Below are 144,179 nucleotides of genomic sequence, written 5' to 3'. Positions count from 1 at the left end.
GATCATTCCAGGTATAAAACCACACTTGCTATGTTGATGTTCTACTGTTACTGCTTATCTTCATGGATCCCTGCAGTTTTGATATATTTTTTGTCATGGTTTACCCAAAACACTAAGGGGCTACCATGTGCTGCTTCAGATTCAACATGCAAACCAATTGCATGGAGGATCTAAGCTTTGTTTATGAAGTTTTACTGTTATTTTGTTCCTAAAACTGAAATACGTGCATGTGCTAGACTACACTGCATTGTTACACCAAGAACAGGCAGTTTGGGCTCAGATCTGTGCACATAGGCTACATCCAGCTTAGCCATGTGTTCTAGCAGCCCTAGACCACCCTACTCCATGTAGGAAGAGCCCTGCATGCAACCCAAATTGTGACCTACAGTTAGAACTCAGCTGGGTTACTATTCCCTGGGCTATCTAGGCAGCTGCTGGCAGCCAAGAGGTGGGCCCAGGTCAAAATCCAAGTGGACCAATGCAAACCACACCACATGGGCTACACAATGACCTAACATGCATGTAGGGTCGATCAAGGCACTTCCTGTGGTGCAAAACCTTGGAATTGGAGCCTGTTCATATTCTAAACAGGCTCTGGGTGATAGCCTGGGCAATGCACACATCACCCAAAGGCATCACCCAGAGATTTAAAATGGCTGATATTGTAGATCTGAGTTTGGGACCCCCACATATGGACTATAAATATTGTATGGAGGTGGTAAATGACCAAAATACCCCTCCTCACATCTATCCATAATTATGAACACCTTGGGTACCTAAGTGGGCCCCACAGGGCTTGGAAACCCTGTCTGTATTGGTCCTGCAGCACTGCTAACTTGGGAACAGTGTTGTGACCTAGAACCATGTACTACAGTGGTGAATTACCATTCTGACCCTAGACCACATTCTCCGGATGATGCACCGGGACATAGGCCTAAAGCCCAATGCAAGGCCCAGAGAATTCCCAAATGATGTCCGACTGTGCACCGAGTCAAACCAGTGAGTCCAGATCAACACTAGGACATCCAAAAATAGTTTGGAATATTAAATGACATATTTCTGATTTATACTTTAGGGTTTGATCCTGAGCTCAAGGTACACTGCCAGATTGCAGCCAAAACTGAAACTGCAACTGATCTCATAGAACCAGACCCAGGTGAGTGAAATGTTATTGTGTATATACGTGTAACATAATGATAAACTGAAATTTAAATTCCTATAATAATAATACTGTGTTACATGATCAAATTCAAATCTTATAACTATTACACACAGTGTGATTGTTGATCAATTCTGCTTGAATACTTTACGATGAATGTGAATGCTAGACTAGATGCCATAGCTGGCTTGGAAATGCGGCCTGTGGTAGCCTGTAGAATGGGATACGGTTAGCACCGCCCGACTTATAGACATGGGGTTAGAGTTTCATCACCCGTGCTATGCATCCTTGCCAACAGGGGTTAAGGTGTTGGATGCCTGTGAGGGCTACTGTAAAACCTCGAGCAATACGTTGGGAAACACCAAAAAGGTGAATTAAGGCTAAACAAAAGGAAAAAAAAAGAAAGTAAAACCTCGAGCGATACGTCGGGAAGCACCAAAAAGGTGAATTAAGGCTATAAACCAAACAAAAGAAAAAAAAATAAAAGTAAAACCTCGATCGATATGCCGGGAAGCACTAAAAAAGGTGAATTAAGGCTACACGCCAAACATAGGAAAAGAGAAAAGAGATGGTTTACCTCACAGGATTAATCACAGAGGGCTGGTTGGTCTGACCCAGGGTATGAATGTGGGAGCTGATTGGTCCTCTCCGACAACTCAATGAGTATATCGCGGGAAGGGGTTAAAAGCCCGCACCAGGGATACATGTATTGGGGATTGTAGTGGCACTAACCTGTCTTACTTGTATTGATAGGTGGCTAATAAATAATTAGACCTACATATCATATAGGATCATGTAGAATGTGGTTGCATATGCATGCATGATGATATGTTTTACTCATGGGCTCAGTGGGGCTCACGCTCTGTTATATATGTTTTTCTATTAGATGATTCTTCAGGTCGATGCCACTGTGGCGGGGAGGCTCATTACGCGGAGGAGAGCCATGGTGGTTATGATGATATTGGTATGGACCCCGATGGAGGTCATGCCATTGATGCGAGACTTCTTAGTGGACACTGAAGATGACCCGTGAAGGGTGCTCTTGATGCTTTTTGTCTTGGGGACTCCTTTTTGACTTTATCAGGAGTTTATTCCTGTCCTTGCTTCTAGATCTTTAGTTTTCTTCTTTTTGGGGTTGAGTTATCTCGTCCTGTACATATTTACTTTTATTTTTGCTTATGTATAAGTTAGATCTTACTGTTCTATTTGTGGGTTGTATGGGGAAAAGGAACAACTTTACTTATATATATACATCAATCATTTCTTGTATCGCTACGCTTCTTCTTTCTTCCTTTGCAAATATAGATTATCTGCAACACTCTGATTTTACTTGTGGCAATGCTATGGATGTGTGTCTATGAGTGTATTAACTGCTTCTAGATCCATGAGATTTGGCAGATTGCCGTTACGCAATTCGGGTCACCTACCTAATCCTCCCAGGGGGTGGTTTGGGGCGTGACAACAAGCAAACCAATTCCAAAATGTGGCTTCAAAGAACCATGACAAAAACGGTTATACTAGCAAGGATGGGCCCACTAAAGCAATTATACAACTTCCAATTGGAGATATACCACTAGCCCTATCTCACGCACCAGATATAACAAGATCCCGAGATTCCCAGAGAAGAGAAGGGCCCTCCATGGTAGCTTCCTAATCCAAACCCGCGAAGGAGGAGGCGTTACAGAAAAGGAAAGGGGTGAACCCCTAACTTGTACAAATAAGAGCCCTAAGTTCTCCTGTAAATTCATTCTTCTTTGATGAATAAAGAAACCAAGAGAACTTTGTAGTGCTATCTTTTTTTTTCCAATTCTGCTAGCCTAGAACTAGCTTGAGAGTTGTACTGCAAGAGGGTTCTCCTCTGACAAGATTCTTGGTACAACATTTTGGCGCCGTTTGTAGGAAGCGAGGAAGAAGAACTGCAAAGATCCCATCATGACCAACACTAGAAATCAATCTAGAGCCGCCGCCGCCGCTGCTGCAGCAGCTGCCACTCCCACTATTCCTCCTATCGTCACCCAGGAAGGAGACTTAGACCAGCCTGTTGGTTCCTGACAGGTGGCGGAAGATCCCATCTTCGAGGGTAATGAATCATAACAGGAGGAATCTCACCCGAGATCTCTCAGAGACCCACCGCGCTACATGACGGTGGAATAATTTGATGCACTGCAGACTCGCTGGCAGGATAAGATGGAACAGATGATGGAGATGCAGTGTAATTTCTTACAAGGGATCCAAGTACCCCTGCCTCCACCGTAAGAAAGAGAAAGAACTCCTTCCTCGGAGCATAGCGAGAATCACAGTAACACAAACAATGACCGGTGGAAGGACAGGGAAGTGCAGGGGAACGCCAAGAATCAGGGTTCCCTAATGACCAAAGTTGAACAGGCTCTGAATGATAAGGTTTTGGAGCTCCAAAACCAGATTCAGGAGGTCATGCGAGGGAAGAATCTTGCCCCCAATCTTGACTTCCACTTTACTACTGACTTGGCGTTTACAGATGAAATACGGCTAAAACCTTTATCGAAGAGGTTTAAGATACCGACTATAGAGCAATACGCAGGCACCACGAATCTAGAAGATCACTTGGAAACCTTCAAATCCCTGATGTTCTTTCAGGGCACCTTGGATTGCATCATGTGCATGGCCTTCCCCTCCACCCTAAAGGGAGTGGCTAGACAATGGTTCTCACGTCTCTCGCCGCGCTCCCTATCCAGCTTTGTGGCCCTGGGGCGAGCCTTCCTGGCTCACTTTGTGAGTAGCAGGGTCCATAAGAAAACTGTAGCCAACCTCTTGGCCATAAAACAACGCCTTGATGAGTCAATCTAAAGTTTCCTTACAAGATTCAACAAGGATTAGAAGTATGGAACCTGGATCAGATGGTGAAGCTTCAAGCGTTGGGCAGTGGTATTCGAGATGTGGAGCTAAAGAAATCTCTAATCATGGATGAACCAGGAGATATGTATAAGCTTTTCTCACACTGTGAGAAAAGTACATTAACTTGGCTGAATTTCTGGCCGTCGAGCAAGAAAAGGAGGGAAAATCCGAGAAGAAAGTCTAAGAAAAGAAAGATACATCGGGAGGAGAAACTGGCGCCAAGCGCAGTAGAGACGAGAAGGATGGAAGGAAAAAGAGAGAAGATAAGAAGGCATGGGACTCCAAGAACGAGGAACCAGAACCTATTTACACGGCCCTCACTCACAACCGAGCATACATCCTAAACAAGATAAAAGATCAGGTGACCCTGTACTGGCCAGCTAAAATGGTGAGACCTGCGCATGAGCACAACAAGAACAAATATTGTCGCTTTCACTAGGACCATGGCCATGACACCGAGGATTATAGGCTGCTAAAAGACAAAATAGAAGTACTCATCCAGAGGGGTCGACTGGGCCGATTTATCAAGATGGATGGCGGTGATAGGAGACAAGACTATCGCATTCAAGAACCCGAGCTGAGGCCTCGTTCACCTGCTCGGTCGGACAGGTAGAATCACACATATGGGAAGCAGCATGCTGAGTATGCCCCCTTACGAAAAATAGCCACGATCTATGGAGGCTCTGGCCTGGGGGAAGAAACTTCCAATTCCAGGAAACACCATGCTCAGAGTATATTCCAGTCTGAGGAAGATTGACCATAAGATAACCTTCTCAGATGAAGATCTGTCTAACATCCAATCTCCAAATGATGATGCTCTAGTAATCAAGATGATTATCGCCAACTGCACTGTAGGAAGGATTCTCATGGATAACGAAAGCTCAACTGACATCCTATATTATGACCCAGTTGAAAAAATTCTCCTGAAGCCCGAGATGTTGGAAAAGGTTGAATCCCCCCTATATGAGTTCAATGGGGCCCCGGTACAGGTCGAGGGGTCAATTGAGTTGCTGGTGACTGTGGGGACGGAGCCCAAACTTGCTACCATAAAGATGAATTTCCTAGTGGTGAAAGTGAACTCCACACACAATGGAATACTAGGGCGACCCGGGCTTAATGCTCTACAGGCAGTGAGTGGTCTCCATCCCACACCTGATGATGAAATTTCCAACTGATCACGGAGTAGGGGAGTGTCGAGGAAGTCAGGTGACCACCCAGAAATGCTATGAAGGATACTTGAGAGCTAAAGAAAGGAGCCACAGATGCTCATGATCAATCCGGATGATAACCGAGACAACATCGAGAAAGAACGAACTGAACCCGTAGAGGATTTGGTTCCCATAGAGATTGTTGAAGGAGATGCGAAGCATACCGTCCAGATTGGAGCAAGCTTGAGTGGTGAACAGAGGATGGCCCTCGTCAACTTCCTGAGGGCCAATGTAGATATATTCCCGTGGTCAGCAATCGACATGCCGGGGGTGGATCAAGAGTTAGCCGAGCATAGGCTCAGTGTGTATCCAATCGCTAAACTAGTGTTTCAGAAGAAAAGGACTTTCGCCCCATAAAGGCAAGAGAAAGTGGTTGAGGAGGTAACCAAGCTATTAGAGGCAAGTTTTATAGAGGAGGCTATCTACCCAAAATGTCTTTCTAATGTTGTAATGGTGCCAAAGCCTAACGGCAAATGGCAGATGTGTATTGACTTTGCTAATTTGAATAAAGCATGCCCTAAAGACTATTATCCTTTACCTCGCATTGATTTGTTGATCGATGCAATGGCGGGGCATGAAATGCTGAGTTTCATGGATGCCTACTCGAGATATAATCAAATCAGAATGTATGAACCAGACGTCTTGAAAACTTCTTTTATTACGGGAGGGAGGGATACGTATTGTTATACTCGTATGCCCTTTGGACTGAAAAATGCCGGAGCCACGTACCAATGGCTAATGAACGATATCTTCAAAAATCAAATAGGGCGCAATATGGAAGTGTATGTAGATGACATGCAGGTAAAGAGGTTGAAGGCAGAACACCATATAGCTGACCTGGATGAGGCATTTCAAGTCTTAAGAACAAGCAAGATGAAGTTGAACCCAACCAAGTGTGCTTTCAACGTCACCTCAGAAAAATTCCTTGGCTTTATGGTCTCAAAAAGGGGAATAGAGGCTAATCCCGTGAAGATCAAGGCCATATTGGAGATGCATCCACCCGATATAGTTAAAGAATTGCAGGAGCTAACTGGGAGAGTAGTAGTGCTAGGAAGATTCATTTTGACCTCGGAGGACCGCTGCCTACCCTTCTTCAAGGCTTTGAAAAGCCGTGCGCGAGAAAGGGAAACAAAGGGGACCAAGCTCACATTCGAATGGATGGAAGAATGTCAGACAGTGTTCACAGAATTGAAGAGGTAGTTGGCCCAATCGCTGCTCCTGACCAAACCAGAACCAGGAGATACCCTACTGCTTTACCTAGCCATCACTGTAGCAGCAGTGAGTGCGTACTGGTTTGAGGAGATGGGTGGGCACAGAAACCCATCTATTATGTCAGCAAGGTGCTCCTGGATGCAGACACAAGATACAATAATGTGGAAAAATATGCCTATGCACTGGTAATGGTAGCTCAGAAATTAAGACCTTACTTTCATGCCTACACCATAGAAGTGATCACAAATCAGCCTCTGAAGAAGATACTGGCCAAACCCAACCATTCAAGGAGGCTAGTGGCATGGTTGGTAGAACTGGGGGAGTTTAACATCCAGTATAAGCCCTGCACAGCCATTAAGACCCAAGCGCTAGTAGATTTTGTCATTGAGTGCACCCTACCCGAGGAAGAGATAAACCCAGATGCTGAAACTGGTGAGGCGACTGAGACTTGGACCCTGTTCGTGGATGGCTTGTCCAATGCAAACAAGTGTGTCGCAAGTCTGATACTATCAAGTCTAGGAGGATTCTCAGTGCAATATGCACTAAAATTTAAATTTCAGACCACCAACAATAGAGCAAAGTACGAAGCCCTAATAGTACGTCTAAATTTAGCAAAAAGTTTAATAGTGAAAAATATTACCGTCCATAGCAACTCCCAGTTGATAGTCAATCAAGTCAGGGGGAGAATGAGGCAAAGGAACCCTGCATGGCAAAATATCTGATCAAAGTGCGTAATTTAGTTGTCAGGTTCACCAGTTTCCAAATATTACAAGTACCCCGGGAGCAGAACGCATCAGCTGACTCACTTTCTAAACTGGCCACCTCAGAATTTCAAGACCTTGGGAGAACCGTGTACGTAGATGTGGTCGGTAAACCAAGCATAGAAGGAGCGAAGAACATCCTACCCATTGAAATGGAACCTTGTTGGATGGACCCTTTGATAGCCTATCTTCAAAGGGGCTCGCTGTCGGTAGACAAAGCAGAAGCAAAGAAGATAAGAATGAGAGAAACACGGTACACGATGATAGGAGGAATACTTTATAAGGGAAGACATATGCCATACCCTATTTGAAATGTCTTTGGCCATGTGAAGCAGAGTATGTGCTACGAGAAATACATATGGGAATTTGCAGACAACACTTGGGGGCATAGCACTCTCCCATATAGTCATCAGACATGGGTATTTTTGGCCATACTTACGCAAAGAAGTAATGAGTTTTGTCCACAAATGCCTTAAGTACCAGACGTTTGTTCCAATCCCACGACAACCGGCCACGGAGCTCACTTCAATTTCAAGCCCATTACCTTTTGTACAATGGGGCATGGATATCCTGGGACCCTTCCCAAAGGCGTCTGGAGGTAGGCAGTTTGTGGTTATGGCCGTGGATTACTTTACCAAGTGGGTAGAGGTAGAAGCCTTGGCAGCAATTTCAGCAGTGAAAGTATGGAAATTCTTCCTCCATTCAGTCATCTACAGGTATGGAATTCCAAGAACTCTCATCACTGACAATGGAAAGTAGTTTGAGCAAAAGTTCAAGGAATTTAGCGATCAATACAAAATTCAATTAAGAAAGACCTCAGTAGCTCACCCACAATCCAACGGCCTAGCAGAGGCTATGAATAAAATTCTACTAGATGGAATCAAAAAGAAGTTGGAAACAACCAAGGGATTATAGGTGGAGGAATTGCCCAGTATTTTATGGGCATACCAAACAACCACAAGGTTTGCGACTGGTGAATCACCCCTCATGTTGACATATGGAACAAAAGCAGTAATCCCCATGGAGATAGGGGAAACATCAACAAGGGTGCAATTCTACAATCTTGGAGTTAATGATGAAGAGTTAAGAGCAAACTTAGACTTACTGGAGGAAATCCAAAAAATAGCTCGGGTAAGGAATGCAGATCACCAACAACGAGTGGCACGCCATTACAACTCAAAGCTAAAACTCAAAAAATTTCACCAAGGAGATTTGGTTCTATGCAAGATAGAAGTCTCTGATCCGAGATCAATGGGTAAGCTAGCGCCCAACTGGGAAGGACCACACAGAATCTCCAAACAAGTGGCACCAGGAGCCTTTCATTTGGAGACTTTGGAGGGAGTACCCATACCGCGATCTTGGAATGCAAAAAATTTACGAAAATTCTATCAGTAAGGTCAATTTCCATTTGTTTTGAATCAAAGTTTCCATGTGTCTTGAATCAAAATAGATATTATTTCCAAGCCTCATAAGGCAAACATAAATAAGAATGTCAATGCTCATTCAGCAAATCATGGCAATGGTTTATTCTTGCAATAAAGTTCAGAATCATTCACGTAAATTTCATATATTATTACTAATGATGTGCCAGGAAAGATTATGGTCATCTGACCATAATGTTGAGTTGCACCATAGGGGCGCTTCCCCAACAAAAATAATGGTCATCCAACCATAATGGTGAGTTACACCATAGGGGCGCTTCCCCAACAAAAATAATGGTCATTCGACCATAATGGTGAGTTGCACCATAGGGGCACTTCCCCAACAAAAAAAATGGTCATCTAACCATTATGGTGATAATGGTCATCTGACCAAATGGTGAATTGCACCATAGGGGCACTTCCCCAATAAAGAAGACGGTGATCCGAACATGAATATGTCTTACGCAACAGGCTACTGAGAGACTATGGTGTTCAATTTGTGGCTACAAAAAAAAAGAGGAGCATAAAATGCAAGGCTCAATAAAAAGAATTCGGATAGAGGCCATTCGAAGACAATAAAATTCTTTATTGACATTTTAAAATGCTAGTACAAGTGCATGAGATCATTACAGATACACACAAAAGTACTACAGACACTAGGGTCAAGCAGTGCTTGGTTCCAGATAGATTTTTCTGATAGAAGGAGAAAACCAAGCAAACTAGAAATGCGCCTAAACCACAAGCCCGATGTGCCTATCTTGGTTCTTCCGAGCAGAGCACTGAAGAGCGTATGAACCAAGGGACGAGAGATATGAAACAGGCGTAGCCATAACAAGAACATCGGGTAGTGAATGATCAACCCCGACATTCATGATGCAATACGGCCTGTTCCAAAGTGATCCTGAGAAGTCAGGAGAGAGTTGCTTTGCCAAATGGTAGTCACCATCAAGGGGCTTGAAAACTCCTCCAAAGCCTAAAATAGCCCCCATTGTCAGTCACCTACATCTCCAGGAAGCGAGGAGCTTAAAGAGCATGAGCGTGTCATCAGTGTAGGCCCTCCAGCGCCCTGTCTACATCGAGTTATCACACATCAAATCCTGCAAAGATTAGGGACTGCAGGAAGCAGCCCCCTCCAGACTCTCACTCTCTCCGTGATAGCATAACACCCCCAAGCATTGGTGAGGGCATGCTACGCAGAGAGATGGCCCAAAAGCCAAAAAACCCAAAAGACATTGTGCGTCGATTAAGGATTGAAGCTGTAAGGGCCAATGTCGATTGAAGATTGAAGCTAAAAATAGTAACATCTACAGGAAGGTAAGCCTTCAAAAACATGCATCCTTCGTAACCATAAAGGCAGTGGCGTCCAAAATGCTAGAGAAGACAGAGAACTTCAACAGAATTATAAAGAAAGCATAGACGCAAGGGATTCATGGTTTCCCCAAGGAATAGAAGAAATAGAGAATAGAACCACTATTTAAAGAATCAAGCGACGGTTCAATCTTGAAGAAGAATACCAAAAGGCAACCACCCAAATTAAGAGAAGTAACTGCTGGAGCCACATGGCCAAACCTCATTGGGCCCGTGCCATTTGAAGGGGGAGAAAGGGTTCAAGGACTGAGGCAGCGATTTGGCTCCAACTTAAGTTTCATTAATAGTGTAGTAAACAAAGCATTAGCCAACACAGGGGTAATAAATGTTTGCATGCGGAATATGCACCAAATCCCCTGGAAGAAGATCTTCACCATAAAGATAATTTATGTCAAAGGGAAAGTCAAACATCACAAACGTGAAGAAAATCTCTGGTAAAAGTAAAGGAGCCAAACAACGCGAGTCAAATAAACATCGGGCGGAGTATGCCAGAAAGATGCCAAGTAAGATTATTATTTTATACAATGAAAGGGGGCAGTTACTACCACCCGAGATACAATGCAAGTATTTACAAGTACTTAAGCTCGGGACGTGGAGGATTAGGGGGCAAAGGTGCTGGAACATTTCGAGGAGGAGGGAAGAACGGTATTGAAAGGGAGGATGGATCTAGAACCACCTCCCGTATAGGAATCCGAGGGTTAAAGCCCAACTTAATCTTCCCCCAATTGAAATGGGGGGCAACTTCCTTTATTCTATCGTATAAACATTGAACCCCCTTTAGGGCCTTATCTTCACTGAAGCGTGTGAAAGCTACTGATTTTAACACATGATCTATGGTGAGGTTAGCGGCAGCTTACTTTTCAGCCCACAGATACTCAGCCATGTTATCAATGATGTCCCGAGCAAATTTCAGTCTTGCCAGCAGGTCCTCCTCCCAACGCTCGAGAGATTTGTAGTAGTTTAACTCGCTCTCTAGGCGAGAATAGCGCTTTCTCAGCACGGCATTTACGTTGGCACCATTATCTGAGCTTGTAATTCCCTCTTTCACTCTATAATGTCAGCTTGCATATTATCGTGCGTGAGGAGATTATCCTAAGGAAAAAAGAAATGTTATGCTCGGGTGAAGGTAAAATTAGAGAAATCAGCAGGAAAGCATAGGAAATAAGGGGAATATGGTCATTCATCATTGAAAGCCTCAAGGGGCAGAATTACACCTTGTAAAAAAAAAAAAAAAAAAGAGAGAACATAAGGGAAGCTAAACTACGGGAGCAGCCTAGATATCTTGGGCATCCTGCGTAACCACACCCTTGGTGGATGACACTGGATGGTCTCATCTCCTAACTTGGCACCTTTTTTTGCCATAACCTACTCAAAAACTGGGGTATTTGCCTTGGCTTGCTCAGGCTCCAGAGCAATGGTTTTCACCGTGCCTCCTGTTGAAGTCGACCCACCGACCTCAGTACTAACCACGGAGGGAATCACAAAAGAATGATGTGGCCAGGGAATGTCCAACTAACCCTTCAAGGAGGAGGGAACATAAGCGCCAGACTCCAATCAGACGAGCATGGATTCCACCTCAGCTATGCCCCTAAAATTAAAATCTGGCTGTCTCTCCTTTACTTGCCACCAAATGGAGTATACCATCTTCAGATATGCCTTCGAGGCCGTCTTCATGTGCCCTGTGGTATTAGCCTCTGAACTGATGTACCCTTCACCGGCCTTGGCACGTGAATCCTCAAGTTGGGACTTCAGAGTGGCAATATCATTCTTTTGATCCTTGATCAGTTTTTCTTTCCTGGCCAGCTTCCCCTTGACCTTCTTGTACAAGGCTGAGAAAGAGTTGGCTTGCTTCTCCGCTGTCACAAGTTTTACCTCCGCCTCAGCAAGTGCCTCCTTCGTAGCCTTCTTCCCCACCTTTAGGTCCTTCACTTTGGTGTCCAGGAGGTAAATTCAATCCTTGCTATAGCGGTTAGCTCTCCTTAGATCTTGGATCTCCTTTTCCGAATACGTATATACAGAAGCAATTTTTCTCTTATGGTCCACCAGCCCAGAGATAAAAGCTAAAGCTTGGGATAAGAAAAAGGTTAGCAACAAGAGATTGACAACTGAATTTCAAGAAAAGAAGGAGGTATCACCTCATAAGCCTATGCAAAAGTGGACCTCTCCAGCGTATCATCATCCATCTCAGAAAGCCAACTGTGGGAATGTAGTTTAGGGCTAGATTCTCGATAGCAACGATGTCACCGATCACCTTCTGGTCGGTATTGATCGACCACTTAGGGACAAACAGGTCCAGGCTGACTTTCTCCTTTCCCTTTCTCTTCTTGGTCATATCCGAGGGCAAGGGACCTTTGAGAACCGTGAGGGACCCCTCCTCTTGGGTGCTTGAACCAAAAAGAGAGGGCTTCTTTCCTTTGTCCGAGGAGTGCTCTATAATTTTGATACCCCGAGAGGGTAATGGAGGAGGTTTGGTGGATCCCAACTTAGAAAGATCCTTGTCATGCTTGGTTGAGGCCACTTTTCTTTTCTTACTCTTATCAAAGGGAGGGAGAATATCATCCCTAGCTACTTGGAGATTCTCACTCTCCATAAATGTAGTAAGGGAATCTAGAGGAAACTCCACTACAACTAACACAAAAAAATGAAAAAGAGTTAGTATCGCATGAAGATCTATAAGGAGAAGGGAAAAGATAAATCCCCAAGATGCTCACCCCTCTCCAATTCATTCATATCCACGGCGTCGATGTCCTCTACTTTAACTCGTCTCCTGTCAGCCATCATCTTCTCTAAAGTGGATTGATCTTCAGGGTCAAGGGGAGGAATTCTATTTCGAACAGTGGTATCGGGATAACCCCACACAATGGGACACTGAAGCCCTTCACAAGCAGCCCAGAAGAACCTCTACTTCCAACTATGAATGGCTAATGGGAGAGGACCCACTATGGGAACATCACACTGGCGAAGATAGTACCACCCCGGATGACCGCTATTTTGGTTCAAGGTAAAACATTTGATGAACATAGCAAGGGAGGGGCATCTCCCCAATCGAGAACATTTGACAACAAAAGCTCCCACGCACCTTCAGCAGTTGGGAACTAGTTGGATGGGGGCAACTCTATAATGCCTAAGGAGAAAAGAAATGAAAGTGCGAAGAGGATATCGGAGCCCCGCCTCGAAAGCATCCAGAATAAGACCCACCTCATTGGGTTGTGGTTGGTTTAACCTCTCCTCATGAGATGGAACCTCTCCTCGGGAGATGGAACCTCTCCTCGGGAGATGGAACCTTGAGATCAACAGACTTCGGGATGCCATAAATGTTTCAGATCTCCCATAGATTATACTCTGTCAAAATGGACGAAATCTCATCCACCTCTTTTCCGATGGTGGGATCTTGCTGGGGTTGGTGAACCTGATAACCCCTTCTGGTTGATGATGTCTTGGAACCATGACTATAAGTACTGGCAGACACGCCAAAAGAACTTTAAGGAATTAGTATGGGGATCCTAGAAGCTACAGCATCTACTGCGGATGAACGGGGGTGAGCCCCCCGGTTTCCTTCCGAAACTTCTCCATGAAACAATTTCTCTCCCTCATCTAACAGGGATTCTACCTCTTTATTGGCTTTTGAGATCGAACTTTTCTTAGACTTTTCCATCTCCCAAAATGAATAGAAAAAGCAAAGAGAATAAAGAGAAAGGAAGTAGGAAAACTTACTTGAAGTAAGGAAGGTTACAGTCGAAGAGAGAAGAGGACACTAGACGAAATGACTGCAAAGGCTCGAGAGTTACTTTTTAGCTGAAGAACTTGAAAGTGATGAAGAAGGGAAAACCAGGGAAGTTAGAACACATTATACTCATGGGAGTGATGGAATAAGATCCCCAGATCTAACCGTTCATTCCATTTAAACAGTCTAGAGATCAGAAGGAAGAAGAAGAAAAGACACTGATGTTGAAGATGGAAAAAACTACCTTTACAAAGAAAGCACTGGGAAGAAAGTTCAAATTTGAGACTTTATGACATCCCATCAAGCTCCCCTCAAAAGGTGTGAAAATTGGAAGATATTTCGCTCCCACATGCAAATGTTGGCAAATGGCGGCGTGGTCATAAAAGATCTACAGGGCATAACTCTGTCTTAGAAGAAACTGTGGCTCCCAAAGGATAGAAAGGCTTGATCCATCCATTACCAGCTTCATCCACGCATAACCCGAGCTGCATACGAACCAGTACAGGATACCGAGGACATATACTCCCTATACCTCACCTCAGGTAAAGTGAGTTGGGGGCAAATGATACACCACTTTTCATACGACCAATCCCTGCCTGATACATAGCCTACCCTGGGCCACAAGCAAACCAATTCCAAAACGTGGCTTCAAAGAACCACACCAGAAATGGTTATACCAGCAAGGATGGGCCCACTATGCAGTTATACAACTTCCAACTGGAGATATACCACTAGCCCTATCTCACGCACCAGATATAACAAGATCCTGAGATTCCTGGAGAAGAGAAGGGCCCTGCATGGTAGCTTCCTAATCCAAACCCGCAAAGGAGGAGGCATTTTAGAAAAGGAAAGGGGTGAACCCCAAACTTGTATAAATAAGAGCCCTAAGCGCTCCTATAAATTCATTCTTCTTTGATGAATAAAGAAATCAAGAGAACTTTGTAGTGCTATCTTCGTTTTTCCAATTCTGCTAGCCTAGAACTAGCTTGAGAGTTGTACTACCAGAGGGTTCTCCTCCGGCAAGATTCTTGCTACAACATCCCCCAAAGGTAGTTATTACTTACGAGTCCCAAGAAAAAATAAAATTGATCTTCCAAAAATACCCCCAAGATCAATTCTCCCAACCATGAGTAACCTAGATGTATTTGATCCATTTTGAGTACAACCAGCTTCATTGATATTTCTTTGGGTTTGAAGAAACTCTTCACATGTGTCATAAAAAAAAAAGATGAAACTCTGCAGATGGCATATTTAATGAATGTACTACTCAACCTATGAAGCGGAGACAGGTGTGTCCTCTTGTGCTCCCCATTCAGTCCAAGATTCATCATAAACAGCAACATCAAACTTCCTAAGTCGATGGAGAGACCTTGTAAGGTGATCATAAGCACTCATTTCTAAATGTCATTCATAATCCAAAATACACTTTAGCAAATGTATAACGTCTCTCATTCAAGGTTCAAAATCCAGATATCGGACTCGGTATCGGTCATGGTCGAAACCTTTCTGGATCTGGATCAGATCGGTACAAATCGACCAAGATCGGTCAAAAAACTCCCAAAATCATTTTTTTTATGGATCGGGTCATGTATCGGTCAGAGTTGGTGGGTGTTGTGATCTTGGGATGGGATGGGATGGGATGGAATCAGATCGGTTTAGTATCGGTCAAAATAATATTAAAAAAACCTTAAAAACTTTGAAAAAAATCCAAAAAACTTCAGTTAGATCTGTCAAGGATCGGTTGCATCTCAGGATCGGCCTCGGCCTCGGTCGATAATGATCCGATCTGAGATTACGAATCATGCTCTCATTTTACCAAAGAAATCTTACCAGTGCAAGAACAAAAGTTTTCACACCAGTACCAATGTAACCACAGGTTTATCCAAAGAGATGTCAGCAAACAAAACATAGTGAAAAGAATAAAAGTGGAATGGAGACCAAACATCCATTGAATGTCATCAAAGAAATTATTGTAATATAAGTATGACCATTTAAATATTCAGAATTTTGGGCCTAACTTCATAATTTTTTTCCATCCCTTTTTTCATAATGGAATGGTTGGGAGAATTGATGTTTGGGTATTTTTGGAAGTTCAGCTTTATTTTTTCTTGGGACTCATAAGCAATAACTACCTTTGGGGGATTAAGTAAATCTTTTCAAATTTGAAACCCACTAAACTTGTAATTAATTTCCTTAACTAGTAGATTTGAGCAATTTCCCTTAAAAAGAATTGGGGAAAGATCTCATTGCCCGAGACCCCTTTGAACACCAAATAAGCCTACCAAACCTCCATTCAACAAAATCAAAATTTTGGTTGACAAGAAAATTTGATGAATCCATGATATCCATTTATCACTGAACTTGAATATCTTTAGCACTACAAATAAGAAGTCCTAAGAATGAGTATCATAAGCTTTTTGCCCATCCAACTTGAGACCAAACCTCCATACCAGATTTTGTTTAGGTTTACGGTTGGCTTCCCCAAACATACTAACGAGATTTTCTGTAACCATTTTTCGATTATTTGGAAACCTTTTGGGGTCACTTCTATACCTAGTTGGAACTTGGTAAGTTTATGGTTGAATTGGTTTCTCCGGCTACTCGAGATAGACTACAAGCTCTTAGCCCCTGGTGGTGTGGAAAGTCTTTGATAAACTTGTTACACATCCATTGGATGATGAGTTATTTACTTTTGAACGTGATATTATGCCTCTGTGGGTCCAGGTCAGTCCCATCCCTTTGGAAACCTTCTCTTTTGATACTATAAAACAAGCTGTCTCCTGTGTTGGTAAAGTGCAAGACTTGTTCCTTAACACGACTGAGTTGGGGTTACCATCTAATGTTGCTTGGGTAAAAATCTTGTTTAAGTGGAGGAGACCGATTTGTATTCATTCCAAAATATGTAACAATAGAGGGGATTCTCTACCAGTGTTTTTGAAATATGAGGCTTTTAAAATATGTGGTATTTGTGGATGTCTCTGTCATGAAGAGAACAACTGCCTTTCACCTTTGGGGCCTGGATCATCTTGGAGGACCACTTCGGTCAGTTTCTTTGAGCAAGCTATAAACCCACCACTTCGTGTAAATTTCACGGGTGTGATGGCTTCTAACTCCTTGGATAGGAGTGCGAAGGACCAAGATGATTCCCCGGTTGGTGATTCTAATCCACTTGTGAATGTTAATAGTGGATCAGACTGTTTAGCGAAGTTGAGTGGTGATGCGGGTTTTGTTACTCTTGGTGATTCGGGTGGTGAGGTTTTGGCCTTGGATGTTGAGGATTTTTCTTTTGAGGAGGCTCCTAATTTTTATCTGGAACCAGCTACCGACAACTCTATCTCAAGGTCCATGTCTACCTCCTCTCCCAATGATGATGTGTTTTTTATCATCGATTCTATTTGACTTTCAGCTGAATGTGGATTTCTTTAAAATTATTAAGGATGTCATTTTGATCCATCTTTAGGGGTTGCTTCTAACCCTATCATCCCTGAACCTAATAGAAGGGTGCCTGTTCTGGGAAATCCTCTTTGCCCTATTCCTAAAAAAAGAAATATACTGTCTCCTTCTTTTCCCAATTCCTTAGAGTCTGAAGTCTCGACTTTCAAAGCCCTGTTGGAACTCTCTCTTGCTGCCTCGAATGATCCCTCTTCTTTTATTTCTTTGATTAAGGATTTTATCAATGAGCTTGATGGTGATTTCCATAATGGTGGTTCAGATTTACCCTCTAATGATAGCATCTCGCGTGGATTTGTACCTGGCACATCGGTGGAAATTCACACTCATGACCCGGTATTCTCTTTAATTCAGTACCAATAATTTTTTAATTTTTTCTCTGTGTTCTTTCTTATTCTGCTTAGATTATCTATCTGTATTCTGGATCTTAACAACCGTGCTTTGCGTCGGTCTTTTCGTCCTCGGTGAGGTTACAAATTCTGTAGGTATCCTTTCCTTATTTATCTTATCTTTATCCTTGTTGACATCATGCTTATCCTCTCTTCAAATATTAGAGGTTTTAATAATAGCTTTTTTTTTTTTTTTTTTTTTTTTTTTATAGGTAGAGGGGGATGTACTAAAAAATGTTTCATTTAAATAAATTTGCTCCTGATATAGTTTTCCTTTGTGAAAAGTGTGTGGATCATGCTTGTTTACAGCTTAAACCTCCTATATCTGATTATAAATCTATTTATTATATTAATAGTAGTGGCTCTAGAGGAGGTAAGGGAGGAATTTGGATTCTTTCTAAACCTAGCTTAAAGTTTTTGGATTCCTTCCTTGATAGCAATTTTATTGGGATTAAAATTGAGGAATGTGGTGGAAACATTTTTTGGTTAATTTGCTTGTATGCACCACCACATCAAGCTACCAGAGGTCAATGTTGGATGGAATTATTTGATTTTGTATCCTCCCTAGACTGTGTGTTTTGTATCATTGGGGATTTTAATGAAGTTCTCGCTCCTTCTGAGAAATTAGGGGGGACTCCTTTTCAATCTTCTCCTATTACTCAGAAGCTTAAGGAATTTAATCATTCTTTCTCTCTTGAGGATGTGGTTTTTCGAGGCTCTCGTTTCACTTGGACAAATAAGCAAAAATCTCCTAGGCTCATCACAGAATGTCTTGATAGGGTTTTGGCTTCTCCTCAATGGTTATCTTGTTTTCCACTAGCCTTTGTTCTAAATTATCACCAATGGGCTCTAAGCACAATCCTTTGCTTCTTTCCACCTCTAGATCTCGTCCCAATTATGAAAAAGTTTTTCATTTTCAGGAAGCTTGGATTTATCACCCTGAATTTTCTTCTTTTTCTTTGTCTGCTTGGAATTGTTTGTCTGGAAATCCCTTTGTTGAGAAACTTGCATCCCTCTCAAACAGATTGAAACATTGGAATGGTGAGGTGTTTGGGCATATTAAATTCCTTAAGAATCAAATGTTTGACAATTATCTTAGTTGCTCTGATAAGTCTGTTCTGGACCAATTCATGATGGATAGATTCATGGCCAATTGAAATGGATTTTTGATGCGGAGGAGGCTTTTTGGCTACAAAAATTGAGACATTTTTATACCCGAGAAGAGATTGCAACACTAAATTCTATCATTCGGTGGCAAAGTCTAATTTAAGGAAAAGAAGAATCGATTTCATTTGGGATGAGGAAAAGGAAGTTTTTGCAACTTCAAACCCCTTGGATGCAAGGTTTGTGGAATGTTTGTTTCCTCAAGTTCTTTCTTCAATGGATGTGGATTTTATTTTCTCCCTCCAATCTTTGGAAGAGATCAAGAAAGTTGTGTTTTCGTATGGTCCCCTTAAAGCTCCAGGTATTGATGGCTTTCAAGCATGCTTCTTCCAAGTATTCTGAAACTTGGTCAGCCCTGACTTACTCTCTGTCTCTTCTAAATTCTTTGATGATACCCTTATACCTCAAGGGGTTAATCATACCCTAATTTGTCTTATCCCAGAAAAGGAGTCGGCAGTTCGGTTTGGGGAATTCAAACCTATCAGTTTGTACAATGTGGTTTACAAAATTTTATCCAAATTAAAGACTAAAAGGTTTTCTTTAAACACATTTATTTCTTCTTTTCAATCAGGTTTCATCCCTGGAAGACAAATTACTGATAATATTGTGATGGCATAGAAAATCTTTTACTTTCTTAAACACACCAGAGGTAAGACAGGTTATGTTGCTATTAAGATAGATATGTCAATAGAATTGAGTGGAGTCTTATTACCTCTTTGTTTTGATTCCTAGGGTTTGGTGATAAATGGTGCAATTTGATCCTTTCTTTAATTTCGACAACTTCCTTTTCTATTAAATTAGATGGTAGTCCCTTTGATTTCTTTAAGGCCTCGAGGGGCATTCGACAAGGTTGTCCTCTTAGTCCTTATTTATTCATTGTGGCCATGGAAGTTTTGTCTGGACTATTTCTGGTTTATATGGATTTGAATATGTTTTGGGGTATTAAGGTGGCTAGAACAACACCTAAAATCTCATATCTTTTGTTTGCAGATGATCTTTTTATTTTCTGTCGGGCCTCTCGTGATGATTTTTATCTATTGAGGCCATTCTGGATCTTTTTTCGGATTTGTCAGGCCAAGAAATTAATCTTTCTAAGAGTGGTATTCATTTCAGTAGAAATGTCCCACTAGTGGAAAGATCAGCTCTTTGTTCCCTTATTGGAATTAAGGAAATGGTGAAGGATGTTGTTTATCTGGGAACCAACCTGTTTTATGGCAGATCTAAGGTTAAAAATTTGGAGAAAGTGGTTGGGAAAATGCAAAAGAAATTATCTCTCTGGAAATCCAATTTTTTTTGTCTTATACAGGTCGAAGGATTTTAGTCCAATCTGTTCTTGCCTCTACACTTGCATATTTGATGAATTGTTTTCAGTTTCCTTTAAAAATCTGTAGTAACATTGATTCTCTATGTCTAAACTTCTGGTTGGGGAATTTAGGCAATAAGAAAAAATCTACTCTCATTTCTTGGGCTAGGATGTGTGTCCCTTTATCAAATGAAGGTTTGGGTTTTTGAAAGGCTAATATCCATAACAAGGCTTTGTTATTGAAATTAGGGTGAAAACGATGGACTCATCTACTCTCTAGGCTCGCACACTTAAGGCCAAGTATTTTCCAAATTCTTCCCTCTTTGATCCTAAAGTAAGGATAAAAAGGGGATCTTAGACTTGGAATAGCATAGCCCACATCATTCCAGGCTTGCAAGAGATTGTGATTAAGAAATTTGGCAATGGTAAATTAACATTCTTCTGGACTGACCCATGGATTCCCTCATTGCAAGGCTGTCTCCTTCCTTCTTTACGAGATCTATCTAAGAGGGATGAAAAGGTTGATAATTATGTTGTTGATTCAAGGTGGAATTCAACTTTAATTGATGAATCGATTCCTTTGCATCTGTCTCCTCATATTTATAGGATCAATTTGTCCTCGACAGATGACAGTTGATAGTGTACTATGGCCAAGAATGGCAAATTTAGTACTAAACTGGCAGCTAAGTCTTTAATTTCTTTTGATTCCAATAATAACTCTTTTTGATCCTCTTGGTGGAATTTTTTTTGGAAATTAAAGATTCACCCTAATTTAAAATCTTTTTCTGGCAACTGTTAAATGCAGGTCTTCCAGTTAAGGCAATCATTTCCAAATGGCTTCAGGTCGATTTTGCTTGTGCTTTTATGTGGAAGTTGTGTCGAATCCTACCGGCACTTATTCCTTTCATGTGACTGGACTAAACAAATCTGGGTTGCTGGGCCGTTAGGACTGAGAATTGAATGTCGCATTCATTGTTGAAAAATTATTGTATTGAGACCCTGTTTAATCGCAACCTAGATAAGTTCTCTTTAAATTGGTTTTTCAAGGTTTTTGTTATTAAGTGTTATTTTATTTGGGCTGCTAGAAACAAAGTGGTGATTAGTCTATAGAAGCCTGATCCCACTTGGGTTTTAAAACAGACTGAAACTTGGTTGACTGATTTGGATACCTCCCCACCCCCTATTACATCCCACTATGTAAGCATGGGTGATGAAGATGAGGTAAGGTTATATAACTTTTCTTGTCTTCCATATTTCAATTATCCTATTTTAATCTGTGCAAGATACCAGCAACCTGGAGTAACCTCGGCGGGATGGTCCATTATCTTTTTGCTAGATGGTAGATTCCTTTTGCTTGCTGCAGGTTTTATTAAGAATTCCAGCGGTATAGATCCTGATGTGACCAATATTAAAGCAGAACTTGATCTATCAAGGAATTTGGGGTTGAAGATTAGAAGTGTGGTGCTCAAATCATCAGATCGCTGATCTTCTTCCATCTCCAACTTCTAATCCTTGGCCATGGTCTCTTTTAAAAGACTTTTTGTACATAAACAACATAGGTCTTGATATCTACAATACTTCTAAGGAAGATCCTTTTTGTATTGCAGTAGCTAGTAATCTAACTAAATCTGCTCAATCAACTCAATCTGTGTACATTATTTCTAAGTAGTCTTTTAATATATTTTATTTTCTCATAAAAATAAAAAAAACTTGAGACCAATTACTCCTCCTCTCATAGGGTAGTACATCAGGTTGGTCCATTCAAAAACCATATTGATATTTTCAAAAATTATTTTCCCCTCCTGAAAAGCTCCATGTTCATCTGAAATTAATCTAGAAAGCAATGGATTCAAACTCAATGACATAATTTTAGAAATTATATTCACAAAAAAATACCCATATAAATAAGGTGATTTGTCCAAGGATGTTGCATCTACTATACCATAGAAATGAGAGTAACAAACAATTGTTCACACCTTTTGACATCACCCCAAACTTGAAGATATTCTTCACAACCCCCTGCGAATGTCATCCTCCACAATGTCCCAACACTTACTCAAAAAACACTAGAGAAACCATTCAGTCCTAGGTTTACCAGAGGGTAGTAGGGTGTCATAAAAAACCGGCCAGCCCGAGCCTGCCCTGACCCTCCTTAACCCTGTACAAAAATTGGGCCCAGTTTTTCAGCTCGCAGGGTAGGCTTGGGCTGAATAGTTTCCTAGCACTGGCAGGACCACGTCGGACTAGGGTTGTGACCTCGGGCTGAGCCAGGCCCGGCCCATGCCCCTGATTTTGACCGTCACCCATCCTTCGTTTTCCTATTCCCTTCCATCTTGCAGTCCCTCACTCTCGCACAACCGAAAGAAAAGCTCCTTGTTGCACAGTACCTCACGCCCTCTCTCCCAGCGGCGACCAGAGCTTAATACCTGGTTTTCAAACGTAATCATGGTGATGCCCACAGTGTTGCCTTTGTCCTCTTGAGTGCTGCTATTAGTGCCTTTGCTCCTCTTCTTAATCGATTGATTCATCTCCTAGAGGCTAGAGCCAACATTGGTTCCAGGTATGTTCTTTTTTATTTATTCCATACTATTGGCGACTCTACTGGAGTGAGGAGGATATGAACAGTATCATCATCTCTCAAAATATAAATAGCCCTTGTGTTGACACCGTCGTTGAGCTGAAATCTTGAAGGGAAAGAAACAATCTTGTACCACTGAATAATCGACCCATGTATTTCTGCAAGTCTAAACTCTTCACGAGTTTTATCTCTTTCGTCTCCATTGAAGAGCAAGCGACGAGATGTGTTTTTTATAGGATGAGTAGCTCTTGGGAATCTGGACTGAGAAGAATTCGATTGGTCAATCTATTCAGTCTGAAATTTTGAGGTTTAGATAGTTCCTCTTGGGTGAACCGTGACACAAATCCTAAGACCTCAGCTCTTAGACCCTCCTCTGTTAGAACTTAGAAGTTACCAATCTACAACTTGAATTGTCCCTTCCTTTTTCCCTATAATTTCAGAAAAATTCTAATTGAACGCTATGTTTCTTCAGTGAGATTAGATTTATTTTTAGTACAAGTTTTCTTGTTTGTGTAGTTATATTGACTGAAGCTTTTCTGGTATGGGAGTAGAAGGAATAAGATTGGAAAGGGCTATTTATTGATATTATCAATTTGATAGGCTTTAATTTGAATTATTACATCCAATGCCAGTTTATTTTGCTGATTTGCTGATTTGCAGATTTCAATTTGCAAAGTGAGGTTTGATCTCAGAAATTAGGATGGTGAATCTCATATGGCTGGTTCACTAGTCTTTGGACATGAATTCTCAACTCTAAGGCATCACTGAAATATGCTCAATGATAACCATAGTTAGCAATTCAGATTAATGGCCTGACCTTACCATCTAGGGTCAATCAGGGCCAACCCGGCCCTGCCCAGTCAGTGCCAATCAGGGTGGGTCGGGCAAGGGTAAACCTTGACAGGGTCGGGCCTTGGTTAAGGGTTTGTCAGGCCTTGACAGGTCTGGGCTGGGCTTGGGCCGAGCTTAAGACCCCTAGGGTTGGGTTAGGGGTTAGGGCATGCCCGGTAATGTAGTCCTAAGTTGGTAGAAGACCAACTAGGAGCCAGTAAACTACGATCTGTTATGAACAGGTGAATCGGCTACGTCAAAAATAGGTTTTTGGTAAATTAGGGTTAGGATTTGATCTATGGGTTATGTCAAGTTGAGGTAGGGAAGTCTATCAGTGAAGGTCCTGAGATGTTTTGATGGAGTTAGATATGTAAACTTGAATGGGCAGCAAGGTTTGGGTTAGGGTTCTCGGGTTTTTGAAAAGAGGATAAGATGGATTTTTGGGGTTTATGATGGTCAGATGAGAGAGCAACTTGGATCCAGTTTTCCTTATGGTGAGAGGAGAGTTCAATCCAAAAAGGAGGGATTTTGCTGGCTGGTTTGGTCTGGGCAGAATTTAGGTAATAAGAAAAGTGAAAACAAAAAAGGGGGAATATCAGGGTTTGGTGGTTTAAAGGATTAGAAGAAGAAATGTTAGGGTTGAGATGAATCAAACTCACTGTTGTTGCAGTATTTCCTTGGCAGCAGCTTGTTTGATTGAGAAACTTGAATAAAAATTGAATCTTTAACTAGAACTTGCAGGAGATCTTCAAAGAACTTGAAGGAGAGCTTCAAAAGAACCACCCGGGCTTCACACCGCAAGGTGTCGATTGGATCAAACACCATTCCCACCAATGAACCACCCAGGCTTCCCACCACAAGGTATTAATCGGGTCAAACACCGATCCCACCAGCCTTGATCAGACACAAGATAAAAATCTTCAATGGAGAAGAAGAACAGCAAAAGCTTTTCATTAATATCAAAATTTGTGTGCAATATTTGCCCCCCTTACAACCTTATATAAAAGACTAAAAAATAGACTCCTACACTAAAACGAAAGGCCTAACCCAATTCTTAACCTATTAGGTAATTTAAACTGCCTAGAAAACTTGAAATAGACTCAAAATAGAGTCCTAATCCAGCCCCACCTATTAGGTAATTTAAACTGACTAAAAAACTGAAATAGACTCAAAATAGAGTCCTAATTCAGCCCCACTAAACACGTAAAAGAGAACTACTAAAATCATTTAAATTCAACAAATGGTTGAGCCGGTTCAATTTATGAACAAAAACAACAACATAAAATAAAGTATGGAACTAAAACAACTAATCTTGTATGCAACCTAATTATCCATATTTTAGGCCCATTAAAGTGACCTAGTACATAGAAAACCCATGGGTTCAAAGCCCAGCATGTATATAACCCAACCCTAGACTTATTCTCATTAAAATAAGCCTATTTCATTGATGAATATGCATGGAAAAATGATTTTTCATCCTTGCACATGGCATGCTAACGTTAGTCAATTGAAAATCACTGGGTACTTTCCCTTCTCATCATCGTTCCAATCTCATTCCCCAGCTCTCTGAGATTCTCAAACCCCAGTCTGAAACATTTTCAGTTCCCTCCACTAGTAACTCAAAGACGAGGGAGGAAAGAAGACGAAGATTAAATTTAATGTCTGAAAAAATGTCTTCGATCAATGTTTCGCTCAGTTGATTCAAAGATCAACGTTTTGTGTGTTTAATTACTATCTTTTACTTATTCAATCTTAGAATGCTTTGCTTTTCATTTTGTGTTGAATATTTTTATTCAGATCCTTATTGATTTCGTTTTTTTAATTTCTTCTCTTACTTTACCTATGAGTTTCATTTAATACGATCAAGGAATCTTAGCTAGTAATTCTCTACCTCTTGGATTCGTGGAGAAGGGGAAGTATTTGTTCATCAATTGCAATTGGTTTAGGATGAGAAAAGTAGTTCACATTTTCCTTTCTTCCTTTTGAGAGTACCTCATATTGAACTTTTAATTTAAGTAAAATCCTGTCTCAGAAGCTAACTTCTTGGTGGAATGCATCTTGAACCCAAAATTAATCCAAGATGGGCATATCGCGGCATCTCCAATTGGCTCACAGCGTGCCATTATTACTTGTGACTATTCTGAACAGTTCTTGGAACCGTTATAAATTACCTCACCTCGTTTTTACTTACCAATTATCTCTTGCACCATGTTTACTTTTAATCCCTTTTTGAAACTAAGAAAACCCTTAACCGTGCCAAATGCTTGTTCCAGAATAAGCAGATTAGTGACTTCCACCAAAATATCCTAGCCATTTGTTGATCTGAACTTGATTCATTTTCCTAAATGTTCTAATGCCTATTACCAGTAACCTTGAGGACAAATTTATTTGATCCTATGCCACCAAATGATACTTTCATCTCCATCACTATTATGCCACAGAAATTTTTCTCCAGCTCTGTTCCCACCAAAGCTGGAACAAAGAAAAAAGAGATGTAATAAATCAGATAGTCAGGTAGAGTGGCTTAAATTGGAGTCAAGTCACCACCTTATAGACTGATACCTTCTGTTGCGTGTGGCAAGTTTTCTTTTGGAGTCTTAATGTAGCTCTAGATAGGCAATGGACCTACTAGAGGCCAAATATCCAGGATCTAATGATAAAGATACCAAGGGGTTGCTGGTTCTGCAGTTGCAATAGGGCAGAATTGAAGTTGAGGTCAATTTCTAGTGTTTAGGTTAGAATAATAGGTGAGTGTGATAGATGATAAGGCTAGGCAGGTCTAGGGGAAGCTAATGGTATAGGTTGATGTTGTTTGAGTGAGAAAACAAAAATCAGAAAATTAGGGCTAGGGTTTCGGGTTTTGGGAATTAGGAAAAGAGTTGGATTTAGGGTTTGGAGTGGGAGTTTGGGTTAGGGCTTCTAGCCGAGTGTTAGAGGCAGTGGGATGAAGGTTTAGCTGTAGTAGGGAGGGGTTTTGATGGTTAGATTGGTCTAGACAGAAATTTAAGGTTTTCGGGGTTTTACAAAGACAATGTGGATTAGGTTTTGAGTCTTAATGGGATTCAAATAAAATAAAAGGGAATCAGCTGGGGGAGGGATTGGAGGGTTAGAAACAGAAATTGAAGCTCAATCTTACAGCAGATTCCTCTAGCAGCAAGCTTGAACAAGGAGAAGTATAGAACCATCTTCAGTTGGAGATCCTCCCGATCATCTCAATGCAAGGAGTCGTAGGAGATCTACCTACCCTTTCCACCTTGATAGAACCACAAGGATGCAACACTCTCTGAGGAGCAAAATAGCAGCAACAATGGCCGCAAACTTCAGTCACGATTTTGGGAGGCTAATCCTCTTCTGATTTTTTATTAATATATATAGAAGGGCCAAAAGGCCAAGTACGATTCAGCCTTGGAATAGAATTCCTTGGCTGAATAAAATTACAACTTAATTCCTTTCTAAAATCGTGGAAGGGGAGAACTCTAACTTAAACCATTAACTTAAGAAACATTCCTAAGTAACCAATAGGATTTACGACCCTATCAGACAATACAATCATTTCACTTAAATTGAACCAATTGAAAACAGCTAATTTGAACTGGTTCAATTAAAAACATAAAAATAAAACTAAGTATAGAAAATTTAAACAAACTACTAAGTAACTAAGGATGGGGCCATGGGCCAACAATAATTAACTACTCAATGGGCCCCACGTGGGAGTGGGGCTGGTTCTTCTTCTTCCTATGGATGTGGCTCTTTGATGCTGCATCAAGTCTTTAGATGAAAAGGTCCCACTAGATTTTTTACAGGCATTTCCTCCCAATGAATGTTCCGAGTTAGAGAAAGGAAGGCCGCCAACTTGCAACCAACAGAAGGAGCCTACTCTTCAACTCTTTGATGTTGTGCACTTCCTCCATCCCAGAAATGTCACTCTCACTGAAACTAAGCTTTATCAAATTTAGGTAACAGGTGGAAATCTGTAGCCTATATGATTGGAGATATAGATTAGAAGACTAGTTCTGATACAGATTTGTATTACAGCCTTTCCACCTCTTCTGGAATCACAATTTTGAACACGGATTGCAGCAAACATTTTCCATAAGTTAGATCTGATTCAGAAATGCTTCTTGTGGAGAGTTGAATGCACTCATTACTCTAGGCTTCTGTAAATGCAGGTTAGAATAATCTGCCTACTAAAGCAATTCCCATTAGAAAGCCTAGGGATCTTATGTAGAGATGTATGAGGTAAATATGAAATTAAGGGATTAGGATATTCCCTCTGAAGCACAAACTTGTCTGATGGTCTTGTAAAATGGAAGACAATTAAGCAATTCCCATTAGAAAGCCTAGGAATCCTATATGTAGATGTATGAGGTAAAGATGAAATTAAGGGAAGAGCAGGACATTCCCTCTGAAACTAGTTACAATCGGAGAATGAAAATAGAAACTAGTTTGAACCTAATTATAAACCAACTCAATCACAGAACCACATACAGATGAATCTTGATTAGAATAATGGAACCTTCTAATCGAGATTCCTCCTCAACCCTACAAGTTCGATACACTTCAACAATCCAAATCTGGAAGTCAGACCAGTATGAAATTGAAATCGAATCCCCCCTTCTTAATAGTCTAAATCAAAACGCAAAATATGAATCTAATCCAAAGGCTAGATTAAAACTAATTTGAAAATTCAGTATCTTAGATAGGACAATAAGCAGAAAAATGGAAGATTTCTGAAATCACCAGCACTAGACCTCAGATCAGGGAGCGACGACCTTTAACATATCACCCTTAACAGAGCTCTAAATCTGTTTCAGGTGACAAAACAAAGATGGCAAAAAACAGATCAGAAACAGGGTATCGCAGGCTGTAAATCTCAGATTTAAATGTTATTAAATAGTAGAGCAGAATATGTAGATTAATAGCTTAAATGGATGACTGATATTCTAGTCAAACACAGAATAAAATTTAAAAATAATAAGATCAATCGATTGAAGAAAACAAATCAGTACCTTGCTAGCAGAAATAGAGTATAGAGAAAGAGAATAAGGATAACAATAAGTACCATAGTTGTCAAGCGTCGCCTAGACCGCGTCTTGGCGTCCAGGCGGAAATATGGGCACGGAGTGGGGCTATGCTTACCTCAAGTCATGAATGACGGTGGCTTTGACCATCTAGGCGTCGCCAAGGCGGTTAAAGCTACACCTTGGTGCGCCATATGGTCAAGTCGACTGCCATTCATGACTCATGTTTTGTTTTTTGATTTTTTCAATGTAGTTTATTTTATTCTTTTTGTTTGATTTTTATTGATTGTGTATAAAGATTTTAATGTACGCTGCTGCATGGGATAAATAAACTTTAAAAGTAAATACTTAAAAAGTCTAAAGCCTAAAAATAAAAGTAAAATACCCTAAAACAAACTAAAACCCTCGACTTCTCTCTGGCCTCAGCGCAACCGCAAGTCTGCAAACCTCGATCCAACCCTCGACTCTTCCTCTCTTCCAGTTCCGGCAAGACGGCAACAACTCTACTCTTCCCGTTTTCCGGCAAGGTAAGTCCCTACTCCGGGCCTCCGGCACTCCCTAGTTGTCTTCTTCTTCTTCATCTCTATTTCGCTGTAATTTGTTTTTCTTTTCTTTTCTTTTCTTTCTTTTTTTTTTTTTTTTTTTTTTTTTTGTGTAATTTTAACCCCTACTACTGCCTCCCCCCAATAGCAACTCAACTCTTCCAGTTCCGGCAACAGCAACTCGACTCTTCCAGCAAGGTAAGTCACTACTCCGGTACTCCCTAGGCTTTTTCTTCTTCTACTTCTCTGTAACTCTGTTTTCCTTCTTTTTTTTAAAAAATTTTAACGCCTGCATCTCTGTTTTTTTTTGTAACTCTAGACTTTTTTTTTTTTTTGGTAGCTTGGTAAATGTTAACTGCGATGCTTCTTCTGCTTCTTCTCTGTACTCTATAAGTCTGTAATCCTTAAAGCCTACTGCTGCTTCGTTTTTTTTTTTTTTTTTTTTTTTTGCTTGATTAACTGCTGCTTGCTTCTTCTCTGTAACACACTAAACTGCTGCTGGTGCTTCTTTGTTTTGTTTTGTTTTTTTTTTTGGCTTGGTTAATGATTAATGCTGCCTGCTTCTTCTCTGTAACGCACTAAACTGCTGCTTCTTCTCTGTTATTATTATTTTTTTTTGCTTGGTTAATGCTGCCTACTTCTGTGTAATGCACTAAACTGCTGCTTCTTCTCTGTTCTTTTTTTTTTTTTTGCTTGGTTACTTCTCTGTAACGCACTAAACTGCTGCTTCTTCTCTGATATTTTTTTTAACTGCTGTTTCTTCTCTATTTTTTTTTTAAACTTCTTCCTTCTTTAGTTTATTAGTTTATGTCTTGATTTTGACTTTTTTGTAGTCATAATTAATTTATGATGTTTGATTATTCTGAATTTTTATGTGTTGTGTATGATTTTTCATTTTAATGACTTGAGGTGGCTTAAATTTAATTTTTAATGATATAAGGTATGATACTATGATGCATCATGTCATCATGTATTGAGTGTTGGGGGGGGGGGGGTGGGGGGGAGGGGGAAAACTAACACTAAACCGCCTTTACCGCTTAAGCTCCGCTTAGACAGGCCTCCACCGCCTTGGACTGCTATGCCGCCGTGACAACTATGACAATCACTTCCCACCAATTGGATTAGAATCCCGCTATCCAAGGCTTCACACCAAACAGGATCAGCATCTCACCATGACCAAATCACTTAGCATTCTTGAAGAAACTTCAAACTTCATTAATCATAAATAGTCTATGAGCCAAGGGCTCTTACAAGCTTTATATAGAAAATGAAATAAGAAATTCTAACCTGACTAGGAAATCAAATCCTATTGCTAATATAAAGAACCATAATAAGAAAAGGAATCCTTCCCTTGCAAGGTGAGGGAATTTAAAACGTATTAAACAACTTAAAGTTAAAAAGAGCTAAGCAAGCCTAATCCCGTATGCCTACCTTCTACCCATTATTTAGGTCCATTAAAGTGGCCTATTACAATAAAAACACATGGGACTAACACGTACATAACCCAACCAATGCTTATTTCCACTAAAATAAGCCCATTTCTGTGATGTATCTGCATCGTTAAGAGGTAGGAATATTTGATTTATTAGTTAGTAGTTGTTTTCTATTCCACTTCTTTCTTATTATTTTATCTTATCTTTGACTGGAATAAGCCTGATGTTAGCAATTCGACTTATCTCTATCTTTTCGCTGTCTCTAGAGTCACTTTTTTAGTACAATAGGTTTCTGTTTTTCATAATTATCTTTTGGATAAGGGTATCTGTATGTGTACTTATGCTATCCTATTTGGGGTAACTTGCAATGTTACACTATAAATAGATGTAATGGCCTATGGCTCTACGTCGATTTGAAATAATATATTAGTTCAAATTTCCTGAACTTTAACTGCTGTGAATGTAGTAGTATGCTTGGTGGATTCCTTAGTAGAAGAGTGAATTCTTTACACGGGTTTTGGTGGATTCGAAAGCCACTACATTCCTTTCCTGTTCCCTTCTATATTTCTATCATTTCAATTAAGTTTCACACATCAGTTTCTACTAGTTAACTCCCTTGCAGCACTTCTGTTTCACTCAATTTTCTGGTTCTGCTCTCTTTCCTGCAAGCTTGTTTATACTAGACTCTAGCTGGATTTTTCTTGTATGGGATTAGTCTTCACTATTACAAATGCCCCACCCCCACCCTCCCTGATAAAGGGAAGAAGAAAAGGAAGAGAAACAAAGCTACCATGTTTGTATATAGAATATTGTCCTAGCATTATCTCGAACAACCAAAAATATTATTTATCTTTAACTGATATAATTTGCTGAGCTCACTCCTGCTTTCCATAGTTGATGTTTTCTTAACCCTTTCTTATACCTGTTGCGTTTAATAAAATAGTACATACACTAAAAAAGACTGGTTTTATTACCAACTAGAAAGCAGAACCGCTACATCAGCCAGGTAGCTGACATCCATTTCTTAACTAGACATAGAAGAAGAGAAATCAGCAACTTGTCTTTCTTATTTCTCCTTTCTGAACAGCAGTACTTATCCCTCCTTAACAAGTCGGCTGGTAGTGAGAGATCACATTTCAGTTGATTTGCCTCGGCTAGAACTGCTGAAATTCCAAAAGGAAAAGAAAGAATGGCGGGACTACAGGAATGAGGGTAGTGGCAAAGACTGCCCTGTCAATAGCCAAAAACAACAATTGAAAGAATCTCTGTCCACATACTGATCTAAACTAATGATTTGAAGGAGCTTATAGTTCTAATGAACCAAAAAGGTCTTACATGAGAACAATGAAGTCATCATAATTTCTGGAGATGGATCTTTGAAGATTAACACTATAGGCACCCCTGAAGAGAATGTAAAATTAATAAATCACTACAGCGTACATAGTTTAGGTTGATCTCATTTTTCTTTTCTTATTTATATCGGATCACAACTACGTCTATATCATTTTCAGGATTTTTTTTTATTATCCAATCTGCAATGCACAGGTGATCAGCTATATATCAATGTGCCAGTAAGGGATCCAATCAACAATCATATCCCTTTTTTCCCCTCCTTGCCAAGTAGAGAGAACTTAATAACATGTAACCACTTCTTCTTGCTTGTGATCTAGCTAGTGTTAGGGTTCAGATTGGCAAGGAACCCTTTAGTGTGCTAAGTTTATTCAACCTGTGGTTCCTGAAACTCATCTGACTGCAACACACTGCTAGTTTAGGTGACCTGCGTATCTTGTTGAATTTAAGCATTGCTTTTCGTGCTTTAGTGTTCCCATATGTTAGCTAGTGCTCAAATTATTTGAATTTATCTGTTTTGACTAATGTAAATATTTTGAGCTTCCAATAATATGGTTCTAGCCTCATCTTATTTTAATTTCATTTGCCAGGTTCTTGAAACTGACTTGTCACATGAGTTCATTGAAAGACAATGAGAAGATCCTTAATTACAATGATGTTATACTGAGGAGATCAGATTTAGATATTCTAAGTGGTCCACATTTCCTCAATGACCGCATTATAGAGTTATATTTCAGCTATCTGGCTTCTTGCTATCACTCCAAAGACATCTTACTTGTTCCACCTTCAATCTCCTTTTGGCTTACAAACTGTCCAGAACTTGAGAGCCTTAAAGATTTCACTGAACCTCTCAAGCTTCCTGATAAGAAGCTCATTATATTGGTTGTCAATAATAATGATGAAGTGACCATGGCTGAAGGTGGGACTCATTGGTCCCTACTTGCATATGAGAGATCTACAAACACTTTTGTGCATCATGATAGCATCGCTGGATCCAATAGCTTACATGCCAAGAGGCTACGGAAAGCTTTGCTTGGGTTTATAGGTTCCTCTTGTTCAGAAACTGATGGTCGCTATTTGGAATACACTGATACACCACAACAAACGAATGGTTATGATTGTGGTTTGTATGTTTTAGCCATTGCAAAAGTGATATGCCATTGGCATGAAAGTGCTGGGTCCAAAGACAATGTTGCATTGTGGTTTTCTACTTTGAAGGAGCAGGTTGTTCCATCAGCAGTGGCCAAGATGCGGAATGAGATTTTGAGCCTCATTAAAGATCTGATGTTGAAGAACTGAAGTCTGATAACTTTAGGGAAGGATTGAAAATAGTTTGTGTAGTGTGTGCGTCGCGAGGACATCATAGTCTATTTCCGATCTCTGTTTATCTGAGCAGTTTCAGCCAGATCTCAAGAGTGTTTCTCGTTTTTCTGAATAAATTGGTTCTTTAACAACCAAAAAAAAATAAAAATTTACTGGTTTAGAGGAAAAATATTTATAGAATACATGTTCAGCCTTGTATGGATGATAGCAACACTTCAAGTTCACTTGGTTTTAAACTTCTAACAATCGTTTGTAGTATACATTATAACAAGAAGACTACTCTACAGCCGTTTTTATTTGGCTCATGATGGAAGTTCACAACATCGATCAATTTGGAGCACAGTTGGGTTGCTTGACCTTCTTGTTCAGAACATCTCATGGCTCTAAAGCTCGACTGCTTGAGGGCTTCTTGGAAGGACATTCCTAGACGTTGATGACCCAAATGGTTCGGCCACCAATCCATCGTTGCGTGAGAACATGGATCCATCACTCGATCCTCTATGCTGAAGGATTAATCTCAGGAAGTATGTTTGTAAAAGCTCTGGTGATTTATGGACTTTTTACAGAAATGCTAACTAGATGATCTATCCACTGGCCTAGTTTTCATATTCAGAGGAGGCTTTGCGGTAAAGGAAGCAAATACTATTCAAGTTCTCTTCACCTTTGAACAACCAGAATGAAGGCTGAGAGACGGTTGGATTGGGCTGGACTGGGACATTCCATCCATGACATGGTTCAGAAAATTAAAGAATGTAACAAAATAAAATAACGGTAAAAGAACGCTATACTCTTAGACAGAAGAGGGGGAGGGGTTCTACCAAAAAAAAAAAAAACAAAGAGGGGGTGGGGGGGAGACAAAATGACCGCCCAACCCCATAAAAAGGCGGAAATTGCACCATTTGTAATGCTTGTGCGTATGCTGCTCCCCAGCACAGGGGTCACGCACCCAGGTAGCATTCTCTTGCCCAATAAAATAAAATGAAAAGGGTCACCAGATGATCATCCAAAAGGGAGAGTCAGATCATCAGAACTGCTTTCATGATTGGTTGAATAGATAGTTATTAAGTGTTAAACTATGAGATGTTCTAGACCTACTAATTAGCTATTTGGATCCAATATCTAGAAGTCCCAACTTTCTAGTCGGTGAAAATGTTGATTCTTTTTACACCAACTCTAATTTTCTTTGTTGAGGTTTTGATAAGGATTTTGTGTGTGAGAACTTTGTCCTCTTGAAAAATGCTGATTCTTTTTACACCACCAAAACTCTCATTTTTCTTTGGATAAAATAAAATCTATATTTCGTTTTGCCATCCAGACGTTTTTCCAGAAACTCCAAAACTTTCGTCAACAAGAAAGAATCATTCAAGAATATACTGAGGAATTTCATCGAAACGCTTTAAATGAGCCACTTATTAGAGTAAAGGAGCTCAAAAGGTGGCTTGGTATGTGAATGGATTGCGACCCCCAAGCCAAGATGAGTGGGTCTTAATTTTAAGAACCACTGAATCACAAAGATTGGGATCCTGGACAGAGAGGAAGAAGTTGGGTCTAAGTTTGAACCAGACCGAACCGTGAATAAGGTTGGACTCAATTCCTCCAATTAAGGCATTGATTGGGTTAGAAAGGAATCTTTTGTCAAAGACAGCAATGATAACTGGGGTATCTTATCGTTACACCGGATGCTGGATGTTGATTATGCTTACCATCTAGCATTAAAGGCTGAAGACAAGCTATTGACTGAATGAATAATTCATTTCTTACCCAAAAAGGGAAAGAAAAATAAGAGAAATTTGGATCACTGACAAAAACTTATTCAATCTTTTGCTTGACATGGAGAATATAACTATCCCATGGCCAATAGTCCCTAGTTTTTTGGACCTAGCCGAAAAAACTTTAAACTTTGCAAATGTACAGTTTAGATATAAAAACAATAGATGGACTAATAGACTTTGCTCTCTAGCAACTTTTGGTATTACCAACAGGACTACTATCCCTCCCTTTCTCTATGATGTAAATATGTTTTTCTCGCTTTAATCAATATATTACTGTTTCTCATAAAAAAAAGGGAAAGAAAAAGTAGTACAGGGGAGGGGGAGAAACGCCTGGGTTGCATCTGACATGCATCCTTGTCAAAATTAGAGCAACGTTAGGGGGAAAGTGTGGCATTAATCTTCTTACTATCCCATGCTACATAATATGTACTAAGTTCAGGCTTCTCAGATTCGAATCAGAGTCCTTAAATCATCAATGGTTAATCAACTATATTATACTCTTTAACATCAAATACAACCCCTCCCCCCCCCCCCCTCTCCCACCAAAAAAATCAGATTTTCAACCCAACAAGATGCAAAATTCCTTTCTAACAATCATTACAGCCCCATCCTTGCAAAATGGTGGTCTTTTTGTTTCTTTCTAGAAACTCAGATTATATCCGAAATTTAAAAGTTTCTTTTGACATATCTTGAATGCAGGATTACCTATCAATGCAATGCTTTCGAAATTGATGGTGATCGATTCTACTTGTGCTTTTTGTGGATCATGTGATGAGTCCAGATGACATCTCTTTCTATCATGTGACTGGACTAAGCGCGTATGGGTATCTTGCCCTGTTAGATTGAGAACCGAGCTTCTCTCCAGCTCGACATTACCATACCTTGTCATGTTTTAATATGTGCAAGCATTTCTAACCCAGATCTAAGCCTGTCAGACTGGGTTTTTTTTCACTTTTTGATAGATTGTCGCATTATGCTAACAGATGCAGGTCACCAAGCATCCACAAATCAAATAGAAGCAGAACTCATCAGTATTGTGGAGGCTCCGTTTGGTTGCAAGGAGAATTAAAGGGAAGGAAAGGAAAAATTTTCAAACTTAAAAAAGAAACTTTTGTAATCCATGTGATTGTATAAACTACTTAAATTTCTTATCATATTGAGTAAAGATACATTTCACATGTAATATTTATTTTACAATTTAAACCAAAGGGAATTAGATGCAAAGTAAAGTGAAATTTAATAACCACATATGAAATGATTTGGAGTTAGATATATTGTCACATGGTGTCACATGGTGTCACATGGTGTAATGATTAAAAAAGATCCGTTTTTAAGTAAGAAAATTTCACTTCCCTTTCCTTTATTCCTCTTGCAACCAAATGGAGCCTGAAGGTTGGAAGGCAACCAGAATCTTATCCATGGAAGTGTGGTGCACCACAAGGGATACTGCCTCTGTCCTAACTACACCGGACAATGTTAAGATTCCATGGACTTGTTTTTTTAGAGCTAGTAGACGTAACTTATAATTTCTCCTTGGCAAAGTTTCGATTCTGTTATGATGACACTTTAGCCAGCTCCTTGGGAAGTTTGGCTATGCAAGCCACCAGAAACACTGAAGCTAACTCTTCCATTGTAAAGACTTTTTAGTTTTATTTATGGTAGAATGTTCTTTGTGCCGCAACGCAGCCTGCACCCAGGCACATGGGCAGAGCCGATGCAGGGGCAGGGTGGTCATTGTGCCCACCCCCAACTGCCTGGGTGCAAGCTGCGCTGCGGCACAGAGAACAGCGCTCCTTTATTTATATATATTTTCCTTTTTCATAAAGAAAAAAAAAGTATATTATACCTTCGGTATCTGCTTCCTATCTTCTGTACTGTACTGAAACTGTAATGGATTCCCGATACCATACCGACTGACACCCTTAGATACCGATATCTATTGATGAGCTTCTGGACTACAGGATTTTAGATCCACAGGCTGTACATACAAGGCCATGCCTGAAAGCATGGGTGAGACCCGAGGTCATCATTATAGGCTTGCTTTCTTTGCTTTGTTTATATCTCATAGTTTGTTAATCCCAGAGAGGAACTAATTGAACCATCCACAAACCACACCAATCTGAGTCAGTAAACTTTGATTCTTTTGATTGGTATCACCCACTATGATTCTTGTTTGCTTGTTCAACAGGCCAGAGTCGGATTATTATTAAAATATATAACCAACCACCTCTAGAAATCTAGAACCTTTGCCTAAAAACACAAAAAAAACTCCTAATTTATGTTATTAAATCAGAATGATCATCTTCAAGCAGGAAGCTGTAATTTCTCGTTGTTCTTCCAGCTGTGCAAACAAAGACATAATGAAATATTAATTAATGTGAATGTGGGTTTTAGAGTTCAAGCTTGAATGGGCAAATATAAGTTACCTCTTTATATAGTAGTAGAAAAAGTCAGCATAAAGAGCTGTCTGAACCAGGCCTGATAGCCAAGCTGCACCCAACAGTAGATATTGTCATTACCTGCTAGTAATGTACAGTAAAAGAAGATTGGCATACAGGTCTACTAAGAGTAGGCAGAGAAACTTACGAATCAAGCGGAGCTGGTGATTCTCTGTGAAGAAACGATAAACCCAATTTACCAGATATAGAGCTCGGTAAGCACTGCAGTGGCCAAAAGAAGGAATATCAGGACATGGATCATTTGCATAGATAAACTGAGCTTTTCTTTTCATTTAACAAGAGGTGGGGGCGCAACCCCATCCTGGACTGCAATGGACACAAGGTAAGAAACAATTAGGCCAACTAATCCAAAAAGAGCTGCTGGTAGCTTCAAAATATACGTCAACCCAAACACCTTTACTCTCCTACTCTCCAGATAGGGACTTGAGGAAAGTCACTGCATCTCTCTCCCCCCCTTTTTCTCTTGTTTTTTTTAACTTCTGGGAAGAATATATCCATTTTCAAAACCAAGCAAGTCAACTCATTTTCAAATTTCCTTGGCAGTTGGCAAAACCACAAGATTCATTTAGAGATATAACAGAAGCATCTGTTGGAATCCAACTGAACATGAAAATGAACATCCAATATGTTCATAGGTAAGCAAAAAACCACAAATATGATAGAACAGGGAAAGTAAGAAACTGATTAGAGTTTGATGACAGTAGTGAAACAAAAAAGCAAATCATCAAGGTACTTAAGGAAACTTGAGCAAATCCTTTGATCATCATAGAGAAAAATAAGAACAGGTGTGAGCCATAATATCAATAGATTGGACCACTACAGCTGTACCTAATTCACCATTAAATCCCCAATCTTTCCCAAAACATTATTCTCTTTTTTTGCTGGACAGATAACAAGAAAAATTTATAGTTAAGATTAAACAAATCCAAACATATAGAAGAACAACAACAGGAGTAGGTGAAGCCTACAAACCCACAAATGGGACAACTCAATCAATGGGGTTATAGACCCAAATGCAAAAATTTTGTCTGGGTTGAATTCAGATCTACATCTAGTTGAAGGCCCACTACTTGCTGGTGAAAGGGTACCTTCTATGAATGAGGCATTCTGCCACGTTGAACGTATTGTCTCTCTCACTCATATTCCAGAGTTGTCTCATCCTCCTATTCCAAGGAAAGCTCTGCATTCATTACTGGTAATGGGGGTCATGATTGTGGCTCTAGCTTTCCTAGTAAAGGTCGTGATTCAGGTGGAGGATGAGGACATGGTCACAGGTGTTCAAGGTGGCCAGCAGACTGATCAGCCTATCTGGCCGTGCTGACATTGTGGCAACCTTAATCATACAGTAGATAAATGTTGGGCTAACTATGGCAAACCTCAGTGGGCACAACAGATGTCCAATGTAGTAGTGTCTGATGGGAATTCTTACGTGGTAGCGTCTACTGACACTAAACCTGCTACTTCATCTGAAGTTAATAAATTAGGGTCTTCGTCTTGTGATGTTCTGGTCACTCAGTTACTAAAGCGTGTCCAGCAAATTGAGTCATCCACTTCCTCCTCTACTGTTACACTGGCCCATTCAAGTACCATTACGCTTCTTACCATTTTTTCCTATTCCTCTTGGGTTATTGATTCTAGTGCCTCTAATCATATGACTGGTTAGTCTAATTTGTTTTCATCCTTGTCTAAAACTCCTCATCCCTCACATGTAGGGATGTAAATGAATAGCCGAAATCCGTTTCCGTATCCGTGTCCATATCTGTTTAGCACTATCCGAATCCGTCTGAAAGCTAAACGGATACGGATACGGATAGCCTATAGCTATTAGAAAAGCTATATTTACATGTAAACGGATAAAATATCCGATCCGTATCCGTGTCCGTATCCGTTTAGCACTATCCAAATCCGTCCGAAAGCTAATCGGATGCGGATGCAGATATAGCACTATCCAAGCTGAATCCGATCCGTTTACATCCCTACTCACATGTTGTTCTTGCTAATGGGTACTTCCACCCAAGTGACTGGTCATGGTACAATTTCACCTTCTTCTTCCTTGTCCTTATCTTTTGTACTTCATGGACCTCAGTTACCTGTAAATCTTTTATCTGTTAGTAAACTCACAAAAAGACTAAACTGTTCTGTTATTATTTACCCTTCCTATTCTGTTTCCAAAGGTCTTCAGACAAAGAAGAAGATTGTTGGAGAGTGTGAGAATAATGGCCTATACTACCTCAATTGTGATCCGTCTTATACGGTTGTTGTTACATCTTCTAATGGTGTTTCTCCTCTTCAATTGCATCATCGATTAGGTCATTTGTCATTGCCTAAACTTCAACATATGGTTTCGAATTGCAAGTTTGTGTCTTATCTTGAGCGCAAAGCCTGAGAGCTCAGGAAGTATCATCGGTCTTCTTTTTCTTCTCGTAGTGAGTCTAGGAGTTGCCGTTATTTTCCTTAGTTCATTAAAATATTTGAGGTCCTTGTCGTGTTAAGAATAGATCACATTTTTCTTATTTTGTCACTTTTGTTTAACATGGTTATATCTGTTGAAAGGTCATTCAGAGTTTCTAAATCTGTTTTTCAAGCATTTTATAATGAAATTAAACATTAGTTTGATGTTTCTATTAAAAAATTTCAATCTAATAATGCTCTTGAGTATACTCAGATAGTCAGACTACAGTTTCTTTTTGTTCTAAGCATGATATAATTCATCAAACTAGTTGTTCATGCACTTTGAACAGAATGGGGTAGCTGAAAGGAAAAACTGACATTTATTGGAGACAGCTCGGTCTTCATTAATTTATATAAATGTCCCCAAAAAATTTAGGGGAGATGTTATAACTGCTTGCTATCTAATTAATCGTATGCCTTCCTCAGTTCTTAATAACCAATCTCCTATATCTATTGTTTTTTCCCTAATTCTTCATGGTTTTCTTTGGCACCTTGCATCTTTGGTTGTACTTGCTTTGTCCATACTTTGCACCCAGGTATTGATGAATTGTCTCCCCAGGCTGTCAAGTGTGTTTTCTTGATTATTCTCATACTCAAAAAGTGCATCGTTGACTCACCAGCAATTTGAGTTGAGTTTCAGGTTAGGGCTGTTAGTAAGAGAAGGAGAAGAGATTGAAGAAGTAAGAGGAGAGGAGAGGAGAGGAAGAAGAGATATTTCGGTAGTGTTAGAATGCTTGTCGTGGGGTCCAAACAGGATCTCGTGATTAGCGCCAGAGATTCCTTTAAGCCCCATTATGAGGTCCTTTTTGGTCTTTTTACTTCTTCCCTTTACCTATGTATTATATATTTTTGGCTCTCCTATTGAATATACTGAATTCTTACGGCTGCAACTCTCCTCTCTCCTTTTCTCCTTTTCCTCTCCTCTTTTCTGATTTGCACAGGTAACATGGTATCAGAGCATAATTCCTAGGCCTGTTACAAATCTGTGCAAGTCCTCCTCTTTTTCTTTTGTTTTCTTTCCTTTTCTCTTCTACGATATCTGGTTAACACCACCAGAGGCTCACGATCTTAGAAGGGGGGCGATTTTTCACCCCTGTGATTATTTTTGGGTGTTTGTTGATTGCGGTTTGGGTGTCTAAGATGTAAATCTACTATTTCATAATTAAAAGCAAATTTTGATTTATTCGTGGTGATGTTTGTAGTTGGTTGAGTGGTAATTGAGTGCCATATTGCTGGACTCATGTTTTTGGGAGGCTTGATTGATGTTTGAGCAGCAGTTCTTGAAGCCGTGGGTGATGCTTGTGGATTTGGTTGATGGCAGTACCTATTGGAGCAGTAGTTCTTGAAGCCGTGGGTGGTGTTTGATTGATTTGATTGGTGGCAACATCTATTGAAGTTGTGTTTAGTGTTTGTTGATTCCTGAAATTTCGGGTACTTTTATTTTGAAAAGAGAACATGGGTGATGAAGATAAAAGTAGTGCAATGGCTACTGAGATGGTGTCCTCTTCTTCCAATCGAATCACAGAGAAGAAACTTGAAGGTATTACTAATTTTCAACAATGGCGGAAAATTGTGAAGTTTGTTTAGACTGGGCGAAATCAGCAGCTATACTTGACAGGACCCAAACCAGCGGATGATTCAACTTGGGAAACTGTCGATGCCAGAATTCTTGGACAGATGTTGAACTCGATGGAGAATCATGTTGTAGATTTGGTTACTCATATTGACACTGTGAAAAATTTATGGGACTACTTGGGAGTTCTTTATTCTGGTCAAAATAATTTGTCAAGGATTTATGAATTATCACAGGAGTTTTACAGAGCTGAGAGAAAGAGGCGTTCTATCACCCAATATTTCGCTGACTTTAAGCGAATGTATGAAGAATTGAATGCCCTTCTGCCTATCTCTTCGGATGTGAAGCAGATGCAAGTTCAAAGAGAGCAATTGGCTGTTATGGGTTTCTCGGGAGGACTCGGGCAAGAGTATGAATCTGTCCGATCACAAATCCTTGGTAGTGAAAATATTGCCTCACTCAGAGATACATTTACTCATGTTTCGAGTATCTCGTGAGAGTTTTTTTTTTTTTTGATAGGTATATCTCGTGAGAGTTCTCGTGACTCCACATTAGCAGTTGACAGTTCAGCTTTGGTTTCACAAACTGGAGCTAGTGGAGTTAGCTGTGGAGATGGTAGTTACCGTGGGGGAAGTCGTGGACGTGGGGTTGGTCGTGGTTCATTTCAGCCAGGAAACAGCCAAGGTTATGGGCAGTCTAATGCCCCTTCTGATGGATCCGCTCCCGGACATGTCACCATTGTGGTCAACCTAGCCATATTCAGAGATTTTGTTGGAAGCTTCATGGGAAGCCTGGACAGCAACAATTTGCTAATTCCGTTGCTAGTAGTGATTCAGCCCCCTAGGTCTCAACCTTCTGAGGGTAAGGTGATTGTTATGTCTGACGAAAAGTATACACGGTACAACCAGTTTCAGATTTCACAGCCAACTTCTTCCACTGCTACTTTGGTTAAAATGGGTAATGCCACTGCATGCCATTCCGCTACTTCCCGTCCTTGGATCATTGATTCAGGGGCATCAAAGCACATGTCAGAAACGTCAGGTATCTTTTCCTCTTTGTCTCCATCATCATCTTGTGTTACCTTAGCCGATGGATCTTTAGTAAAGGTTAAGGGCATTGGTACGGTTCATCCTAACTCTTCATTGTCCTTGTCTTCCGTTCTCTACCTTCCGAATTTTTCATTTAATCTTATGTCAGTAAGAATTAACCAATACTTTTAACTGTTCAGTGACATTTTATCCCGATTCTTGTGTTTTTAAGGATCTTGCTACGAGGAAGACGATTAGAGGACGTGAGTGGGGGGGGGGGGGGCTGTATCTACTTGATGGCTCTCAGTTTGTTGCTTGTTCCAATGTTGCTTCACATCATCAGATTCATTGTCGGCTTGGTCATCCTTCCTTGGAAAGCCTTAAAAAGTTAGATTCTAGTTTTCGTTCTCTTTCTAGTCTTGAGTATAAGTCTTGTCGGTTTGGGAAACTCCATCGTGTGAGTTATCCCCAGAGTCAATATTTAATGAAAAATAGATCTGAATTATTTTCTATATTTTGTGCGTTTGTTTCTAAAATTCAAACTCAGTTTGGTGTGAATGTGAAAATTCTTCGTAATGATAATGCCAAAGAGTACTTTTCTGCTCCTTTTTCTAAATTTATTGTACAACATGGTATGGTTCACCAGTCTTCCTGTTCTGACATACCACAACAAAACGGTGTGGCAGAAAAGAAAAATCATCACCTTATGGAGGTGACTCGTTCCCTATTGTTTGAAATGAAGGTTCCAAACATTTTTGGGCTAATGCTGTACTAACTGCATGCTACCTTATTAATCGTATGCCTTCATCCGTTTTGCGAGGTGAAATCCCTCATTCCTTATTATTTCCAACTGAACCATTGTTTGTTTTGCCACCTCGTATTTTTGATTGTGCATGCTTTATTCGTAATCATACACATGGATTGTCTAAGTTGGATCCTAAAGCCATTAAGTGTATGTTTCTTGGTTATTCTCATACCCAAAAAGGGTATCGCTGGTTTTCTCCATCCTTGCGGAAATATTTTATTACAACTGATGTCTCCTTCGAATCCACACCATATCATGCTGATCCAGTAAATGCCTCTGAGTTGGATGATGATTTCCCGGAGTACGTTATTCAATCTTCTATTCCAACACCACCAGCTCCTGCAAAGGGATTGCCGCCAACAAAGGTTTATGTCCACTGCCCACAAGTAGCTGCTGCCCCTCCTATTCTCGTCGACTCTGTCACGTCTTCTTCTACTGCAGGTCCTACCATGGCTACCCCTTCAGTTGAGCCTATTGTTTCTGACCTTGACATTCGGATTGCTAAACGAAAAGGTACCCGTACTTGTACTCAACATCCTATTTCTAGATTTGTTTCTCATTCTTCTTTGTCTTCTCCATTTCGTTCCTTTTTATCTACTGTTGAGGCCCACCCCCTTCCTAAGTCTATGACAAAGGCATTATCTAGTCCTGGCTAGAGGACAACTATGGAGGAAGAATTACTGGTAATAAAGGTGAATGATACTTGGGATATTGTATCGCTGCCCCAAGGGAAAACTGCCGTCAGTTGTTGATGGGTATATTCAATGAAGGTTAATCCTGATGGTTCTCTTGCTCATTTGAAGGCGAGACTTGTAGCTAAGGGTTATGCACAGGTGTATGGTATAGACAATTTAGATACCTTTTCACCTGTGGCCAAACTTGCTTTTGTTCGTATTCTGATATCACTTGCAGCCACATATCACTGGCCTTTATTTCAGCCTGATGTTAAGAATGCGTTTTTACATGGGACTCTACAAGAGGAGGTTTAAATGGAGCAACCACCAGGGTTTGTTGCTCAGGGGGAGTCTGGAATGGTGTGTAGATTAAAAAAATCATTGTATGGGCTGAAACAGTCTCCTCGTGCATGGTTGGTCAGATTTACTGAAGTTGTTCTGGTCTTTGGCATGTCCAGGTGTGGAATTGATCACTCGTTCTTTTATACACAGTCGGATGCAGGGAGGTTTTTTCTGATAGTGTATGTTGATGATATTATCATCACTGGTGATGATTCAGTTGGTATAGCAGAGTTGAAGTCATACCTTCAACAGAAATTTCAAACTAAAGACTTGGGGAAGTTAAAATATTTTTTGGGAATTGAAGTGGCACAGTCTTGAAAATGAGTTTTTCTATCACAGCGAAAGTATGTGTTGGACTTACTTACTGAGACACGTATGCTCGGGTCTAAGCCTATTGACTCACCCATGGACCAGAATGTGAAACTTGTTGCTGAAGGGGGAGATGCTCTTGATGATCCAAAGAAATATAGAAGATTGGTGGGTAAGCTGAATTACTTAACAGTTACACGACCTGACATTGCTTTTCCATTGAGTATGGTGAGTCAATTCCTTTCCTCTCCTTGGACATCTCATTGGGATGCAGTTGTACGTATTTTAAGGTATCTCAAAAAGGCTCCAGGTAGAGGAATTGTGTATCAAGATCATGGGCATAGTAGAGTTGAAGGGTTTTCAAATGCTGATTGGGCAGGATCTCCAACTGACAACAGGTCGACTACTGGGTACTACACATTTGTTGGACGAAATCTGGTTTCATGGAAGAGCAAGAAGCAGAGTGTTGTGGCTCGTTCTAGTGCTGAGTCAGAATACAGAGCTATGGCACAAGTAACATGTTAATTAATGTGGATACAACAGCTATTGTCTAAGGAGGGGTTCAAGATTCCAACTCCCATGCAGTTATGGTGTGATAATTAGACATCAATTCATATTGCTTCCAATCCTGTGTTCCATGAGAGGACGAAGCACATTGAAATTGACTGCCATTTTGTTTAGGAAAAGATGCAGAGTGGATTGATTCTTCCAAGCCATATCAGAACTGGAGAGCAGCTTGCAGATGTATTTACTAAGTCATTGGGTAATGGGAGGATAGAGTATATTTGTAACAAGCTGGGCATAATTGATATATATGCTATAGCTTGAGGGGGAATGTTAGAATGCTTGTCGTGGGGTCCAAACAGGATCTCGTGATTAGCGCTTGGCGCTAATCACGAGATTCCTTTAAGCCCCATTATGAGATCCTTTTTAGTCTTTTTACTTCTTCCTTGTACCTATGTATTATATCTTTTTGGCTCTCCTATTGAATATACTGAATTCTTACGGCTGCAACTCTCCTCTCTCCTTTTCTCCTTCTCTTCCTCTTCTCTTCTTTGATTTTCACAGGTAATAGGTAGAAAGTGTTGTATGTTAAAGAAGAGCTCTACACACCTATATTACTTTATTGATATTTAAGAGGGAATTACATCCACCTCCCTAGGGAGGTAAAAGGTAAAAAGAAGGGAAAGAATAGAAATTACATAACAAGGGACAAGACAAAGGGCTAGTTCCCAAACTACCCTTACTACATAACTTCTCATAACTCTAACACTCCCTCTTAAGCTGGTGAATAAATGTCGTGGATCCCAGCTTGCATAAGAGAGTACCAAACTGAATAGAGATAAGAGCCTTGGTGAAGATGTCTGCCAGTTGATCACCAGTCTTCACAAAGGGAATACAAATGTAGCCAGAGTCTATCTTCTCTCTATTGAAGTGTCAATCCACCTCAATATGCTTGGCTCTATCATGTTGCACTGGGTTGTGAGCAATATTGATGGTTGCCTTGTTGTCACAGTAGAGTCTTATAGGACCTTCAGAGCCACATCCCAATTCCGGAACTAGTCTTCTCAACCATATGAGTTCACATCCTCCATGAACCATAGCCCTAAATTCCGCTTCTGTACTGGATCTAGCTACAACCGGCTGGTTTTTGCTTCCCCATGTAACCAAATTACCTCCCACAAAGGTACAATAGCCGGAGGTAGACCTCCTGTCTGTGAAGGATCCAACCCAATCAGCATCAGTATAACCTTCTACTCTCAGGTGGTCGTGCTTGGCATACAACAGTCCTTTCCCTGGGCAAGACTTCAATATCTGAGAATACGATACACAACATCTACATGGCCACTCTTGGGGGCATGCATAAATTGTCTTACTACTCCCACTGCATAGGAAATATCTAGGCGTGTCATAGAAAGATAAATAAGCCTCCCGACTAGCCTTTGGTACTTTCCCGCATCAACAAGGGAGGGGCCACAAGCTTCTCCTAATCTGTGGTTCTGCTCAATAGGAGAGTTTGTTGGTTTGCAGCCTAACATCCTTGTCTCTGTCAACAAATCAAGAACAAACTTTCACTAGCATATGTTGATTCCTCTCTTGGTCCTTGATACTTCAATTCCTAAGAAGTACTTCAAGGGACCCCGATCTTTGATTTCAAACTATTGAGCCAAGTAAATCTTCAATTTATGTATCTCAGCTATATCATCTCCAGTGACCACAATATCATCAACATAGACAATAAGGGCTGTGATGGTACCATTGCCTTGCTTGGTAAAGAGAGTATGGTCAGCTTAACTTTGGGAATATCCATTCTTCAGAATAGCATACCGAAAGTGCTCAAACCATGCCTTTGGTGACTGCTTGAGGCCATATAGTGCCTTCTTAAGGAGACACTTTTCCTTTAGCTAAAGGCATTTTGAAGCCTAGTGGGGTTTGCATGTATACTTCCTCTTCCAAATCGCCATGAAGAAAGGCATTCTTCACATCCAACTGATATAATGGCCAATCTTTATTGGCAGCCAATGATAACAGAACTCTTATAGAGTTATATTTAGCATAGTTGTTAAGGCGTCGCCTAGGCGTCCAGGCGCCTTGGTCGACTTGGCCGCCTAGGCGGGCGCCTTAGACGCCTTGTTCGCTTAGTTGGTGTCGCCTTGAATTTTGACCCTCTCCACCGCCTTGGGTCGCCTAACTGCCGTGACAACTATGGTGTTTAGCCATAGGAGCAAATGTCTCTTGATAGTCAATCCCATAGACTTGACTGTACCCCTTGGCCACCAACCTTGCTTTGTATCTCTCAACAGTACCATCAGATTTATACTTGATTGTGCAGACCCATCTGCATCCAACTGGGACACATCCCTTGGGAAGATCCACCAATTGCCAAGTACCATTTTTTTTCAAGAGCCATCATCTCCTCAGCCATAGTTTGTCTCCACTTTGGGTCAGACATAGCTTCAGTAACATTCCTGGGAATAGAAGCAGTAGAGAGAGCAGCAATAAAAGCCAGACCTATAGGAGAAAGAGCATCATAGGAAACAAACTGGGCTATAGGAATAGTACAAGCTCTTTTCCCTTTTCTAAATGCAATAGGAAGGTCTAAATCAGATGGAAGAGAAGGGATGTCACCTGATTGAGGAGAATGAATCTCAGGATGTGGATCTGGATACAAAGAGGACTCTTGGTAGGTCTTCTTTCTTTCATTATGCAAGCCTTCACCCCGTTTGTATTTAATGTGGTAATCCTTCTCCTCATCAGAACCACTTTCAACAACATCAGTATCAACCACAAGCACAGTCCTGTGTTTTCTAATGTCAATCATAAAAGGAGCCAGAGAGGTAGAGGAGAATAAAGGAAATCAGCAGCCTGTTCACTTCCACAATTCTCCCCCTGAAGAGGATGCTGAGAAGGAGCAAAAAAAGGGACAAATTCAAGGAAGGTGACATCCTTGGAAATAAAACACTGGCAAGAAGAAGGGTGATAGCACTTGTAACCCTTGGTAGTAGAAGAGTACCCAAGAAAGAAACACTTGAGAGCTTTGGGATCAAGTTTAGTACGAGCAGATTTGTTAACATACACATAACAAACACAGCCAGACTCTCGGAGGGAGAGAGAAAGTAGAAACCTGTAGAGATAAGATTTCCAAAGGAGATTTGAAAGCAAGAAGTTTGGTAGGCATGCGATTGATGAGAAAGGAAGCAGTGAGAAGAGCTGCAGACCAGAAGGTCTTGGGAACATGCATGCCAAACAAGAGACTACAGGTAACCTCCAATAAATGGCGATTTTTCCTCTCCATAACCCCATTTTGTTAGGGGTGTCAACACACGCGAGCTGATGGATAATGCCACTATTAGCAAAGAAAGTTCGGAGACCACTAAACATATATTCTCCCCCTTTATCGGACCGAACAATTTTGATCTAAGTATCAAACTGAGTAAGAATCATCTGGTAAAAATGTTGAAATGCATCACAAACATCACTATCATGTTTCATAAGAACAGTCCAAGTAGCACGAGAAAAATCATCAACAAATGACACAAAGTAACAATAACCAAATAAAGAGGTAGTAGGGGAAGGTCCCCAAACATCAGTGTGCACAATGTGGAAAGGAACATCAGTTCTATTACTATGATATGGATAAGAAGAACGACAGTGTTTGGCAAACACACATGGTTCACATTGAAAAACATGAGAAGCAATAGAAGAAAATAAGTGAGGTAATTGTTTCCTCATTACAACAAAAGATGGATGGCCAAGACGACGATGCCATAACATAACAGAATCCATAGAACTACTATCATGACATCCACACACATAGGACGGAGTTGTGGGCAAAAAAGGTTCAAAAAGATAAAGGCCTTGCTCCTCACGTCCACTACCAATAATCCTCTTCGTCATCAAATCCTGAAAAAGACAATGAGAAGGATAAAGGTGACACAACAGTTCAGAGATTTAGTTAAATGGCTCACAGATAAAAGATTAAGAGTAAGGTTAGGGACATGAAGAACAGACGTAAGAGAAATAGATGATGTAACAGGGATACTGCCCTTACCAGAGATGGAGGAAAGGGAACCATCGGCTACCTTAACCTTATCCTTACCAGAACAAATGGTATAGGAATCATAATAATTGGACGTACCAGTCATGTGGTCAGTGGCCCCAGAGTCAATGACCTAAGACTGGGCTGCAGCAAAAGCTGAAGTGGAAACCTGTAAAGCTGAGGACGAAGAGGAGCTGGCCATGGTAGGGGTAGGAGATGTGCTTAGCTGTGACATGACCCGGTGAACCACTACATCCACCAAAGTAGAGTCATCAGGTGTAGCATCTGCCTCAGTCATCACGGAGTGAGCTCGAGCTCCCCCTCTACGGCCACCATGAGAAGCACCACGAGTACCAAGAGGGCGACCATGAAGAGTCCAGCATCTATCCTTAGTATGTCCAGATCTCCCACAATGGTCACATTTAAACCTGTCTCTGCCAACTCCACTGACACCAACTGTCTCCACTGCTCTGTCTTCCTCACAGTTAGGCCCTTGGCCTCTACCACCTCCACGGGTGTTGCGGAAAAAACTAGATTTGAGAGTTGACCTCTCCAGAGATGATGCTGGTGTTGGTTCCATAGCAGTTTGCTCACTCTGTAAGTAACTACAGACCACACTAAGAGATGGAAGTGGGGGACCGGCCTAAAATCTGGAGCCGGATTGGCTCATAATCAGCATTTAGACCACCAAGTAAACTGAAGACCCGCTCCTTTTCAAGAGTCCGATACACCTTTGCTTCATCCTCTGGGTTAATCAAGTGAAGATCTCTGTAGTAGTCATACTCCTCCAAAAGACTAAGAAAAGCATTGTAGTACTCAGAAATGGTCTTGTCACCCTACCTCATTAAGTTAATCTTTTAGTGAAGCTAATAGACCTTGGAAGAGTTACCCACTTTATCAAAAGTCTGGGAGACACTGTCCCAAATTGCCTTGGCAGTGTCTTTTCTTATGAACCTTCTCCCAATCTCAGGCGTCATGGAGAAGATTAACCATGTCATTACTGTAGAATTTTCGGTCTCACATTTCTTATAGGTAGATGAACCAGGCTCTGGAGCTTTAATAGCACCTGTAATGTACCCAAGTTTCCCTTTACTCCTAAGGGAAAGCCTCACAGAGTATGACCAGTCCAAGTAATTAGTGTCATCAAGCTTCACAAAGGAAATCTGTGTATGTGTGATCTTATAAACCAACTGAGGAGCAGCAGGAGTGGGCTGTGAATTAGCCGAACCAAGCCCAGAGGTCTTTGAACCAACCATTTTATAAAAAGGCACTTGACCATAAACTAGGGTATCAAACCACGTAGGGAGTACACACTCACCCCAAAAAAAGACCCAACATAAGATTCAGATTTCAGCAAGGAAGACAAAACAGGAATAAGCTTGATAATACTACACCATAAAGCTCCTCAAGGAGTAACATTAACTTTAAACAAGTGCGAAGACCTCGCAAAGGCTGTGCATAAGCATCTCTCAACCAAGGAAGCAGCAAAGTGCAGCTTAAATGCAAGAAAAACAGAGGCTGTACACTCTCGGCTTTACCTTGGCAGCACATAGGATCCCACGAAAAATGGGTTCTGCTCATAGAGCTTCTTCAATAAGCAAGGGGGGATATAGTTATCATAATAGGTGTCCTTGGGTGATGCTAATGGACCAATCCAACACCCAAACACAAGCCGAGAGAAAAGAAGAGAGAACCTGCAACTTGAAACTGGCGGAACTTCTGGCAGCAACTGGGTGAGATCCAGATCTTCAAAAGAGCTTCGAAACAGCTCAAGTAGGGTCTTCAATCATCTAAATAGGCTATAATGAACCTATACCATACTCTTTCAACAAAGCTTTGCATAGGAATCTCCTCTTTGGAATCCTAGGGCACAAAGGATTTCAAAGAGAAGAGAAAGAATGGGAACAAGAAGCTTAACACGATTCTCAAACCCTGTAGATCTGATACCAAGTTGAGTTTCAGGTTAGGGCTGTTAGTAAGAGAAGGAGAAGAGATTGAAGAAGTAAGAGGAGAGGAAAGGAAGAAGAGATATTTCGGTAGAAAGTGTTGTGTGTTAGAGAAGAGCTCTACACACCTATATTACTTCATTGATATTTAAGAGGGAATTACATCCACCTCCCTAGAGAGGTAAAAGGTCAAAAGAAGGGAAAGAACAGAAATTACATAACAAGGGAACTAGACAAAGGGCTAGTTCCCAAACTACCCTTACTACATAACTTTTCATAACTCTAACACTTTGTTAGTGCAAATGATATATTTTTTGAAAATACTCCATGCTTTTCTACTGAAGATCATGTTTTAGACACTGACACTACAAATTTTCCTCCTATTCCTTCTTTGATTCCCCTCAGTGATTCTCTATGCAACTCTTGAAAAGCACCAATGCAAGGGTATCAATGCCGTCCCAAGCCACTGCCTGTTGCAGTTCCTCCTCTCCAGTGCCCTCCATACAGTCTGATTATTTGCCTACAGTTCCTGCTCCTTCATTTGACGACTTACCAGTGGTTCTCCGTACAAGTGAGTCGTTCATGTACACAAAAATTCACAGTTGCTTATACCATTGACAAATTTGTTTCCATTTCTCATCTTCCGCCTCCTTCACATAATTTTGCTTTGTCATTTTCTTCTCATTCCATTCCTAACACCTACCATCAAGCATTGTCTCATCCTGGATGGAAATCTGCGAAGGACGTGGAAATAGATGCCTTGCTTTCTCGCCAGACTTGGAACTTGGTAGATTTACCTTTAGGTAAGGATATGGTAAAGTGTAGTTGGGTGTATACAATTAAGTATGACTCTGATGGCTCGGTTGAACGGCTCAAAGCATGTTTGGTTGACAAGGGATACACTCTGCCCTATGTGTAGACTATTTTCAGACCTTTTTTTTTTCTCTTGTTGCTCGTCTTAATCCAGTTCGTGTGCTTATCTTTTTGGTTGTTAATTTGAATGGCCATTGTATCAATTGGATATAAAAAATGCCTATATGGTGATTTGCATAAGGTGTACATGGAGCAACCTCCTAGGTATGTTGCTCAAGGAAGAATGTTGGTAAAGTTTGCCAACTTCATTAGAAGATTTATGGGTTAAAACAATCACCTAGAGCCTAGTTTGACAAATTCAACTCCATTATTACTCGGTGTGGATTCACACAGTTTTATTCTGATCACTCAGTCTTTGTTTGTCACCGGGACTCTAAAGTGATTGTATTGATTGTCTATGTTGATGACATTATTATATCTGGCAATGATACACTTGGTATTGCATAGGTGAAATCCTATTTACAGCAGCATTTTCAAATGAAAGGCTTGAGGTCTTCTTAGGTATTGTCTTGGCGTTGAGGTAGTTCGTAGTAAAAAAGGTTCTTATTTCTATCAAAGAAAGTATGTGCTTGATCTGTTATCTGAGACTGGTATGTTAGCATCTAAGCCCGTTGATACACCTCCACATCAGAAGTTTAGGGCTAATAATGGTAAAGATCTTGCTGATAAGTATCAATACAGGAGATTAGTTGGTAAGTTTATTTATGTTACTGTTACATGGCCAGACATATCTTGTGTTATTGGTGTTATAAGCCAGTTTATGGAAATGCCTAAGAAGACTAACTAGGAGGTTGTCTGTTGGATTCTAAGGTAACTTAAGAGTGCTCTAGGAAAGGGTCTTATTTAAAGACCTAATAAACATATTAAATTGGTTGGCTATTCAGATGAAGATTGGGATGGCGCTGAAGGTGATAGGAGGTTTACCATTCATTGGGTACTGAACATTTGTTGGTGGTAACCTTGTCACATGGAGGAGCAAAAAGTAGATATTGTGGCAATGTCTAGTGCTAAGGCTAAGTATAGGGCCATAGCTCATACTGTAGCCAAGTTGATGTGGCTGAAATCACTTCTTCAGAAGCTTGGTTTTCCCATTACTAAACCTATAAATACGTTTTGTGACAATCAGCTTGCTATCTACATTGCCAGTAACCCAATTTTTCATGAGGATAAAACACATAGAGGTGGATTGTCATTCGGTATGGGATGTTGTGATGAGGAATCTGATCTCAACTTCTGAAAATCAGCTTGATGATATGTTCGCTAAAGCCTTGTTTCATCCAGCCTTTCTTGATGGTTGTTTCAAGCTGGGCATGGATGATGTATATGCTTCAGCTTGAGGGAGAGTATTGAGATTATTGTGCATTTACTCCTACTCGTATGGTATTGTATCTACTTCTATCGGTAGGGATAGTTGGGGGTTATATTATCTGTATAGAAGGGTATGCTTGTCATGTTTTATAATAATAGGGGCTGGGGATATATTAGTACTTGTGTATTAATCTGATGTTTTATACTACTTCCGATTCTGTACTTCTATTGCTTGTTTATCTGATCTGATACTGTTACAGAAACTTTACCCAGATGAGCAAATGGTTCTTCTGCAAGGCACATAGTTCGAAAACTCGTTTCGTTTCGGTGTTTCAGACTAACCGAAATATCCGAAATTTTGCATTTTTTCTATTATGTTTCGGTAGGTCATTTCGGTGAGTTTTAGGCCAAGTTAAGGCCTGAAACTTCATGAAAACCCTATTTTAGGCTATATAAACACATTTAAATGTTCGAATTACAAAAATAGTCACCCAAAGTGGTGTTTTGGATTTGTACCATTGATTGGCAACGTACGGTCGAATCCTAATGTATAACTTAGTTAATTACACATACACATTGTTTAAGACTTTAAGTACTAGAGGACATAATAAATTAATGATTAATAAGCAATTTAAACAAGTAAATTGACTTGGAAGTTGGAAACATAAAGTGAATGACTCATAAGTCATAACTTAAGTCATAATATTAAGTACAATAAGTAAATAACAAGTTAAGAAGATGATATCAATATGACAATATCCCCAATAGTCCAATACAAGTCAAGTAGTCATCTAGTGACTCAAATGTTTACAAATATTCTAATAATAATTACTCCGACATCCAGGATCGACCCCACTCATAGTCCGATGGAGCCGACGTGCATTGTTCTCCGACTGTAGAACAAGTGAATGCCACGTCATAGTATGGGAGAAGAAACGACCGAGACTAACGAGGAGAAAAAACACCCAAAAAAACCAGAGCTTGTTAAGTCTCGGTCGAAATTTCAATAGAGACTAACGAGTTTTGGTATTTATAAAGCTACTTGTGAAAAAAGAATCTCGATTTCTTGCAAGATTTTGATTTTGTCTCAAGATATCGCGAGATGGTCGAAATTTCGACAGAGTTTTTGCATTTTTTTTATTCGAGCTTGTGTTTCGTTTTGGTCAAGTCGAGATACTCGAAATATTCGAGATCTCGACCGAGATTTCACGAGATTTAGTACTATGGCAAGGCAAGCCATCTCTAAACTCTTCTACTAACTGGATGACTAGGTTATATCTTCAAAAGTAGTAAGATCTATGACCAAATAATGGTTTTGTTCATTAAACAAATTGAGCACTGATAAGAAAGAAGATACGAGATAGAATCCCCCCCCCCCCCCCCAAAAAAAAAAAGATAGATGTTAGAAGGAAGACTTACCCAAGCAGAAAGACATAATTCCCTGTCAAGTTGTCTATATTTCTTGACGTCTGTAGTAATACCAATTGCGGTAAGATTGCAACTGCTTCAAGATAAAGTGAAAATGTCCACAAAACCTATCACATCAAGTCGAGCATTAATTAATTACAAATCAAATAAAGATAAATAAAACATACTTTTGAATGAATAAAATTTTAGTGCACATTGTTTAATAAGGACAATATGACAATATGCTTACATACACACACACAGAAAGAGAGAGATGAACTGAAAAATTCAGAAAATCCTCTGCCGGAGCAGAAATAAGATATAGCTCACGTGGATTTTCTATCTTCTTCTAATCTTTTCTTGCTTTTTTTGGAGAGTGGATGTTGGAAACCACAGATGATGGAGATAGTTTCACTATAGTTAGTTGAGGGAGGAGAGTTTTGCTGGTTCTACTTGGGATTGTGGAACCTATAATTCGAATGGGGAAGGTGTTGTTTGTTCTCACTGTGTTTTCTCTGTTGGGTCTCCTTGCTCTAGGGCCCTCTTTGTGTTTTTTATTCCTCTCTCTGATGAATCCCCTTCCATTGTTTCCCATTAAACGCATTGAAGAGAAAATTTGCGCTGACACTATAAACTCTTGTGTGTGTGTCTGTGTGTGTGTGTTAGAGAGAAAGAGAGTAATAGAGATATGGATTGGGTCCCAAGTGTACTGAGGTACAACGATGAACCCAATGCTGAACTTAACTGGGTCTAGCCCCTTCAGGGTGACACGAAAGTTACAACTTACAACTGGATTGAGTCAATAAAGGAATATTGGGCCACTTTGGAATGCTCTCCTATAAGTCATAATTTATTAATAAACAACAAAGAGAGCCCCAGAAAAGGGGAAAAAGAGACAGAATCCACAACATCCACAGCTCAATGCCTCTTAATATCCAATAACCCAATCCCTATAGTCAGCACACGAAGACCCCACCCAAAAATCTAATCTTTGACCATGTTTAGAACCACATAAGCACTGCCAAACATCCTTTCAAGAAAAGAGAGCCCCAGAAAAGGGGAAAAAGAGACAGAATCCACAACATCCACAGCTCAATGCCTCTTAATATCCAATAACCCAATCCCTATAGTCAGCACACGAAGACCCCACCCAAAAATCTAATCTTTGACCATGTTTAGAACCACATAAGCACTGCCAAACATCCTTTCAAGAACTTAATTGATGGTTAGAGGTGACAGGTTGAACCTCAAGGAGGATATTTTGAATGGGGAAAGAAAAACATAGAGTAAAAATATTTTGTTTCTATGAAACAATTTACCAATAATGTCAAAAGAACTAGTACACAAACAGGCTATTATGTCAAACGTAGCAGCATTTTTATTGTTTCTTTAGAAAAGGCAAAGATATATTGCAATGCAAATATTACAAAATAAGAATCAGCTAAAAAATTGTGATGTCAATATATATAGTAGCATATGTTGATATTACCCTCATATAACCTGAACAATTTTATTAGTTATAGTTTCTTAACATGACAAAAAACAACAACAACAACAACTCAGCCTTATCCCAACTAAATGGGGTTGGCTACATGGATCCTCGCCCTCCAATCAATTCTATTTGAGGTCATACTTGATACAAGGCCTACAGTGTGCATGTCTTTCCTCACCACTTCTCTAGGGTCATTTTAGGTCAACCCCTGGCTCTTTTAGTTCCTTCAATCTTGAATCAAATCATTCCTCCGCACTAGAGCATCCAAAGGCCTCTGTTGAACGTGGTCATGCCACCTCAAACGACTTTCTCGTAACTTATCATGTATCGGAGATACTCCCAAATCAGCTCTAATATGATCATCCCTTCCTTTATCTTCCCTAGTTTTGCCACACATTCATCTCAATATTCTCATCTCCAGTACACTAGTTTATCTACATGATGATTCTTAACTACCCAACATTCGGCACCATACATCATAGCTGGTCATATGAGTACCTCTCCACTGCATCCACCTTATTTTAATTCTCTTTGAAACATCATCCTCTATACCACCTTTTTTGTTTATGATTGGGCTTAGATACCTAAAATAATCACTCTGTGGAATCATCCTATCATCAATTTTCACCACCTCATTATCTGTCCTAGTGTAACTAAAGTTATACATCATATACTCCGTCTTCATTCTACTTATCTTAAAACCTTTTGATTCCCACGTCGATTTTCATAACTCCCACTTGGCGTTAATCCCCGCTTTTGTCTCATCCACCAAAACAATGTCATCAACAAAAGCATACACCAAGGAACCTCAACTTGAATGTCTCTAATTAAATCATCCATGATAACGCAAACAAATAAGGGCTTAAAGTTAATCCTTGATATAACCCAATAGTAATTAGGAATTCACAACCTTGACGCCCCCCAACAGTTCTTACACTAGTCAGCACACCATCATACATATCTTTAATTATGTCCACATATTTACTTGAAATACTTCTCTTGCCTAGTACTTTTGCCAGATTAACTCTCTAGGAACCCTGTTTAGTTTTTTTAGGTCAATAAAGACCATACGGAGATCTTTCTTGCACTCTCTAAATCTTTCCATTAGTCTCCTAAGTAAGTAAATAGCTTCTGTCATGGATCTTCCTGGCATAAAACCAAATTGGTTCTCCGTAATAGCAATTTCTTGTCTTAGGTGGGTCTCAATAAGCCTCTCCCATAATTTCATTGTATGACTCGTTAGTTTTATGCCTCTATAGTTATTAAAGCTTTGAATATCACCTTTATTTTTGTAAATCAGAAACATAATGTTTCTCCCCCATTCATCTAGCATTTTCTTTGGAAGAAGGTGCTCTCCCACCCCATCCCTGATTACCTGGCTGGAGGCACTCTCACGGTGATTTCTCTGAGATCCCTCTGCTCATCCACGACGACAATGTAGGCTGGAGGTGCTCTCAACGACCCTAAATCGCCATTGACAGGAGGCTTGGAGTCCTCGGTTTTGTAAGGGACATTCATTATACCGCCTCTTTTATTGTTCTAGCTATTGTTTGTTTTTTCATTTATGTGTTTATCTTTTATTTGTTATCCTATTTTTTTTTGCTCTCAACTATTTTGGTTTTGTTTATTATACTGTACCAGCCCTTGCCCACTTGCTATATATTCCTCCGTAGTGTGTCGTTTCTGCTACTTCTTGTTTCATCCATTCTAATATTGGCTCTTGTTTCACCTACCTTTAGTTGTTAGTGTTGTGCTATAATCGATAAAACCCAGCCTTGTAGGTATTGTTCATCTATTTGTGGTTTTTATAGTTGTTGACTTGATATTCTTGTGCAAGCTGATCCTCTATTAATTAATTTTTGCATGATATTGTGCCATCTCCTATTAGGCTGATACGCTCTTGTTTAACATACTAGAACCCATCATTTTTCTGTTTGATTAACTGGACACATTTATATATATGTGTATATTTATTGTAAGTGCATTATATTGTTAGTACATTACGTTCTTTCATGTACTTTTATATTGCTTTTCTTTAGTATCAGCTTGGTAGAGCATTCATTTGTTTAATCTTGTCTGGTTTGACCTACTGTGGGCCTGGTTGCATTATATATTTCATTTGTTTCACCTGTTGCATGCATTTGTTCGATTATTTGTTTCATTTGTTCCTTACTTCCATTTGTCATTTTTACCTAGCTGCCCCATTAGCTAGCTTTTGAGTTAACTGCCTAGAAGTGTATTGCATTATCTTTCGGTATGTATGTCTTGAATTATGTGTGAGGTTTCCATGGTCTGTTGCATTAGTGATTTTTTATCACTCATTGTTTATACTTTCCTAATAATTTTACCTATTCTCTATAGTGGTGCATCAGGTCGGCAGCTGACACTTTAGTATATTCGGCCAATCACCTTTTGCATGGATCTTTTTGTTTTTTGATCTTTGTCTTGATTTCATGTCTTTCCGTCCTCTTTCTTCTAGAGCATCCCCTACATGCGACGTGCCGCGTAGACTCCCGAATGCGGTGATAAGTAGGCACGGGCAAGTGAGAGGAATTTTGCCAGCCCAGAAACGTAGAAATAGATTAGCTTCCTAGAACATTAGATCCTTAACGGGTAAAAGCATGGAATTAATAGATGTTATGAGGAGACGACGGATTAGTATAGCTTTTATGCAAGAGACAAGATGGCAGGGAAACAAAGCTAAAGTGTTGGACGACTTCAAACTTTGGTATACGAGCGACCAAAGTAATAGAAACGGAACGGGGTAGGGATAATAGCGGAAAAAGATCTAAGGAATGATGTAGTGGATGTCAAAAGAGTGAGTGATAGGATTATATCCATCAAACTTGTGTTGAAGAAAGAGGTTGTTAATATTGTTTACACTTACGCACCACAGATAGGATTGGATGAAAGCTGTAAGTGCCAAATTCTGGGACCGTATGGATGATTTAGTACAGGGTTTTGGCCAGGATGAATCGATTATTATTGGAGGTGATCTGAACAGCCACATTTGGAGTGACTATCGAGGCTATAAAGGTATTCATAGAGGCTTTGGGGTGGGGGAAAGAAATGAGGAGGGGACCTCAATCCTAGACTTTGTAGTGGCTTTAATGATCTTTCCATTGTGAACACTTTCTTCGGAAAAAAAAAACAAAAAGGAACACTTAGTTACTGTAGAAAACCTAGGACCTATAACCAGTAACTTTAGAGAGGATGAAAGAAGACTGTGCGATAGAGTGTAATGCTTGAGTGATCTTAATAGATCAGACAAGCCCTCTATTTATAATGAAGGGAAATATTACAATAGGACAGAAGTGCCCCTACTCTAACCGACTCTCACAAAGAGAGTCAACAGTACATAATTAAATCATAAATAAAACACCCAAAGTACCAGAATACCGTGGGTGTACATAATTCAACACTCCCCCTCAAGTTGGTGCATATAAAGCACAAATGCCCAACTTGAACAAAATAGGATGAAACAGCTTCCCAAATTGTCGCAAGAGTGTCCAACAATAAGTACCCACTTGCAATATGAAGCGAATGTAGTACTTGGATTTAACACACTGGCGGATGGATGAAGCTCCCAAATAATATTGGACATAATAAATCTTCAAGAACTGGAGATAATTGATCTTCAAAACCTGGTCAGACTTGATCAGCTAACCGGGGCAGGATTGTTCTGCAAAGCCTGGGAAGAATCGATCTTCAAAATAGAGAGAGAAGCATCAATCTTAATAAAGGCAGAAAAAATGCAGTAACAATCTTCTACAAAATGGCAGCAATTATCGTTCTTCAATAGTTGGCCAATGATGAATCTCAGATCATCACAGTGACAAAATCTTGAAGATAAACAAATAGGGCAGCAAACATCGGAAAAACCTGAATCAACCCAACAGTAAATCCTCCAATAGGAAACCAAATAAGATCTCAAAATATCTTTAATACTTCAATCTCCCCCTCACGGCAAATTCAACCCAATAACTAAAGATACCCAATGGCAATGGTGGAAAAAACTGATCTTCAATGTTTTGCACAAATGTTCTGCAATGTCTACAAGGTTCTACAAGTTCTGCAATGTCTGCAAGGGTTTGCAAGTTCTGTAATGGAATTGTACACAATCTCCCCCTCACGTGTAGTAGTACATGGGGACAAATAATGGAGAAGATGTAAGGGATAATGGCAAAAAGTGTAATTTTCCAGAATTTTCCAAAGGTGTCATGGGTAATTAAAAAGGAAGGAATGACAAAATTATAACTTACCAGAAATTTCCAAAGGTGTTATGGGTAAATACCAAAGGTATGGGATATGAAGGGAATGGCAGAATTGTAAATAACACAAAGTTGAAAAAAAGGATGGCATGCTGGTAAATATGGTGAACAGCATAGGATTCCTTTGAAAGAAACAAAGAGGGCCGTAGGGTCAAGGAGTAAATAAGGTCAAAAGGTAAGGGCAAAGCTGGAAGTTGAAATAGAAAAAGGAATTATAAACCCAACTAGGCAAAAGGGTAAACTAGGAAGGTATGATCAAATATGGATATGAGAAGCTTATTGGTGAAGAAAGGGGTAAATATGGAAACCACATAAAGTAATGATGGCATGACAAGATAGATGTTATTGTCCAAAAAACAAAGAGGTATTAAATTATTAATAGAAATTAGGTCTTAAAGAAAAAAAAGAGAGTGTGACTGTCTTTTGCCTCTTGACAGTCACGCTACCAGCAGGAAACCCCTATACCCTATTGACTTACGAGAAAAGGGGAAACAGAGAGACGGTAACCAAAGGACCCATTGTAAAGTAGGGAAAAGTTGGGGAAGCCAAACCTAGGCAACTCAAACCTGAACCAATATGCAAGCAGATAGAAGCCCGCAACCAGAAAAGTGAATCACGATTGGGTGGATCGTCATCTACCTCCAGTGTGAACAAGCCGGAAACCAAATTCGAAAAAAGGAAAGCGATAACCAGAGGCGGAAATCTCGTCTTCAACCTCTGGACCCCATGAACAAATCGCTGCCTTCTTCAACCAACAAGAGACGAACAAATCGATTCCAAGATGCAACAACAGGAGCAAATCGATTGCACATAGATGCAACTTTCTTCAATCGATTAAAAAAACTTCTAAGATGGAAACTCCTGCAGAACAGAATCGAAAAGAAAACTCCAATGATCAGATCTGATTTAAGTAGGAAAAAAACAACAGATCTGATTTGGAATAAAAGAAAGGCTCCAATCTTCAAGACTTGGGCAGTACTTGATCAATCTTCAGAAAGGAAGAACAAACTGCTCCGATCTATAACCAAAGAACAAACTGCTGCAATCCCTTATTAACAAGTAGAAACTGATCTCCAAAGTAGCAGATTCGACTCTTCAACAAGATGGAAGAACTTCAATCTCCAATAGCAGGCAGACTCAATCTTAAAACCAGGGCAGCAGTAGTTTGCATGAAGGCAGCAGCCGTCGATCTCCAACCTTCATTGAAAGAAAAAGGCAGCAACATAACTGCAGAAAATTTTCCAGAACTAGAAACCGCAAGTCTTCAATGCATAACCACACGATTTCCAAATAAATAAATAAACAAGGATGGAACGAGCAAGAAACCCGAGTTCTACTTTTCTTTCTATGAACTAGGGTGTCTCCATAAAGCAGAGAACCTTGAAACGACTCTCAAAACTGCAAATCTTGGAGAGAATCTGTCACTAGTTGCCTAGCTCTGATACCAGGTAGAAAACCTAGGACCTATAACCAGTAACTTTAGAGAGCATGGAAGAAGACTGTGCGATAGAATGTAATGCTTGAGTGATCTTAATAGATCAGACAAACCCTCTATTTATAATGAAGGGAAATATTACAATAGGACAGAATTGCCCCTACTCTAGCCGACTCTCACAAAGAGAGTTGGCAATACATAATTAAATCATAAATAAAACACCCAAAGTACCAGAATACCCCCACGGTATTCTGGTGTACATAATTCAACAGTTACTTACAAAAGTGGGATTCATTACAGTCAAATTGAGTCTTCCTTGCAAGAAGGGCTGACAGATTGTTATGTAAGGACTGTAAAGTTATCCTTGGGGAGAGCCTAACAATCCAACATAGACTGGTGACCCTGGATATGTGTCTCAGTGCCCAAAAGCGTAGGAGGAGAGAACCTACGCACCTTAAGATAAGGTGGTGCAGATTAAAAGGGGAGTACCTAAAGAAATGTACTGATAGTGTGGTCAAACAAGGAAGCTAGGACTTTGAAGGAGACACCAATGCAATGTGGCACGAGATGATGATTTGTATTAAGAGGGCTACCAAAGATGTGCTAGGGGAAGCGAAGGGTAGTCGCCAAGCCTCTAAGGAGACTTGGTGGTAGAACGATGAGGTCCAAGCAGCTATTAAGACCAAGAAAGTGTGTTTTTAGACTTGGCAAAGGACTAAGGAAACAGAAGATAAAAAGAGGTATTATGATGCCAGAAACGAAACTAGGAGGATTGTGGGGATGGCTAAGGCGAAGAAATATGAGGATTTCTATGTCAACCTAAACACAAAAGAAGGGGAAAAAGCTATATATAAGATAGCAAAGAAGAGAGAAAGGAAGAGTAGAGACTTTGATTAGGTGAGGTGTATCAAGAGTAAAGATGGAAGAGTGTTAGTCAAGGATGAAGAAATTGTGAAGAGATGGGACGAGTATATCTATTACCTACTAAATGGAGATAAGTCAAGTAGAACTGACCCAGACGAGTACTCTACCCAACATGATAACGCACATCATAGATATATAAGAAAGGCTAATGTGGCGGAAGTTAAAGAAGCCCTAAGAAATATGAAAGCAGGCAAGACTATAGGCCCAAATGAGATCCCAATAGAAATGTGGAAAACCTAAGGAAGTTGTGGGGTTTATTGGCTAACCAAGCTGTTTAATAAGATTATGAACACAAGGAAGATGCCAGATGAATGGAAGAGAAGCATTGTTATCCCGGTCTACAAAAATAAAGGTGACATCCAAAGCTGCAATAACTACAGAAGCATAAAGCTAATGAGTCACACGATGAAACTTTGGGAGAAGGTTATTGAAGCTCGTTTGAGAAGAGAGACTCATATCTCGATGAACCAATTTGGCTTTATGCTAGGTAGATCCATGACAGAAGCTATATACTTATTGAGGAGGCTTATAGAAAGATATAGAGATAGCAAGAAGGATCTCCATATGGTCTTTATCGACTTGGAAAAAGCCTATGACCGAGTCCTTAGAGATCTAATCCAATATGTTCTAGTGAAGAGGGGGTATCAAGTAAATATGTGGATACTATTAAAGAAAAGTATGAGGGCGTGGTGACTAGTGTGAAATATGTGGGAGGACAGGGTAAGGAATTCCCAATCACGATTGGATTACATCAAGGTTCAACACTTCAGCCTGAAGTCCTTACCTTTTTCCGCTTATCATGGACGATATAACCAAAAGCATTCAAGACGAGGTCCCTTGGTGTATGTTCTTCGTCAATGATATGGTTTTGGTGGATGAGACAAAAGAAGGGAATAACTCTAAGTTAGAGCTTTGGAGGTCAACCGTGGAAGCACAAGGATTTAAGATTAGTAGAACGAAGACGGAGTATATGATGTGTAATTTTAGTCACACTTCGATGGATACTGATATGTGCGAATTGAGGAAGAGAGATACCGCAAAGTGACTATTTTAGATATCTGGGGTCAATCATAAATAAAGATGGTGACATAGAGGATGATGTGTCACAAAGAATTAAAGTCGGATGGATGAAGTGGAGAGGTACGTCCGGAGTGTTGTGTGACGGACGTATTCCTCTAAAGCTTAAAGGAAAATTCTATAGGACTGTTGTTTGCCCGGCCATGATGTATGGAGCAGAATGTTGGGCAGTTAGGAAGTGTCATATTGATAAGCTTTGTGTAGCAGAGATGAGGATGTTACGATGAATGTGTGGAAAAACAAGGAATGATAAAGTACGGAATGAAAATATAAGAGCAAACTTGGGAGCTGCCTCGATCAATGATAAGCTCCGAGAGAGTCGTTTACGCTGGTATGGCCATATTCAACAGAGACCTAGGGATGCCCCAGTAAGGAGGAGTAATATGATTCCAATTGAAGGAGCTAAAAGAGCTAGGGGCAGACCTAAAATGACCATAGGAGAAGTGGTGAGGAAGGACATGCATGGTATAGGTCAAGTCCTAAGTATGACCTTGGACGAAACCTATTGGAGGGAAGGATCCATGTCGCAGACCCCATTTAGCTGAGATTATTCTGCGTGTTGGGCTGTGCCTTTTTCCTCTTACTACACTTCATCTTTCCTGTTTTTCCCATCTTCCGTTTGTCTTTTCCTTTGTGATGTCTCATCTCTTTCCCCATCCCTATTCTCCTATCTTTTCTTCACCTTTTATTTTTTAGTATAACTCTGGTTTTCTCTATTTTGTTTTGTTTGGATCCATGTAGCCAACCCCATTAAGTTGGGATAAGGCTGAGTTTATTGTTGTTGTTGCTGTGGTTAGCAAAGCTAAACCACATATTCTTAGCTCTTCCACACTTCTGTCAGGACCTCATCTGGGCTTGATGCCTTACCTACTTTTCATCCTCCTTAAAGCTTTTTTTACTTCAAAAACCCTAATTTTTCAGATATATCTACAACATGTGGTGTCTTGATGGGTAATGAAGTCTTCCGAGACACTATTACTCAAAATATCTTCATTTAGTAGGCTGTAGAAATAATCTTCTCGTCTCTCCTTAATGTCCTCAGCCCTTATTAGTACTTTACCATCTTCACTTTTAATACATCTAACATGGTCGAGATCTCTACTCTTCCTTTTCCTCATTTTAGCTATCTTATAGATAGTTTTTTCCCCTCTCTTTGTGCTCAGATTGTTATAAAGATCTACATATCTCTTCGCCATTACTTTTCTCATAATCTTCTTAGCTTCATTTCTGACAAATTTATACATTTTTAAATCCTCCACTTCCTCAGTCCTTTGCCATGTCTTAAAACTAGCTTTCTTAGTCTTAATGGCTGCTTAAACCTCATCATCCTACCACCAAGTCTCCTTATAGAAATGACGTTTCCCTTTTGATTCACCTAGAACATCTTTAGCAACCTTCTTAATACAAGTAGTCATCTTGTTCCACATCGTATTAATGTCTCCCTCAAAGTCATCAGTAAATGATTTCAAGGTATCTCCCTTTAAGCTCCACCATCTTATCCCAGGGCAAATAAGCTCACCTTTCTTAAGGTTTTACGTAATGAGGCTGACGCAGGCGGAAAGGTTCAGATCTGTAAAGAGAGATCAGATCTAGTTTATAGGGAGGTTAGGGATAGATAAAAGGAGAAGACGAGGCTTCAAGGTCAGATTCTGATCTGGGATGAAGAGAGAAGAAAGATAGGAGATGAGAGGGAGTATCGTGAGAGAGAGGAGAAGAGATGAGATTGAGAGGGGGAGAGAAAGAAAAACGAGATTAGGGAAAGGGGAGGGATAGAAGGTGATCAAACACACCTGCTGATTTCCAATGAAATCCAATATTCAATTCATTCTTCAAATCTTCCTTTCATTGTTGGATTACATGAGTTTATAAAGAAAATAAAAATGACTCTTGGATTCGAGCATTAATCACCTAGAAACTAACTCCAATAAAGCATTAAATTACCTAGAAACTAATACCAAGTAAAATTAATTACTTGCATAAACTTTTGGACTCCTACATAGAAAACTTAAAAGACCCAACTTGAAAACTGAAAAAGTCTAATTAAAGCACCTAGAAAAAGAAATCAACTCATTAACGAAGCCTAGGAAAATAAAAAGACACACTGGGATATTAAAAGACACTTTAAGAAAATTAAACTCAGGTCTAGTGGCTCTTTGGAGTCAACTTAATGGGCCCCACCAGCAATAATATCACAAGGACTAACTCTGGTCAGCTTAACCCATGTTTGGGCTTAATTGGAGCTGGTTCTTGGCCTTGCGGTTTGGGTTTAGTTCTGATGTGGACCAAAATAGCATGAGGGAACTTCTTTAGGCTTGATACTGCATCAATTCCCCCAATGTTAGAAAAAACTCGTCCACAAGTTTTGGTCAAGCGAGAAATCAGCTTGATATGATGGATATCCGTCTTCAACCCATAATAATGTTCTGGCAACTCTCTAAAGTCGTATATATAGCCGTGTAAGCTCGGTTCACGGTCTTCGAAAGATTTGGGTGGAAAGATAAAATCAATATGTTCCACCTCTAGTTCACTTTCAACAAAGAAGGGAGTAACTGGAGGAGTCTTTGGAGTGACATCATCAACAATTACAGTTTCTGAGTTGGTTTCAATGGTGGCTTCCACAGTAGAATCTACCAACACTACTTCAGTAGGAGCTTCTTTCACTGGATCTGACTCAAGCGTTGACTCGGTTGGCTCTTCATGTTTTTGCACTGGTGTAGTCCATAGCTGTTAAGGCGCCTAGGCGAACCAAAGCGGTTGGGGGGGTCAAAAAGCAAGGCAACAAGGCGTCGCCTAGGGGACCAAGGCGACACTGGAAATCAAGGGCGAGGGCAAGGTGCCTGGACACCTTGACAACTATGGTGTAGTCACCTCTGGCTGTAGTCCTTTTAGAACTTGAGTCTTGGACAGATGCAAAGGCCTTAAGCTACATATGTTGTTAAGATGATCAACTTCACCTCTGCGCTCTTCTAACCAATCACGACCCACTTGGATAATTCTCTTTGAACTAGGAAAAGTTTGACACCAACCGCTGTCATAATATGTGGAAAGTCCAAATTCAACAAGGACTCGATCGTTAGGTGTGATGACTATCTCGCCTGTTTGAGATAACATATCCACCACGGGTTGTGAAATAAAATTGTCTTGTCGCTTTTCATCAACAAGTAATATAACTGTTCGCCCATTGGACAGACCAACTCTAATTTTGAAAGTGTAGGGAGCAGAATCAAGAACATTCTTGCATGCAAGCATAGCTCTGTTAGGTTAGGCTTTGATACCAATTTGACGCAGGCGGAAAGGTTCAGATCTGTAATAGAGAGATCAGATCTAGTTTATGGGGAGGTTAGGGATAGATAAAAGGAGAAGACGAGGTTTCAAGATCAGATTTTGATCTGGGATGAAGAGAGAAGAAGAGACGGGAGATGAGGAGTATAGTGAGAGAGAGGAGAAGAGATGAGATTGAGAGGGGGAGAGAAAGAAAAGCAAGATTAAGGAGAGGGGAGGGATAGAAGGTGATCAAACACACCTGCTGATTTCCAATGAAAACCAATATTCAATTCATTCTTCAAATCTCCCTTTCATTGTTGGATTACATGAGTTTATAAAGAAAATAAAAATGACTCTTGGACTCGAGCATTAATCACCTAGAAACTAACTCCAATAAAGCATTAAATTACCTAGAAACTAATACCAAGTAAAATTAATTACTTACACAAACTTTTGGACTTCTGCATAGAAAACTTAAAAGACCCAACTTGAAAACTGAAAAAATCTAATTAAAGCACCTAGAAAAAGAAATCAACTCATTAACGAAGCCTAGGAAAATGAAAAGTCACATTGGAATATTAAAAGACATTTTAAGAAAATTAAACTCAGGTCTAGTGGCTCTTTGGAGTCAACTTAATGGGCCTTACCAGCAATAATATCACAAGGACTAACCCTAGCCAGCTTAACCCATGTTTGGGCTTAATTGGAGCTGGTTCTTGGCCCTGCGGTTTGGGTCTAGTTCTTATGTGGACCAAAATAGCATGAGGGATCTTCTTCAGGCTTGATACTGCATCAGAGGCACATATCAATGACCACTAATCTATGTTGTGTGGTTAGGCTCTCCCCTAGTATAACCTTACAATCCTTACATAACAACCTATCGAGCCTTCTAGTTACGAAGAATACGATTTGGCTACTATAATGTCCACTTTTGAAAGGTAACTAACTATTCTTCTCTCTTTTCAAAGTAGTGTTTACAATGGATAAATCATATGCCACAGAAAAATCTAAACTGAGATCCTCTCATTCCTCTCTCCAAAACCAATCCTCCATGTACACCTTCATAGTAATGCAAGAGTCGACCTCGAACCGGGGAAATCAGCGGGAGATCAAATGCAGCCAGGATCGATATATTGGAAAGAACAAATTAGAAACTGCAGTTCTTTTTTTTTATTATTGCTACTTTTCTGTCACATATGAAGAACATAAAAAGGATACGAAGAAAGGAGAAGAAGATAAAGAAGAGAAGGGGGTAGGGGAATGGCTCTCTCAGCCTGGGACTCTCACCCACAGCTATCCCAGCTGTTGAAACATGAAATTTCTCCCATAACCGATGGCAACAAGGCCTGAAAATTCTTTTCTCCAAATCTGATCCTTCCTTACAATAGGGGACCTACTAATAGCTTAGGCAAGCTTACAAAATAGAAGGTAAAAAATAGAAACTTCCTAAAACCAAAATAGAAGGTAGGAAAATAGCAACTAATGAAAAATAGAAACTACCAAGGCTTTATAGATCCAGGCTTCTAAAACAAAAGGAAGGACACTAAAATAGAAACTAAATAAATTAGAAACTATTAGATACCTAGACTTAATAACTAAGAAACTATTACAAAAATAGAAACTAAGTTAATAGCAGCTTCTAATAGAATATTCCACCAACATCTAGAAGTTAATCTTCACACCAGCTGTCCATATCAGCCCCCAAATCACTGTTCATGTGAACAGTAACTTCCTTTCTTTTTTAATTTCTGTCTACACCTCTTTTCTTCTTCATGCTTCTCTCTGGGCTGGGGCTGCCTTAGGTGATGCTCCATCGAACCAACAGAAACTTGCCACATCATCAGACCAGGCTGCCTCTCACAGCAGTCGAATCCACAACCTTGCTGTGCTGGTTTTGGGGCTTGTTTCTTGTGGTTACATATGGAGTTATGATCTACATCACAAAGCCTCTACGATCTATCCTGACATGACCATTAAGATCAACCCCTATAATAATCTTTTCTCCTTGACTAAGACCTTGAACTAATCCATCCATGTATTCTCAAAATTGTAACTTACTACTTTCAACCAATCCTACTTGGGGTTCGTAAACGCTAATTATATTGACTACTTTCTCCAACACAAGCTTGATGGATATAATCAGATCTCCAAATTTTTTAACATCCACCACATCATTCGTTAAATCTTTATCCACTACTATGCCCACTCCACTTCAATTACTTTTATCCTTGTATACCAAAGTTTAAAATTGTCCAACTCCTTAGCTTTTTTTACCTTTCTATCTAGTATCTTGAATACAAACTATGTTAATCCTTCTTCTCATCATAACATCTATCAACTCTAGACTCTTACCTGTTAAAGATCCAATGTTTCAAGATGCTAACCTAATCCTACGCTTTTGGACTAACTTCTTTACTCGCACTCATCCACGGTGCGAGAACCCTTGCCTACTTGTCACTGCATCAGGACGCTGACACGGTGCATCAACTATAGAGGATGCCCTAGGTTAACCTTGCTCACTTTTCACTACATCCGAATTATAGTGTAGCGCATCGATTATTTAGGTGAGGGACGCCCTCACATAAAGTTGATAATATAAGGTTCTAGAATCCTTGTAGAAAGGGTTTGGCTAGGATTTTTCTAGTTCCAGCTGCCGACCTGACGCACCAAGGCTGGGGTTTTTCCATTGACAATGCCGACCTGATGCATCAACCCTCCTCTATCCGGGCTTGGGACCAGCAGCAAAAACTGGAGAAGTTTAGTTTCTTAACGCAATGGACTAAATTGTGAAGCTTTGAGACATATTAACTAAATAGTCAGAAGACTGTTGGAGAACAGATATTCAAATTAAAGATAAATTATTCACTGACAATGAAGCATATGATGTAAATTGTATGAAGCAAAACTGTTGGCGCAGACAGAAAATCAAACTAAATCAAATTATACCTCAGTGACAGTGAAGTTACGGTGAATCACAAGAGCCAATAAGAAGCAAGGAAGAAGAAGAAAGTAATGCCGAAAAGTATCTTGGTCCTTGCTGTAAGTCTGCTTTACCACCTTATGGTACCTCATGTACCACACAATGCTTATCGAAGTGGCTATAAACACCAGCTTCATTATAGTGTTGTACAAAGAGAAGTACTTAGTAAACAAGTCAAGATACCGAGCAAGGAAGACTATAACATATAATTCTTGTGTCTTTAATGAAATTCCTGAAAAAACAGAAAAGGTAAATCATTATTTGCAAAGAGAGGAAAATCAAACTAACAATGTACTTTTATGGATAAGTGAAGTTTTTTTTAACCGAAAGGAGAATATGGAAATAAAACAATAAAAAGGACGAATTATGTAACCATGAGTTCTATCACAATATAATAAGTAAAGACTAGTCTTTATTAAAATTCAGAGGTCAAGAATTTTTTTTCTTTTCATGCCTTACTTTGGCTAAAGAATATAACTGAATCCCCAAGGTAACAGGTCAAAACATCAACGTTGATACTGCCATACCCACTTTTTGTAATTATTGACGACTTCCTTTCTAGCAAAATGTCTTGTTGGATTATATGGACCAGAATACCGTGCGGGTATTATGGACTTTTTACTGTTTTATTCTTGTTTCTAGTATGTGGGTTTTAGTCCCACATTGCCTACTCGTAATTCTGTCCTCTATTTTCAATAATATAAATAAAGAGCTTGGGGTGATCATTAATCATCTAAGCATTCACTCCTAATTCGAATCTCTCAACATATCATCAAAGCAGATTTGAATTAGGGAATTTCCTTCCATTCTCAATTTCCCCCCCTCCTCCCTTTCAATCTCGACCTCTTCTTCCCACCCCCCTCTTCTGTTTTGATCTTCTCTCTCCATCATTCTCACACTAGGGTAGCACTGACGAGGTGATCGACAGATCCAGTTACTGCCCCCCTTTTACCTCATCCTATGATACAGTTTTGATCGATAGGGACAAGCTCTTGCTGCCTACGATATTTTCTTCTTCAGTTTTTTTGGATTACTTCCACTTCTTGCCAAGGGACCAATCTACCTCATTGAAGACTCAAGAACTACGGCAGTATTTATCTCTTTGGCTCAGTTCCTATCTCCAACAAGATTGAAGACCTAGATCGATTTCTTGTCATCAAATCAGGGTTTTCTCCAAAACCCTAACAAATATCGATCTAAGAGTCTTAGGTTTCCATTGGGGCTGGTTTTTGGAGGAGTACTTCAGTCCTATTAGAAACATACTCGATCCAAGTTTCAGCTCTATCTGGTGTTTTTTTTACAGCAATCAGCCCTCCATCGATTTCACCAAAATCAGGGCTTTTTTCAAAACCCTGTAAAAGTCGATCTCAAGGTTTTCTCTGTCAGATACTGCTGGTTTTTTTAGACATCTCTCCCTATATTAAAAGAGGATTCTCCACCAAATTTCAGCCCTTCCCTTGAGGGGATTCTTGGGTTTCTCATCACACCAACTTCTCTCTGATCATAGGTGACTCAGCTAATTCTACTGCAACTTCTGTTGGTGATGGCCAAGCCAAATCTGAATTTCATACATTTCCTACTAATCCAATCAAATTGGATGGTTCTAATTACTTGCTTTGGTCTCGGTCAGCTTCCTTTGCCATTGCTGGCCGTGGCCTTACTGGTCACTTTAATGGCACCACTGTTATGCCAACTGAGACCAGTCCTGCTCAAGAAAGATGGCTTGCCAACAATGGTGTTCTCATGTCCTACCTGATTGGTTCTATGACTTCAACATAATTTTCTTCTCCTCGATACAGCCTCTCAGATTTGGGCTACTTGCAAGGAAACTTATGGGCAGCTTGGCAATGATGCCCAAGTATATGAACTCAGGCAGAAGGTCCTCCATACTACTTAGGGAGAATTTTCAATTTCCAAATACTATGCTACTCTACGCAGCTTGTGGCAACAATTGGACCACTTCTCTGATTTCCACCCTACTACAGTTGCTAACATTGCTTTATATAAGAAGCATGTGGACAAGATCAGAGTGTATGATTTTTTGGTTGGTTTAAATGTGGAGTATGACCAGATTCGTGTTCAAGTATTGGGCCATAAGCCTTTTCCTACACTTGAACAATCCTATGCCTTGGTGTCCTCTGAGAAAAACCGTAGGGCTGCTATGCTGCACCCACCTATTACTGACAGATCAGCCCTCAAGGATGCTACCCCGACTACTCTTGCACCTGTTGGCACTGCTTCTCTTGGTGATTCTACTATAAGGACTGTTGTTTGTGAGCACTGTCACAAACCCTACCACACCAAAGAGAAGTGCTGGAAACTTCATGGGAAACCAGCTGACTTCAAAGCAAAAAGGCCTGCCAAGACAAAGACAAAGACAAAGCCAAAGAACAAGGCTCATCACACCGAGACTGTTACTACAACCCTTGGTACAGACATTGGTCTATCCCAGGATGATCTTCAGGCATTCCTACGTGTGCTAAGGACTTCCGCTGCTACTGCCTCTACTACATCTGCTGATACTGCCAACTCCGCTGTTCCTTCAGGTTCATACTTTGCCCAGTCAGGTATTCTGTTTGGTGGTCACTGTGCTTCTGTAGCTTCCCATCCTTGGATCATAGATTCTTTTTTGGGTACGATTGGATCATAGATTCTGGAGCTACAGATCACATGACCGGTTCCTCTAGCCTGTTCCATCGTTGTTCTCCCACTTCTGCGAAAGATGAGGTCAAAGTAGCTGATGGTTCCCTTTCCTCCATATCTGGAAAAGGAATCATCAACTGTACTTCTTCTCTTCCTTTGTCCTCTGTTTTATATATTCCTAATTTTACTACTAACATTCTTTCTATTAGTAGTATTACTCGTGATTTTAATTGCAAAGTAACTTTTTTTCCTTCGCATTGTGTTTTTCAGGATCTGGGCTCTGGGAAGACGATTGGACTGGGTAAAGTACATGGTGGAATGTACTTGCTTAAAGATGGTCGTCCCTCTCTACCACCATTACCTTCTCCGCTACCTCAGAACTCTTTGGTCTCTTCTGAACTTTACCAATGGCACTCGAGATTAGGTCACCCTCCATTAGGAATTTTAGCACATTTATTTCCTAGTTTGGTTATCCCATATACTAAGGATGACTTTTTTTGTGAGGCTTGTGTTCTGGCCAAACAAACACGATCAACTTATTCTTTATCAACTTATTCTTTGTCAAATATAAAGAGTTTTTCTTGTTTTCAATTAGTGCATTCTGATGTTTGGGGTCCTAGTCGTAAAACATCTCTGTATGGTCACTGATGGTTTATTTCTTTTATTGACTGTTACTCTAGGCACACATGGGTGTATCTTTTACACATAAAAAATCAAGTTTTTGAATGTTTTCGGCATTTTCATAAAATGGTCCAAACTCAGTTCCAGGCTATTCTTAAAATATTGAGAAGTGATAATGGAACCGAGTATAAAGAATCTCAATTTCAAAACTATCTAGCTAACCATGGTATTGTTCACCAGACCAGTTGTGTTGATACCCCTGCCCAGAATGGTGTGGCAGAAAGGAAAAACCGCCACTTGTTAGAGGTGGCCAGGGCTTTGATGTTTGCTAGACATGTCCCATCTTAGTATTAGGGACATGCTGTCCACACTGCTGCCTATCTCATCAATAGGCTACCTTCCCGGATTCTTGACTCCCGTAGTCCAGCTGAAGTTTTACTAGGGAATTCCTCCTTTATTGTAACTCCCAAGGTGTTTAGTTGTGTGTGTTATGCTAGAGATACAAAATCTCTAGGCAAACTTGAACCTAGGGGGTTACGTTGTATTTTCTTGGGTTATTCTCTAACCCAGAAGGGTTACAAGTGCTACCAACCCCCTTCCTGCCGTACTTTGGTCAGTATGGCTGTTATTTTTCATAAGACCGTTTCCTATTATTATTCACCACCTCTTCAGGGGAAGAGTTCTAGTGAAGATGTGTTGTTTTTTCAGGTTCCTCATTTTCTAACCCCTACGGTTGTTGTCCAGCCACTTACAGCTGCTGTCCAGCCACCTACAGCTGCTGTCCAGCCACCTACGGCTGCTGTCCAGCCTCCTATGGGTACTGCCCAGCCTCCTTTGATTGCTGCCCAATCTCCCTTGGCTGCTGCCCAGCCTCCTCTGGCTGTTCCCCCCTCATCCGAAGGGAGTCCTTTACAAGGGGAGACCATGGGAAAGAGTGTTGCTGATGTTCCTATTCAAAGGGAGCTGACTCCTGTCCAGAGAACTATTGGTGAGTTTCAAAAGAAGATTAACAACTCCAATATGATCACCTATAAAAAGGGAAGCACCAAAAGGGGGCACCTTCAATCCACGTAGCACCGATACCCATCCAGTTGCCGGCTCAAGATCCAGATTCTTCCTCTCCTAGTAAACTATCTTCCTCCGACCTACCTATTGCTCTATCGCAAAGGCACTAGGACTTGCACTCTGCATCCCATATCTCGTTTTGTTTCTTATAGTTCTCTTTCTCCTTCTTTTCGTGCACTTGTATCTTCTCTTTCTTCTGTTTCCATTCCTAAAAATTGGCAGGAAGCATCTACAGATGGAAAGTGGAAGGCAGTGATGTTGGAAGAAATGAGAACACTACACAAAAATAATACGTGGGATTTTGTGGCTCTTCCTCCAGGGAAAAAACCAGTTGGATGTAAATGGGTCTTTGTGGTTAAACAGAAGGTAGATGGGACAGTGGATCGTTATAAGGCACGACTAGTTACAAAGGGGTTCACTAAAACTTATGGAGTTAACTATCAGGAGACCTTTGCACCAGTGGCGAAACTCAACATTATAAGGGTGTTATTATCTTGTGCTGCAAATCTTGGGTGGGATCTACAGCAATTGGATGTAAAGAATGCCTTCCTCCACGGGGAGCTTGAGGAAGAGGTATATATGGATGTTCCACCACGTTTCTCTTATGACAGGACCAGGGGCAAGGTCTGTAAATTGAAGCGTGCTCTTTATGGTTTGAAGCAATCACCTAGAACCTGGATTGGCAAGTTTCACAAGGCTATGATTTCAGCAGGATACAAGCAAAGCAATGCTGATCACACTTTGTTCATCAGACGAGTTGGTGACAAAGTAACTATTCTCATGGTCTATGTGGATGATATTGTGGTAATTGGTAATGATTGTGATGCTATCAAGAAATTGAAGCACTTCCTTGGCCGTGAGTTTGAAGTAAAGGATCTGGGGACTCTAAAATATTTTCTAGGGATAGAAGTTGCTCAATCTTCAAAGAGCATCTTTCTTTCTCAAAGGAAATATATCCTAGATCTATTGTCTGAGACTGGGTTGCTAGGTTGTCATCCTTCAGATACTCCTATGGAAGCTTCTACAAGACTTAAGGAGAAAGAGGGTGAACCTGTCGACAAAGGCAGTTATCAGCGATTAGTGGGCAAACTAATCTATCTCTCTCACACACGACCTGACATAGCCATTGCTGTAAGTTTGGTGAGCCAGTTTATGCATGATCCTTATTCCTCTCACATGGAGGCGGTCCTTCGTATTTTGCGATATTTGAAGTCTGCACCAGGAAAAGGAATTTTTCTCTCTCCCAATGGCCATCTGAAGGTTGAAGCTTATACTGATGCCGATTGGGCTGGCTCTATTGACAGAAAATCAATTTCTGGCTATTGTTCTTTTGTGGGTGGAAACCTTGTCACATGGCGTAGCAAGAAGCAGAATGTTGTGGCAAGGTCCAGTGCTGAAGCAGAGTTTTGTGCAATGGCACAAGGAATCTGTGAACTTTTGTGGCTTAGAGGATTGTTGTAGGATATTGGTGTTGTTGTCCATCTTCCCATGATGCTTTATTGTGATAATAAAGTAGCCATTAGCATTGCTCATAACCCTGTCCAGCATGATCATCCTAAGCATGTTGAGGTTGATCGACATTTCATCAAGGAGAAGCTCGAAACTGGACTCTTCTGTGTTCCCTTTATGAAGTCTGTTGATCAGTTAGTCGATGTGTTCACCAAGGGGCTAAGTGGCAAAGTGTTTCTTCCTATCTTAGTCAAGTTAGGCATGCACAACATGTATGCTCCAACTTGAGGGGGAGTGTTGGATTATATGGGCCAAAATACCGTGGGGGATATTCTGGACTTTTTACTGCTTTATTCAAGTTTCTATTATGTGGGTTTTAGTCCCACATTGCTTACTTATAATTCTATCCTTTATTTTCAATAATATAAATAAAGAGATTGGGGTAATCATTAATCATCCAAGCATTCACTCCTAATTCTAATCTCTCAATATGTCTTATAGACACAGGATATCTGAAGCATGTCCTTAAATACTGCCCATCCCCTCCAGTTGGTAAGGTGTTCTTGATATCACTCCTCTACAGTTATTCTAGGGGAATGTTGATTCTTTGCAGCGATTCTCACTAAAATCATGCATATCAAAAAATTTGATTTCCCTCCCCCCCTCTCTTCGAATTGTTTTATTGAAAGGAAAATTTTGGCTTAACACTTCACTTTCTATGTGGATCATTCACAGTAAGTAATCGTTTACAATAATAATCACTTGCAATAATCATATAAGTTCAAAAGAATCATGGCAGAACTAAGAGCTTTGAGAGATGGTTTGAAACTGTGCCATGCTTCAGGCCTTACTAATTTTGTGGTACATTCGGATTCTGCTTCCATTGTTAGAATGATTAATCTCAAGATGTGTAACCTATAGAGGGGATGGTACTGGTTCCAGGAAGTCATGGCTTTAATTTGTTCTACTCGGGCCCTGGTATCCTTTGCTTATAGGGAAAGTAACAGGGCGGCTGATTGGATGGCCAACCTAGCTTGTGATACAAGTTCCTCAATCATTTACCATTATGGCAGCCAACCACCGGGGGACCTTCAGGGTATTCTTCGGGAAGAGAGGGCTGGCTTGCCAATCCTAAGGAAGTAGAGTTTAAGCGTTTCTTCTCATGATTGTATGGGTTGGGTCTGAGTTGAGAGTGTTTGCCCCTTTGGGTTGGGGGTGGTACGTCCTCCCCTGTATTCTTTATTCAATTTTTGGATACTAATAATATTACAGGGGCTAGCCCAGCTCCCAGGTAAAATTCGGGTTAAAAAAAAATTAAAAAAAATACAAGTTCAAAAGAATCACCTTAGAAAATCAGAAGGGAAACCTACTGCGACATGTTTATTGATACCTAGATTTGCCAAATTGGTAAAGAAAATTGTGGGAAAGAAAAAGCTATCGTTTTCTGAACCGCTTGTTAAGTCCCTATTGTCCTGACTTGAGCAAAAATGCACGCTTTCCAACAGATTTTTTATCAGTAAGAGAATGATTGCAGGATCTGAAAGTTTGGCTGCTTCCCAAGGCCAGAAAACTCTAATTGATCGAAACAGTAAAAACAACAACCCCAAATCTGTGTAATGACATTTCTCTCACTGCAATTATTTGCACCAAACAAATTCCAGATGGTGCACTCCCCCAAAAAAAGACCACTAGCTCAAACACTGGTATGAATACAGACCTCAGGCTTAGGTGCTTAGCAGCATGTGTGCCTAGCCTTTCTGACAAAAAGAACCCTAAAATAATTGAAGAGACTGTAATCTTCATTACACCAACAGTAAAAGTAAAGGTTTTCTGAAGACTCTTTAGAAAAGCCCCATTTAAAAAGAGGGCAATAAATGCGAAAGGATAGTAACATCTATCCAAAAAAAAAAAATCTGAAACTAATCCTTAAGAGAATGTGCAGGAGACTATGAAGATTGGAACACAAATATTGTGGAAAACTGGAAGGCCATCAATGGAGATTCTATACTCCTTCAATGAACACTATATGGTTTGGTTTGTCAGTGACTTTATAAATCTTAATGACAGATCAGCGACTCAACGAGTGAGGTGGAACCACTATCTAATTTTTTCTTGATAGCTCAAAAATATTTGGGCATAAAGTACATCACTCACCAGCAGAGAACAAGTTATTTTAGTGCCAGTCAACCTAAATGATAAATTGACTGAAACTGAATCCAAATTAATAACCATATTGGATGGGTATTGCCCCCTGGAAGCTGAAGAGACTTGGGAATCTTGAAAAGGCTTGCAGCAGAGAATATAATTGCCCCATGGAATATATATAAGGCAACTGTAGTACTGTACCTTTTCCAATCATTGAATTTGAATGGAATCTGGAGTAAGTAGAGAATTTAAACTACAAGATGTTTTTGGAAACTAGATTAGCAGACTTTCCTTCTAAACAAAATAAAATAAAGCATATAAAATGCATAAATGACAGCTTCTTCGTAAAGTTGGAGAAAAAAAAATAATCTTAATGATGCCAAAACCAAGGGTAAGAAGTCAGGCAGTGGAAGTTGAAACAATTACACACGATAGCCACAACCCTAATGCTATTACCATTACATGTCGAGAGAAAAGGATAGAGGAAATATAACACTGGAAGAGGTAATCCAAGCAACGGCAATGCTGCAGCCCAAAGGGACTGAAATTGGAAACAAAAGGCCAAAACCACAGATATTAAATAAAATAAAAAAATTGAGCAAACATGAGATGCTCAAAACATTTCTTAAATGGCACAAACAGGTAGAATTAGTATCATTGCAAAAGCTCAAACCCAATATTGCGGGCGTTCAGAAATGGGCACTGGTAACACAAACACCTTAATTTGTTTACAGATTAGCCACCAAAAAATGAATTAAAATTCTGAGTTTGTGCTGCTTCAATAAAAACTGAGAGCCAACCGTACAGAAGCAGAAAACCAGAGAAACCAGAAGCTAATTTTTCCATCATGTTCAAAGATAGAATCAACACAACAATCGAAAGAGAGTAGAGAGCGAGTATTTGTGTATATGAACAAAGAAAACACCTGCACAAGATTTCATTGTACGGATCTTGAGGAGGAGAATGACGATGCTGAGGAGATGGGTCATGTCCCCTGCTAACCTGAACACATTCATCTTTGCGCCTCTCTCTCCCTCTCTCTCTGTCGTTCTGTGTGAGACTGGTGACTCAGTGAGTGTGAAAAGGTTGAAAAGGTTTTTCAGACTTTCAGTTTCATATCTTCATTCGTTTAGGGAAAAAAAAAAAAAAAGGTTCCATATCTTCATTTCACTTGACTTGACTTCGAACTAACTCGTGGCGATCACTGAAGAGTCATGCCCGTGCACTGTACAGTACATTGGTCTAACAGACAAGAATACCCATTACCCCCACAAAACAGAAAAAAAAAAAAAAAAAGCAGCAAGAATACCGTCAGGAAACTGCTAGACCATAAGAATGGTTCATTACCCACGATCCCACGGTATGTGCCTAAAAGGATGTCAATTGGAGGATCGTTATCACTCCCAGTACTGGGGGCTGCTGTACGCATTGTGCGGTGTAGCACCGCCCATGTGTGCACGGTGGGGCCTGAAGGATCATTATCGCTCCCCAGTACTGGGGGGATGCTATGCGCATCGTGCGGTGCAGCATTGCCCATGTATGCATGGTGGAGCCCACTGTGCACACATGGGCGTTGCTACGCCGCACGATGCGCACAGCACCGCCCCCAGCACGGGGGGCGATAATTTTCTGTCAATTGGATGGTAACTAGTACTTGGGACGGTTCTATACCAATACCAGTACAAAAGGTGCCAATCCCAGTACCGTCCCATTTAGTAAACGGGACTAAACCTAGGTCCCAATCCCGATTATTAACAGAATGGGACTGTACTGGTTCCTAAACGATTCCAGGGCCGATAAAAAAGGGAGAAGATGTTTAATGGTTTCAAGATGGTTTTGAAAGCAACTTAGAATATGAAACTAAGACAAATTTCATGGATTTACTTCTTCAGTGTCCTCCCTAAGATCATATGTAATCTTTTCAAACCGACGTCTAAGAATTATGACGACGAAATAAACAAACTCATATATGGTTTTAGTGCCATCACAAAACAAGTTTATAGAAATAGAACTAAAGATCCATTAGTCAAAACCTCGATAAGAGAAAATACCACAAAAATACATCAACCTATAGCCACAAAACTTCACACAATAAATAGAAATATACCCTTTGACTGTTAGCATATAAGCATTCCATTAATCACAGAGGTTTAGGGATTACCTAAACCATGGAATCGCAGTGGAAGGGACGATCGAATGCAGCTTGTAGTTATGAGCACCACACAATCTCTACAGACTTCTCCACAGAGAATTCCACACCACAAAACCCTAAGCGACTGAATGAAAACCCTAGGATAACACAGAACTTGAAGGAGAGAGAGATCTAATTAATTAATGCACCTAGGGTTTATGCCTTATGTCTATATATAGGCTAAACCCTGGGATTGGCCAATTAGAGGAGGGATCGGTCACTTAAGTGACCGTCCCTCTCTCTCTCTCGTTATTGGCTCGGCCGGCCTACCCCATGTGGGCGGACCAGCTGGACCTCAAGCCCATCACAAATTTACATCTCCCACTCGCCCACACATGGCACATATATTATGCATTCAAGTTTCTCTCATTCCGCGTTATCCTTCATACAGGTAATGGGGCGTGCGACCTGTCGAGATGATACAAGGTAGGAGTACTACATCAAACTTCCATCTAACCAACATAGTACATCACTCTCAAAAAATCTCAAAATACCCCAAACGATCCACTTACACCCTATCTAACACTCTCGACCCCTCATGATGAGTAATGTCAATCCTTGGTATGTAATGTACTCATGACTGCGTCGATCACAAATACGACAAGTCGCCCGTGCAATGAGTCACATAACAAAGGTGTAACGTCCAATGGTTTTTCTTGAGCCCCTCATGTCAATCCAAATATCCCCAACAGCTTTCCCAATGGCTTCCCGCTGGACCGCATCATCCATGGTCCTAAGGAGAACGTCAAAGTAGTGTCATTGAGTGTCCTTTTCATGACATTGTCTCAGGTAATAAGGGTACTATGGGATTAATATAATCCATGTGGCTCACATAGTGATGAAGCAAGGACCCATTTGGTTACTCTCACAATTGGTCGATATAAGCACATGTAGTATGATGTGCATGCTATGGCGTAACTCCCACTAGGGTGGGCATGTCACTCGCAATAAATAAACGTCATACAGATCTTAGTCTAGTCGCTACTTTAAGCGCCTAACCTGAGTCTCTAGCGCAGTCACCCTCATGGTTTCTGCCTAGAACCTCACATCTGGATTCTAATAGGCTACTTGGAAGTGTGGTGTCTTCCAAGTTGGACCAAGTAAAGGTCTCATCTTAGCTCTAACTAAGGTGTCATAGAGCACACATGCTCATGGGCTCATCTCGTTCGTTACACCCCAGCGCCGAGGCGAATCACCCGTGTGAGTGGGTCGATTCTAAGCCTGGTGACATCTTTACAAATAGTGAATGTATACACACAAGATTACTCAAAAAAATATATGCTCATCAATAAATGTAAGAAAAATACAAATAAATGTCCATCACAAACAAAGTATTCCCAAAGCAAATACATATCAGATCCGCCTGAGTCCCAAGTTCCTAACGTGAACTAGGAAAACATCTCTGGCAATGGGCTTAGTCAATGGATCAGCCAACATATTGCTAGTGGAGATATGCTGCAGAATAACTTCACCTTGCGCTACCATGTCTCGAATGTAGTGATACCGTATGTCAATGTGCTTGGCTCTGCCATGGAACTTGGGGTCCTTCACAAATGCAAGCGTTGTCGTGCTATAACAGTGTATAAGCACAGCATCGTCTAAGTGAGCAGAAACACTAAGTCTCTGTAAGAACCTCCTGAGCCAAACGGCCTCCTATACTACTGCCAAACATGCGACGTACTCCGACTCCATCGTGGACAGGGCAATGTAGGTCTGTTTCTTGCTACTCCAAGTGATAGCCCCGCCTCCCAAGACAAATGCATACCTTAAAGTGGACTTATGCTCGTCTCTATCACTAGCCCAATCAACATCATTGTAGCCTCTCAGTCTCAAGTCTAAACCACTGAAGGTGAGAGAGAGGTCTGCAGTGCCACGTAGGTATCGAAGTATCCTCTTTATTGCCTGCCAATAAGCTGGCCCTGGGTTACTTTGGTAATGGCTCCCTATGCCAATGGCTAAGCAAATATCTGGACGCGTGCACATCTTCGCATACATCAGACTGCCTACTGCAGATACATAGGATATTTGGACATTTGGTTTCTCTCTTCATCACTCTTAGGGCATTGGTCTAGGCTCAAAAGTGCATGCCTTGTCCATTGGAGTATCAATGGGTTTCGAATTGCTCATATGGAACCGCTCCAGGACTTTCTTTATATAAGTCTCTTGAGACAAACTAAGAAGTCTCCTAGTGCGATCCCTCACAATCTTCACGCCCAACACAAAGTTGGCCTCACCCATGTCCTTCATCACAAAAGTAGAGGACAACCACTCTTTAGTGGCGACAATCATTTCAATGTCATTCCCAGCCAACAAGATGTCATCAACATACAATGATAGGATGAGAAACCCCAGCTTGGATCTTTTAACATACACACAGTGATCCTCTTCAATCATGTCCAAACCCGCAGTGGTAATGGCATGGCGAAATCTAATGTACCACTACCTGGATGATTGCTTAAGGCCATAGATGGAACGTTTGAAATGGCATACTTTGCGCTCATGTCCCTTCTTCTCAAAGCCCACAGGCTGAGCCATAAAGATCTCCTCGTCCAATTCTCCATTGAGAAAGGTAGTTTTAACGTCCATTTGTTAGAGTTCCAAATCCAATTTTGCGACAATGGCTAGAATGATGCAAATTGAGGCCATTTTCACCACAGGGGAGAACATCTCATCATAGTCTATACCCTCCTGTTGGGTATATCCCTTTGCCACAAGACGTGCCTTATACTTGTCAATTGATCCATCTGCCTTTCGCTTGACTTCAGGACCCACTTGTTCCCAATGACCTTGCGCCCAGGTGAAAGATCAACTAACTCCCAGACTTGGTTCTTGCTCATAGAACTCAACTCATTTTCCATAGCAGCTTGCCACATTTCCTTAGCTGTAGAAGAGAGAGTGCCTCGCTCACTGAGGTTAGCTCATCCTCATCCCTCGGGACACAAAGGAGGGCAACATCCCGTTCAATCTCAAAACGACGTCGGGGAACGTATCCACGTGTGCTCTTACGCGCAGAGGGTTCTTGACCCGCGGGTTGTATGCTTTCATTAGGTAGCGCACTCCCATTGGGCTGATGATCACTCTTACCCTCTCTAGTGATCTCATGATAAGTGTTTAATTCCTCACCCTCACCAAGAGTAGGTGAGACGCTTTCATCAGTCTCTATCTCAAAGAGATCAAGGTCTCTACTAGGTCACTAATGCTAGGAAAATTGGTCTCTAAAAAATCCACATCGCAGGACTCACTCTCTGTCATTCCTCCATCTTGATGTTCACCGTACACTACATAGCCTTTCGAGGTATCAGAATATCTTATAAATATACTCTTTTTAGCTCTAGGGTCAAGTTTCCCAAACTTATGGGAGGCACTATGAACATATCATGCACCTCCCCATGGTCGCATATGCCCCAAAGTGGGCTTTGCGCCTTTCCACAATTCATAGGGAGTAGAGGGAATTGATTGTGATGGCACGTGGTTAAGGATGTAGGCAGTGGTCAACATAGCATCCCCCCAAAAGGATATTGGGAGGTTGGCCTGCACCACTATCGATCTAACCGTATCTAAAAGCATCCTATTCTTTCGCTCTGCTATACCATTTTATTGTGGAGTATGGGGAATAGTTATGTTACACCCTCGCCCGAATTTACTATTTATTAATAGTTTCTCTCTTGTGTGACATGTAGATTATACTATCGTGTTTGTTGGCGAGTTATTTTCACTTGTGGTCAAACCTAGCCACAAGATCATTGACCAGTTCACGGGCCTACTTGTGGAGGAGAGGTTCCTCAACCGGCAGTGGGGAAGATTTATCGATGGTGATTTCGTCGATCATCCCTCTAGCACAAGTCTGCAAAGTGAGGAGTACTGAAAGGCGTACCCTGTGTCCCCACAGCTAGATACCTCCTTTAGTGATAAGCTTAGTATCGCGATCGAAAAATTATTCGGGATCACGAAGGACACGTTGTGATGGGCGAGGGGTAAGATGTTAACCTTGTGAATGATACTGTACCTTACTCTAGTTGACCTTGAAGTGTGGCCCAATAAACCTTTTAATGGGTTTTAACCTTAAAAGGCCCGAATCCAAATAGACCTTAATAGGGGAGATTAGTCTTAAAACCAGGCCTAACACTCTCAAGTCTCATTTACTTCTCTACCTACCTGAAACATTGGAGACTTGGAGCATTGAAGGCATTGGTGGAGGGAGAACTTGGGGAGGGCTGAGGAGGTGGAGAATCATCCACATATCTGACTTTGAGGTAAATGATCTTACCTACCTCTCTCTCTCTTCCATTTATGGGTTCGGAGATCCTCTTGGGATCGAAACCTAGCTTGGGGGATTTCTCATAAAAACCCAACAAACCCTAGATAATGTCCTTTGAGGCTCAAATTCCTGTGCTGGATGCATTCATGGCTTTGAATACTTCTTCTGCTGTTCAAGCACCTAAACCTAGCTTGGGTTTGGGAATGACCTTGGGGATGGACCTAAATCCCTCAAATCCCCTTATCTCCTTGGAGAGCCATGTGTATTGGACCTCCAACGAAGGTCTGAGCTCACCTCCCCAACCCTAAGACCCTTAAGGGTCCATGAATGAAGGGCTGGAGGTGATGCTCTTCGCAGCTATTCAAAGGAAGGGCAGCAGACGAACGATCAGACTCACTGTCGTGTATTCGTCCGTTAGTCCGTTTAGCCTAACCGGGTTGTTCCTCTGGGCAGAGTTATGAGCGAAACCACCTAAGCTGAATCCGCTCGAGACCCAGAATGCTTAGGTTTCTCTCGGGTGTGTCTCAGGGTTAGGACGGATGCACGAGTGGATCCATGTTTCGCATCCGCCCGTGAGTCCATGCCATATATTTTCTGGGCATGACCTGGACGGATCAACAACCGGACTCACCTGTCTGACTCCGTTCCTTCATCTGCTTCTACTGTCTTGACCCAAACTTCTTTTATTTGTTTGGACCCTTTGTGGGACCCACTTATATACCTCTAACGCAACTTTCACACATTCTCAGACCTTGGAATCTATACAAGAGTGCGTGCAATTGACCAAACTTCACCAAATAGCAATCAAGCAAACAGTAGTGGGTTATGGGTGATGACTGGGTTTGATATATATATATAGATACAATCTTATGGAATATATAATGGTTATGTGCTTGCATTCATTCTTCTCATGTTGCATTTGCATATAAAACCATATTGCATATGATTTGATGAGATGTTGACATATTGCTTTACCTCGTTATATTGGGTTATGGTGCCGGGGCCCCAAAAATTCTTATTTTTATTGATTGCCATCTTGGTCTGTATACTCCGTGCCGTGCTGGTACCCGGGTGCTAGATGGAATGGGATGTTGATGCACCCAAAATACCTCTCAAGATAATAGAAATGCATGTAGTATATCAGAAGATGGGAAAAAAAGAAGAAGAATCAATATACTTAGAAACACTCATTTCATTGATAAAAAGAGTAATTACATCAGACTTAATCCTGACTAGGACCGACTCAACATGAAGCAAAGCATCTCCAATAGGGGAAGAAACTAAAGAAAACTTGATAACTAGACTGACTTGAATTTGTAATCAGATCAGACTTGGTCCAGACTAGGACCGACTCAACAAAAAATGGAACATCTCCAACAGGAGGAGAAACAGAAGGAAACTTGACAACTGGACTGCCTATAACTCTAACAAACTCAAGTCCAAACATGACCATGAAAGCTCTGCAATTGCCAGCTCTAAACCTTATTACCTCAAGTTTCAGCTACCACTGCATTTCTTAACTCAACATCATTTTGCACTATTACCAGGTGCTTGTACATGACTTCTAATTTGAGAGCCCTTGACCAGGATAGAGGCCGAGAATACTGATGTCAAAGCCAAATTGACTTGACAGATTGTAAATTTCATCTCTCTAAGTCCCTGGCTCATTCATTCCTCTCATGTTGGTATCAACCTCGGTGATTTGTGGAGAAGAAAGAGACATATTTGTATCTTGAACGGTAGATGCCACTGGAAGTACCCTACTTGTAAAAGGAACATCCAAACAGACTGATTGGCCATAATCTGCCAAGTCCTTGTTTAACACAATCGGATCCAATTCCCCCAAATCCTTTTGGAGTGATGATGAGGGAGACTTATAGGCATATCAAGTTGTTTGGGCTTAAACTCAATTTTCTTTGCATCAAGCAAGTCTTGTATTTCATGTTGCAGTCTAGGGTAAATGTCCATGTCATGTCCTTTCTGTCCATGAAAATGACAATACAAGTTTGGATCATACCACTACAGCTTTTTCTCCGGTACTGGCTTTGGTTTGAGCTTGCTAATTAGCCCGGCTTTCACAAGTTGATAAAAAACAATGCCACGGGCCACTCCCAAATCAGTAAACTCTCTTGGCTGAGAGCGAGGATGTGAGGCATTTGCAGGTTCTAGCATATAAGGGGCTTCCGTGGTGACCATGACTGGTGTCGCATGGGAAGAAGAGTCCATTGCAACATTCACTCCTGAACTTTTTCATTGGAAGGATCTCCTACTGTTACTGGCCTCAGGTGCATATCGATTTACCTTAGAGATCAAATCTTTGCAAGCAGTGGTATCCTCAACTCGTTGGCCAAATGCTATGAGGCATTCAAAAGTATGGATGACTTGACCACATAGAACATCTTTATATGGACTCCTTAATCCTCTTATTATCATCCCAACTTGTTCTCTGTCACCCGGTCTATTCTGCGTCTATCCAGCTTTTCCTCGGAATCTCCTCAAATAGGAAATGAACTTTTCATTTGATAACTATCTTATCACTCCCAATTCCCTCCATGTCGACTCGATCTCCATGTTGCTGCTATACTCTTGAGTAAACGCTTTGACCATGTCAGGCCAAGTATGGGTACATAACAAGTCCAAAGATATTAACCAGTAATGAGCAGCGCCGGTTAATGAGAATTGAAATGTCTGACCTAACATGTCATTAGAAAAGCCCTTGGCCTTCAGTTGGCCGATGAAAGATCTCAAATGAAAATGGGGGTTCCCTGTGCCGTCAAATTTTTTAGACTTCCACTCAAAATCGTTCGACAAACTGACATTAGGGAAAAAGCATGAGCCTACAGTGTTGAGAATCTGGCCTTCGACTCCTTTATAATTTTTTGCTTGTTTCATATTAGGGCATGGTACCTTTTTATGTCCCTCTGATGACCATATAATGGGTGCTTGAATTTCTGACATGATTTCTTTTTCGACTTCTTTCCCTTTGGCATCCTTAAGAGCATGTCCTGAGCTTTTCGGATCCAATGCTTTTCCCCTTTCAATTTCAAGTACTTCCACAGTATGATCAAAATTTGTCACCTTAACCTCTCATTTCAAAGTTAGGTCTGAGCAAACAACCTCGAGAACATGAGGATGGCTCTGATCCGAAATCTACACTGACTTGTATGAATCCATTAACTTTTGTACCATGACCGTCAGGTTAGACAAAATCCACTCCATATTGGCTACTCGGGCTTCCAATGATTCCATGCAATCGAGAGGGATATCTTTGTTTGAACTCATGCTTAGATGGTACTGAGGAAAAGAGGAAATCGAATTAGGTTTGGATGCCTGTGAAAGTTCTGGTTCACAGGGGGAAAAACATCCAGTGACTATAATGATGCCAAATCAAAACTCAACCTAAGCACTGGGTCATTCTAAATGGATCTCTTTTAACCCTAATTCAAACTCAGATGGAGCTACTCCTATGCTTCAAGACTTTTGAAGGATGGGGACCAATCCCAAGTCCAAATGGTTTATCTTTCAACCAAAATGAAGTATGACCTATACATGCAAAACATGCAATAATAGGGTTCTAAATGCTTACCCAAAACATATCAAAGAAAGTTAGTAGCAAGTTAGTTCACATGGAACAAAATGAACCCCGTTCTATGTCGGCCTAGCTCATTGAAGACCAAGATGCTTAGCTTGGTTCATCCAAATCCAAAGGGGTGAACCATGCTACATGGGAAAGCTTCTAATAGCATGGGAAAGAATGCTTTGACCAATATGGGTTCAATCTTCCTATCCAAAACAAAGCCATTGATCTAAAATCACTTGACGTGGAGGTACCAAGTACAACAGGGTAGAAATCACACCAACCAATTTCTGAAAAACTTTACTAGAATCGTATTCAATGGAAACTTTGACACAAATTCAGTTTGGTGGTCCACGATGAAAATATCGAGGAAACAACTCAAGGCATTCTCAAATTCAAAAGACAAAAGGTAAAACCCATCTACCCTTTAGAAATTCAATAACTAGAATCTGGTTTGTTGGAAATCAATGATAAAATCAAATGGCTCTTTGGTCTGAAAATGCTAAGGCCTGAACCACCTACCTTTGAAAATCAATTTTGCAAATAAAAAATCTAGGTAGAATGATTCTATTTCAAAGACTCTAATTGGCTGCCTTTGGATCAAAGGGGTCTACCAAAGATGCAAAGATCCTAATGCCTCAACCATCTATGTAAAACAATACTATGAAAATCATGTGAATCAAAGGTCTGGTTTGAAAGAGTTCAGTGAGGCGGCCTAGACTAGGCTGAACTAAAACATCTTGGTTGATAACAAGTTGGATCGGATAGAACCAAGTTAAAGTAATTCCCACATGATAAAGAAAGAACAAAGGACGATTATACCGAACAAGTTAGTTCGATTGCGAGTAGCATCAACTCAATCCCAAAGTTGAGGGAACTCTCAACTGATGGATCAAACAAGGTGGTTCAAACAAGAACACTCGTATAGATGGCATTACATCGAATCAATCGCCAAACACCGTGTGATGGAGGAAATCGAGTTTGTCCTCAACATCAAGGTACAAATGTGTGGTTCCCTATCAGCTGAGACACATACTGTTTCTAGATTGGTCGTGTAGGCATCACCCTAATCATAACAATCTTGGAGTGGACATAGGAATCACCCTATGATACCACCGCCACAGTGGAATGAAACCCTGGTAGAGAAAACAAACACTTTGTTTTCAGATTCGGGGAAGTGAAGACAACTCCCACGATTGAGCAATTCTGAGCTTGCATGCTTTCACATTCTCTAGGGAGCCTCTTTTGCCCGCCCTTGTGCAGCAACTACGAAGAAGCTTTGCAAGATTTTTTCAGATGGAACAAGAAGGAAGTCAAAAGATCCATGAACTATGAAAAAGTGGATGTATTGCAAGTAGCAAGGGTTTTCTCAAGGCAAGAAGGTGTCGAAGGAACCCAACAAAAGAACAGAAGGAAGGCATACCTCTTTTGCATGATCGGAAGATACATGTTGTGTGCTCCAAAAAGAGGTATTCCCACTGTAATTACATACCTTGTTTGACAACTCCTAGATGTGTGTGACATCGTCCCCATTGTACTAGCCGAGACTTTCAAAGGTCTGGATGAAATGAGGGCTTCTCGAAATATGGAGCGGACTATTGCATGGGGTCACCCACAATCTTGTAGATATGGCTGATGGAGTGATTATGGTTGGTTAAACCCATACCCGATGCCAAATTTCAGCCAAAGTTTTTCCGAATTCGAAGAGAGACGGATCAAGAATTGGAAGAAAGAACGGACGAGAAGATCCAGTGGGACTGCCATTGGTGGAATATCGAAGTCCCAATCCTGAGGTTAATGGGCCTAACCCATACTACCTTCTATTTTCCCTACTTAGTGCTTGCTCAATACCAAGCATTTCTAAAAGCGTCAGGAACCATGGTTTGACCACCAGAAGAGTTAATTGGAGCGGACCATACCCAGCGAAGGAAATCTTAACTGGGCAAGCAGTTTGTCTCACAAATTTGGATGGAGAAGACCAAAATGGCCTTGTCAATATGGACCAACTTAAAAAATATTATGTGTAGTCATCTGGTCTACATGAATTACATTTGACCTTATTCCTTTTTAAAGGATACGTAGGCAACTTGGCATGTTCAAGTGCGGTCTCAACAACCAATATCCACCAGGGATATGTTTCAAATCCTGTCATCTGACACATCTGTCATTCAAAAAGAATCTCTGCCATCCGACATCCTTGTCACTACAAAAAATCTGCCACCCGGCATCCCTCTGTATGTTACTGATAGGAGTTGACTATTCCTTGAGCCTTTAAAAAGCAAAAAAAGAATAAGAGAAAAAGAGAAGAAAGTGACATTTTTCAGTTGATTAAGATAGTTCTTCGATTGAGTGCAGGTGACATGCATCCTCTAAGGAAGGCAACCCTCTATTTGATTTTGTGCAATTTGACCATTAGCATGAATTCTGATGATCCAAATATTTTTGAGATGTCTGTCTACCGGTCTTAGAAAAGATCATGTGTGTAGAAATTTATCATGACCTACTCCAACAAGCTACCAATGTTGGAATCCACAACAACATTTTCTCAGATTCGGAGAAGTGAGGATGACTCCCACGATTAAGGAATTCCGAGCTTGCATGCTTTCACCATCTTTAGGGAGACTCTTTTGCCCACCCTTGCGCAACAACTATAAAGAAGCTTTGCAAGAATTTTTTGGATGGAACAAGAAGAAAGTCAAAAGAGCCATGGACTATGACAAAGTGGATATGTTGCAAGTAGCAAGGGTTTCCTCAAGACAAGAAAGTGTCGAAGAAACCCAACAAAAGAACAGAAGGAACATACATCTTTTGCATGATCGGAAGATACTTGTTGTGTACTCCACAAAGGGGTGTTCCCACTGTGATTACAGACATCGTTTGGCAACTCCTAGATGGGTGTGACATCGTCCCCACCATACTGGCCAAGACTTTCAAGGGTCTGGATGAAATGAGTGCTTCCCAAAAATATGGAATGGATTATTGCATGGGGTTACCCACATTCTTGAACATATGGTTGGAGAGATTACGGTTGGTTAAACCCATACCCGATGCCAAATTTCAACCAAAGTATTTCCAAATTCGAAGAGAGACAGAGCAATTCTGCACAGTCAAGGATTGGAAGAAATATTTGGCTGAAAGGACACACAAGCAGATCTAGTGGGACTTCCATTGGTGGAAAATCAGAGGACCCAATCCATAAAACTCTGGGTTACAATTATGGAGGTTAATGGGCCTGACCCATACTACTTTCTATTTGCCCTACCTCATGCCTGCTCAATACCAAGCATTGCTAAAGGCTTCAAGAACCAAGATTCGACAACCAGAAGAGTTAATGCCAAAATCATGAAACTGTTGGACAAACTGTGGATGAAATATGTAATTATGGGGTGATATTACTGGGTTATGTGTCAGCCCCATTTTGATTTCTCCTTTCCCACCATGTAATGATAAGAAAGTAAATGAAAATGTCTTGAATTGTGCATTGCAAAGGCAAAAGCAAGTGTTTTAAGTGTTTTACATATACCCCAACTATCATAATAAAATCATCATCCAACATCTCAATCCATAAAAACAACAAAGCAATAAAATCCAAGGAAATAAAAAAAAAGGGTGAATGTCTAATTCTCATAACTGTAATGATAAGAAAGTAAATGAAAATGTCTTGAATTGTGCATTGCAAAGGCAAAAGCAAGTGTTTTAAGTGTTTTACATATACCCCAACTATCATAATAAAATCATCATCCAACATCTCAATCCATAAAAACAACAAAGCAATAAAATCCAAGGAAATAAAAAAAAGGGTGAATGTCTAATTCTCATAACTGGAGAACAAAGTCTCATCCTCAGCCTCTTGCTCATCGTCACCATTGTCATCACCCTCGCCGTCATCATCACCATCACTGCTATCATCATCATGCGGCACGAACGGGGCAGGGATGAGTCTTATAGACACCAACTATCTCCTGAGGTGTCTTATCTCCTCTACGTGAACCTGCCTACTATTCTCAAGGTAGTCCTGAGACTCCCTCATATCACTGAGCTAACCACTCTAGTAAGGGTGGGGGTAAGTGCATTTCAAGAAGGTAAGACTCAAAAAAAAAAGAGAAGAAAATGAGGAGAAGAAAAGAAAAGAGGAGGAAGAACCCACCAACTGTTGAATGTAGCACATTAGCTCAAAGAGCATCAAATCCATACTTGCCTGCATCTGGCGCAGTCAATATAGCGCTCGGCATTAATCTGTTGTGATAAAAGATGAAGAATCAACATTAAGGATAAAGAATCTAGTGAAAGTAAAAGGGAAGAAAGAGACATACCCCGTCGTAGGGAAGCGGGAGCCCCAAGTCATAGTCAGAAGTTTTACCGGCAGGAAGAGCAGTTTGAAGACTAGCATCGACAAAGAGGGTGAAGTCCATCCCCGATACCCTAGGATAATGTCACCCATTCTTGCATTGTTTAAACCAACGTAATCTGAGAAGGGCAAGAGCTCGCACCGCAGCTGTTTGAAGGGTGCATTCCGTATGCACCAGGGATCAGGCGATGACCTGGGTACTGCAAAAAGTAAAAAAGGGAAGAAGTGTGAAAATAAAAAAAAATAAAAAAAAGAAAAGAGAAAAAGAATGAATACCAAATGAAGCAAAAGTCTAGAAGATTACCGCGGGACCCTCCTGAGTTAGGCAAACACAGATTGTCTCTCGATAGAGGAATTCCTGGTAGTTCTGGTTGGATAAGGTCTGCCCCAATGCAGGAATCCCAATCCTCAAATCAACAATATCAGGGACTGGAGGGCAGAATGCATACAAGAAGGAGGATGTTGAGGTACCAACTGAGCAGTGTGCCACTAAAGAGTGACTCTCTCTCCCAGATAAAGGTCGACCTCGCTCGGACAATCAAAAGTAATGTGCCTCAGGCTAAGTGCAAGAGCATATGTGTACTTGTCCTTATCGCCCTCATCAATTATCTCATCCTCGTCATAAGGCTGCCATCGGACTTGTAAGTAATACACAAAAAGGTTAATCATCATACTTAATCAATAATGACTAGAAAAGTTTGAATTTACCTGATTGACTGTCAAGTTGTTGAGCTAGTGGCGCACTTGGAGATCATTGATAGCAGTGCACTTCCCTGTCCCCCAATGTGTCACCCTACGGATATAAGGAACTACCTCATCAAGAGGGGTAGGGGCATGGATTCCAAGATCCTCATAACACCACACTTGTCAAGGAAGAACAACATGAGAAAATACCATCAAAGAAGAAAAAACCAAAAAGGAAAAGGAAAGAAAGGATAAGAGGGATGAAGCATACCTATAGCACATAAGCGCAACCAGTGAGGCCAGGTGCCCCCAACGGCAGCTGATTCAACATCCCCAAGAAATGAGCATAAGCTGACCCGTCCCAGTCAAGGGTTCTCGCAGACTTAAAATCTGAGAAGAAGCAGACAAGAGAAGTATCTACGCGGCCTCGTCCGTCATAGAAAAGAATATTGGAGACTAGATAAAGAAGAAAGCTCCTAGCATCCTGATCTAGCAGCTCCTCGGGAGAGTCGTCATCTATCTCATGACCTTACCACTCTTTCTTTAATGCAGATATGAGCATGACTCGCTTCATCATTGTAAAGCCAAGAAGCTGGCCAATATCCTTCAACGACCTCATCTAATCTGCTAAGGTTAAGGAAACTGGTCTCCTAGAGAAGGGGAGTTCGATAATCATGAAAAAGTCTAGGGGAGTAATGGTTTCCTCCCTTGTCAGAAGATGGAAAGTATGGGTCGATGGCCAACAAAGATCTGCAAGGGCCCAAACTACTGAAGTATTGAGCTTTGGGGCAACCACTTGGGCTATATGGCCAAGCCTCTTTTGATCCACCCTCTCTCTCACCAAAGGATTGAGTCAGAGGTACCACATCTGAACATCATTCGTAAGAAAATACTTCTTATAACAAGGGGAATAAAGGCCCTACAGAATGGATGGCGAAAATTAAAAACTAAGCAAAGTACATGTTATGAAAGGAGAAGAGGATAGGTGTCACTTACATTTTTGAGGCCCTGACCCCAGATGGTGCAACGCTTATGGCGAGTTATGTCTGTCACAGTGGTGCCGTGTACCACTCCGCTCGCATATCTCCCATTGTCCCCAAGGCATGTTCCCCATGATGAGCCCGCTTTTTCGATGACATAGCAAGAAAAAGAAAAAGAAGGCAGAAAAAGTAAAAATGCAAGAGGAAAGGAGTAGGAGAGAGGTTAGATAGGTTTACCCAGGCAAGGTGGGTGCCTAACACCTTCCCACACTTGTAACCTGACCACTTACTCTGAATCTCTGACTAGACCAACCGGAATCGTGTAGCCCTTCACAGGGCTACACCAATGGGTCCTAGGCCATAATCCTAGGTGGCAACTCCATTTTATTTCATTGTATGACCTCCATCCTTTGATATTAAGACCCTTGAGAAGACGCATTCCTTCCCTTTCCAACTGAGGAACCATAAACCATTCCCAAACCAGATTTCCACGCGCGTTGCGCACGTCCGTCAAAATGGATCCTCACATAAAGTTCATTAAGGAGAACATCATATGTAGAATATGGAGTGCCACAGGCCCTCATTTCTAAGGAAAGGCAGACAGGTTTTGCACCAAGTTTGGTATCCAAAGGCATCACTCCATAACTTATAGACCACAAACTAACGGGGCAGTGGAAGTAGCTAACAAAAATGTCAAAGTCATATTGGAAAAAATGATTGATACTCATAAAGATTGGGCAAATAAGCTCCCATACGTACTATGGACCTATCAAACATCAATCCGAACTTCTACCGGGGCAACCCCATTTTTCTTGGTCTACAGAATGGAGGCAGTACTACCCATGGAAATCCAAGTGCCATCTCTCAGAATACTAATGGAAAGCAAGTTGTCTGAATGAGAATGGATGCAGGTGAGGCAAGATGAGCTCAACCTGTTAGATGAATAAAGGATGAAAGCCATAGACGAATGAAGAAGGAGATTTGGTTCTCCAGGAGCAAAGAGTACCTATCCATGACCCAAGGGGCAAATTCAGGCCTAACTGGAGTGGATAGTACCAGATGAAGGAAATCTTGACAATGTTTGACTTGATTCCTTTTAAAAAGATATGTAGGCAACTAGGCATGTTCAAGTGCGGTCTCAATAACCAATCTCCACCAAGGGCATTTTTCTAATCCTGTCATCCGACTCATCTGTCATTCAAAAAAAATCTTTTGCCGTTTGGCTTTTTTTCCCTTTAGATTGAAGATCTTGCAATTCTGCCACCTGGCATCTCTGACATTCGAGAAAAACAAAAACAAAAAAAAAATATGCCACCCGGCATCCCTTCGTGTGTTACTAATAGGAGCTGACTATTCCTTGAGTCTTTAAAAACAAAAAAAATAAAGAGAGGAAAGGGATCTTCTCCAGTTTATTAAGAAAGCTCTTCGATGGAGTGCAGGTGACATGTATCCTCATACAAAGGTAACCCTCGATGAGATTTTGTATAATTGAACCATTAGCATGAATTCTGATGATCCAACTATTTTTGAAAACGTCCGACTATCGGTCTTAAAAAAAATCATGTGTGTAGAAATCCATCATGACCTACTTCAACAAGCATACCAATGTTAGGATCCAGAGCTACTTGTTTTTAGATTCGGGGAGGTGAAGACAACTCCCACGATTGAGGAATTCCGAGCTTGCATGAATTCATCTTCTCCAGGGAGACTTTTTTGCCCGCCCTTGCGCAACAACTATGAAGAAACTTTGCAAGAATTTTTTGGATGGAACAAGAAGGAAGTTAAAAGAGCCATGAACTACGAAAAAGTGGATATATTGCAAGTAGTAAGGGTTTGTCAAGCCAAGAAGGTGTTGAAGGAACCCAACAAAGGAACAGAAGGAAGGCATACCTATTTTGCATGATCTTAAGATACTTGTTGCGTACTCCAAAAAGGGGGTATTCCCACTGTAATTGCAGACCTCATTTAGCAACTCCTAGGCGGGTTTGGCATCGTCCCCACCATACTGGCCGAGAGTTTCAAGGATCTAGTTGAAATGAGTGCTTCCCGAAAATATGGAACGGATTATTGCATGGGGTCACCCACAATCTTGCAAATATGGCTGATGGAGAGATTATGGTTGGTTAAACATACCTAATGCCAAATTTCAACCAAATTATTTCCAAATTTGAAGATAGATGGAGGAGTTCTTCACAATCAAGGACTAGAAGAAATATTTGGAAGAAAGAACGCACGAGAAGATCCAGAGGTACTGCCATTGGTGGAATACCGAAGTCCCAATCCTCAAAACTCAGGTTTACAATTATGTGAGGTTAATGGGCCTTACCCATACTACCTTCTATTTTCCCTACTTTGTGCCTGCTAAATACTAAGCATTTTCAAAAGCGTCAGGAACCAAGGTTCGACTGCCAAAAGAGTTAATGCCAAAAATCATGAGTTTGTTGGATGAACCGTGGATGAAATATGTAATTATGGGGTGATATTACTGGACTAGGTTTCAGTCCCACATTGGTTTTCTCATTTCCCACCATTTCTATCTATGTAATGATCAGAAAGTAAATAAAAGTGTCTGGAATTGTGCATTGCAAGGCAAAAAGTAAGTGTTTTAAGTGCTTTACATATATCCTAGGCATCATAATAAAAATCATCATTCAGCATCTCAAACCATAAAAACCACAAAAGCAATAAAATCCAAAGAAATGAAAAAGAAAAGGTGAATGTCTAATTCTCATCACTAGAGGATAAAGTCTCATCCTCGGCCTCCTACTCATTGTCACCATCGCCATCACCCTCGCAATCATCATCATCATTTCCTCTATCATCATCATACAGCACAAACGGGGCAGGGATGAGTCCTACAACTGCCAATTATCTCTGAAGGTGTCTTATCTCCTCTACATTAACCCACCTTCTATTCTCAAGGTAGTCCTGAGACTCCCTCATATCACCGAGCTGACCACTCTAGTATGGGTGGGGGTAAGTGCATCTCAAGAAGGTAAGATTAAAAAAAAACCAATGAGGTGAAGAAAGGAAGAGGGGAGGAAGAGCCCACCAACTACTGAATATAGAACATCCGCTCAAAGAGCACCGAATTCATACTTACTTGCATTTGGCTCATGTCAGCATAGCGCTCGGCATTAATCTGTTGTGACAAAAGTCAAAGAATCAGCATTAAGAATAAGGAATGTAGTGAAAGTAAAAGGGAAGAAAGAGATATACCCCGTCATAAGCAAGCGGGAGCCCCAAGTCATGGTCAGAAGTTCTACAAGCAAGAAGAGCAGTTTGAGGACTAGCGTCTAACAGAGAGGGTTTAGTCCATCCTTGATACCCTGGGATAAGGTCACCTGTTCCAGCGATTCGTAGAACAACACTTGTACTTTGAGAAGGGTGAGAGCTCGTGCTGCAGTTGTATAAAGGAGACATTCCGTACGCTCCAAGAATTAGTCGGTGAACTGGATACTGCAAAAATAAGAAAGGGAAGAAGTGTCAAAAAAAAAAAAGAAAGAAAAGAGAAAAAGGATGAATACCAAGTGAAGCGAAAGTCTAGAAGATTACTGCGGGATCCTCTTAAGTCAGGCGAACACATACTGTCTCTTGATAGAGAAATTCTATGTATTTCTGGTTAGGTAAGGTCAGCCCCAATCCAAGAATCCCAATCCTCAACTCAATAATATCAGCAGACTGAAGGGCAGAGAGCATACAAGAAAGAGGTTACTGAGGTACTAACTGAGAAGTGTGCCACTGAAGGGTGACTCTCTCCCCTAGATAAAGCTCGACCCTGCTCGGACAATCAAAAGCTATGTGCCTTTGGGAAAGCGCGAGAGCATATGTGTACTCATCCTTATCTCCATCATCAATTATCTCATCCTCATCGTAAGGCTACCATCAGACTTGCAAATAGTACACGAAAAAGTTAATCATCATACTTAACTAAGAATTCCCAGAAAAGTTTGACTTTACCTGATTAACTGTCAAGTCGTTAAGCTAGTAGCACACATGGAGATCATCAATGGCAATGCACTTCCATGCCCCCTAGCTAGTTACTCTAGGTATAAAAGGATCTGCCTCATCAGGAGGGGAAGGGGCATGGATCCCTAGAACTTCATAGCACCACCCCTGTCAAGGAAGAATAACATGAGAAAAGACCATCTAAGAACAAAAAAAAAAAAAAGAGGAAGAGGAAAGAAAGGATAAGAGAGCTGAAACATACATAAAGCACATAAGCGCAGCCAGTGAGGTTAGGTGCCCCCAAAGGCAGCCGATCGAACATCCCCAAGAAATGGGCACAAGCTGACCCGCCCATGTCACACCCCTATTCCAGACAAGGAATATAATACGTCATAAGGGGTGACTAGGACGACGCGTGTCATCCTACTAAGCTGCCCGGATCACTGGCATAGTGTCCCAACGCACAGTCATAACCAATATTAAAGCAATATAATATCAGAATGCGGAAAGGAAATATTATATTCCAAAGATCAGTAGGTTTGCGGAAGCATATAGAAGTAAATAGTTACAATATGTTCAAAGGCTAAATGATAAATACGGTAGTTAATACATTTCCCATGAGACCATCTAATAACTATCAAAAGGGGTATAACAGTAAATGTTTATACATGGGCCTAAGCCCTAAAATAATCAAAAGGGATCAAGTCCAAAATATCCTCATGGCCCGTAGGTGCAATCATCACAAGGACACCCGTCGCCATGTTCCTTTAACACAGCTTCCGGCTCCTCCGTACCAATGTCATCATAACCTGAGGACTGGACCTCGAGTCTTGCGAGATACCCACCATCTGCATCATAATCTAAAAAGTGTGTACACGAGGGGTTTAGCTCCACTGAACCAGTGAGGGGATGGGGATGCACAAACACGCAATTCACATAGTCCAATGATATATGCATATGTTAATTCCATTTTTCCACCTATCACACAACTAAGTCAAAGGTATATGCTACTGTGACAACTCGGGTAACACTGTGGGTCACTTTAGTCATCGCCACAATGAAATCTCAATTGTCACCTGGGGGCCTACGCTGGACAAAGCCACCAAAACTTCCCAGTGGCAGACCCCGATAACCATCACTACCATGGCTGGCTCTCTCTCACACCATAGAATCCGGGCTCTGGTTATCCAACACCTAAACCTCTGTTGGTAAGGGTCGTAGCATAAGGGTGCCAAGTCCTAGCCGCAGATATACTACATGCAAGTCCTATCATCCTGAGAGGTATTCCAGGTGTATCAATGTCCCATTCCATCTAGCACCCGGGTACCAGCACGGCACGGCACATACAGTTCAATATGACATTCAATCAAAGGTATTATATGAATATATATCGGGGGTTCCAGCACTAGCACTCACCGGTACCGTAACCCAACCAAAATGGAAAGCAATCACAACATCATCATATCAATCATATATTTAAAAGTATGCAAAATGCACAATCATGCTTAATAAAGTATACTGATAGCATGGTACATGTACGATTAATAATAGCAAGCCCAAACAACAACCAAACCCACTCACAATATAGGTTATACCCCAAAGTTACAAGTTGTCACCGCGATTAAGTAACACGTCACAAGATGGGAGTTTTAAACCTAAAGAAAGAGTGAGAATATGGTTAAACAAGAAAAGGGGAGGATTCCCGTAAGGTATCCCTTAAATCTTCCAAGTATAAGGTTTCAGAGACAGGGTGATTTTATGGGGGGTCTCATACCCAATTCATGAAACCGCATATAAATCCTAGATTACCAGGGGCTCAGGAAGGTCTCGACCAAGTGCAGTTTTATGGGTGATTTTTCTCAGGACATGAAACTGCACATAAATCCGAGTTTAACAGGGGCTCAATCAGGGAGGGGAATTTAAGGGTGGTTTCTCGTAGGTCTTAAAACCACATGTAAAACATCATACCTCCAGGTCCGAGATTCAAGGGGTTTCTCACTAAGGGTTCCTTTCCCAAGGAGTTTAAAGGTAAGGAGACTTCAAAGGAGCTTCCCCTTTAGGTCTATTAGGGTTCTAAGACCTCATTAGGTCCATACTACCCAAGGATTCAAGAGGGGAAACTAAGGAGAACCGATTCTAAAGCATTATAGGGTAGAGGCCCTAGGTTTCTCAATTAGAATGAGATTGTGAGCCTTAGGGCTAACAATGGAGTGCAATTACTCTACAATAGCCTAGGTTATAGGTTCCAATCGATCCTTGGGTTCCAAGTGGAACCCTAGGTCAAGTCTTTCCCATTTTCCAAACCCCAAAACCCAAAATAGAAGAAGAGAGGTGGGTTTTAATGGCTTACCTATCCCTAAGATAGAGGAGTTCCACACTAAGGGCTCCAAGAGGTGAGGTCTCAAGCTTCTAGCCAAGCTCCTCCACCTCCATTCCTCCTTTTCTCCTACCTTCTTTCTCGTTTCCACGTTTTAGGGTAGATGGGAGAATTAAAGGCCAATGAATGCCCCTTGGTTCTATTTAAGGTAAGTAAGAGGCTTAGGGTCCATTTGGTTGGGCAAGAAATAGAATAAAACCCATTCTTAGGTCCAATAAACTTAAATGGGCCACTTAAGTTAAATGGACCATCCAAGTTAGATGGGTCATTAAGCCAAATGGGTTATTTAAGTCAAATGGGTTAACCCATAGGTTCTAAATAGGAAATAAGATTATTAAAGATGGGGTCCACATAATATGGGACCATAAGTCCATCACAAGCTTCCCTAAGTAAGTGGGACCCACAAACAAACATATTCCCTATATAATTAAAATAACGTGGGTGGTCCAAATCTCGACCCGCATTTCGAGGGTATCAAAGGAAAGGATAACTAAATAAAAGAAAGGGCTAGGAACTTACTTCTCAGCTGTCATGGTTTATCCCCCATGACCTTGAATAGCTTTGCCACAGCAATGCCAAGCTCATCACTAAACGAGGTGTCCAACTGAGGCGACGATCCAGGATGCTCTCTCCTAAACTCTTTGCTTCTCGGGTTGGTACTTGGAGGATAGTCGACAAATTTGCCATCGATGAACTTTCCCCACTGTCGGTTGAGGAATCTTTCCTCCGTAGGCAAACCCGTACTGTGGTCAATAATTTTATAGCTGGGTTTGACCATCATGGAGAAAAGATCACCAGCATACATGGCAGCTATATCTACACGTCACAAGGAAGAAATAATAATTAATTAAAATCCTGGGGTGCGAGTATAATAGCCCAAGTCAAGGGTCCTTACGTCCTCAAAATCTGAGAAGAAGTAGAAAAGGGAAGTATCTACACAGCCTCGTTCATCGTAAAAAAGAACATTGGAGACCAGATAGAGAAGAAAGCTCTTAGCAGCCTAATCTAAAAGCTCCTCGGGAGAGTCGTCATCTATCTTGCATAGACATAAGCATGACTCGCTTTGTCATTGTAAAACCGAGAAGCTGGCCAATATCCTTCAGTGACCTCATCTGGTCCGCCGAGGTCAAGGAAACTTGTCTCCCAGAGAAGGGAAGTCCGGTAATCATAAAAAAGTCTAGGGGAGTAATGGTAACCTTCCCTGTCGGAAGATGGAAAGTATGGGTCGATGGCCACCAATGATCTACAAGGGCCTGAACTACCGGAGTATTGAGCTTTGGGGCAACCCCCTGGGTTGTATGACTAAGCCCCATCTGTACCACCCTCTTTCTCACCAAAGGATGGAGTTTGAAGTACCATGTCCAAACATCGTTCGTACGACAATACTTCTTATAACAAGGGGAATAAAGGTCCTATAGACTGGAAATTAAAAACTAAGCAAAGTACATGCTATAAAAGGAGAAGATGATAGGTGTCACTTACATTTTTGAGGCCTTGACCCAGATGGTGCAACACTTATGGTGAGCTGTGTCCGTTATAGTGGTACCCGTGTAACACTCCGCTCACATATCTCCTAGGGCCCCCAAGGCAGGCTCCCCATGACGAGCTCACCTCTTCAATGAGATGGCAAGAAGAGAGAAAGAAAACAAAAAAATGAAAGAGAAAGAAAGCAAAAACAGCAAAAAATGCAAGAGGAAAGGAGCAGGACAAAGAAAGAGGAGAGAGGGTAGAGCCGCAGAGAGAAATCAAAGAACAAAAGTTAGGAGAAGTTAGGAATGGGAGGGAACCTCCCCTCCAATCGGTGACACATGTCTATCCCTTCACAAGTAAACATCATCGCAAGGATGATCAAGCAGACGTCATCAATGGTCGAGCGTTGCTAAAAAATCAGAATCCAGTCGAGTGTTGCTCAAAATTCAGAATCCAGTTCAGCGTTCCTCGAAAATCAGAATCCAGCTGAGCGTTGCTTGAAAATTAGAATCCAGCCGAGCATTGCTCAATAATTAGAATCTAGTTGAGCGTTGCTCAGAAGCCAGAATCCAGTTGAGCATTGCTCAGAAGTCAGAATTCAACCATCTCATTCTTATAAGATCAGAAGCACGGTCGAGTGATGCAGCCTTTGTTGGACAAGTGTGTGTCTATCAAACCCGGTTTGGTCCGGTTCAACCCAGTTCACCTTTGTATTGAACATTTATACATTTTAGTTTGATATTGTGACATGCGATATAAACTTTTTGAGCATTATGTGTCCGTAAGTTTTACTTAAAATGGTAGTCACAACTAGGGTTTGGGCTGGGCACCCTTATCATATGGTCGTTGCATTGGGTATGCCTAGACATGTGATGTTAGGGTACGAATGCGAGTGCTCACATGTTTGATGTGTGCATTGGTGAAGAATCTACTTTGTCGATTCCCTCATGTATTACTGCCAGATGCAGGAAGGGATAGACATGTGTCACCGACACCCTATGCCTAAGGGAACACAGTCGCTGCAAAGTGTGACCGCATTTTTTGGTTCATCAATGACTGAGATTCAAGCGAGTCAAAGCCGGTGTTCTGGGAATACGTGAACAATTTGTGAGTGAAGGAGTTATCCAACACGGTCACAATCCCAATTGGGGAACACCAAGATTGAGGCTGCTGTGTATGGTCGGATCGAATGCGGATCCGATGCCATTTTGGAAATGGTTTTGCAAAAATCTATTTTACATAAAATGATATATTATATATAATTATTTGAACAAAGTGTTTTGTCGAGTTTTTGAGGGACCCGATCAGATGCATAGATGCTCTTATATGGACATGTACTATGGATTAGGGTTTGGCAGTACATGTGTACATGCCCTAGATTCCATAATGATGGTGTTGATTAGTGGGGGGCGTGTATATGATAAATTGTTATTATATAGGGAGTTATTTAGAATTTACTATTTTAATTGGTTCTTTATTTAATTAATGGATATGGTGCCAATTGTAATTATCCATAGATATTAGATAAAGTAATTAATTAATACATTCCCTATTAGATTCTACTTCTTCACAAAGCAAAGGACTCTGAGATAAACATATAAAGCCAATCTGAGATAAACAGATAAAGCATATCTGAGAAAAATAGATAGAGTAGATCAGGAGAGAGAGTGTCAGACTCTCACAAGGATTCTTGTAATCTAGGTTTTGGAAACCCATCTATAAATAGAACCCAAAATGCAGGAGGGAGGCAGGCTTCCACATTTTTCATAGCCACCCCCTTTCACACCCCAAACCACCCCCTAGGAAGATTGGGTAGGTGACCCAAATTGCATAACGGCAATCTGCCAAATCCCACGGATCTAGAAGCAGTGCTTACGATCATGGAACCACAACCACCTCTTTACCATAGGCAAAATCAGAGTGTCGCAGGTAAACTACAATTCAATAATAAAAAGGAAACATAGCGATACGGGGGAACAGTGATAATATATATGTGTAAAGGTTTTACATTTCCCATCAGCCCACAAGCAAAGAAAACAAAGATGCAAAGCTAATAAGTATAGTACTACATACATAAACATATACAGGGCGAGCATACTCAAACCCAAAAAGAAAAACAAATGTAAAAACTACAATGACCAAGTCAGAACGGGGATAACTCCAGAAAACCCAAAAGAAGTCCCCAAGTCAAAAGCTAACATGAACACTCTTCAATGGTCTTCATCAACAACCACTGAAAATGTGCGCAGGATCGGTATGACCTCCATCGGGGTCCACACAAACATCATCATAACAACCAAAGCACTCCTCCTCAAGATGGCCTACCATGCCACAACGGCATCCAACTACAAAATCATCTAAGCAAAACATTGTACAACAAAGTGTGAGCCCCACTGAGCTCGTGAGAAAATAACATCAATCATGCATGCACATGCAATCACAATTCACAATTCATATGGTCCTACATGATACACAAGTCCAGATTTTATTATTAGCCACCTACCATTACAACTAGGTCAGGTCTGTGCTACTACAATCCCCAATTCATGTATCCCTGGTGCGGGCTTCTAACCCCTTCCCGCGATACACCCATTGAGTTGTCGAAGAGGACCAGTCAGTTCCCACATTCGTTCACAAAGGTCAGCCCGACCAACCCTCTATGATTAACCCGTGGGACAATCCATTTCTTTCTTTCTTTTCTTCTCTGGCTTATAGCCCATGTGCACCATTCCGGTGTTCTAATCATTCATGCACCATTCTGGTGTTCTTTTCATTTCTTTTTCTCTTTTCTCATATTCTGATGGTCGCCCCCACAGGCATCCAACACCTTAACCCCTGTTGGCAAGGGTGCATAGCACGGGTGATGAAACTCTAGCCCCATGTCTATATGGCATTGTATGAGTCAAGCAGTGTCAACCATACCCCATAATATGGGCTACCACAGGCCCCATTTCCAAGCTAAGTACGGCATTTAGTCTAGCAGACATTCATCTAGCAAACATTCTCTGAGTTGATCAACAGTCATTCAATATGCAATGATTTGAATAGCTTTAAATAAAAATAAATATCACAGCATTTATAATTCCAATTCTTAATTAGCCGGCATCAGATCATGATTACATTTACACATATGACAGTATTATTCACTCACCAGTACTTGGCTCTAGGTACTCAGTCACAATTTCGGTTGCAGCAGTTGTTTGGTTGTTGTCCCCGAGCACTAGATCAAGTCCTAGATGTAAATCAAAAGTTGCCATGTTAAGTTATTAGTCTATCATTAGAAGTCCTAGGGTTACCCTAATCTTACTGGGTTGACCCGGGGGTCATTTGGTTCACTCTTGGAGTCACTGGGCCTTTTACTGGGCCTTAGGTACATGTTCCAGTGCATGGGCCAGTGCTTGTGGCACAAGGGTAAAGTGGCCATTGCCCATGACTATTCCCAACCCTAGTTCAGAATAGGTGCACAGTGCTGTCCATGACTTGCCTGTGTAGCAGGACCAAGCACAGTAGGGTTACAACCACCTACGGGGCCCGCTAGGGTTCCAAAGCATTCTCTAAAGATGGACAGATGTGGGGAAGGGTATTTTAGTATTTTCCCACATCCTAAAGTGTCCAGGGGGCCATTGGGTGAGGTCCTCCCCAGCTCTGTTCATCAATACAGCAGGTTTTCCATCACTGGGCGATGTCTCTGGGCCTTGCTGCATCGCCCAGTGCCTGCAGAATCGATGCAGGCTGAGTTTCCAAGGTGGGGCCTGGAAGGCTGAGCCCTAAATGGATCCCTTGCATGTCAGGGGGGTCTGGCAGCCCCTGAGGTGGCCTACCTTATGGTCCAAATGGATTCTTCATCAGATCCATCATTAGGCTGATAGCGGCTACCCAAGCAGCCTAGATGAATAGTATTCAGGGTTTTGGCTAAGCTTGGAAGTTTGTTTCAGCCACATGTAAGGCTGGAATAACATGCCAAATGAGGGTTTAGGGCTGCAATCACCTAGGGTTTGGTCTCTGCAGCCCTAGCTTGCACCCAGGGTTCCAATCAGTCAGCCAGAAGTGAATCTGGGTAGTGCAACTGAGCACAGCCACAATCGGCTCCAAGGAACAGCAAAATAGAATTATGAAATCAAGCAAGAATCCCAGATCTCCCATGCTCAAGGCTTGCATGACAGATCTGGTGCTGTTCTGGGCAAACCTTAGCTGTTCAGGGCTTTCCAGGGTGCAAAAATGCAGTATACATAGAGAGGGAATGGAGGCAGTAGGTATGAAGGGTGTTTTTATACCTGAATATGCTAGAGAGGGGACTCAGACCAAGCTGAGATGGGTGTCAGCAGCTCCCTCCTCCTTCTTCTCCCTTCTTCCTTCTACTTCTTCTTCTTTTTCTCTTTTCTTCCCTCTCTTCTCTCCCACGGATTTCAGATTTGTCAAGGGCTCTAAATGAGCCCAAGGCCACCTATTTATAGGCCCAAGACCAGCTGAGGTCTGTTTGGTCCTTAGGTCCCTTTTAAAAAATCAATTTTTAACTTGATTCTGACTGATTTTGGACTCACTGGTGGGGTCCACAGTGAACTGAGGTCATGAGGTGGTCCCTCAGACTTCCTTCTATCAGTGGAGGGTACCCATGTTCATATTGGGTGGTCCCCATAAATAAAATCCATTAAAATATTCAAAATCAGTCACTAGGTGATGTCTCTAGGCCTTGCTACATCGCCTAGTGCCATCGCCCAGAGAATTCCAGCAACTGAAACTCAGAGGGGCTTGCAACAGGAGTTTGACCCTTGATCAGGGTGTGGTCCCCACATGCCACCTAGGGACTTTTACATGATTTTTCTGAGGTGGGTCCCACCATTATAGGGAGGAGAGAGATTACCTGGGATCCAAGTCATACATCAGACTGTGACCTATGCAAGAGCAGGGGTCCATTGTCCATCTTCTCACAGGCATAAAGGAGGACATGCACAGGGTTTCTTTATTGATCCGTGTCACTTGAGTGATGCTCCATAGTGATCCTAGTTGCCTGATTAGGGGTTCCTGTCCTTCAATAGCAATTGCCAACCTGTTAGGGGCAGGGTTTGATATTTCTCCCCACCTTACAAAAATTTCGTCCTCAAAATTTGCTTACCTTGTAATCCAAAAAAGTTGAGGATACTTCTCCTTCATTTCTTCCTCATGTTCCCATGAAGCTTCTTCCACTGGGTTATTTTCCCATTGAACTTTCACAAAAGCAATGGTGTGGTTTCGGAGGTTATGCTCTTTTCTGTCCAATATCTTCGTGGGGTGTTCTTCATAGGTCATATCCACGTCCAATTGTTCAGGTTCAGTTGACAGCACATGTGTCAGATTGTTTAAGTACTTTCATAACATTGACACATGAAAAACATCATGGACACCTGACAAAGATGGCGGTAGAGCCAGTCGGTATGCTATGGGTCCCACTTTATTAAGAATTTCATATGGACCAATGAATCTTGGGCTCAACTTTCCTTTCTTGTTGAAACATAGCAGTCCCTTGGTTGGGGATACTCGAAGGAATACTTTTTCTCAGACTTCAAACTCGATATCTTTCCTTCAATTATCCACATAACTCTTCTATCTTGACTAGGCTACCTTGATCTTCTATTTTATGACATCAACCTTGTCATAAGTCGCTTGAATAATTTTGGGTCTGAGATATTTCTGCTCACCAACTTCATCCCAATAAAGCAGAGTTCATCACGTCCTACCATAGAGTGCTTCGAACGGTGTCATGCCAATGGTGGAGTGGTAGCTATTATTGTATGCAAATTCCACCAGTGGTATGTGAGCATCCCAACTATCATTCATTTCCAGAGCACAGGTTTGGAGCATATCTTCTAAGGTTTGGATGGTTCTCTCCGACTATTCGTCAGTCTGCAGATGGAAAGCTGTGCTTAGATTTAGTTGAGATCCCAATGCCTGTTGCAAACTTCTCCAAAACCTTGAAGTGAATCAAGGATCTCTGTCAGACACAATACTGATAAGCACACCATGTAAGTGGACTATATTTTCGATGTAGATTTGGGCAAGCTTCTCCATTGGATAACTTATTTTAATCAGTATGAAGTGAGCTGCCTTTGTCAGTCCATCTACGATCACCCAAATTGCATTCATGCCATTCCTAGTGTTGGGTAGATTCGTCACAAAATCCATAGTGACTCTTTCCCACTTCCACTCAGGTATGGGAAGTGGCTGCAATAAACCATATGGTCGGTGCCTCTCTGATTTTATCTGTTGGCAAGTAAGACACTTAGACACATAGATTGCTATGGTTTGCTTCATTCCAATCAACCAGTAATACTTCTTCAAATCTTTGTACATCTTTTTACCTCCGGGGTGGACAGTATAGGGTGAGCTATGTGCCTCTTTAAGAATCTAGTCTTGGATATCATAGTCGTCAGACACACACAACCTATCTCAAAATTTCAATGCGCCATTCTAGGCCAAGGAAAAATCTGGGTCCTTATGGACACCATGTTGAACTTCTCGAATTATCTTGGCCAGCTCGGGATCCAATGGTTGCTTCACAATTATCTCCTCTCGTATTGATGGCTGTAGGTCCATTGCTGCTAATTGCATAGCCGCTTCTTCAATCACGAGCTCCAAATCAAATTTTTGAGCTTCCTCTATTAATTGCTCACCTACAACCAAAGATACGAGGGATGCGGTTTGAGATTTTCTACTTAATGCATCCGCCACAACATTGGCCTTATCGGGGTGATACTGGATCTCACAATCATAATCTTTTACCAACTCCAACCACCACCTCTGTCTCATATTCAACTCCTTTTGGGTGAAGAAATACTTCAGGCTTTTGTGATCACTGAAGATTTCACTCTTTTCACCATATAGGTAATGTCGCCAAATTTTCAACGCGAAGACCACCGCTGCCAATTCCAAATCATGAGTGAGGTAATTCTTCTCGTGTTCTTTTAACTGCCTGGAGGCGTAGGTGACTACTTTACCTCTCTGCATCAAGACGCCACCTAAACTTGTTCTAGATGCGTCAGTGAATACTACTTTTCCTCCAGTGTCATCCGAAATGGTCAGAACTGAAGCTGTTACCAGTCGGTTATTCAATTCTTGAAAACTCTTCTCGCATGTCTCATTCCATTCAAACTTAGCACCCTTCCTCGTAAGTTTTGTCATGGGCACTGAGATACGCGAGAAATTCTTGATAAATTGGCGGTAATAACCAGCCAATCCTAAGAAACTTTGGATCTCAGTGGCATTCTTCGAAGTCTCCCACTCGAGAACTATTGCCCTAGGAAACCAATTTGGTGAAGCCAAAATTCACATTTACTAAATTTGGCATAGAGCTGGTGTTCCCGTAATCACTGCAACACAAAAGTAAGATGTCGCGCATGCTCTTCCTCACTTTTAGAGTACACCAAGATGTCATCAATAAATACTATGATGAACTTATCCAGCACGTCATGGAATACTCTATTCATCATATCCATGAATGCTGTCGGAGCATTGGTTAGCCTGAACGATAAAACTACAAATTCATAATGTCCGTATCGTGTTCGGAACGCTGTTTTATCAATGTCACCGCTTTTGATCTTCAGTTGATGGTATCCCGACCTAAGATCAATCTTGGAGAAAACTCTTTCTCCTTGCAGCTGATCAAATAGGTCATCGATGCACGACAACGGGTACCAATTCTTAATGGTCAGCTTGTTTTGCGTGCGGTAGTCGATACACAGCCGCATGCTACCATCCTTCTTCTTTACGAATAGCACAGGTGCTCCCCAGGGTGATACACTAGGTCGAATGAATCCCTTCTTCAGCAGGTCTTGAAGTTGTGCCTGCAACTCTTTCAATTCAATAGGTGCCATTCGATATGATGCATTGGATACCGGTGCTGCTCCAGGAATTAGATTGATTGCGAACTCTATATCGCGGTCCGGCGGTAGCTGAGTCAAATCTTCTAGAAATACATTAGGAAATTCTCTGACGATGTGGAGTTCCTCCAAGGGTTTTATCTTCGCCTCCATGTCCATCATAATGGCAAAAAAAGCCTTGGCATCCTTCTTCCACTAACTTTCGTGCCTGGAGTGCGGATAATGTTATCCTTCTGGATTTCCTCTTTGGTTCACTTTGGTAGGTGAAGTTTGACCCTTCTTCCAGTTTAAATTTTATCTTTTTCTTTGCACATAAGACGTTTGCACCATAGGCGGATAGCCAATCCATGCCTAGGATTATGTTAAAATCATTTATATCCATCTTTATCAATCGTGCGGTTAGTTTCTTCCCACAGATTTCAATCTGATAGGGGTCGTAGACCTCCTTCAAACTCACGACACTCCCTATCGGCGTGCTGACTACTAACTCATGCCCAATATCTCTTGGTTGTTCTTTCATCTTACTCACAAAAGTTGAGGAGACGAAAGAGTGGGTTGCGCTCAAGTCAAACAGTACTCGTGCAGGTATGGTTGAGATATTCATGGTACCTAGGGTTTTGTAGGTTATTTAGGTTACATGATGTAAGCCAATTATTCCCTATAGTCAAGTAGTGTTCAACAACATACTTGTCAATACGTCGGGGTTTGCTTCAGCTTCTTCATTTGTCAAAGCATACACCTTTCCTTGCATCCGATTGTCCCATGGCTGGAATGGTCTAGCGTAGGGCTGGTTTGGCAAGTTGTTGCCGTATCCACGCGATCTGCAATCTCTGGCCATATGCCCTTCCTTATTGCACTAGTAACACTTAAAGGGTGGAGCAGCAGGTGTTGAGGCTTTGCTTGCTTGACTTATTGCTGGTTGGGCTGGCGAAGCTATTGTCTCACTTGACTCGTAGTAGGTTGAGTAGGTCGATCGATTATGGGGCGAAAAGGGGTCTGTCCCACGATCAGCCAATGGTACAGAGTCGAAGTAGGGCTTGAACTTGTTCCTCGGTAAACTTTATTTGACCAGCCATAGGTTTGGAAATTATTTGGCCTTTTGTTCAAACCAGGTGACAGCACAGTCTTTTCCTTCTCCTTTTCCTTAAATCTATCCTCCATTGTCTTTTCCTTATCAACCATTTGAGCATAATCCTGTATGTCCATAATTGACAGAACTGATCCGATCTTCGTTTTAAGTCCCTTCTCAAATTTCTTAGCCTTACTAACTTCCCCCTTTAGGTGCTCTGGAGCAAAATGGAACAGGTCTTCAAACTGCTGTTGATAGTCTAGCACTGATTTGGTTCCTTGCACTAACGCAATAAATTCCTCTTCTTTCCTATCCTTAAAGCTCTCAGGGAAGTAGTTCTTGAAGAAAATCTCTTTGAATTGTGCCCACATGGGATTTGGGTGAGCAGCTTCCAAATTAGGCCTAGTTGCCTTCTACCAAGCTTCGGCTTCATTCTACAACTGATAACCTGCACATATAACCTTTTGTGCGTTCGTGCACTCAAGTACTTCAAATGCCTTTTCTAGGGCACTGATCCATCATTCCGGTTGCATTGCTTCTGATGTTATTTTGGAAAATACAGGCAGTTGGAGTTTCTTGAATCTCTCCATAACCTTGGTGGTAGAGTTGTCCTCTAAGTGCTGAGGCACAGGTGGTGGAAATAGCACTGGTCGATTGGGTGGTGGTAGTGCAGCGTGTTCATGCATCATCGATGCAAACTATGTAGACATCTGACCAAGCAACTCTTGTTGTTGGTGCATGGTTCGCATCATCGTGGTCATGAATGCAGTCATGTCTCCGGCTGCCACACTTGGCTGAGGTGTTGCAGCAGTAGCTTATGTAGCCAGTGGTGCTCCTGATGAAGCAGTCGATGCCTCAGAGTTTTGAGCCTTAGTTCCATTGTGCAGCTTAACCTCCGGTACAATTCTAGGTTGTTTACCTTTACAACCTCCACGAGAACTTCTAGTGTTGACCATTGTTGCTTCTCTGAAAAGAGGAGCATGGTCAATATTCCCAATTTCATCTATGTGGATAATTTGTTGTTTCCTAACTAAGCAAGTACAAATCCAGTCCACAGTTCCCATGAGTATCATGAGTCATACCAGTAAGGTGGAATTGTTAGATTCATTATCTTGGTTTGTAAGATGATGTGTTTTATTGAATACTTTGTGTTCTTTTTTTATTTTTATTTTTTTATGTGTCAATAGGCTATGCATGGCACTAATGAAAAATTTTGGATTTTTAAATAAAGGCTTTTAAATTAATTACCTGATGTAGCAGGCAAGCATCTCCAGCTTCTTCCCGGTCACAAATTCCATCGCGTGCAAATACCCTATGTCAGCTGTAACCTCTTCGACTAATGTTAAATAGAAATCCCGTTCTCCTTGCTCGGTAACTTCTACAAGAGCTAAGTATAATACCAGTAGGTTCTCGGCACGGGCTCGGGTATCGCGTATCCTAATCAACCTCCTTCTCAGTTGCCTAATAAGCTGCATGACATCAGGGTTCCCAGACTACCTGAGGTAATAGGTCCTGTCACATAAAATGGTTCTAGGCATGAGGGCATTCTTAATTAAAAGAATTAAGTATACAACTACTGAAACTTAAATAACTAAAGATCAATGAAACAAATTCTTGGGTTGGCTCGAGGTACCTTAGCGTCTAGGTGTTCGATTTGCTATGAACCCTATTAGGTCCTATTCTCAGCTATCCTAGACCTTGGTTAGGATGAGATCTACGCTTCTCGTACTTCCTGATCCCTTATTACAACATACCTACATATCTAAGTTCTGTTTGCATAGCAACACACCAAGCAGTTCATACATCACAATATTCAGACATGTAGTAGCTAGGTAGTATACACCAACCATTATACACATTTTTCATATATTAAATATTTATTATAAACACATCAACAAAAGTTTTTTTTGTCCCCAAGTCCTATGTGTTCTACACAACCCTTTACAGAATTTCACCCCTTTGGGTTTGAAAAAAAGTTGTGTTTGCTTAGTACTTATGTAATTATTATTATATATTTTTTATTTTTTTATTTTTTTTCCAAACCCATCTGTAAAAGTCCATATTTTATGCTTATTGAGGTTAATATGGTCAAATCTCAAATCCCTACATGTAAACAGCTCAAAACAGCAAGGTTGCACACACTGGGCGATGTCTCTGGGCGTTGCCACATTGCCTAGTGCCATCGCCCAGAGAATCGGGAAGCAGGGTTTTAAGTCTGAGAGGGCCCCATTTCTTCTCTATTCTCTTCCAAACTCTTCTAAACTCTTGGGAAGGGTTCTTGTAGGGTGAGGGGACCACTTTTACACCAAATCCTTGCGATTTCTCCAGGGTTTCCACGCATCTACATGTGCTTAGGTATGCTTTCTTAACACTTACCCTATTTTAGCTCTTCCTTTTTGTTTTCTATTGTTTTGGTTAGGGTTTCTATTGTTTTTCATGCCCTAACTCAGTTGTTCTTACTATTTCTTGTAGGAAATATCTTCTAGTCGTTGTACAACTCAGAAATCGGTAGCCCAAAAGAGGTTACGAGTCGAATCCGAGGAATCTTCCTATTCTTCGGTTCCACCATCATCCTCTAGAGATGATTCGTCTTCAGAGGAACCGGATTTTGATCACCATCTTTTCTCCAGGCATGAGCATGCCAAAGAATGGAAGAATTTTGCTTTTATGAAGATAGTGAATGGTCGGGTGGTACGAGTTGAGGACTTCAAGCAGTATAACCTCTATGTCCGATTTAATGCCCTAGGTTGGGCATCGATGCTATCCCCTACCGAGCCTTGTTATCCCAACTTGGTTCGGTATATCTATTGTAACCTGGCGCCTTCAAGCGCACAGGAGTTTGGGATAGAGAGTAGGGTGAAGGGAGTGGACATCAAATTGACCACTGCCCTATTGGCAGGGATTTTAGGTCTACCAGATATAGGAGAGAGGTGTTATTATCAACCTAGCATGGACATCTCAGAGATGTTCACCCTTGAGACTACGAGGACAGTATTCGGGGCATTGACTGGGTCACAAAACACGCCCAAGTCTGAAATAGTTTACATGCCTAGTGCCCAGGTTATTAGCAGGTGTGTTACTTATAACATCTACCCTAAGGGCGGCAACAAGGGTAGTATCTCTATGATGAGGGCATACATTACCTACTGCTTACTAGGAGCTTGTCAGGGAGGTCCAGTCATCAACCTTCTATACTTGCTTCTTCAGGTCATGCTTTATCATGCTAGGAACCCAGCTGATGGGAACCTTCCATACGGGAAGTTTCTCACTTTGATGGAATACATTGACAGAACTAAATCCAGGCCTATAGATAAAACCTCTATACTGAAGATGAAGGTGCCAGGAGAGGATCCAGTTGTAGGTGAGGAGCAGGTGATGGTTGAGGATATGCAGCAGGGTTGTGATGCATAGGGTGAGGGTCAGATTGGAGAGAAGTAGGGGGACATTGGAGTAGATACTCAGGGCATGTATACAGAGGAGTAGGGGTTAGATCCAGATGATCTCGAGGGCTTTGACACACAGTTTACAGACTTACCTGCTTATGAGATGACCGGTGCCACTAGCTCATAGGTTTCGGGTCCTTCTGATTGGGCATAGATGATGACACACTTCCAGACTCTTGGCACTCAGCTCTCCAGCCTAGCGACCAGGGTGAATCGGGGCTTTACTTCCTTAGAGACCAGAGTGGGGTCTGTGGAGCAGCGTCTCAACTTCTGGGACAGGTTCTATAGAGTTGTTTCATGCTAGACACAGGCTCCGGCCAGTGACTTGCCTCCTATAAAGTAGTTCCTTATCAGTTCCTGACAGTTTGCTACGTGATCATGATCATTTTAGTTATTATTTTTTTCCCTATGCTTATGTATTTTTCTTTCTTTGTTTTTAGTTTATGTACTTGTTGAATTGCAGTTATGTAATCAAGCTTTTATAATTATTGCTAAGTTAATGAAAATCTTGCATCTCTACTTAATTGCATATACCTCCCCTGTGGTTTTTAATTCTTACATGTTTTATTGTTTAAGGCTTATTAGTCCTAGTCTGCAATCCATAATCATAAGAAGAGCCTCATGCTCTGATACCAAGCTCTGTCACACCCCAAACCACCCCCTAGGAGGATTGGGTAGGTGACCCGAATTGCATAACAGCAATCTGCCAAATCCCACAGATCTAGAAGCAGTGCTTACGATCATGGAACCACAACCACCTCTTTACCATAGGCAAAATTAGAGTGTCACAGATAAACTACAGTTCAATAATAAAAAGGAAGCATAGCGATACGGGGGAACAATGATAATATATACATGTAAAGGTTTTACATTTCCCATCAACCCACAAGTAAAGAAAACAAAGATGTAAAGCTGATAAGTACAGTACTACATACATAAACATATACATGGCGAGTATAAACCCCAAAAAAAAAAACAAAAGTAAAAACTACAACGACTAAGTCAGAACGGGATAAACTCCAGAAAACCCAAAAGGAGTCCCCAAGTCAAAAGCTGACATGAACATTCTTCAATGGTCTTCATCAACAACCACTGAAAATGTGTGCAAGATTGGTATGACCTCCGTTGGGGTCCACACCAACATCATCATAACAACCAAAACTCTCCTCCTCGAGATGGCTCGCCATGCCACAGTGGCATCCAACTGTAAAATCATCTAAGTAAAATATTGTACAACAGAGTGTGAGCCCCACCGAGGTCGTGAGAAAATAACATCAATGATGCATGCACATGCAATCACAATTCATAATTCATATGGTCCTATATGATATGCAAGTTCAGATTTTATTATTAGCCACCTACCATTACAACTAGGTCAGGTCTGTGCTACTACAATCCCCAATACATGTATCCCTGGTGCGGGCTTCTAACCCCTTCCCGCGATACACCCATTGAGTTGTCGAAGAGGGCCAGTCTGCTCCCGCATTCGTTCACCAAGGTCAGCCTGACCAGCCCTCTGTGATTAACCCGTGGGATAATCCATTTCTTTCTTTCTTTTCTTTTTTGGCTTATAGCCCATGTGCACCATTCCGGTGTTCTAATCATTCATGCACCAGTCCAGTGTTCTTTTCATTTCTTTTTCTCTTTTCTCATATTCTGATGGTCGCCCCCACAGGCATCCAACACCTTAACCCCTGTTGGCAAGGGTGCATAGCACGGGTGATGAAACTCTAGCCCCATGTCTATATGGCATCATATGAGTCAAGCGGTGTCAATCGTACCCCATAATACGGGCTACCACAGGCCCCATTTCCAAGCCGGGTACGGCGTCTAGTCTAGCAGACATTCATCAAGCAAACATTCTTTGAGTTGATCAATAGTCATTCAATATGTAATGATTTGAATAGCTTTAAACATAAATAAATATCACAGCATTTATAATTCCAATTCTTAACTAACCGACATCAGATCATGATTACATTTACACATCTGACAGTATTATTCACTCACCAGTACTTGGCTCTAGGTACTCAGTCACAATTTTAGTTCCAGCAGTTGTCTGGTTGTTGTCCCCGAGCACTGAATCAAGTCCTAGATGTAAATCAAAAGTTGCCATGTTAAGTTATCAGCCTGTCATTAGAAGTCCTAGGGTTACCCTAATCTTACTGGGTTGACCCGGGGTTCATTTGGTTCACTCTTGGAGTCACTGGGCCTTTCACTGGGCCTTAGGTACATGTCCCAGTGCATGGGCCAGTGCTTGTGGCACAGGGGTAAAGTGGTCATTGCCCATGACTATTCCCAGCCCTAGTTCAGAATAGGTGCACAGTGTTGTCCATGACTTGCTTGTGCAGCAGGACCAAGCACAGCAGGGTTACAACCACCTGCTGGGCCTACTATGGCTCCAAAGCATTCTCTAAAGGTGGACAGATGTGGGGAAGGGTATTTTAGTCTTTCCCCACATCCCACAGTGTCGAGGGGGCCATTGGGTGAGATCCCCCAGCTTTGTTCATCAATATACTAGGTTTTCCATCACTGGGCGATGTCTCTGGGCCTTGCTGCATCGCCCAGTACCTGCAGAACCGATGCAGGCTAAGTTTCCAAGGTGGGGCCTGCAAGGCTGAGCCCTAAATGGATCCCTTGCATATCAGGGGGGGTCTGGTAGCCCCTGAGGTGGCCTACCTCATGGTCTAAATGGATTCTTCACCAGATCCATCATTAGGCTGACAGTGGCTACCCAAGCAGCCCAGATGAATTAGTGTTTAAGGTTTTGGCTAAGCTTGGAAGTTGGTTTTAGCCACATGTAGGGCTGGAATAACATGCCAAATGAGGGTTTTGGGCTGATATCACCTAGGGTTTGGTCTCTGTAGCCCTAGCTTATACCTAGGGTTCCAATCAGTCAGCCAGAAGTGAATCTGGGCAGTGCAACTGAGCACAGCCAGAATTGGCTCCAAGGAATAGCAAAACAGAATTATTAAATCAAGAAAAAATCCTAGATCTCCCATGCTCAAGGCTTGCATGATAGATCTGGTGCTGTTCTGGGCAAACCTTAGCTGTTCAGGGCTGCCTAGGGTGCATAAATGCAATATACACAGAGAGGGAATGGAGGCAGCAGGTATGAAGGGTGTTTTTATACCTGAATATGCTAGAGAGGGGGCTCGGACCAAGCTGAGATGGGTGGCAGGAGCTCCCTCCTCCTTCTTCTCCCTTCTTCCTTCTTCTTCTTCTTCTTTTTCTCCTTTCTTCCCTCTATTCTCTCCCACGGATTTCAGATTTGTCAAGGGCTTTAGAATGAGCCCAAGGCCACCTACTTATAGGCCCAAGACCAACTGAGGTCTATTTGGTCCTTAGGTCCCTTTTAAAAAATCAAATTTTAACTTGATTCTGACTGATTCTGGGCTCACTGGTGGGGTCCACAGTGAACTGAGGTCATGAGGTGGTCCCTCAGACTTCCCTCTATTAGTGGAGGGTACCCATGTTCATATTGGGTGGTCCCCATAAATAAAAACCATTAAAATATTCAAAATTAGTCACTGCGTGTTGTCTCTGGGCCTTGTTGCATCGCCCAGAGAATTCCAGCAACTGAAACTCAGAGGGGCTTGCATAGGAGTTTGACCCTTGGTCAGGGTGTGGTCCCCACATGCCACCTAGGGGCTTTTACATGATTTTTTTGAGGTGGGTCCCACCATTATAGGGAGGAGAGAGATTACGTGGGATCCAAGTCATACATCAGACTGTGAGCTATGCAAGAGCAGGGGTCCACTGTCCATCTTCTCACAGGCATAAAGGAGGACATGCACAGGGTTTCTTCATTGATCCATGTCATTGGAGTGATGCTCCACAGTGATCTTGGTTTCCTGATCAGGGGTTCCTATCCTTCAATAGCAATTGCCAGCCAGTCAGGGGCAGGGTTTGACACCCCCTCCCATGTTTTGGCTCTCCTTCTCTCTCTCTTGAGATTTCTTCTTCTTGCTCTCTAGTTTTGAGAGCTAGGGTTTTAGAAACCAAGATCTGGTTGGAGATATATTCAGATGGGCTTGGAGAACCTTGGTAGCACCATTGGAGGTTCAGATCTATTTGCTTGGAGTGCTTCTTGGAGGAAGAACCACTGTCTATTGGAGGAGTAACACTTGAGGCTCACCAGGTTAGCAGTTCTTGATTAATTCCTTCTATTTTAATTGTTTAATATTTATGGGATGCGAAAGAAACTCGAATCAATTTATTTCTGCTGCGCATTTGAGTATGGGATGGATCCCTCTTGCCATGTGATGACTAGAGATGTATTTTCTCTGTCCCTAATGTGTTCTATAATTGCGTGGGACACATGAGGGAAGGAGAAACCCTATTAAGGATGCACCAAGGTTCCCATGGGAAACCCTAAAATTAAAATGGGGCACCCATGGGACACCATGGGATAACCCAGGGCATGCAATACCCTGATTGGTTTATAATTGGTTTCCCTAGGGAACCATGGTTTGATCTCTGGACCGTAGTTTGACCTACAGTGTGGTATCAGAGCCACCTTTCTCTCCCATGAATATTGAATAATTAATGGTTAATATGATTATCATAAGTGGGATGCAATTTGGCACATGGGTGGTTAAAATATGGTTGTTCTAACAACCTTCTCATGTGCACATGGGCAGTTACAAGGTTGTTAGTGTAACAACCTACCCATGTGATGATGGATTTGATTATTGATTTATTTATTCCAATTATTAAAGCATGTATCCAAATAGGGTGTGATTATTATTTTTTATTTAAAATTTTAATCATGGATTATGTGTGGGGGGGGGGGGGAGCACACGTTGCCAAGCCTTTATGCACGCCCTCCCCCTTTTGCCTGCCTATATACGCAGCCCACACATGGGCTGCAGCCTGCGGGCAGCAAGCTTGCGGGCTGCAGCCTATAGGCTGCTATCGGTGGGCCTTGGGCTTGCGGGCTGCGTAGGGAGTGCCTGCAGCCTGCGCATGTGGGCTGCATGCACCCCCCTTGATTCCCCTCCAGTTTCTAATAAAAAAAAATGGTATTTTTCAAAACAAAAATTTTATTTTGTTTTATTTTTTGGAGGAATAAGATGGGTGGAGGGATCCTTCCCTCCACCCACTTGCAATTAAAATTGTGATTTTAATTTTATGGGCTTGGATACATGTTATCACATGTGATGTGGTGGTTCAATAATTGAAGAAATCCATGTTATTGTGGTTTACTTGCTTTGATGCCCATGCATGAGATTATGTTATGATGTGATTATGGGAATGGCATTCTAATAAAATAGATGGATTGTTTATGTATGTGATACATGGGGTTATGGGTGGATGTGATGCTTCTCTCTCTTTCTCTCTCTCCCCCCTATCTTTTTTATAAACAAATGTACTCCACTCCATGGACAGCCCAAATGGTGGGTTGATTTCTCCATGCGGGGTCTCTTTATTATTATGGAAAGGAAAGTGTATAGAATTTTTCCTAGGTTTCCATTGTAATTTTAGAATAGTTAGGACTCCCAAGGCATGTTGATGATGATCCACATGTGGCGCTCAAAGCTTATGGAGATGGAAATCACCTACTTTGAAGACGTGATAGGGCGGAGGAGATAATTGAGGCGTGGCATCCATGGCATGATTGATGCACCCAAGTTATTAGTTTTATTTTTATTGGGAGGGTTCTTTAATTGCTTTTGATAAAAATGCCACCATCCCATAATCACTTTTAATTAATGTTGATTAATTATGTTATTTAAATCTATCCATGATGTGTGAGAGTTGATTAATCCCTCTTTGATTATAATACATGTATGATATGGACTAGTCTTAATCGGTAGACATGTCCATGGCCTTCTATTGAAGATAAATGTAGAAAGTGTGTGACATGACCCCGCATAAGCCGATAGGACATTGTCAGGACCTCTGTCACACATTTATCTATATTTACCTCTCTCTAGATATGTTAGGGTATGGATAGTGAGAGGGCACTACGACAGTGGGCCATCTTTCATGATTCCATGATTCTAACTAATGCAATAGGTAAATACATGATTTGGGTATAGTCAGTCGATAGGATATGGGCATGACACCCAGGTGGCCGAAAATATTGGAAGCCCATGAGGTGGACAACTTAGTCCACACTACCATGGTGTGTATAATGACTCCCGACAGGATAAGTTATGCATGTAAGGGTTGTAGGTATCCAATTCATCTTTTGGGTTATAAGGGAAACCCAAATCATGAAAGACCATTGATGTGTGTATGCTCAATTTTTAATTTCAATGGTTGTTAATTAGCATGTGGTTTTTACTTGTACATGTGTAGATTAATATACGATGACTGTCGTTAATTCTAACCTGTTAACACTCATTAGCGAATACAAATTTAATGGTACAAACTATGTTGATTGGTACTGGAGCATTAAGTTGCTCCTGACTGCTGAAGGACTATACACAGTTCTAGATGAACAAGTTCCTCCTCAACCTATCCAATCGATTTTGAGGCAAATGAAGAGATGCAGGATTTCCTCATGAGGGATTCCATGGCATCGCTTTATATCCTAGGATCGTTGGAAAAGTCAGTTCTAGACTTGGTCAAGGATATATGCACTACTGGGGGTAAGATGGATAAGCTTGCTGAATTGTTCAATAGGCAATTTACACACGCCCATTCTGATGTGGTGAGTCAAATCCACAACACCAAGATGTCCCAGGGAACTCCAGTGATGGATTATACAATGAAGTTGATCAATCTGTTTAAAAAATTGGAATCCATGGGGACTGATTTCAGCCTGCGATACAAGAATGATGTGATCTTAGCGTCACTCACCCTTGCCTATGCAACCTTTAAGATGTCCTACAAGATGTCTGACAAGGAGATGGAGCTCATCGAGCTTGTTAATGCACTAGTAAAGGCTGAAGCATCCTTGAAAAAGGACAAGGCTGAGGTCAATGCAACTGAGGCAAAGCCTTCTTCAAGTTGGAAGAAGAAGAAAAAGGGAAGTAAGGGTAAGACCCTAAAAACCAAGGGTAGAAAGTCTGGCAATAAAGGCAAAGGCAAGTGCTTCTATTGCAAGAAGGAGGGTCATTGGAAAAGGAACTGTCATACTTACCTGGCGACTTTGAAAGACAAGAAGCCGGATGAAACAGAGGTTGTTAAAGAAGGTACATGTGATGTTCATATTCTTTACGAGTCTAATTTGTCTTTTGAACCGATCAATTGTTGGTTGGTGGATAGTGGTTCCACTGTTCACATTTGCAATGATTTGCAGGGGTTCAAGGAGACAAGGAACTTGGAAAGAAATGAGGTGCGTCTTCAGATGGGCACTGGAGCTGAGACTATGGCAATGGCTGTGGGAACTTTTATTTTGAATTTTAGTTCTGCTTGTTTGGTTTTAAAGGATTGCTATTATGTACCCTCTTTTAAGAGAAAGATTATTTTAGTTTCAAAACTTGTTTCAGACGGGTATAACTTTTCCTTTAATACTAAGTTAATTATTTGTTTTAATAATTCCTTTGTGGCATCCGGTTATATACAAAATGGTTTGTATTTCTAGATTGCCCTATTAGAACGAATGTTGTTTCAAATGTTGATTTGAAATGGAAAGCAGCTCAAGTGAACTCAACATACCTGTGGCATCTAAGACTAGGTCACATTAATTTGGACCGAATCAGTAGATTGGTGAGGGATGGCCCCTTAGAGAGTCTGAGGGTGAAACCATTCCCTACCTGTGAGTCATACCTTCAGGGCAAAATGACCAAGAAACCCTTTAGTAATAAAGGTGCTAGAGCCACAGATCTGTTGGAGTTGATACACACTGACGTGTGTGGACCCCTAAATATAAAAGCATGGTATGGGTATGAGTACTTTATCACATTCACCGATGATTACTCTAGATATGGATACATATACTTGATGCATAGGAAATTGGAAGCCTTTGATAAATTCAAAGAATTCCAAGCTGAGGTCGAAAGATAGCTCGATAAACGCATCAAGTCCTTACAATCATATCGCGGAGGGGAGTATCTATCGGATGAATTTAAAGAATTTCTCATATCACATGGGATAGTTAGTCAACTAACTAATCCTGGCACACCATAACAAAATGGTGTATCTGAATGATGCAATCAGATCGTATTGGATATGGTCTGGATGATGCTCACTTATAGTGAGTTGCCTCTCTCTTTCTGGGGGTACGCTTTAGAAACGATGATTTATATCTTGAATAGGTTTCCATCTAAGTCTGTAGCCAAGACACCCTTTGAGTTGTGGAAAGGGCAAAAGCCCAGTATTCAACACCTTAGGGTATGGGGTTGCATAGCACATGTGCGAAAGCAACAGATAGACAAGTTGGAATCTAGGACTTGAAGATGCTATTTCTTAGGCTACCTCAAAGGCACGATAGGCTATTATTTCTATGACCCGGTTGACCAAAAGGTCATTGAAAGTAAACGCATCACATTTCTGGAGGAAGAAATGATGACCCAAAGGTCCGAACCAGTAGTCATTAAGGAGCTATTAGATAGCTCAAAAATGTCACTCCCAAAAGTGAGACCAATTATCATACCCGCTGAAATACCAACGCCTGAAGAACCTCGACGCAGTGGAAGGACTATTAGACCACCCACCAGGCTTACTTTTTTGACTGAAGAGGAAATAGTGGAAGAGTTCCACATGGTATCGGTTGAATCGGATGATGATCCGATGACATACTCTGAGGTTCTAAAGGATGTTGATGCCATTAGGTGGCTGGAGGCAATGCGCTCTGAAATCGATTTTATGCATTCTAAACAAGGTCTAGACTCTAGTCGATCCACCACTTGGCGTTAAGCCGATTGGATGTAAATGGATCTTCAATAGGAAGAAGGGCGCAGATGGAAAGGTCAAAAGATTCAAAGCAAGTTGGTGGCAAAGGGCTATACTAGGGGTGTCAATACCCAGCCCAACCCACTGAAATCGGCCCAAACCGACCCAAACGAGCCCTGACCACACCGGACCAATCCCTTAGTGGTTTGGGTTCAGTTTGTGGATCCAGAGATCAACTGGGTTCGGTTTGGTCCGAGCTAGACCGACGGTGCACTGCAAACCCGAACTGTTAGGCCCGAACCCAACCCAAACCACTAGGCCCGAACCCAACCCGAACCGTTAGACCCAAAAATCACTTATTCCCCCCTAAATGCCCTTATCTCTTTCACTCTCTCAGTCTCTCCTCTCTCGTCTCGAGTTCTCTATTCTAGACTCTCAGTGGCGGCAGCGGCGTCACTCCTCACTTCCTCAATCACTCAACGACACTCAAGCTTCAAGAGTTAAACTATTCAAGCAATCAAGCCTCAAGGCTCAAGGTCACTCGGCAGCACCGGCATTCGACAATCGGCAATAGCACAAGTGCTAGTCACAATCGGAGGTAGGTTCTGATTTTCCCTTCTTTTTTTTTCCAATCTCAACTCCTGATTCTTCATTTCTATTTTCTGTGGCACTGCTTTATTTTGTTTTTGGAATTAGTTTCTTCTGAACTTCTTTTTTTAAAATTTTTTTGGATCTTCAGATTCAAATTTTGAACTTCTTTCTGATTATCCCTTTTTTTTACCCACTTCTGAGAAACCTTATATCTTCGAGACTCCGACGATATTTATAAATTTTTTTTTGGTCCTTTCTGTATCGAATGATCTTTAACGATCTACGATGTCGATTTAGATTTGGAGAATTCACCTCTGAACCAACATTTCGTTCTTGTACCTTCATTTTTGTTTTCCAATTGAGAATTCTTAAATTTTTTGCTATCTTTTTTAAGTTTTCACTGGATCTCTTTCTGATCTCGTCTCGTACACTTAAACCAAATGGTTTTTTTCAGTCATTTATGCTTTTGATTACGTTTGTTCATAGGGGATCAAATCACAAAAAAAAGACACCATAGATCATAGGGGATCAGCGGCAGCAACGGCGTCACTCCTCACTCCTCAGTTACTCAACGACACTCAAGCTTCAAGAGTTCAACTGTTCAAGCAATCAAGCCTCAAAGCTCAAGGGGTCAAGGTCACTCGGAAGCACCGGCATTTGGTAACCGGCAATGGTACAAGCACAAGTCACAACCGGAGGTAGGTTCTGATTATCCCTTCTTTTTTTTTTTTTCCAATCTCAACTCCTGATTCTTCATTTCTATTTTCTGTGTCACTGCTTTGTTTCGTTTTTGGAATTAGTTTCTTCTGAACTTCTTTTTTTAAATTTTTTTTGGGTCTTCAGATTCAAACTGACTGTTGAGGTTCTAAAATTTTGTGAGATACTTATACTTAAGTTTGTTCTTTAATTCTCAGTGATCTTTGTTTTACAAGAAATTGGATTTATTGGTACTGTTGAGTAGTTATGTTGCTTTTTCATGAGATTTGAATGATGTTTGATTGATGGCATTTGGCAGGTCTATGGAAATAATTATTTTGGATTGCTTTTGTCTATCTGGATTCTATCCTCTCTATTCCTTTTTATCCAACCCCCCCCAACCTTGCCAGTTTTTCTAGGTTTTTGAGTGCGAGTTTCGCACTACTCTTGTTCTAGAAATATATACTCACCTCTTTGAAGGTTCAACTTGGGACTGGTTTGCTAGGAACCAATTTGTGAGTTAAAATGGAAATTAGGTAAATGATCTAAACACTCCTAGCCTGGAAAAATCCATTGACTATATTGCATTCGTGTCTTAGTTCACATATTAATTAGTTGGTGTTATAAATAGCCACATGCTTATTTCCTCAACTGCTGATTACTGATATCATGTAATTGAAGAAAAGAGATGTTTTAATTAATTTTAAAATGATGGTTAAAGTTGTTCAGTTAAATACTCTACACCTCCACATTTCATGATGTGTCTTCTAGTCTTGTGGGTTATATACTCTCTTACTCTCCCATAACTGGAATGATTGTATCACTAAGCATTTGTTGATCAAAGGGAGTGCATCATTGGATAATAAACTCAAAGTGGTAAAGTTCTGAATTCCCTTGCATAGCTTGGCTTTTTAAAGTCCTATGACCTATGGGTAATCAACTAATCATATCTCAAGCTCGTTCCATCTCATACCCTTCTAAGTGACTTGAGTCAGATTGGAGGACATTGCAGTTTTATTGGTATTTCGCACTTTTATTTGTTGAATTGGGGAGCAATAGGAACTTTCTTGAACTTCTGATTTTGATACTTCAACACTTTCTTTTCCTACTTGGTTTCTATTTGCTACGCCTTAAGTTCAAGTTCTAAGTCATTATAGGATAGCTCTTGTCACAAATTCACAAATATTGTTGTTAAAATCTTTCTTCTTGTTATATGCTTTTCTATTAATTATAGTCATTAATATGTTATATGTTTTTTCTATTAATTATAGTTATAGAAATGTCCAACACACAAGTCAATATGGAAGATGAGCCCGATTGTGGCTTAGATGCTGATGTGATGTCCGATGATGGACTTTACATTCCTGGAATTTCAGCAACAGAACTTGCTGGCACAACAACTGTTGAAATAGATGTTACCAAGAGGAAAAGAAGGAGTATTGTTTGGGAGGAGTTTGAAATTCTTCAGGGGAAGGGTTTTAGTGATGGGAAGGAACGAGCGAAATGCAATAGGTGTGGGCAAATCTATAAGGCTGATAGTACTACTAATGGAACTGGAACCCTTAGGAGACATATTTTACATTGCCCAAAATGGGAAAACAAAGGACCAACCCAAATGACTCTGGGTGTTAATGATGGGAAATTAATGTTAAGAGATAAAAAGGTTGACCAAGTCTGGGTGCGTGATAAGGTCACGAGGCTTATTGTGAGACATGAGTTACCTTTAATCTTTGTTGAGTATGAGGAGTTTAGGGAATTAATCACATACCTTTTTCCTAACTACACCCATATTACCCGCAACACACAAATGGCAGAGATTTTGAAGTTTTACAATTTGGAGTCCAGTAGAATCCATAATCTACTCAAGTCATTTAATGGGAAGATTTCTTTGACAAGTGATCTATGGACATCCATCACCAATGATGGATACATATCTTTGACTGGCCATTATTTTGATAAGGATTGGGTGTTGCATAAGAAGTTATTGAAGTTTTGCATCATGCCACCTCCACATACTGGCATCAATATTTGTGAAATGGTTTCAAAGATCTTGTCTGAGTGGGGTATTGATCGGAAATTATTTTCAATTACTTTGGATAATGTGACTTCTAATTTTAGTTTTGTTGAGTTGTTGAAGAGAAATTTGAATTTGAAGAATGCCCTTTTATGTAAAGGAGAATTCTTTCATAATAGGTGTTGTGCTCATATTCTCAATCTCATTGTACAAGATGGACTAAAGCACACAGAGTCTGTGGCATTGATTTGATCTAGTATAGCCTATGTGAAAGGATCACAAGCAAGGAAAGTGAAATTCTTGGATATTTGTAAGCAATTGTCATTACCAAGTAGTAAGGGGTTACATGGAGATGTCACCACAAGGTGGAACTCAACTTATATCATGCTTGATTCTGCTTTATTTCATCGGAAAGCATTGGAGAACCTTGGACTAGTGGAGGACAATTATAAAACTTGTCCAGATTCTGATCAATGGTTAAAGATTGAAAAATTGACGGGCTTTTTGCATCCCTTCTATGAAATCACTATTTTGCTTTCAGGTTCTAAGTATCCTACATCAAATTTGTATTTTGAAAATGTTTGGGAGATTCATAAAAGTTTGTTAGAAGAGGTATCACATGGGCTTAGTTTTATGAGGCCAATGGCAATTGAAATGAAAAAGAAATTTGACAAATATGGGAGGAACTATAGTCCAATTTTGGCCATTGCCTTGGTGTTCGATCCTCGTTACAAGCTTAGTTTTGTGACTTGGGCATTTGCTAAGCTTGCTCCTTTGGACCCAACTAGAATTGATATGGGAAACAATGTGAAATCTGCTTTGTATAAGCTTTTTAATGAATACAAGAGTATGAATGCAAGTGATTATGAGATTCCAGTACTGTTCACTCGTCCTGGGAAATCTAGAACCAGAACTGTAAGTAAATTTTACATTTCTTGTAATTTTGATTTATTTTTTAAGTTGCAAGTTTCCATATTCATTGCTAATCTTATTAATGACTCATATTTTTCAATTTCTATAGGAATTTATGCAATCCGTGATTGATGAGGCAGATAATGGAACTACATCTCAGCTAGATGTGTATCTAGATGAATCCAAGATTCCATTCAGTGATCATGATGATGAGTATGATGTGTTGGCTTTTTGGAAGGCGAATGGGTCAAGGTATCCAGACATGGCTCGGATGGCTCGTGATGTCTTAGCTATACCAGTTTCAACGGTTGCATCTGAGTCAGCTTTTAGCGCTGGGGGTCGTGTTATTGACAAATATCAGAGCAAACTACTACCTACCAACACTGAAGCACTGATATGTCTTTGAGACTGGATGTTTGATACAGATTTCAGATGTAATTTTTTAATTTTCATTAAGTTATATTTCATTTTTGCTTACTTTAGTTGCTAAATTACTATCTTAAATTCTTATGCATGTAGCTGAACCTGTTGATGATCCCGTTGATGTGGACAACGCGCTAGGAAATGTTCTTGGACGGTTACAGATTGAAAGGGAGACCGAAGACTAGTGAGCCTTCAGGTTATAATAGATAGAGAAGGATTTGCTCGAGCCTGTTGAAAAGGTAGTTTGCATTTGCACACATTTCATTATTTATTATTTGATTCCTAAGAAAATATAACAATTGTTGATCTTTGGAGTTAAATCTTTTTTTTTTTCTTGTGTGTGCAGGACATGTTATTTCACTTTTGGTCTCAACTCTCAAGTCTTATGTTGTGTTATCATTCTTGAGGAATGAAGAACATAATTATTTTAAGGGAACATTAATTCTTAACGTTGAACTTTTAAGACTTTTAAGTGGATGTTCAATGTTGTATGGACTTTTAAGTAAATGTTGCATGAATTTTTAAGTAGATGTTATATGGACTTGTAAGTGGGTCACATCTTGAAATTGCATTTGAAAATCTTCTTGGGTTCCACTTCCATATGATATGAACTTTTATCTAATGTTCAAATGTTGTTCTTATAAGAGAAAGAAAAGAAAAATAAGCACTAATCGGATCTTAGTAGTTATATAAAACCGGTACCAAACTAAATCCAAACCGTTATCATAAATCAAAACCGACACGAAACCAAACCGCACCAAAACTGAAACCGCACCTAAATCGAACATTTCTTAATGGTTTGGTTTCGGTTTGTATAAAAGTCACACCGAAACAGAAAAGCCCGAACCAAAACCGGCCCGATGACACCCCTAGGCTATACCCAGAAAGAAGGTATAGACTATGAGAAAACCTTTGCACCAGTCGCCATGATGAAATCCATCAGAATTTGACTGGCTATTGCTACACACTTTGATTATGAGATCTGGCAGATGGATGTGTAGACTGCATTTCTAAATGGGTTCCTTCAAGAGGAAATCTACATGGAACAACTAGAGAGGTTCTCTTCCTTGGAGGAAGAAAGAAAGGTGTGTAAGTTGCAGAGGTCCATCTATGGACTGAAGCAGGCTTCCAGGAGCTAGAACATCAGGTTTGATTAATCAATCAAATCGTTTGATTTTGATCAAAATATGGATGAACCATGCGTTTACAAGAAGATCAGTGGGAGTGCAGTATGTAGATGATATATTGCTGATGGGTAACGGTGTAGGATTCCTTTCATCAATAAAACAGTGGATATCCACAACATTTGATGGAAGACCTTGGTGAAGCAAGCTATATCCTTGGGATCAATCTCGTGAGAGATCGCCAGAAAAGGATTCTAGGCTTGTCACAGGCTACCTATATAGACAAAGTCCTAGCCAGATTTAGCAAGGAGGACTCCAAACGGGGAAGTGTTCCTTTTCGACATGGAGTCAGTCTTTCCAGATCTCAATGTCCTCAGTCTCAGACGGACATTGAAGAGATGAAGAGGATTCCCTATGCCTCTGTAGTAGGGAGTTTTATGTATGCTATATTGTGTACGAGGCTGAACATTTGCTATGTAGTAGTTATTGTGAGTCGTTACTAGTTTAATGAGTGGAGGTGCCATTATATAGAGGAGTACAAAATAGAAATCTACAGCCGATCCCAATTTTTAAGAACACCTTACATCATGTGATGCGGCTAATAACGTGTTTGGGTTAGGAAGTTCCTAACGTTTCTGGAGTAGTCCCTGATCTTGGCAAAAACCCCATTCCCCTGTTATGTGACAACAGAGGGGCCATTGCACAAGTTAAGGAGCCCAGGGCTCATCAGAGGAACAAGGATGTGCAGCGGAAGTATCACCTCATCAGAGAGATTATCCAGTAGGGCGACGTGAGTATCTCCAAAGTGGACACAACTGAAAATGTGTCTGATGCCATGACAAAGGGTTTGTCTCTAGGAGTGTTTGAGAAACACATGGAGGGCATGGTTTAAAATGTATGGGGAAGTGGCTTTGATGTACAAGTGGGAGATTGTTGAACAAGTGTGTGTCCATCAAACCCAGCTCGGTCTGGTTCAACCCGGTTCACCTTTGTATTGAACATTTATACATTTTAGTTTGATATTGTCACATGCGATATAAACTTTTTGAGCATTATGTGTCCGTAAGTTTTACTTAAAATGGTAGTCACGACTAGGATTTTGGCTGGGCACCCTTATCATATGGTCGTTGCATTGGGTATGCCTAGACATGTGATGTCAGGGTACGAATGCGAGTGCTCACATGTTTGATGTGTGCATTGGTGAAGAATCTACTTTGTCGCTTCCCTCATGTATTACTGCCAAATGTAGGAAGGGATAGACATGTGTCACCGACACCCTATGCTAGAGGAAACCCTATTGCTGCAAAGAGTGACCGCATTTTTTGATTCATTAATGACTGAGACTCAAACGAGTTAAAGCCGATGTTCTGGGAATGCGTGAACAATTTGTGAGTGAAGGAGTTATCCAACATGGTCACCACTGCCCGATTGGGGAACACCAAGATTGAGACTGTCTGTGTATGGTCGGATCAGAATCTGGATCCAGTGCTATTTTGGAAATGGTTTTGCAAAAATCTATTTTACATAAAATGATATATTATTTATAATTATTTAAACAAAGTGTTTTGTCGAGTTTTTGTGGGACCCGATCAGATGCACAGATGCTCTTATATGGACATGTACTATGGATTGGGGTTTGGCAGTACATGTGTACATGCCCTAGATTCCATAATGATGGTGTTGATTAGTGGGGGGGGGGTTGTATATGATAAATTGTTATCATATAGGGAGTTATTTAGAATTTGCTATTTTAATTTGTTCTTTATTTAATTAATGGATATGGTGCTAATTGTAATTATCCATAGATATTAAATAAAGTAATTAATTAATACTTTCCCTATTAGATTCTGCTTCTTCACCAAGCAAAGGACTCTGAGATAAACAAATAAAGCCAATCTGAGATAAACAGATAAAGCCTATCTGAGATAAATAGATAGAGTAGATCAGGAGAGAGAGTGTCAGATCTCACAGGGATTCTTCCCATTAGGGTTTTGGAAACCCATCTATAAATAGAACTCAAAACGCAGGAGGGAGGTAGGCTTCCACGTTTTTCACAGCCACCCCCTCCCACGTTTTGGCTCTCCTTCTCTCTCTCTCTTGAGATTTCTTCTTCTTGCTCTCTAGTTTTGAGAGCTAGGGTTTTAGAAACCCAGATCTGGTTGGAGATATATGCAGTTGGCTTGGAGAACCTTGGTAGCACCATTGGAGGTTCAGATCTGTTTGCTGGGAGTGCTTCTTGGAGGAAGAACCACTGTCTATTGGAGGAGCAACACTTGAGGCTCACTAGGTTAGCAGTTCTTGATTAATTCCTTCTGTTTTAATTGTTTAATATTTATGGGATGCGAAAGAAACTTGAATCAATTTATTTTCATTGTACATTCGAGTATGGGATGGATCCCTCTTGCCATGTGATGACTAGAGATGTATTTTCTCTGTCCCTAATGTGTTCTATAATTGCGTGAGACACATGAGGGAAGGAGAAACCCTATTAGGGATGCACCAAGGTTCCCATGGGAGACCATGGGAAACCCTAAAATTAAAATGGGGTATCCATGGGACACCATGGGATAACCCAGGACGTGCAATACCCTAATTGGTTTATAATTGGTTTCCCTAGGAAACCATGGTTTGATCCCTGGATCGTAGTTTGACCTATAGCCTCATCCTCAAAAGATCAGAAGCATAGTCAAGTGATGCTACCTCATTCTCAAAAGATCAGAAGCACGGTCGAGTGATGCCACCTCATCCTCAAAAGATTAGAAACACGGTCGAGTGATGCCGCCTCTTCCTCAAAAGATCAGAAGCACGGTCGAGTGATGCCACCTCATCCTCAAAAGATCAGAAGCACGATCGAGTGATGCCACCTCATCCTCAAAAGATCAGAAGCACAGTCGAGTGATACTGCCTCATCCTCAAAAGATCAGAAGCACTGTCGAGTGATGCCGCCTCATCGTTATAAGGTAAAAACCTGGTCAAGTAATGCCAACTCATAAGTTTAATTGGGCGAGTAGCCCACGCACCCATCTTTTGTGGTAGAGCGGTTATTTATAACCCTCACAGGTGGCCCTCACGGCCCTCGTCCTTAGTCGAGTGGTTCTTTATAACCCTCATGGATGGCCCTCGTCTTTGGTCGAGCGGTTCCTTAAACCCTCATGAGTGGCCATCACGACCCTCATCTTTGGTCGAGTGGTTCCTTTTAACCCTCACAAGTGGCCCTCATAGCCCTCGTCCTTGGTTGGGTGGTACTTTATAACCCCCATGAGTGACCCATGGTCCTCATCCTTCATCGAATTTTACTAAGCATCATTTATTTTACCGGGCAATTTACCGACATAGGTTTTGTCGTTCAAAACTCCATCACCTATGAGCAATGTGATGGTAGTAGTTTCTCAAAAGGTTTACCGAGCGATTTACAGAAATAGGTTTTGTTGTTCAAAACTCCGTCACCTATGAGCAAAATGGCAGTAGTAGTTGCTCAGCCTGGAGGATTTATTGACCAGTTTGTTAAAACGCGATTTTATCATCTAACTCCGCCACCTTTGAGCAAAGTGGCGGCAGTATATGTTCCCAATGACAAAATCAAGTGATCTTTTATCTTCGCCCTTCGGTGGCTGGCATAGGCCTTGGCCAAAGAGGACAAATTATAGATGCTGAATTTTTTCAGCCCCAGCAATGACGACAATTGAGCGCAAATGACTTACAATGTCCCCTAAACATCATAAAAATACAAGAACCCCCAAAAAAGATGCGTACCATACCACAGATGTACGTGGCCCCGTAAGGTAGTACCACATTCTGCACAACCCCTTTGTACTATGCACGGCCCTGCAAGGCAGTGTCATTCACCATGCACGGGCCCACAAGGCAACACCGCTTGCCTTATGCGGCCCCACAAGGTAGTGCCTTGAGTGCTGTGTGGCACCGCCAGGCAGCCCAGCGGGCATCCAAACCCATTTTTTTGACTTTTGTGGCCTCGCTGTGTGGCCCCGCGCACTTAACTACGGTGCCGCCGAACCTAAATTTTGCCTATAGAAAGGGGGTCCCTCCCCTCATTTTCATATTCCAAGTTTGTGGGAGAGGGGGCACCCTCAAAGCTTCAGTTTTCTAGTTTTCCCTAGTTTCTTTGCTTCGGGGCCTTTCCCTAACCCGATTCCAAGCCTCTGAGCCTTGTTTCCTTATCCGAAGCCCAAGCTATCCGAGTCCGGCTTCCCTGACTCCTTTTTGCCTAAATCTGGGAAATCTCCCATGGCGTAGCCACTCTGTCTGACATTCGAGCATCCTTTTTCAAAAACCTTGCAACACCGTTATTCTGGCCAATATCCTAAGATCTGATACTCATAAGCTGTTACTCTGTCCGATAAAGGATAAAGCCAGTCTTTTGCCTCCACCTGAGCTGCAGGACACCTTCCACCTGCATAATTGCATTTTTGCTAAAGCGTATAGGTATACATTTCTTCCGTTAACTTTTGATTTTGGCGCAATGTAGACTTGCAAGTATTCTTGTGTAGTGCACAGTAGTTAGTATAACAGTTTAATTTATTTGAATAGTTTGTGTATCATTATTTAGCCATACATGTGGGTATAGGACATTCATAAAGGAAAGGAGCATAATCTTTGTAACCACACAGTCGCCTTCGTAAAGGTTCGATGGGGAAACAATCCCACAGAAGAGGCATCGAGGGAACGAGAAGAAAAGATGAAAGAGAAGTATCCCCAACTCTTCGAGCTACAAGGTAACCAAATTTTGAGGATGAAACTTTTGTAAGGTGGGGGGAAATGTCAAACCCTGCCCCTAACTGACTGGAATCTTCACTGAAGGATAGGAATCCCTAACATGGCATCCAAGCACACTGTGGAGTATCACTTCAGTGATTGAATTTGATGAAGAAACCCTGAGGATGTTTTCCTACCTACCTGTCAGAAGATGGACTGCTGATCCTTGCAGTTGCATGGCCCATTGCATAATGTACTACTTGGACTCTAGGTATTGTCAAAACCCTGCCCCTGACTGGCTGGAAATTTTGACTTAAGAATAGGAACCCCTTACCATACAACCAGGACCACTGTGGAGCATCTCTCCAGTGACTTGGATTAATGCAGGGACCTGGTGCATGTCATCCTATATGCCTGTTCGAAGATGGATAACAGACCCCTGCAATGTGCAGCTCACAGCCTGATGTATGAATGGGATCCCAGGTAATCTCTTTCCTCTCCAAATAGTGGGACCCACCTATGTGAAAAGTGTATAAAATCTCCTATTTGGCATGTGGGGACAATACCCTGACCAAGAGTCAAACTCCTGTGCAAGTCCCATTGAATTTCAGCTTACTGAAATTCTCTGGTTGATGGCATTGGGCGATGTAGCAAGGCCCAGTGACATCGCCCAGTGGGTGTTTCTGAACATTTTATTGAATTTTATTTATGGGGACCACCCAATATAAACATTGGCACCTTCCACTGATAGAGGGAAGTCTGAGGGACCACCTCATACCCTCAGTTCACTGTGGACCCCACCAGTGTGCCCTGAATCAGTAAGAATCAGTTTAAAAACTGATTTTCAAAGGAGGCCTTCATAGCCAAACAAGCCTCAGTGTGGGTTGGGCCTATAAATAGAAGGGTCTTGAGCTCATTTAGAGCTCTTCTTTTTGCTGAAATCGTGAGGAGAGAAAGGAGAGAAAGAAGAGGGAGAGAAGAGGAAGAAGAAGAAGGAAGAAGAAGGAGGGGGATTGGGGGCTGCCACCCATCCAAGCTTGGGATCGAGCTTCTCTTCCCTGTGTAGGTATGAAACCTTTATAAAAGCCTGCTATCTCCATCTTATCTCTATGTTTATTGATGTTTCTGCTTCCTAGGCAACCTTAAATAGCTAGGGTTTGCCCTGGACAGCTCCAGATCTGCCATGCAAGCTTTGTGCATGGAAGATCTGTGATCTTGGCCTAATTTCAATGGACTGATATGCTGCTTATGGGAACCGAAACTGACTATGCACAGCTGCACTACCAAATTTTCCCTGTTGCCCTGTGATTTGGAACCCTGGGTGCAAGCTAGGGCTGCATAGACCAAACCCTAGGTAATCACAGCTATGAAACCCTATTTTGCATCTATTTCTAGCCTTGCATGTGGCTGGAATTGAATTCCAAGATTGAGAAAAACCTTGTAGCACTATTCACTAGGTTGTCTGGGCAGCCATTGGTAGCCTGATGGTGGATCTGATGGAGGATCCAATTGGACCATTAGGTAGACCATCTCAGGGCCTACCTAAACCCCCTAACATGCAAGGAATCAAGATTAAGCCTAGCCTAAAAAGCCTAGCCTTGGGAACTTAGCCCAATGTCGATTTGAGGGCACTGGGCGATGTGGCAATGCCCAGAGCCATCGCCTAGTGAATGGAAAACTATAGAATTGCAGATTTGGTTTTGGGAACCTCACCCATTGGCCTTTGGACACTGTGGGAGGTTGGGCAATGACCAAAAAGCCCTTCCCCGTAGCTATTTATGGTCAAGAAATACTTTGAAACCCTAGTGGGCCCTGTAGGTGAAAGATACCCTACTGTGCTTGGTCCTACAGCACAGACAAGCTGTGGACAGCACTATAACCTGATCTGACCTAGGGTCAGGTATAACCATTGAAATGACTATCTTACCCTTTATGCCACTGACACTGGTTAAGGCACTAAAGCATGAGCCTAAGGCCCAGTGCAAGGCCCAATGATCCCAAATGAGTACCAACCAAGTACCGGATCAACCCCTTAAGTTTAGGATGACCCTAGGACTACAAGTGATAGACTGAAAACCTAACATGACATTATCTGATTTATATTTAGGACTTGATTCCAGGCTCGAGGACAACCAGCAAACTGCTTTTGAAACTGAGTTTGCGACTGAGGTCTTAGAACCAAACTCAGATGAGTGAATAGTACTATCATATGTGTATGTGTAATTGCGATGCTATGCCGGCTAATAAGAACTGAATTATAAATGCTGTGTTATTTACTTCTGTTCGAACTATTCAAATCACTACATAATGACTGTCTGTTGATCAACACTGTGAATTCTTATATGCCTGTGGGGGCGATCATCAGAAATGAGAAAAGAGAAAAAGGAATGAATAGAACACCAGAATGGTGCATGAAATGAAAAGAACACTGGAATGGTGATATGAGCTATATGTCGGGCTATAAGCCAGAAAAAAAAAAGAAAAGAGAAAAGAAATGGATTGTCCCACAGGTTAATCACAGAAGGCTGGTCGGGCTGACCTTGGTGATTGATGCGGGAGCTGACTGGTCCTCTCCGATAACTTAATGGGTGTATCGTGGGAAGGGGTTAGAAGCCCGCACCAGGAATACACGTATTGGGGATTGTAGTAGCACAGACCTAACTTAGTTGTATTGCTAGGTGACTAATAAATAATCTGGACTTGCATATCATGTAGGATCATATGAACTGTGAATTGTGATTGCACGTGCATGCCTGATTGATGCCACTTGCTCACGAGCTCAATGGGGCTCACACTTTGTAATACAATGTTTTTCTTAGATGATTTTGCAGATTGATGCCGCTGTGGCATTGAGGGTTATATCGAGGAGGAGAGTCCTGGTTGTTACGATGATGTTGGTGTGGACCCCGACGGAGGTCATACCGATCCTGCATACTTTCTTTGTGGTCATGGATGAAGACTATTGAGGAGTACTTCTGATGTTTTGTATTGGGGACTCCTTTTTATTTTGCTAGGAGATTTCCTGTTTTAACTATGGATCAGTTGTAGTTCTTTTTACTTTTCTTTTTGGGGTTGAGTATGCTCACCCTGTATATGTCTATGTGTGTAGTTCTGTACTTATCAGCTTTGCTTCTTGTTTGTGGGATAGAGAGGAATGTTCAAACTTTCTTATGTATATATAATCACCATTTCCCCATATCGCTATGCTTCCTTTTATAATTGAACTGTAGTTTGTCTGCTGCACTCTAATCTTGCCTTTGGTTAAGTGATGGTTGTGGTTCCATGATTGTAAGCAAAGCTTCTATATCCGTGGGATTTGGTGAATTGCCGTTATGCAATTCGGGTCACCTACCCAATCCTCCTAGGGGTGGTTTGGGGTGTGACAGAGCTTGGTATCAGAGTGTGAGGCTCTTCTACATTCATGGAGTGAAGATTAGGGTTAATGATTTATAAACAATAAAACATGTAACAGATAAAAGCCACAGGGGAGGTAAATGCAATTAAATAAAGAAGTAAGAATTTTCATTAACTTAACAATAATTACATAAGTTTGATTGCAGGAACTGCAATTCAACAAGTTCATGAGCTGGAAAAAGAAAAACACTAAATTAAGTACATCCAAAGAAAGAAAAAGTACATGAGCTAAGCATAGGAAAAAAAAAATAATCATAACCACGTAGCATAAATGTCTGGAGCTGCATTGGAGCTACTTTGTTGGAGGTAAATCACTAGGAGGAGACTGAGTCTGGCGAGAGTCAACTCTGTAGAACTTGTCCCAGAAGTCCAGACGCTGCTCCACAGACCCCACTCTCGTCTCCAAAGAAGTGAAACGTTGAACTACCCCAGTCGCCAAGCTAGAGAGCTGAGTGCCAAGACTCTGGAAATATGTCATCACCTGTGCCCAATCAGAAGGTCCTTGAACCTGAGAGCTAGTAGCACCTGTCGCCTCATATGCTGGTAGGTCAGAAGACTGAGTGTTAAAGCCTTCGAAACCACCCTGACCTATGCCCTGCTCCTCCACATGTATGCCTTACCCCTCTGCCTATATGCCCTGGGTGGCTACCCCAATGTCTCCCTGCTCCTCTCCAAGTAACCCCTCATCGAGTGCATCATCACCCTACTCTTCCCCCTACTACTCATCTCCAGGCATCATCTGCTCCTCACCCTCTGGTGGATCCTCCCCAGGCACTTTCATCTTCAGAATGGAAGTCTTGTCTATGGGCCTGGATCTGGTCTTATCAATGTACTCGCCCTCCAATGGAACCCCAAAATACTGAAAGACCAAGGTAAGGAACTTCCCATAAGGAAGATTCCCATCAGCTGGGTTCCTAGCGTGATAGAGCATCACCTGAAGTAAAAGATATGGGAGGTTGATGACTGGACCCCCTGACCAGCACCTAAAAGGCAATAAGTAATGTATGACCTCATCATGGATATGCTACCCTTGTTCCCACCTTTAGGGTAAATATTGTAGGTTACACACCTACTAATCACCCTAGCACTGGGCCTGTAAGAGGTCTCAAACTTAGGCGTGTTCGGAGAACCTGTCAAAGCTTTGAAGACTGTCCTCCTAGTCTCCAAAGAAAACATCTTAGATATATCCATACGAGGTTGATAGTAAACCCTCTCTCCTGTGTCAGGTAAGCTCAAAATCTCTGCTAATAGGGTAGTGGTTAGCCTGATATCCACTCCCTTCACCCTACTCTCCACTCCGAACCCCGGTGCACTAGAAGGCCCCATGTTATAGTAAAAGTACCAAACCAAGTTGGGATAACAAAGCTCGGTAGGAGACAACATCGATGCCCAACCTAGGGCATTAAACTGGGCATAAAGGTTGTATTGGTGGAAGTCCTCTACCTGTACCACTTGGCTGTTCACTATCTTTACAGATTCAAAGTTTTTCCACTCCTTGGCATATTCGTACCTAGAGAAGAAGAAGTGATCGAAGGTAGGCTCTTCCGAAGAAGAGTCGTCCATGGATGATGAAGGAAGTATCGAAGAATAGGAAGAATCCTCTGACTCAACCCGTGCCGCTTCTGGGCTACCGATTTCCTAGCGGTGCGATGGCTTATAGACATTTTCTACAAAAAAGAAAGGAAATACCATAGTTAGGGCAAGAAAGTTTGACAAAAACCCTAACCTAAGCAAAAGAGAATAAAAAGAATTCAAGAAAAGACAAAGTAAAAGGAAACTTACATAAGCACGTGTAGGATCGCAAATGACTCGAGGAAATGCCAAGATTTGGTGTTGAAGTGGTCCCCTCACCCTCCAAGGACTTCTCCTAAGTGTTTAGAGAGGTTTAGAACAAGATAGAAGTCAAATGGGGCCCTCTCGGAGATAAAACCCTGTGCCCCGATTCTCTGGGCGATGGCACTGGGCGATGTGGCAATGCCCAGAGACATCGCCCAGTGAAGGGAATCTTGCTATTTTGGGCTATTTGCATATGAAAGCTTGAGAATTGACCAAAATAACCCTAATGGACATAAAAACATGAATTTCTTCAATTAGTCAAAAGGGAAAAATATAATATTATTATTATAAAAAATTAATAAATAATTTAGTTCTAAGCAAACACAATCTTCTTAAAACCAAAGGGGTGAAATTTCTGTTTGAAGGTTGAATAAAGCACATAGGGCTTGAAAATTTTGTTGATATGTTTATAATAAACATTTAATATATATAAATAAATGTGTATTATTACATGCTCGAATATTTTAATGTACAAACCGACTGGATGTTGCTGTGCAAACCAAACATAGTTATATGGGTATGATGTACTACATATGTACCATGTGTAGGAAGTGTAGGTCTTACCATTCCCGAGATTAGGTCAATCGAGAATAGGCTGTCTAACCAATTGAAGCACTTAGACGCTAAGGTACCTCGAGCCAACCCAAGAATTGGGTTTATTGATCTTTAGCATTTAAATTTCAGTGGTTATGTACTTAATTCTTCTAATTAAGTATGTCCTAATGCTTAGAATCCTTTTCCATGGTAGGACCCATTACCTTCATTAGGCTGGAGACCCCAGCATCATGATCTATATTAGACACCTACGAGAGAGACTGAGATGGATACAACTAGTGTTACCCCAAACTGAGAATCGACTGGACTATTACTTAGCCCTTGCTACCATTAGTGGACCGGCAGAGTGAGACTATTTTATGACTTTAGCTGAAGAGGTAAGAGCTGACATAGAATTTCTACTTGCGATGGAGTTAGTGACCGGGAAGAAGCTAGAGATGCTCGCCTGTTAGATCAGGTAAATAATTAAAAGTCTTTATTAAAAATCTGAAATCTTTCATTTAGTGCCATGCATAGCATATTGACACATAAAATGCATAAGAAAGTGAACCATAATGCACTCAATAAGACACATCACTTATTAAACCAAGACAATGAATCTAACAATCCACCTTACGGGTGTGACTCATAAAACTCATTGGAATTGTGGACTAGATTTGTACCTGCCCTAGCTAAGGAATAATTAATGATCCATTCAGAAGATATTGGAATATTGAACACACTCCTCTTTTCAGAGAAGCAATAGTGGTCAACACTAGGAGTTCTCGTGGAGGTCGTAAAGGCAAACAACCTCGAGTGGTACCAGAGGTTGAGCTGCCTAACAGAACTGAGGCTCACAACTCTGAGGCATCGACTACTTCATCAGAAGCACCAGTGGCTGCACAAGCTACTGCTACAACACCTCAACCAAGTATGGCAGCTGGTGACGTGACTCCATTCATGACCACGATGATGCGGACCATGCAACAACAACGAGAATTGCTTGGTCAAATGTCTGCACAATTTGCAACTATGATGCATGAATGCGCTGCACCACCACCACCACCACCTAATCGACACGTACTATTTTCACCACCAGTTCCTCAACATTTAGCGGAAAACTCTACCACTAAGGTTATGGAGAGGTTCAAGAAACTCCAACCGCCTGCATTTTCCAAAGTAACATCAGAAGCAATGCAGCCGGAGCGGTGGATTAGTGCCCTAGAAAAGGCATTTGAAGTACTTGAGTGCAAGGATGTACAAAAGATTATATGTGCAGGTTATCAGTTGTAGAATGAAGCTGAAGCTTGGTGGAAAGCCACTAAGCCTAATTTGGAAGCTACTCACGCGAACCCCACGTAGGAACAATTTAAGGAAGTTTTCTTCAAGAACTACTTTCCTGAGAGTTTTAAGGATAGGAAGCAAGTAGAATTTATCGCACTGGTGCAAGGAACTAAGTCAGAGCTGGACTATTAACAGCGATTTGAAGATCTATTCCATTTTGCTCTAGAGCACCTGAAAGGGGAAGATAGTAAGGCCAAGAAATTTGAGAAAGGATTCAAAACTGAAATTGGATCAGTACTGTCGATCATGGACATTCGGGATTACGCTCAAATGGTCGATAAAGCGAAGACAATGGAAGATAGGTTCAAGGAAAAGGAGAAAGAAAAGACTGTGACGTCACCTGGGTTGAATAAAAGGCCAAATAACTCTCAAATGTTTGGCTGGCCAAATAAAGTTTACGGCGAAACCAACTCAAATTCTATCTCGACACAGTATCGTAGGCTGAACGTGGGTCAGAACTCTTTTTGCCCCACATTTACCCGACTTGCTTAACTTGCTATGAGTCAAGCGACAACAGCAGCTTTGCCAACCCGACCAGCAATAAGTTAAGCGAGCAAAGCCTTGACACCGGATGCTCCACCCTTTAAGTGCTATCTGTGCAACAAGGAAGGGCATATGGCCAGAGATTGTAGATCGCGAGGGTTCGACAATAACTTGCCAAATCAGCCCTACGCTAGGCCATTTCAGCCACGGGACAATTAGACGCAAGGAAAGGTGTACGCTTTGACAAATGAAGAAGCTGAGGCAAACCCTGATGTATTGATAGGTAAGTTGCTGAACACTACTCAACTATAGGGAATAATTGGCTTATGTCATGTAACCTAAATTACCTACAAACCCTAGGTACCCTGAATGTCTCGACCATACCCGCACGAGTATTATTCGACTCGGGTGTAACCCACTCTTTCGTCTCCTTGATCTTTACAAGTAAGATGAAAGATCAACCAAGAGACATCAGGCATGAGCTAGTAGTTAGCACACTAACGGGGAGTGTCGTGAGCTTGAAGGAGATCTACGACCCTTGTCAGATTGAGATTTGTGGGAAGAACCTAACCGCACGATTGATAAAGACGGACATAAATGATTTTGATGTAATCCTAGGCATGGACTGGTTGTTGGCCTATGGTGTAGATGTCTTTTGTGCAGAGAAGAAGATAAGGTTCAACTTGAAAGACGGATCAATTTTCACCTACCAAAGTGAACCCAAGAAGAAATCCAGGAGAATAACTTTGTCAGCCCTCCAGGCGTGAAAGTTGCTTGATGATGGATGCCAAGGCTTTTTGGCCACGATAATAGATGCGAAAGCCAAGGTCAAACAGTTGGAAGAACTAGAAGTCGTCAAAGAATTTCTGAATGTTTTTCCAGAAGATCTGATGCAGCTACCGCCCAACCACGATATAGAATTTGCGATTGATTTGATTCCTGGTGCAGCACCGGTATCTAAGGCACCATACCGGATGGCGCCAATCAAACTGAAAGAGTTGCAGGTTCAACTCCAAGACCTGCTAAGGAAAGGATTTATACAACCCAGTGTATCACCCTGGGGAGCACCCATGTTGTTTGTAAAGAAGAAGGATGGCAGTATGCGGCTGTGTATCGACTATCACGAGTTGAATAAGTTAACAATCAAGAACCGATATCCGTTGCCGCGTATCGACGATCTATTCGATCAGCTACAAGGAGCAAGAGTTTTCTCCAAAATTGATCTTAGGTCGGGATACCGTCAGTTGAAGATTAGGAGCGGTGATATCCACCAGATGGCATTCCGAACTCGATACGGACATTATGAATTCTTAGTTTTGTTGTTCGGGTTAACCAACGCCTGGACAACATTCATGGATATGATGAATAGAGTGTTCCATGATGTGTTGGACAAATTTGTCATAGTATTTATTAATGACATCCTGGTGTACTCTAAGAATGAGGAGGAACACGCGCGATACCTTACTTTCGTATTGTAGCGGTTACGGTAACTCCAGCTCTTTGCCAAATTCAGTAAATGTGAATTTTGGCTTCACCAAATTGGTTTCATGGGACACATCGTCACCAAAGATGGCATCAAAGTAGACCCAGGCAAGGTGAAAGCGGTTCTCGAGTGGGAGACTCCGAAGAGTGCCACTGAGATCCAAAGTTTCTTAGGATTGGCTGGTTACTACCGAAGATTTATCAAGAATTTCTCACGCATCTCGGCCCCCATGACAAAGCTTACAAAGAAGGGTCCTAAGTTTGAATGGAATGAAATATGCGAGAAAAGCTTTCAAGAATTGAAGAACTGATTGGTAACAGATCCAGTTTTAACCATTCTGGACGGCACTGGAGGAATGGTGGTATACACTGATGCATCCAGAACAGGTTTAGGTGGCATCCTGATGCAGAGAGGTAAAGTGGTCGCTTATGCCTCCAGGTAGTTAAAAGAACATGAGAAGAATTACCCCACTCATGATTTGGAGTTGGCAGCAGTAGTCTTTGCGTTGAAAATTTGGCGACATTACCTATACGGTGAAAAGAGTGAAATCTTTAGTGACCACAAAAGTCTGAAGTATTTCTTCACCCAAAAGGAGTTGAACATGAGGCAGAGACGGTGGTTGGAATTGGAAAAAGACTATGACTGTGAAATCCAGTACCACCCCGGTAAGGCCAATGTTGTGGTGGATGCATTAAGCAGAAAATCTTAGATTGTGTCCCTCGCATCTTTGGTCCTAAGTGAGCAATTAATAGAAGAAGCTCAGAAATTTGATTTGGAGCTCGTGATCGAAGGAACGGCTATGCAATTAGCAGCTATGAACCTGCAGCCGTCGATACAAGAGGAAATAATTGTGAAGCAACCATTGGATCCCGAGCTGGCCAAAATAATTTGGGAAGTTCAACAAGGTGTCCATAAGGACCTAGATTTTTCCTTGACCCAAGATGGTGAATTGAAGTTCCGAGATAGGTTGTGCATGCCTGACGATTATGATGTCTAAGACCGAATTCTTAAAGAGGCGCACAGCTCCCCCTATACAATCCACCCTAGAAGTACAAAGATGTACAAAGATTTGAAGAAGTATTACTGGTGGATTGGAATGAAGCAGACCATAACAATCTACGTGTCTAAGTGCCTTACTTGTCAGCAGATAAAAGCAGAGAGACACAGACCGTATGGCTTATTGCAGCCACTTCCCATACGTGAGTGGAAGTGGGAAAGAATCACTATGGATTTCGTGACGAATCTGCCCAACACTAGGAAGGGCATGAACGTAATTTGGGTGATCGTAGATGGACTAACAAAGGCAGCTCACTTCATACCAATTAAAATAAGTTATACAATGGAGAAGCTTGCCTAGATATACATTAAAAACATTGTCCGCTTACATGGTGTGCCTGTCAGTATTGTGTCTGACAGAGATCCTTGGTTCACTTCAAGTTTTGGAGAAGTTTGCAACAAGCATTGGGATCTCAACTAAATCTTAGCACAACTTTCCATTCGCAGACGGATGGACAATCAGAGAGAACCGTCCAAACCTTAGAAGATATGCTTCAAGCCTGTGCTCTGGAAACGAATGACAGTTGGGATGCTCATATACCACTGGTTGAATTTGCATACAATAATAGCTATCACTCTACCATTGGCATGGCACCGTTCGAAGCAC

General features: G+C 41.1%; 4 protein-coding genes across 6 annotated transcripts; 3 read left to right on the top strand and 1 right to left on the bottom strand.

The window, feature by feature from the left end:
- The first annotated feature begins 24,960 nt into the window (after nucleotides 1-24,960).
- On the top strand, nucleotides 24,961-33,367 carry LOC122644574 (NEDD8-specific protease 1). The gene is made up of 3 exons (XM_043837952.1): nucleotides 24,961-25,102; nucleotides 32,379-33,146; nucleotides 33,257-33,367. Coding segments are annotated over exons 1-2 (711 nt in total). The 5' UTR covers nucleotides 24,961-25,100; the 3' UTR covers nucleotides 33,088-33,146; nucleotides 33,257-33,367.
- Nucleotides 33,368-37,162: 3,795 nt separating this feature from the next.
- Nucleotides 37,163-84,434, bottom strand: LOC122644588 (ER lumen protein-retaining receptor-like). 3 transcript variants are annotated; one of them, XM_043837967.1, is made up of 8 exons: nucleotides 84,427-84,434; nucleotides 80,391-80,400; nucleotides 78,890-79,006; nucleotides 70,008-70,273; nucleotides 54,611-54,726; nucleotides 37,470-37,543; nucleotides 37,310-37,373; nucleotides 37,163-37,224 (listed from the first exon to the last, which is right to left on the bottom strand). In XM_043837967.1, the coding sequence occupies exons 3-8, from the start codon at nucleotides 78,978-78,980 to the stop codon at nucleotides 37,188-37,190; spliced, it is 648 nt and encodes a 215-aa protein (XP_043693902.1). In that variant the 5' UTR covers nucleotides 78,981-79,006; nucleotides 80,391-80,400; nucleotides 84,427-84,434; the 3' UTR covers nucleotides 37,163-37,187. The 3 variants fall into 3 exon arrangements, with proteins under 3 accessions (XP_043693902.1, XP_043693903.1, XP_043693901.1); XM_043837968.1 differs by lacking the exon at nucleotides 80,391-80,400; XM_043837966.1 differs by lacking the exons at nucleotides 80,391-80,400; nucleotides 84,427-84,434 and having other exon boundaries at nucleotides 78,890-79,048.
- Nucleotides 84,435-125,515: 41,081 nt separating this feature from the next.
- LOC122644916 (zinc finger BED domain-containing protein RICESLEEPER 2-like) lies at nucleotides 125,516-126,502 on the top strand. The gene has a single exon (XM_043838283.1). The coding sequence runs from the start codon at nucleotides 125,516-125,518 to the stop codon at nucleotides 126,500-126,502; it is 987 nt and encodes a 328-aa protein (XP_043694218.1).
- Nucleotides 126,503-126,634: 132 nt separating this feature from the next.
- LOC122644915 (zinc finger BED domain-containing protein DAYSLEEPER-like) lies at nucleotides 126,635-127,770 on the top strand. Its single transcript, XM_043838282.1, has 3 exons — nucleotides 126,635-127,165; nucleotides 127,272-127,560; nucleotides 127,682-127,770. Exons 1-3 carry the CDS (start codon nucleotides 126,635-126,637, stop codon nucleotides 127,768-127,770), a joined length of 909 nt encoding a protein of 302 aa, XP_043694217.1.
- The last annotated feature ends 16,409 nt before the right edge of the window (nucleotides 127,771-144,179 follow it).

This window comes from Telopea speciosissima, chromosome 11, assembly GCF_018873765.1.
Source record: "Telopea speciosissima isolate NSW1024214 ecotype Mountain lineage chromosome 11, Tspe_v1, whole genome shotgun sequence".
Classification (NCBI taxonomy): domain Eukaryota; kingdom Viridiplantae; phylum Streptophyta; class Magnoliopsida; order Proteales; family Proteaceae; genus Telopea; species Telopea speciosissima.
The sequence above is the reverse complement of the archived record's forward strand: the minus strand, read 5'-3'. Positions and strand labels throughout refer to the sequence as shown.

Coding starts and splice junctions, on each gene's coding strand:
- LOC122644588 (XM_043837967.1), bottom strand. CDS start 78,980: ATGAATGTGTTCAGGTTAGCAGGGGACATGACCCATCTCCTCAGCATC. Junction 70,274..78,889: donor TACAATGAAATCTTGTGCAG/GTGTTTTCTTTG, acceptor CTGTTTTTTCAG/GAATTTCATTAAAGACACAA. Junction 37,544..54,610: donor AATTATGTCTTTCTGCTTGG/GTAAGTCTTCCT, acceptor TGGCCACTGCAG/TGCTTACCGAGCTCTATATC.
- LOC122644916 (XM_043838283.1), top strand. CDS start 125,516: ATGTCCAACACACAAGTCAATATGGAAGATGAGCCCGATTGTGGCTTA.
- LOC122644915 (XM_043838282.1), top strand. CDS start 126,635: ATGCTTGATTCTGCTTTATTTCATCGGAAAGCATTGGAGAACCTTGGA. Junction 127,166..127,271: donor GGAAATCTAGAACCAGAACT/GTAAGTAAATTT, acceptor CAATTTCTATAG/GAATTTATGCAATCCGTGAT. Junction 127,561..127,681: donor CAACACTGAAGCACTGATAT/GTCTTTGAGACT, acceptor TTATGCATGTAG/CTGAACCTGTTGATGATCCC.